Source organism: Platichthys flesus, chromosome 5 (assembly GCF_949316205.1).
Source record: "Platichthys flesus chromosome 5, fPlaFle2.1, whole genome shotgun sequence".
Taxonomy (NCBI): Eukaryota; Metazoa; Chordata; class Actinopteri; order Pleuronectiformes; family Pleuronectidae; genus Platichthys; species Platichthys flesus.
Window position 1 is genome coordinate 9,918,335 of NC_084949.1, and position 138,449 is coordinate 10,056,783.

At 40.9% G+C, this 138,449-nt stretch overlaps 6 protein-coding genes and 1 pseudogene across 8 annotated transcripts in view; 6 read left to right on the top strand and 1 right to left on the bottom strand.

Moving 5' to 3' along the window:
- The first annotated feature begins 3,686 nt into the window (after positions 1–3,686).
- On the top strand, positions 3,687–7,350 carry LOC133953190 (GTPase IMAP family member 7-like). Its single transcript, XM_062386986.1, has 3 exons — positions 3,687–3,978; positions 4,172–4,243; positions 5,557–7,350. The coding sequence occupies exons 1-3, from the start codon at positions 3,969–3,971 to the stop codon at positions 6,486–6,488; spliced, it is 1,014 nt and encodes a 337-aa protein (XP_062242970.1). The 5' UTR covers positions 3,687–3,968; the 3' UTR covers positions 6,489–7,350.
- A 5,012-nt stretch (positions 7,351–12,362) lies between these two features.
- LOC133953339 (GTPase IMAP family member 9-like) lies at positions 12,363–16,687 on the bottom strand (annotated as a pseudogene).
- A 1,488-nt stretch (positions 16,688–18,175) lies between these two features.
- Positions 18,176–20,512, top strand: LOC133953214 (claudin-9-like). Its single transcript, XM_062387029.1, has 2 exons — positions 18,176–18,269; positions 18,549–20,512. Exon 2 carries the CDS (start codon positions 18,618–18,620, stop codon positions 19,284–19,286), a length of 669 nt encoding a protein of 222 aa, XP_062243013.1. The 5' UTR covers positions 18,176–18,269; positions 18,549–18,617; the 3' UTR covers positions 19,287–20,512.
- Positions 20,513–23,573: 3,061 nt separating this feature from the next.
- slc25a10b (solute carrier family 25 member 10b) lies at positions 23,574–35,018 on the top strand. Its single transcript, XM_062387466.1, has 11 exons — positions 23,574–24,055; positions 29,044–29,163; positions 30,033–30,147; positions 30,901–30,949; positions 31,094–31,135; positions 31,223–31,266; positions 31,347–31,417; positions 32,240–32,332; positions 32,451–32,528; positions 32,648–32,704; positions 33,066–35,018. The coding sequence occupies exons 1-11, from the start codon at positions 23,966–23,968 to the stop codon at positions 33,165–33,167; spliced, it is 861 nt and encodes a 286-aa protein (XP_062243450.1). The 5' UTR covers positions 23,574–23,965; the 3' UTR covers positions 33,168–35,018.
- Positions 35,019–49,651: 14,633 nt separating this feature from the next.
- Positions 49,652–96,018, top strand: gcgrb (glucagon receptor b). Its single transcript, XM_062388939.1, has 14 exons — positions 49,652–50,045; positions 84,509–84,639; positions 84,779–84,875; positions 84,995–85,102; positions 87,162–87,250; positions 87,521–87,627; positions 88,536–88,680; positions 89,949–90,108; positions 90,846–90,906; positions 91,072–91,141; positions 91,980–92,068; positions 92,528–92,672; positions 93,618–93,659; positions 94,002–96,018. The coding sequence occupies exons 2-14, from the start codon at positions 84,586–84,588 to the stop codon at positions 94,401–94,403; spliced, it is 1,569 nt and encodes a 522-aa protein (XP_062244923.1). The 5' UTR covers positions 49,652–50,045; positions 84,509–84,585; the 3' UTR covers positions 94,404–96,018.
- Positions 96,019–129,069: 33,051 nt separating this feature from the next.
- LOC133954233 (tubulin beta-4B chain-like) lies at positions 129,070–133,439 on the top strand. The gene is made up of 5 exons (XM_062388577.1): positions 129,070–129,269; positions 131,129–131,237; positions 131,317–131,427; positions 131,936–132,180; positions 132,264–133,439. The coding sequence occupies exons 1-5, from the start codon at positions 129,213–129,215 to the stop codon at positions 133,074–133,076; spliced, it is 1,335 nt and encodes a 444-aa protein (XP_062244561.1). The 5' UTR covers positions 129,070–129,212; the 3' UTR covers positions 133,077–133,439.
- A 1,103-nt stretch (positions 133,440–134,542) lies between these two features.
- dennd1c (DENN domain containing 1C) overlaps positions 134,543–138,449 on the top strand; it is an 11,567-nt gene continuing 7,660 nt past the window's right edge. For 2 of the 3 annotated variants that reach the window (XM_062388574.1, XM_062388575.1), the window contains exons 1-8: positions 134,543–134,670; positions 135,204–135,268; positions 135,810–135,853; positions 136,938–136,987; positions 137,076–137,195; positions 137,281–137,350; positions 137,443–137,523; positions 137,612–137,677. In XM_062388574.1, coding sequence (XP_062244558.1) covers positions 134,654–134,670; positions 135,204–135,268; positions 135,810–135,853; positions 136,938–136,987; positions 137,076–137,195; positions 137,281–137,350; positions 137,443–137,523; positions 137,612–137,677 — 513 coding nt within the window. In that variant the 5' untranslated portion in view covers positions 134,543–134,653. The remainder of the gene's footprint in view (positions 134,671–135,203; positions 135,269–135,809; positions 135,854–136,937; positions 136,988–137,075; positions 137,196–137,280; positions 137,351–137,442; positions 137,524–137,611; positions 137,678–138,449) is intronic. The other variant, XM_062388576.1, reaches the window with a different exon arrangement.

The following is a 138,449-nucleotide window of genomic DNA, read 5'->3' on the forward strand; positions in this document are numbered from 1 at the left end:
CATGCATCCAACTTGAGAATCACGCCGTGTCACGACAGAGCTCTCGTGTGCATTTTCATCAACAACACAATTAACTGTGGTAATTTCTCTATTCACAGGATTCTAATTGGGTACCATTCTAATGGTGTGTGGTTAGGTCCTGTGTGTTATGATGCCTGGAAGCCTCAGAACAACGTCTGTGGCAAGGTCTCACAGAGGCTCAGAGGGATTTTAGTGAATGCATAAAAAAAACTTTCTTTGATTTAAATGAACCGCTCCAATGTTGAGAAAGGGAGAACTTTTATTTCATGAAGGCCCCATATGTAAATGTGTGTGTGAATGTAAAACTGTACTGTAGAGCGCCATGAGTAGTCATCAGAACTTTACCATTTACCATTATCTGTTTCAAGACAAACATATGTTTAGTGCTGGGGTTTCATTAGAGGCTACATTTATCTACAAATGAAATAAAAAGAGCGATAGTAAGCATGTCCACTAGTGGATGATCGGAGTTAAAACAGTTAATAGAATCAGTCCTTGCTCTGCGCTGTAGTGCTGAAAGGAAAAAGGTGAGCTCACGTGTGAAAATGTATTATCATTCAACAACTGACGGTGAAAGAAACCTATTCTGAAGGTAAAAAATATGCTTTTATGTTCACTGCCTCTGCAATGCGGCAGCCTGAATCTTCCCTTCCTGTGTGCTGTCGCAAGCAGGAAGGTGCACATTGCAGGAAACTGCAGCCACGTTCACCCATATGGTCGTGGGACACATGCAGTGAAGTGACAGTTTTTATTTGTTAGAGCAAGCACTGCACACACACACACTGCACACACACACCCACACACACACACACACACACACACAAACACACGCACACAGATGTGCAGCCAAACACTTGAATGAAAAGATCCTTCCTCCCTGCTTGACACACATCATAGCAGGGCCGCTCCAAACAATGGACTCAAATGTGATGCTGTGCTTACCCTTAGCCTTCACCTCATGTTCATCAGCTAAGGCACACAAAGCACACAAGTGCAGTTTCCTGTCAGCCCACAGTTCAACTAACTGGATGGATTGTGTTGCGTTTTCACACATTTCCGATGCTTTCTGGACCATTAACCCTACGACTGTATTTTTGTTACATCGTTCTGTAAAATTTTTGAAATGAAACATAACTAACATGATCTTATTCTGATATATCTTTCCAGTCATGTTGAGTATGAACTTTTTAGGTGTTTTAAGGAGATTGTGTTCATGAACTGCTTGGAGCCATGCAGCGCCCACTGAAACATTGATAATGGCCCACGCAGATACTCTTGGCTTGGCAGACCGTTTCCAAAGGCCTCATTAGGGAGGAGGTTAACCTATCGGTGTGCAACCATTGTGTCACGTCCTCTCGTATGACTCCAGATGTTCTGATGTTGAACGCACACAGGAAGGATCAGAACACCCACTGTTGTTGCCATCACATCGTCTCCTGAAGCTCTATGACCTCCGACGCAGGGCATCAATGTTAGCGTGTCTGCACTTACTGTGTGCGGTGAGCTGTGTTTGTCAACAGTCCAATCAGTCACTATAGATCACTGCAGCTGGGCCCAGATCATGGGATGGAAATAAGGACGTAGGCGGACAGCCAGCTTGTCACGCAACTAGATGACAGGGAAAAGTAACAACAACATTGGAACATGTGTAAACACACAAACACACACACACACCTGCCACTGGTCAATACCTTGTTAATGTTATTAATTATGTTTTCCATGTAAATGAAACTTACTTTAGAAATGTTAAGATGAAGATGAAAATTTGACCCTAGATTAAACAGTTACCACAATTGTTTTAGACGGATGTTGCTTTATATGAGGTCTTCTTAACGTGCCAGAATATATGAGGATACACCATCACAGGTAGGCTATTTAGACACACGCCCATACTGTAATATAACAAACATGAATTATTTTAATACACAGCCAAACCATTTAAACAGGTATTTCACAATTTGTTAAAACTGTAAATGTTCATATGAAATCTGAAGGGTTGATGCACTGAAAATATTTATTGTAAATATATATTATTTATTAATATATATTTATTTATTCATTGTGAAGCCAAAACCCAAATAAACACAAGGTTCAGTAAACGATCCATGTCTATGATGTGATCCATAACTGAAGAACCTGTTTTCAGTATTTTTTTACAACCAAACAAGCAAATTAAAGGAAAAAAGCAAATAAAGACACATTAGATATGAAGAGGTGAGTGAATGCATGAGTCGTGGTTCAGTGTCATGAGTCCATGCTGCCTTGTTTCTTAATGTCAACTAGAGGACAGACAGGGTCAACACAGTTGTTGAATTCTCATCAGAGGTAATATCTCACATAGGCTATGTTACTTTATAGGCTCCAGTGGGATGCACCACAGACACCAGGAGAGATTTGGAGAGAAGAGGACTAAAAGGGAGGAGAAGGTGCAAGAAAGAAGAAACGGAGAAGAGGAGGACTCGGCCACTTGGATGGGAAAGAAAGAAAATTATATTTGTACACGGTGAATTGGGTTTCCAGCAATTCCTCCTCAATGAATATATATATACACTTTGTTGTACTGCATTCAGTTGTACTTGTACTATGTGCAATGACAATATAGTTGAATCCAATTTAATCTGATATAAAGTGACAATATACTGGATAAAGAGAGAGTTCTTCCAGAAACACAATCCTGGGCAGCATTATGCCTTTAAAAGCCTCAAACCATCAAAGAGTCGCAGTAGATCGAGCTTGACTTTTGAATAAGATAGAACAAATGGTGAGGTTCAATGTAGGAAGTCACTTGTGGGACGTAACCGTGAGCCCGGAAGAAACTTGTCAAGAACAGGAAAAAGAGGCAGAGCAAAGGAAACAGGAAGAGGATGAGAGGATAAGAGAGAAGGCGGAAATGAATGGCATTGTTTTCTGCGGCACAGGAGTCTATAACTCCTCATGTCTTTGAATGTCAATAAGTGGAGCACTTGGATGCTGGTTTTAATTGTGCCATGGATATGTTTACTTAATTGTGGGACATGTGATGAGGAAGATTTGGAAGAGGCAAAATGTGATGGCTAAACCTGAAACAAGTATTTTCTGACTCACGGTAACATGAAACCTGTTATTGGAATTTAGGGGAACATCACTTTCTCTATATGGACCAATGAAACTAAGTCTTAACTTCATTTGACCTCTCTTTCCATTCATTTCAAATCTAGATGGTTTGCATTATCTTACTCTAAAGTGATGCACAGAGTCGGAAGAATAAACGCGTGTCTGACAAATACAGACTATAGCCTCTTGTTACACATAGAAAGTCTGACTGGGATTTCTCTGAACACCTAACATCAACCATATTTGAAAAATCTGTGTTGAAAAAATAAATATCCATTTTACTATCCAGGGCAGAAAATCCACCTATTACAAGCTTATCCATTATATTTCCAGTATTAGTTGGAACCTTACAGATTTATTCAATGTGGATTTTTAAAGACATTTAATTGGTGGAAGTGAAAAGGTTATATTCAGGTCGGGCAAATGGAGTCAAAACGCTTTGGTTTTCATGGGAGGATACATCAACAATGGGAGGATGTGATGCACTCTAGAGGTTTTATTGTTTCTGTCCCTTATCAACAGCCTGGCTTCATTATGTGGTTATAGTAAGACCACCTAATATTTATCAGTTACAGAGCTTGAATACTGTTCACAAGTTGTACTTTTTAAAATATAACAGCCATTCATGCACCATCACATGCAGCATATTTAGAGAGCTGCCGCCAGTTCCTCTTGGGATGCACATTCTAGATGTAAACTAAAGACAATACAAGGAAATAGGAAGCCCCCTGAGTACCGGCCAGGTTCCAGAGGTTCCCCAGAAAGTGGAGCAGAGGAGCAGGTCTGAGTCCACAACACCGGCCTGGAGCAGCACAGTTGGCCACCTGGGAACTGGAAGGGATTAATCTAAAGTAATGGCTGAAGGTAAGACAACCTATCTGATCTAATGTTGGAGAATAACACTGCGACCTTCCTCTGATTATTATGAGATTTAAAGTTGTTTTGTGTTACTGGAAAGAGACACAAGAGAGCAGCAGAAAAAAATTAAGTCATCGATAATAATGTCAGGGAATAATATTTGTCGTCTGTGTCTCATTGGTGTAATTTCATTTGGCAGAAATACCACTGCGAGAAAAGAGGCAGAAATCTCCACCTCGGTCTGACGGGTGTGGTCTCAATAATGTCGACGGTAAGTTCATTCATTGTCTCTCCTCATGAAATCTCAGTAAATGCTCATACTTTCATACATATGTTGACCACTTTCTAGTATTGTTTTATGAAGGCTTCAGTGATGAATTTAATGGCTTTATTAAAGTTTCTGGTATATTGTTGCTTTTAGATCAGTATAATCTCCATGGGGTTTATTCTTCTCTATAGTATCACAAGATGACTCTTTGAGGTGTTTAGATGGCTTGTTAGTTAGTTATTACAGTTATCAGCACAGTCGTGTGTTTTTTTATTGATTTGTGTATTTTATAATGAGAGAAGTGCAGTAAGTGTACCCAGGTTGTTAATAAATACAGTGCTTAGTTTCAAAAACTGGTTTGGAAACAGGTTCTGTTCCAGTTGCCCATCTTCCCTCATTTATGCTTTACCTTTAGTGTTTCTCGTTAATGTTGGATACTGGACTGCACGATGTGGCCTTACAATTTGAATGACAGTTCAGTGGTTTGCTTCCAGTGTGGTCCACTGCATGTGTTTCCTCCCACCGATCCTATTCACATGGCATCACTCTTAACACTGACTTCACATTGTGACGTCATCACAAACATTAAAATACCTTTTCAAGGATTTAGAAAAATATCATATCATATATTTTAAAAGTTCAACATACAAAGTGTATTAATTTATTGTTTAACATTTGAGGGGATCTGCAAATATTAATTTTTTCACTTTTATAATGATTCCTAGTCTGCAGATGGTTATTTTTATGCTGCAGTCCCACAGTTGGCCACCGGGATTATATTGGCAGTAATTGTGCATTCAAACCACTCAGTCTGTAGAGTGGGAGGAGTGGTTGTTTGGACTAAGGAGTGTCCATGCATCATTCAAAAGTGGTTAGCCTTACAGTCAAATCTGTTCAAAAGCCTGAACAACATTCTTTTGTGGTGTGTGTGTATTTATAGCTGTTTGTTATCAAGTGAAAGCAGATAGAAACATGGCATAGTGCTTATAAAATGAATTGAATCCATTCTACTTATTTAATAACTACTGGGCTTTACTTTGAGTGCATTCACAGCCAATTGGTCAACAGTAAGTTGACGTGTCTGTAGTTCTTGTTCCACCAAATGGCAGCCTCTGCGGGCTTTGTAGACCAAGTAGGCCGAACCGAATCGAGTCTGGTCTATGGAGGATTTCCGTGTTCTGTGTCACCATAAGCATACCTTTAGAGAGAAAAAATAAACAAAAAAAAGCCAGAGGGTTTTTAAAATTCTATTGGCACAAGGGGTATATTCATGCCACAGAAATAATTTCCCATTATCTTTGCTCCTGCTGTTACAGCTCCGGATTTGTCTGGAGGCCTGAGAATCGTCCTGGTGGGCAAGACAGGATCAGGGAAGAGCGCAACAGGAAACACCATCCTCGGGAGAGCTGCCTTCAAAGAGGACCCGAGCCCTGTGTCTGTGACCAAACACTGCGAGACACAGAGCGTGGAAATGGATGGCACTGTGGTCCAGGTGATTGACACTCCTGGTCTGTTTGATACCGGCATCACAGAGGAAGAGTTGAAAACCAGAATAGAGGAATGCGTAACGATGTCGGTGCCCGGCCCTCACGCCTTCCTGCTGGTGATCAGGCTTGGCGTGAGGTTCACCGAGGAGGAAAGAAATGCTGTGAAGTGGATCCAGAATAACTTTGGTGACGACGCCTCTATGTACACTATCATGCTGTTTACATGTAAAGACCAGGCTAAGGCCGACAATGCTCTGAAGGAGTGCAAGGAGCTACGGAGACTCTCAATAACATTTGGACGCAGATACCACGCCTTCAACAACAACGACGCAGACGACCGCCTACAGGTCACAGAGTTGATCACCATGATCAAGGAAATGATTCAGGATAACGGCGGTAAACACTACACTAATGAGATGTATGAAAAGGCCCAGAGGAAGCTGAGAGAGGAGGAGTTGCGGAAGATACAGGAGGAGGAAGAGAAGATACAGGAGGAGAGGAAAATGTGGGATGAAGAGAGGGAGAAGAAAGAGAAAGAGAGACAAAAGGAGAAAAGGGTCAAAAGGAAGAACATACGTGTGGCTTCGGCCGCCGCGGTCATGTTGGTGTTAGCCGGCGTGGTGATAGCAGTGGGTGCTAACACCACCGTGGCCCTGGCTCTGGGAGCTCCTGTGCTTGTGCTGGGGATGTTGTGTGGTTTAGCTGCCCTTAGCATATGGAAGGGCATAAGATGCAAATCCAAAACATCTTTTCCAGCATAACATAGCGGAGGCAATGCAACAAGGACTCATTCATCTGTCTGCAGTATGTGACACGGAATAATAGTTTGGGGCTACATCCACACTACTATGTATTCTGTTGAAAAAACTCCACACTACCGCGCAGTTTTAGAGCTGCTAGATCTGAGAAGTTTGGAAACGATGACTTAGACACTCACAAGCGCTTTGATTGGGTTTTTTCATGCAAAGCATAGCATAGCCTTTGCTGATTTGTCAGTTTCTTATCATGTGACCCTCTTCTGGATAAAAGTAGCTGCAGTAAGCCTCGGCTACCAGTGTATAAAGCAAGATGGATAGTAGATTAAAAGTGTTAATGACCCTGTTGTCTTTGCTAACAGCCGTTATGCTTGAAATTCAGTTATGATGCTACAACTGCTTACATGTGTAGAAGATGAGCTGTTACTCAAGCAATCTGTGCACAGCAGCATGTGCATACCAGTGTATTTGAGTGGTCACGTGATTTGCATTTTCAGACTTGTAACTATGGACAGGGATTAAAACTGATAGGGAAATTAAACATTTTTTAGTATGTTTGTAGCCTTAGTGAATAAACAGGACTATATACTTTTGAGAATGTCACTGAATGATGTTGATTTGGCCTTTTCTGAATTCTGCTGACAGGATATTTAAGTTTTGACGAATAAGATTAACAGAGCCATGTGAGTTTAGTGCTGACAGTAAACAAACGGTATGAAACCCAGCACCTGTTTTAGTTTTATTTGTTTTCTTTCACTCTTTTACTGTTTGGAGTTTATAAAAGAAACCTGCATCCTAAGTTGTACTGAGACATATTTTTGGGGAGCCTGTGAGTAGCAGATTGAGTCATTAATAAAAAATGTAAGAAAACACTGATATATCCTCAAGGATTTTGTAAACACATTTTGTACAGTTTATACTTTTAAAACTTCTGTAAGAATTTCCCAAATAAGCCATGCACACATATTTAACTCATGATGTGCTGTTGTTTGCCACACGTTTATTATTGGTAACAGTATGAGCTCACTTCCCTGAAGGAAATGAGACAATGGTGAACGTCCGCTGACCGATCACATTTAGGTGAGGTAGCATTCCCAACAGAGTGGCAGAATAAGCCTTACAACAAACATTGTTTGTTGATAGTAAAAAAAAAAAAAAAAATCTAATAGATTGAATTTTGGCCCAACCCAATATTAAGGAAGGCCTGTCATGATAATAATATTTTGGGGGAGAGATGTTGTCCCAGAAACAATTGTGATACATTGTATTATGGTCATAATTTTTAAACCATTTCATACCACTGATAAAATGATAATATTATCGCATATAATATTGACCTTTGCGAAGAACAATGAAGTTTCAATTCGGAGGAATATACAGTCTGACATGAATTAGAGTTAAAAATATCCTCAAGAAATAAAACATGAATAAATTAAAAAACACACATCCGAAAACAATAAATAAATGGACTCAAAAACTGTTCTTGAATAAATATGTAACATTTGGCCCAACTATGGTTGGACTGACTCACACAGACTGGGGCCACCAAACTTTTTTTACGCCTTCGCGGAAGCATACATGAAGGTGATGAGTTCCATTCACACTCTATGTTTCCAGTAAGTAAGCTGTGAACGAATGATCCTGCTCGCTCCAGGAGGAGATGACCACACCTCGTTAACATTTTTTTGGCGTTATTCTAACAATGGGCTTACGCACAGGGAATGATTTATATTAAAAGATCTATTCGATATCGGATCATTAAAATAAGATAGATTTAAATCAGAGAATATCTTTTAAACCAAGCCCTGTGTCCAACCAGCAATTCAGAAAGATTCTGAATCACAGGCAAATTAGATAAATTTGATTGGCAGATTTAAATGGGACAGAAGAAAGTGGACCAATTGGGTAGCCTCCTACGTGATGGACACATAAGATCGGTGTCTATGTACAGCTTGCATTGAAACAAGTGCAGCACCGAAAAGAGATATTACAAAAATATTCAATAACATCACTGTAATACTGTATATTCTCACCAAAATCACGTCACAGGTCCAGGGAGTCCTAATGGCTATGCTACAGTACTAAGTTTGGTGAAAAGTTATTGAACATAATTTGGGGAAATATTTATTATGAATACTATTCAATAACTTCACTATAATAGTGTACATTCTCACAAAAATCATGTCACAGGTCCAGGGAGTCCGGTTGACTATGCTACAGTACTAAGTTTGTGAAAAAGTGATTTTGCATAATATTGGGAAATATTTACTATTAAACATATTCAATAACATCGGTCTAATACTGTATGATCTCAACAAAATCTCGTCACAGATCCAGGGTCTCCTGAAGGCTATGCTTCAGTGCTAAGTTTGAATTTGTATTATACTGGGGATTAGAATATATTTGAATTCTTATACTAACAGATCATGTCATTGCTGCCTCATTCCTGCCTCATGTCCTTAGCCACTGAATCTTGTAATTGAACTACTACCATGATGGTATTAGTGCACTTGTAAAATACATATCGGGTAAAATCTAGACCAGATTGAAGTGTGTTGTGCAATAGTAGTAGACTTGGCGTTGGTTAATTATTAATAATCATGAAATCTGATTATTAAAATAATAATAAATATTTATAAAAAATTATTAAAAATTATAAAACTATCAATTAAGAATAATAAAATAATCAATAAGAAATGATACGGTTATCAATTAAGAATAATTAAATAATTAATGAAAACAATAAATAAAATCTTAGTGCAATCTGTAATTATTATTTATCGTTACAGGGACCAACAAATCAATCTATAAAGAACAGTCTCAGTTTGGCAAAGTCAAATTAGTAACCCTAATATTTAATATTAAGGACTATATAATGAACAATGAAGGGTTTTAAGTTCAAGCACAGGCTATAGTAATCCAGCTGTATTCACATACAAATGCACAAATAATCACAAGATACAGATACTTTAATTCCAAAAGGAATTATTAAAGGGATAATAAAGTTAATGTTATTCAATGATTCTTCGTTTAACAAAACTCCAATATTTCAAAGACAACAACAGCAGCAGCACCTATCACATTTAGAACACATATGTAATACCGATGTATATCTATGTGTGTGTGTCTGCCTGTCAGTCTATGTCTCTATGTGTTATGTGTGTGTGGGTGTATATTTGTGTGTGTGTGTGTGTGTATGTTTGTTTGTGTGTGTGTGTGAGTGAGAGAGAGAAAGAGGAGTGGCAATGGTGTAATGACGCAGTCACGTGGTGAAGTAGTCTGGCCGAATTCACTTTGGTGGTACACTCACGTGATTCAAAATGGAGGGTTATGTTAATGACCCCATGAGGCCGAAGTCAAGATGGCGGTAGGTCACATGAGTTTAACAAAGGAATTTTGAGACAAAGAGATTTTGATCTATCTCTGGGTTTTGGCAAGATGCGTTCAGGCTCTCTAGGTCTAGATTTATATATGTAACATGAAATGTGTGAATGCAGGTCGAAACGTGTGTGAAAGCAGGTTTGAGAGGAGAGAGAGAGAGAGAGTGAGAGAAATAGAAACATGCAAGGAATGATCATAGAAGCTATCAAAACGCGCCAGAGACAATTTTACAGTGAATTTACCACTAGGCATGTAGACCTCGAGTTTTATCGGGCTTTGTGTGGCCTCTGCACCAATGTCTGCACTCGGCCCCAACAAGTGATATCAAACAGGCACAAGTGAAGTTCAAGTTTGTTAAACCAAGGATGAAAGGAAGCAGTTATAAAATTACAAAGCTTGTGCAGAAATAAAAATGTGTTCATTATTTTTCCTTTTTTAGTCTTGTAACAATGTATTTATTTCCCGCACATAAAAGTAGTTTGCTTGTGATCTTTTTTTATGTTTTTATGTCAATTACTTTTGCTGAATAAATAACTCAAGTTAGTCTTTGAAATGGTGTGTTTCATTGCCTGAAGAGCCAGGCAGTCACAACAAAACTATTGATGGCTTTTCTTTTTATGAATGTGAGTATATTTTTATTGAAACAAATACACCATCAAAAAATGTCATAGGTCCCCAGTTTCACCAGTTCGACCGACCCCCATCTACTTTATACCAATACCATTTGAAAAAAGAGAATTGTAACACCTGTCAAAAGTGATTCTATATGATCTCACTTGTTGGTCATAGAAACAAAGGGAGGTTACCAACTAATTTTTTTGATAAAATGTTTTTATTGTGGGACTGTAATGAAACATAAACTGTTCAGCATGAAACCCACTTTTCAACTACTGAACCCCGGAAAGGCCTCCTACACCAAACATTCAGCATTCCCAGAAGAAGTAGTTTAGATGGATAAGATGGATTATGAGTCTTTTCTTTACGTCAATTCATGAAAATATGAATTAAAATTAGGTTCTGGTTTGTGGAAATCAAATATAACACCTTCTGACATGGCTTCAATGATAAAGAGATTCTGATTAAAATTCAACAAAGTTGGAAAATACATTTTCTGTTGTTTCGCATAACCATCAAGGGTCTCCTTGTGTTGGACGCGTTGTTGGGCCAATACACTTTCTTAAACAACTTTGAGAGTAAAATATAAATATTTTTTTTCAAACTTAGTACTGTAGCATAGCCTCCAGATGAACTTGGACCTGTGCCGTAATTTGGTAAGAATATACAGTATTAGAACGAAGTTACTGAATACTTTCCCTAATCAATATTTTCAAAAATTATTGAAAATCACTTTTCCCCAAATTTAGTACTGGAGCACTGCCAGCAAGACTCGCTGGATATGTGACATGATTTTGGTGAAAATGTACAATATAACAGTGAAGTTATTGAATAATCTTTATAAAAAATATTTACAGAAGTTATACAAAACCACATTTTCCCAAACCTAGTACTGTAGCATAGCCAGCAGGATAACCTTAGATTAGATTAGATTAGAAAACTTTATTTATCTCAACATGGGCAATTTCGTTCACAGTTTCCAGTCTCACATAATAGATTACTTAATAAATACAATAAATAGCAATAGGAGGTAGACAAAAACATATATCAAAGGCAGTCCAACACACACATTTAACTCACAATTCATTTCAGCCCGTCAGTAACAACCACCCTGCCCCCGGAAACACCCAGCAACACTGGTGTGCTCTCCACCTACTCCTTACTTTTGTCATAATTTAGTAACCTGATGGTTGCAGGGATAAAAGAGTGGGAGTACCTCATTGTTCTTGTCCTGATTGAACAGTAGCGCCGCCCTGAAGGCATTAGTTTAAATTCTTTACTGAGGACATGGTCAGGCTGACTGATAATGCATTTGGCTTTCTGGACTGCTTGTTTGTTCCACAATGAACTTATGCTCTTGAGCTGGATGCCAGTGATCTTAGAGCAGATCTTCACAATTTTATTTAAACTATTCATGTCTTTAACTGACAGACTGTTAGTCCAGCATATAAAGGAAAAAGTTAAAAGACTCTCAATGAAAGATTGGTAAAAAATTCTCAAAATAACTTTAGAGACACTGAAAGAGTTCAGCATTCTCAACAGGTGAACTCTTTGATGTCATTTTTTAACAATTACCTCTGTATTTGTATGGAATTTAAGCTGGTTATCAAATACTGTGCCTAGATATTTGTAGGTGTCCACAAGTTGGACTTCCTCCCCATGGATGATACTTGGTTTGAGCGCTCCCTTCACTTTCCCAAAATCTATGACTAGCTCCTTTGTTTTTTCTATATTTAGATCTAAGAAGTTGTTATCACACCAATTAACAAACGATGTCAAAGCAAGGCCATGGCTGCAATGTGGACCTTGGAAAAGGGACAGCAACGCAGTTTCGTCTGAGAATTTAGCTAGATAACTTCCCTGTTGAGAGGACCTACAGCTATCTGTGTACAAAATGAACAACAGGGGTGAGAGTACGCACCCTTGAGGTGAACCAGTATTCAAGGTAATGGCCTGGGACAAGTGTCCATTCACAGAGACCCTCTGAGTTCTGTCTGTTAAGAAGTTTAAAAGCAACAACAGTGTCTGATGGGGTAACTCAAACTCAGCAGCTAGTCTCTCAATTAAAATATGTGGCTGCATCTTATTGAAAGCAGAAGAAAAGTCTGCAAATAACAATCTAGCATGAGATCCAGGCTTTTCTAAATGTTTATACATTGTGTCTAAAAGGAAGAGTTTTGCATCATCTACACCTTTCCCAGTTTGATAAGCAAACTGCAATGGGTCAAGTTTACCACTGACCAGGGACATGATTTCATCCTTAATAATTTTCTCAAAAATCTTCCTTACTAAGGATGTAAGTGCTACTGGTCTGAAGTCTTTTAGCTCTTGGGGATTTTTTGATTTCGCTAGTGGTATTATAGTGGACCTCTTCCATATCTGAGGTATCTGGCCTTTCTTAGCACACATATTAAAGAGTGGAGTGAATACCACACTGAGCTGGTCAGCACAGTAACGCAGTGTGCATCAGCAAACAGCATCAAGGCCTGCAGCGTTCATAATATTAACTCTCTTACACAGAGTTGTTACTACTTCCTGGGCTATCACAATGTCATTGTGAGGGACAAGAGAGTCCCTCCACATAGAAATGTTCTCAGAGAAATCAGATGATTCGAAACGTGAGTAAAACATATTAAAAGCATTTGACAAATCAGGGACATCAATACCTTTGACAATTATTAGCTGCCTGGATTCACTAGAACACTGATTTATGGATGCCATTGACTTAATTCCCCTCCATGCAGCTCTAAGATCCCCCCCACTATACCGTTCTTCAACCTTCTCTCTATATTTCATTTTGGCCTTCCTAATCTCTTTTTTCACTTCCTTGGAGACAGCTTTTTTCTCCAAAGGGTCCCCAGTGTAAAATGTCCTCTTTTTCTTATTTATCACTGATTTAAGTTCTTTAGTAACCCATGGTTTATTATTTGGGTAATGGACAGAGATCCTGGTTGGGATGACTGAGTTGACACAGAATGTAATATATGATGAAACAGTATCTGCTAGTTCGTCAATATTATCTGTGCTATCCTGAAAACAGTCCCAGTCAGTAACCTTGAACTGTGACATGATTTTGGGGACAATATACAGTATTAGACCAAAGTTATTGAATCATATTCATAATACATATTTCCCCAAATTATGATAAATTACATTTTTTTAAACGTTGTACTGTCAGCAGGACTCACTGGACCTGTGACATGATTTTGGTGAGTATATACAGTATTACAGTGAGGTTATTGAATATGTTTTTAATATCTCTTTTCGGGGTTTCACTTTCCCTGCACACTCGTTTTACAGCAAGCTGTATATAGACACCAATGTTCTGTGTCCATAACGGAGGACGACTCATATTGACGGTAACTGGCCTCTAGCCTGTTGTCCACATTAATACGATGTGAATTATGCAGCATTTGTGCTTTAACAGTGTTTCATTAATTGATCCGGGATGTCCTTATCTGTGAATATCTTTCCAACTTCACTCAACTGTTGTCCATTTGCTGCTAAAGACCCACTAACTGCTGCCGTCAGCAGGTGAGTGCTGACAGTGTTCACTGTTTCTCTGCACTTCTTCCACCACTCCTCGTTTCTCCTCTTCCTCTGCACCTCTTCGTAGATGCTGCTGGTGTAATAGCTTCCATTCAATTGCACTGTCTTGTCTATTTTTGCAAAGAGATCAGCCACCTGAATGCGATTTTGCGTGCATGTGTTGTCGAACACCATGTAGCCAGCTTTGCAGTTCCTTGAGTTCTGGACATTCGACTAAAACGCTCTCAACGGACCTTCCTCTGAGTTCGTCAACCCTAGTGAAAAGCACCATCGTATACTTGTTGGCTTCCTCACCATAGTGCTCCTTGATCCAATTCACAGCACTCTTCTCTTCCTTTGTGAACCGTGCATCCAATCTCATCACCAGCAGGAAGATATGGGTTCCTGGGAGAGACAGTGCGATACCGTTCTCTATTTCACCTTTCAGCTCGAGCTCTGTCATCGATGTATCAAAGACCCCAGGGGTGTCAATAACACTCACAGTTCTTTCATCAAACTGCACTGTTTCTTTTTTGCACAGAGCTGTCACAGATGACAGAGAGAGGGACTTTGTCTCAAACTTGTGTTGTCCCAGGATGGTGTTGCCTGTGGAGCTCTTTCCTGATCCAGTCTTCCCCAGCAGAACAATCCTCAGGTTGCTGACATCTGGAGAGCTGACGTCTGTCGAAGAAAAGACAGAGATACAGTTCAGAAACCAGTGGTGGGAAGTAGCGAAGTAGAAATACTTTGTTACTGTACTTAAGTAGATTTTTCACATATCTGTACTTTACTTGAGTATTTATTTTCGACTTTTTACTAGCTACATTCGAACACAAATTTCTGTACTTTCTACTTCGTATATTTTCTAAACTGGCTTGTTACTTGAGCAGTGGAGGGTGGCGCAATGCGCGCCTTTTTCGCATGGCGCACCTCCCTCTCCCTCACTCGCGTGCACGCTGCCTCGGGAGATAGGCAGGTCCGGCGGCGTGTTTGCCACCGGACTGGATCATCAGGCTGTACAAGTAATGATCCCTCCCTATGTTCACCTTCAGAAACCTTGTTTCGAGTTTTACTTCCTCATTAGAGTCAAGTTTGATCGTCTTCTCGGCGCTCCGCCAAGGCCTTGACCGACTCTGGCGGGGCCGATCCGATGACCCCACTAAACCATCCAATGGGTAGTAGCGATGTAAACGGCAGGGGCTTAATCGACGCGAGTACATTCCCCATCCATTTGTTCCCTTTAGAATTATCGAGGTGCTCATGCAGGACCTCGGTTCATCTCAGTCTTTGTTATTCGGTCTGAAATTTGGCAGCAAAACAAATCTGTGTCCAGTGATTTTTTCTTCTCTGTACTGGCACTGTGGAGGTTGTTAACAAAAGAGAAACTATCTTGTTTTGTGTGGCTAGATCTTGTTTCTTTAGTTATCATTAGGGGCATTGTGTATCATTCTTGCTACTGATGAAAGGTCCATGTTTAGTGATATTTACAGAAGTTTTTAGTGGTTATAATGTGTCTATTGAACACTAATGTGTCTATAAGTGTTCGTAGACGCAAGAGGCACTTGTTTATTCTGTTCTGTTGATTCTTTGTTGTTCCTAGAAGTTCATATGCACTAGTCCAGGGGTGACCAAATTACGGCCCGCCATCCATTTTAAATTGGCCCGCCGCAAAAAAAAAAAATGTAAAAAAAATAAATAATTTTCTTTGGGTGTCCCAGACCTTCGTATTTTTTTCTATATGTGGCCCTCAGGATAAAAAGTTTGGACACCCCTGCACTAGTCCAATACTTATTGAACCTCAGCATCTGAGGTTCCAAATTTGCAAAATTATACATTATATGTATATTGTTGTTTTAATTTGTCAGTTGTAATAAATCCGGAAGAGAAAAATGTTGGGTTGTTTTGTGTCTGTATAGGCTTACTATAAAAGCACTCTAACTTTTGATACTTAAGTATATTTCAACACCAGATACTCTTGATACTTAAATACATTTAATATGAGCTAATTTAAAGGGGACATACTATGAGAAATTCCACTTTTGTAGTGCTTCTACACGTTAAATTGGTTATCTGGCATGTCTACCGTCCCAAAAACTCAAGAAAAAAAAACCTCCCGCGGTTTGTTGTGGTTCCTCTAAGTCAGACTCATGCTTGAGTGACTGAGAATGCGCTTCCGTATCCTTCTCTCATCCCAAGCGAAATGGGAGTCTCTCTTACATGGCCGTGGCTTATTAGCTTTTAAAGGAACAGGCGCTCAAAACAGGAAAATCTGAGGAGGGCTGTTTTAGACAGGGTAAAAGGGTGCTGTTTTAAATGATCCATGTGGTATTTTGACCAAAATATCTTACAGACATTTCATTGATACAACAAGGAACCATATCAACTTGTGATAGAACAGGCATAATATGTCCCCTTTAAGACGTTTACTCAAGTCATTTTCTGACGGGTGACTTTTACTTTTACCGGAGTCACTTTCAAGTAAGATATCTGTTCTTTTACTCAAGTATGGCTTTCAAGTACTTTATACACCACTGTCAGAAACACTGGATTTGGTTTCACCTCACAGGACAAAAACTGCATATTGCACTCAACAAAAGTCGACTCACCTTTGGTTGTGCTTAAAGGCATCATGTGGTGGAGGAGAGACGGTCAAAGCTGACTTTGAAACATAGAAGCTGTAGGTGGTTTTCTCAGCCGTACAGATCACAGTACATCTGTACTTATGTCTGTGTTGAGTTATTCCTCCTCCCCTTTCTTTTCCTGCACCACAGCCTTTGATGGAGAAACGAAACCAGAACTTTAAAAAAAGCTTTTGATAAAATCATTGACCATTGGCTTAGCTGGAGACGTGGCAAGTGGTATGTTCTAACCTCAGTTTTAACACACAGCCTAAACCACAACACTGACACGATCTTATAAAGTTAATAATAAATACAGGGGATCAGATATCAAGCTTGTCAACTCAAAAAAGTGGTATATATTTTGGGTTATTTTCACAAAGGCAAAAGTGCAGGTTCATTGAATGTTCATGAGAAAATGTGGTGGAAGAAGAATGATTGGCCTCAAACATGTAACTTAATTAATTTGTTTGTTTGTTGGTTTGTGTGTTTGTAAGTGAGATTACACAAATGACATAAACAGAGAAATTCCTCAGCGAAATCCCTCAAGAACAATTACTGGAGGGGACACCAAAGGGAACATCGTCTAAAAAAATTAAACTCCCTCTGTTTTAACTGTTGTAGAGCTGAGACTTTCAGGAAGTCTGTAAAGAAGCTCTACCTGTTTGACTGCTCAGCCTGCATTGCATCAATCAGAGACACTTTCTTTTTCACTTTCAAACTCTCTGCTTAGAGACGGACTTGTCAGGGAGCGAGTTCCCAGCATGCCTTCTTCTGCAATGTGCCATCTCCAAGTGCCTCAAACAATGTGGAAATGGTGGCAGTTACTCTATTACCATCTAGTGGTTGGTTACTGTCAAAACCATAGACTGTAAATAAAGATGGATGGCAGGACGGCCCCTTAAAGGTGAAGCCGACGTATCTTGATTGTCCCCTGGTAGCTGGCTGCAGCACAGGTCTTAAATCCCGCCCCCATGTTATTAGAGGAATGGGACATGGATGGAAATAATTATTTCTCAAAGATGGTTATTGTATGTAGTTCTTATCACAGTGATGTTTATTCAAGTAGATTTGGTTTTAATTGATGTTATAAAAATGAGGTGAAACACCCCTGATTGACAGCTGAGTCCTGAGACTGAGATTGGTCACTACATCCTCTAATCACTACTGCACAAGATGGCAGCGTTCCGCTTTCGGATATTTTTGCTTCATTTCTTCATGGTGGGATGAAGTGGATACCCATCGTCCATCTTTATTTAAACTCTATGGTCGAAATAGTCAGTATAGTTAATATCTATATGCCTGTCAACTTTGTCCTTGTGCTTTTAATTCTTTGCCTCAATCTGGCAAATTCAACACCAACAAATGACAACATGGAATCAACATTGTTTGAAACAAAGTGTCCTTGTTCTGTCATTTTTTGCATAACTATCTATGTGCGTGCGTGTGTGTGTATATACGTATTTAGAATGGAGTATTACTGAGTGCTGCCCTCCCACACCCCTGCGTATGACATCCAGAGAGACAAGCTGCCCAGTCATAACAGAAGAAAGCCAGCAACTAAATCGCATCACAGGACTGCACCACCAACAAACGCACAAAGGACCAGCGACACTCCGACGATCAGTGGCCATCTGGTTGAAAAGTAAGTTTCCTCGATATTTATTCATATATCTTAATGTTGAATTTCACCATTATATGTTTAACACATTTTTTAATGATTTGAATTATTAGCTATGCTGTCTTCTTATAACATTTCTAAGTTTTTAAAAGAATAAGCTGAAAAGAATGTCATAATTACATATTTATGTGTATAACAGGGATACTCAGAAAAGAAGAGAATCAATCTCAAAACCCATATTATCTGATCATCTCACTGAATAATTGACCTGATGTTTATTAACTTTATTCACTAAACTCTCAGGCAATTCCCCAGACGAGACAAAAGACAAGACAAGCATCTGGATTTTCTTCTGAAGTGTCTTCACTGATCATGGCATCAACAGGTCTCCAGCTGCTGGGCCTGATTCTGACCGTGCTGGGTTGGGTGTTCGGGGCGTTGGTGTGCGCCGCTCCGCTGTGGCGTGTGTCTGCCTTCGTGGGCGGAGAGCTGGTGATCGCCCAGGTGCTGTGGGAGGGACTGTGGATGAACTGCCTGTCGCAGACCACAGGCCAGATCCAGTGTAAGACCTATGACTCCACCCTGGCCCTGCCCTCATCCGGCCAGGCTGCCCGGGGCCTCACCGTCCTCTCCCTGCTCCTCTGCCTTCTGGCCCTCATGCTTGGGGTCGCTGGGGCCAAGTGCACTCACTGCATGGGCGATGCTAACCAGGCCTCCAAGGCTCGGCTGGCCAGGTTATCAGGGGTGCTTTTCCTCGTGGCTGGCCTTGCCTACTTGATACCCATCTGTTGGACGGCCTACGCCATCATCAGGGACTTCTATGACCCAAACGTTGCAGCTCCCCTAAAGAGAGAGCTGGGACCGGCGTTGTACCTCGGCTGGGGGGCCAGTCTGCTGCTCCTGGTGGGGGGCTCGCTGCTGCACGTTGGGTCTTCTCCACCAGGAGGAAGGGTGCTGCCTGTTTTTGGAGGAGTTACTAAGGACAACCCACATACTGGGGCAGCAGGAGAGGGGAAGCAACCGGAAAAATCGTTTGTATGAGATCATTTATTGGACATGCGAGTTATGATCAAACTCAGAGGTCATGTCCTCATCAGGCAAACTTCTGGAAACTGCAACAACACAACATACAAGGGGATTATGAGCCTGTAATATGTTTTGTATTTGTTATATGATCCAGCTGAGTTTGTTTAAGTTATAATGTGTATTTCATTACACTTCATATGATTAATTCATACCAACAGGTTAGTAATAGAATAATCATTCATTAAAGGCTTTGTGTCAGTGTGGGAGTAGAAGTGGATTGTGGGAGGATGGTAGATATTTAGATAATTACTAATGTGTGTGACTTACATTTTTTAAATTCCACTCTGCCTCTTCTTGTGGTTGTGTGTGTGTGTGTGTGTGTGTGTGTGTGTATGTGTGTATATGTGTCTGTTTGTGTGTGTTTGTGTGTTGGCGGTCTGTGTACAGAAGGCCAGTGTACATAGTACATCTGTGTGTGCTGGTGTTTTCTCTGAATATGAGTGGGTAAGCTGAGCGGTGCTTGTTTATTTACTTGTTCTGCACTTTTTAATATTTCCAGGCAAATTTGCTTTTATATTTCAACCCTTCCTATTGGTTTATTCTATTGTTCTTGTTTACATTTTTTGTTATTTTGTGGTTTTATGTTCCCTGTTTGATATGAGTTTAAACACTCCTACAGCCTAACTTCTACCATTTTTATTTGACGGACATATGAAAAATATATGATTCATATATATGATATATACTGTTTATAGATATGCCGCGTATTTTTTAGTTCTCATTTCGTTAATTTGAGAGAAAGAGAGAGTTTTACTTTACTTTTTACTATTATTATAATATGATGTTTATTCCTTTAATATTTTTACTACGTGTGATCTTGCATTTTTCCATTTTGTTTTTTGTGTCAGTGATGTTTCTACTCATAAATATATGTTTGTTTTCTCGTACAACTGAAAATGAATCTCTTATGCTAAAATGTACAGTATATACATTACGAAATTATCATCCCTGCAGATGAACCATACATCCCGGTGATGTTTTGAAGGACTGTGAAAAACTGGAGAATTCCTCTCTTTCTGATCCTCTTAATTTTCAGTATTTACAATAGATGTCTAACTAGTTCTGTAGCTGTTTATTTATTTGAAAGTAGAAATGGATTGCTTGGTATGAGTCTGTGTTTCTCGGACTAAATCACACATGAGTAATGATGGTAGTCTACTGGACTTACTCATCCATCATGGTCCAACTTGCCCCTGACACTTGTATTGACTCTTTTCCTTTCATTTCATCACACAGACTCAATTGATTGAGTCAAGGTCACTAGAGATATTCTAACCAATTTAATGTTTCAGTGGTGGTTCAAAGGTTTTTCTAAAGCAGGTGGCATAATAATAAAGCTTAGAAAATAACAATTATTAGGAAATTTATGTAGTTATTGTTTGTGAGTAAATAGTTTATTTAGGGACAAATCCGATTTAAGTTGGTGACACTAGCCCCCTGGATCTGCCCCTGGATCTGCCCCTGGCTCTGCAACTGTGTTGTGTCTTTTCTCTACCACTGTGGTTTGTTACCAGGAAGATGTTTCACTTTGCTCCAATCTTATTTTTGTCGAACAGAAAATGGGAACAACACGCACACTCAGTCAAGTGTGTGTGCTGTTTTAACACATAGCATAAGGCTCCTCCTCAGACTTCTGATAGATACAGAGTCGCCATCTTGAAATACTCACAATACAACCTATCACGTGATATTATAGGTTACAAGTGGCTACAAGTGTGGTTGCCACAAAATAACATGTTACTGTCTCAGAGGAATGAGAGAAAACGATCACATCATAAAAAGCCACTTGACAGCTAGAAATGTATTTCAGTGGATATATCCTATGGTCTGATTCCAAACCACTTTGTGTTGTGAAAGCAGGCAAATTACACTGGGGGGCAGTAGACACAGGACTAATGTGTAGCAGTATTGTGCTCTCTCTAACGCAAAGATGTGTCACATGCAGAGAAATTCCTCCTTCGCCATGGCTAAACAGTCCCCTTAAATTCAGTGAAGCAGCACCAAATTGCACAAACTCATAGAAATCAATAATTAAAACTATTCCCTCCTAAATTAATGAAAACGGCAAAAAACACCAGGCTGCAATGTTAACGAAAGCGAAAGTGAAATAAAAACAGGATCTTCCATTTTGTTCAATTCCACTTCAAAATTTAACGAGTTATTTTTTGGACCCATCCTTCTGCCAAGTTTTGTGTAATTCCGTGCAGTCGTTTTTGTGTTATCCTGCTGACAAACGTAACCCCTGTGGTTTGAGGTTTTATTCATGTATGTAAATAAAAGGGTGGACAAGATCATGTAAATAACAGCTTTTGTCAACTCCTTTGCATGTGATGTTACGGCTGTAGTTAAAATGTTTTGCTTGAAGGTGTTAGTGAGATTTTTGAATTCAACATGTGAAATCATTTGGCCTTTTTTCCTCTGCACTTTGGACATGTCTGATCTGTCCCCCTCAGATCCCCTTGAGTTTCTGAATAAGACACATGTAAAACTGCCTCTACATACCACCACAAGTCCACGAGTCGAGGTGAATAGATAATATTTTACCTCACGTGTTGGAAATGAAAAAACTGCGTAACTGGTCTGACATTAAAAACTCTGTAAGAGACAGACATTATTACAGAAACTGACAAAACATGGAGCCCTGATATTGGTGTCTCCATGCAGTCTTGTCAGGCAGATTCAGTCGTCCAGACGGGTGATGACAAGAAGACCTGAGGCTCTCTGGACTCTGCCAAACATTCCTCTGTGTTGGACAGGAACTCGCAATACTGCTGCAGGAGGCCTTAGACAGTTTGATGAGTTAAAAATGAAATCAAGATACAGCAGGATAAAAGTGACTTCACTTGGCAGAATATGTGATTTCACTTTAAACATACTCAATATTTAAAGTGAATCAAAAGAATCAAGTGAAAATCAACACTCTACACACTATTCTGTCCGGTTTACATGAAACTGATATGTGTTCTATCAGCAAACAGATTTTGCAGATCTCATTTATTTGCTGGGGTTTCAACTTCACTCTTCCCGTCTGATGACAACTCACAAATCAAATTTCCTTCAAATGATTTTAAGGTAGTTGTCAGCAAATAGTGGCCCATGGTCCAAATGGGGTCCCCCCAACAAAGATTTTTGTTCCTGAAGTAAAGCTAAATTCATCCGTTTTCCTATGGTTTGCCTAATTCTTTCGCAAATACAAGCAATGTCTTGTACCTCAAACACAAATAGTTATCAAAGCATGATAGATATAAGATATACATGAAACATGTTTACTAAGTGTGGATATTCCTGGAATCTAAAGCCTCTTAGAGCAACACTACTCATTTGGTGATTGTGATAATATTCTGCAGTGACACAAGCTGCTTTCAGACATTCTCCGAACTCCCGAGAACCAGTCCACTGGTAAAATATCAGCAGAAAGTCCGAAGGAGCCAATGTGAGAATAAAGCAGAAGATCCTCTGCAGGATTCGCTGTGAGTAAGTGATTTTGATATTTTTCTTCTTTTCATGTTTTATTTTAAAAGAAAACAAATATCTCAGGATGAAAAAGTGGTGCCATACATAAATAAAATAAAAGAAACAGATGAAGATGCCAATAGTTTTTGCTGATTAGAGCCAATGTCTGTGTCAATGTGCTGTAAGCGGCTTACACATTATTGTAAGTCGCTTTGGATAAAAGCGTCAGCTAAATGAAATGTAAAACCACAACGTTTGATCTCCGCAGCAGAATTATTGTTTCTCCCTGCCTCTTCCTGTTGAAATGTCTGTGCTGTTGTGGGCACGTCTGATCGGACATTGATTGTTGTTCATGTGTGAAAGGCAGACTCAATCCCCATTTCTGCAGACATCCTCCAGAGCTCAGTGCATGTACGAAAGCAGCACTGGTCTCCTTGAAACATCTCTACAGCTGCTTGTTGGTCATTTTAATGCTTCATATATGATGTCACCTCACTGTCACATCACAACGGAACAAGTTTGTTACAGAACGTTCTCCCTCAACATGTGTCTGTGTGTTTTTCATGGTGACGTTTCTGCGCGCTTGGGAATGTGGAGCAATCTCCTCTTAAAGAGGCAGGGGCCATGTCCGTCAGTCTGCAGCCGAGGGGAGGGCACGTGTGCCTTTAAGACTCCGCCTGACAGTGGCGCGAGTGGGGCGGCGAGTTCGTGGAGCGTCCCCCCCACACACACACACACACTCACACACACACACACACACACAACCTTTGAATCGTCTGGCCCGGGGTCGAGTAGGCAGCTCCGACGTCCACGGTGGCAATTGGCTGCGCTCCTCTCTTGTGTCTTCAGCTGCTTCCTATTGCGCGTCGTGGCTCTACCACGGCAAACAGCGTTCACACACACATTTCAGTGCAGACACGCGCATCTGGTGGCGTGTGCGCGCGCGATGCCACTGCAGCTCAAAGTCCTCCGGAGCGCTGTGCACTCTCCCGTCGGTCGTGTGTGAGGATTGAACCCCCGGCGAGCCACTGACAGCTGCGGCACCATCACGGTCCTGCACAGGCCGGGCAGCGCACACACGCAGCCGGGAAGAGAGGCGAGTCGAGCCGGGTGCTGCGCGGAAGGAAGTCGCCGCTTTACAGAGCTCGCAGTGCATCGGAAGACAGCAGAGGACGAGCACGATGACGGAGAAGCGCATGTCGAGGTGGTACTTCGGGGGGCTGGCGTCGTGCGGGGCCGCCTGCTGCACGCACCCCCTGGATCTGATCAAGGTGAGGGGGGCAGAGGGGGGGCACTCCGGGTCCTCTGGGGTGTGGAGGAGCGCAGGCCTGGACACCAGCCTGCATCTGTTTGCAGCTGTGGTCACATAAGGACAGACTCGTGTAGCTTCTAATGTTACTGCATGGTTTTTAAATATCATTATGTGTCGCCTTTAGATTCCCTGAGCCTTCTTTGGTGGTCATTGAAGGCTGCAGTTAACATTCAGGGCACTGGTGAACCAGTGACAAGCTGGTTAGTCCAGCTGACTCATTCTGTTAATAACTGTGGGAGATGAAATAAAGTTACTGTTGAATGTAATGTTTGATCCCAGGCACATGTCCCAGTGTAGATTACATTCAGTAGTAATGGTTTGATTGTTAGACCACAACAACTGGGGAATACTTAGCCCCCCCAATTTGCAGCCTGTCATCGCCGGGCAGCAGGTGTGTGTGTTTGTGTGTTTGTGTGTTTGTGTGTGTGTGTGTGTGTGTGTGTGTGTGTGTGCGTGTTTGTTACCTCTTAAGGTCCTTGTCCAGTACAAACACTGACCTTGCCAGGACCAGTTGACCTCACAGGGGTCAAACTCTGGTCTTAAGGAGGCAACACTTCCCTTCTGAAGTTCTGGTTAAAGTTAGATGTGAAATGTGGTTAGGTTAAAGTTAGAGCTGGGTTATGAATTGGTCATGGTTAAGCTAATGAGAATTTAGTTTGCTGTCCACAATGAATAGGAGTATAATTAATGTCCAAATAAGGATAGTTAATAGCTGTGTGTGTTTTTCTTGAAGTATCTTGTTTATATTGTAATGTTACAATGTCAGTTGTAATAGAGTATTGTCAAATGCAAAGCCTATGTGGACCTCAGGAAGAATAGGTGCATCAATGCTGTAGATAATTCTAATAAATGACACTTTTGTTTGATCAAATATAAATTTACGGCTGTCCCTTAGTAGCTTGTTTAGAAGTTTGAAGGTTAAGCCTTGGTTTATGTTTTTTTTTTATAAGGTTGAGATGAGGCCAAGGTTTGGGGTTAGGCATTGATTTATGATGGAGAATGCATTATGACAAGTGTCCTCACAAAGATATAAATACAAATGTGTGTGAGGTCTAAACTAGTACCTTTCTACTTAATGCCAAAAGCCTCACTCACTTTTGCTTGTACCTCTCGTATGGCTGCTCTGAAGGCAGCAGCAGCAGCAGCACACGGCCCTGATAACACCGAACTGGTCCTCAGGAAGTCATGTGCTTTGTAATTACGCAGGCACAGTCAGTAATCAGCACTTTTCTGTAAGAATGTCTGCTGGACTGCTTCTCGTCTGCTGTAGCTTGCTTGTTAGTTGCTAATGCCATTTAAAATCGTAGCAAAAAAAAGGCTGAAGCATCACAATTTGAGTGTGGTTGTGTAGTTGCTTCACGGTTATTGAAGTCCTTAATTACTGAAGAATGAGCAGGTTTCTCTAAGAGAGGCCCACCACAGGCTGTTCAGACCTGGGTGTCATCTTGGGGCCCAGTTGGGGTCTTGCCTCCTGATCCAGAGCCACTGGCTGCAGCGTTCTGCAGTCCCTGATGTTTCTTTTAGGGTCTGGTGCAGGGCTTATATGTTGAGTCCTAGGTCAACTTGATGTTGGATGTTTCAATAAAACCCCTGCAGCTAACCTCCTCAGGTGTTGACTGTCTTTTGACTGCGTTTCTTTATTTTTATGCATTTAAATAAAACAATTGTAGTAACATGTCCTTCAGGACGGTCAGGATGAATGAAACGTAGCTGTTCATGTGTCATTGCTGAAAAAACTTAGGTAATGTAAAAATGTAATGTTGGTGCAGAATTTCAATAGGGCCTCCCACCGTAGGTGCTCAGGACCTCAAAAGGCCAATCTCAAACATCAATACAGCTGGAAGCATGCCTCTTCACATTCAGGCAAGCTGTGTGCCAAGCCAGCTAAGAACCTGAAACCTATTTCAGAATCAGGCCATTGCCTCAGAGAGGTCACATTGTTGTATACTATGTATGATAAGCCTGTGGCCCTCGAACAATGTTATAAAATTGAAATGGCCTTGATAAGAAAGAGTTCCCCACCCCTGGTGCAGATGTCAAACAGTTGGACTGTAACACATTCTCTGTTTTGTTGACTCTACTCCAGTTGATTAGATTTTCATTTAACTAAAAAAACAACGACACGGCTACAGATTCTAACTCTACGTCACCACAGCTCAGAGTCATCGTTTCTCTTTACATTTACCATATTTAAGCTATTTCATCATTTTTGCGAGGTACAATCATGAAGCCTGCCTGCCGAAGACAGTAAAATCTTTATGGATGTTTTAATGGCCACCGATATGGTTCGGATTTATCATGGTGTGGCTCATGGTCACAGAGAGAGGGAGTGTGAGAGGTAGAGTGAGACAAAGAGCCGTGTCTTTAATGGCTTTTCTGCCTCCATTTATTTTGACAGCTGCATGAGGTGAGAGAAGGGATAACATGCCGCAAACAGGACGTGGGCTGATATGAATCCAGGTCGCAGCCGTATAGCTTCAGCTTTGATAAATGATAAGCTCCGTTGTGCTGTACAGAGCCTGCTGAACAAATCTTGTGTTTGCTCATGTTGTTCAACACCATTCAAACTTAAGTAGATAAAGTAACAGTCAAGTGAGAAGTGTTGCTGTTGTTTGATGTAGGCCACATCATATTTGGTCAAAATCAATATTACTACATAGGGGTACCTTTAGCGGGAGAGGTAGTTAATTAAAAGAAATATATAAAACACAAAAGAATTGTCTTTAAAACTCCCTGGGAATGTGAGAGTTGAGTTTTTCAGTCAGGGGTATAGGCTCCCTTTTAACAGTCGGAGCAATTTCAATTGTTTGACATCCCTCATGGGCCATACTGAATTATTAGACGTATCAGTCTATTCCCTCAAATGCTATGGCTGGAAATGTGGCCGGGTGATCTAGCAAGGAACATGGTTGAAACCAGACAGTTTGTGAATGGAGGCACTGGGGAAAGTATTAATTGAATTAACTGACATGTGATTAGTTATCACAGTAAACTATAGCACAGGCCTGTGTTAACTGTTGACATTTGAGTGTTCTGGTAACTCTGGTGGTAGATAATTACTTGAATTTTGAGGTTGGCTAGGGTTACTTCATTGAAATAAGTCATTTATATGTTTGTCTGCAGGTTTTGTGAGCAAACTAATAACTAAAAAGCTGAACTATAATTCAGACGGAAACAAAAGGAAACTGAACATCTTTGTTAAGCCGTTGAATGTGGAATTAGCTGATGTGCCTAAAACCCTAAAACAATTATCTTGGAGTGACAAATCAAAGATGAGCTCATATCTAAGTAAACCTGTGAAGTACTGTTTATCATTGTCATCTTCATTGGATGAGCGAACTTGATTTCATATATTAAAACCAAATTCAGCTTTGCAACTTCTTCCCATAATGCTTGAATCCGGAAATGTCCTGAATGAACCAGTGTGGATGTATGTGCACTTGTGCCCCGGTAATTTGGCTAAGGTCAATATCAGAATATTAATAATTAACAAATATAAAAGATATCGCAAATGCATGCAACAAAATGGTCAAAGTGATGTACAAGGCAGCAAGCATAGGATGTCTCTTTTGGGTCATTTGAAATAGCCGAGCTACTCCTTATTATGATCAAACGTCCATGAAGCTTTGTTGAAAACATTCAACCCACATGATGGATTTACACTCCGACTGGAACGTTTGCTTTTCCCTGTTGCCGGACGATGAGAAGGATGGTGACTCAGCTCAAACAGCATACAAAGCTTAATGGCTTCATAGTGCTCTAGACATACGGCATTACCGTACCTGCTAAATTTAGAAAGCCAGACTGAAGCGTAATTTATAGAAGAATATACTTATGTGAAAGTGATTTTCAGCAGAGACGAAGGGCTAGACTAAACACACATCACTCAGAGAAAAGTGCCCAGTCACATTTTACTGAGTTTCTCCTTGAGAAATAAATCTATTCCCCAATCAGAGATGCCAATCTCTTGTTGTCCTACACTGATGCAGCAGAGTTGCTAAACAAGGTTTTGTAGACCTCATGCAAAAGCCCAGTTTTTAGGCCAGATGCTTATCAACACATCTAGGTGTAATATTTCAACCCTGTGTGAGTGTGCTTAACTTGCTTGTCGCTCAATAGGACTTTGTCTTAGAACATTCTTTTGGCTCCCTCTATTTCTTAAAGAAATTGTATTTATTTTTTCAGTGTGAAACAAGTGTTAGCAAGTCTTTTTAATATTGAAGGTTTGAGGTGTTATTATCAATTCATGCAGGCATTTGTTTTTGTACCGCCCAGTAGTTCTCATAGATCTCTAAATGGTGATGGATGCTTTAGTTTAATTTATCAAAACCAATGACTACATGGTGAAACCAGGGTGTAGGTGTGGGTCAATCCTGGTGATAAAAGCAATTGTGTTGTGAAATAGAGGATTAAAGGAATGATGAATTGAATCAGGCAGCCATTAACAGAAGAGGGAGAGGAGGGACAGTGTGTTAACAAGTGCTGAGTGGCCTTCAGATCCAGATGAGAAGAGAGGACAAAGACCATGTTGTGGAGCAGCTGACCTCTCCTGACAAGGAAAATGCACACACACACACACACACACACACACACTAATTGTGCTTGTATTGTAACTTACCTACTCGTGATGACTCAGCTTACTCACCACAGATCCCTCTGAGGCTGAGCTCTCTCACGTCTGAAAAATGTTGATTTAGTGATTAAGTAATGCAGTTCTGCAGCAGTGTTGCAGATATTTAGTGTTGTGATGCACTTAGGAGCTTGTTGATATTTTAACAAGGGCCTCTCATTGTCCCCACAAGCAGGAACAAGTTGTAAAAAAAGTTGCTGTGTCAGCCCCAGCAGGGTCACGTTTCTGTCTTTGTCTGCAGACTGGTGTCAGTGCTCTGTCAACTTCAGTGCCTCACTGGCAGGACATTAATTCCTTGCATGTGACTTTCTTTCCAGGTACACCTGCAGACACAGCAGGAGGTGAAGAAGAGGATGTTGGGGATGGCCATCCACGTGGTGAAGAATGACGGGGTGCTGGCTCTTTACAATGGCCTCTCTGCCTCCCTCTGCAGACAGGTGTGTATGTGTGTGGATTATCACTCTGTCATTATGTGTGCCCCAGACATAAACAGCTTCTCTTCTTCTTCTGACTCCTGCAACACCAATACCAACCACAATACAACTTCTACTTCCACTATCACTACAACTACTTACTACTAATACTACTGTTAATACTATTATTACTACTACTTATATAATAATAATTACTATTATTATAACAATAATAAATGGTTATTACAAAGCTACAAGAACTGTACATAGTTGAAACAGGAATCTGATTAAATTCTATAAGACAACATTAAAGGGTTATAGGCAACAATTAACAACATATAAGACATCTGGACATGAACCAGTGTCCTAGTCAGGGTTATTCAAATGTTATACCATTTTTCATACAGGGAGGCAGTTCAAAGTCAGTCCCCTTCTGAGAGCACATTTAAATACTGCTGTTGCATTCTCATGAGATTCAACAAGATTCACGTGTTTCGCCCAATAAGAAAAAAGTACACACACAGAGATTACAGATAATATAGGATACTGAATATATAGATTAGACAGGTACTTGTACTGACTGCAGTGTGTTACGCTGTTCTGTAAATGTTGCAGGTTATTTACATGTAAGGAGTCAGACAAGTTGAGTCATAGCAAGTGGACGATGAAGAGAGGGAGAAGTTTCAACCTTTAAATGCTGCATCCTGATCATGTTTCAGTATGTTGCCAGAGGCGCTTACAAGTGGCTGAAAAAAAGAAACTGTTGAATCATAATTTCCTCTCCTCTCCTCTCCTCTCCTCTCCTCTCCTCTCCTCTCCTCTCCTCTCCTCTCCTCTCCTCTCCTCTCCTCTCCTCTCCTCTCCTCTCCTCTCCTCTCCTCTCCTCTCCTCAGATGTCCTATTCCCTCACCAGGTTTGCCATCTATGAGACTGTGAGGGACATGTTGGGCAGTACAAGCCAGGGCCCAATGCCCTTCTACCAGAAGGTCCTGCTGGGAGCCTTTGGAGGTGCGAGCACTCTTGTACTTCTATCTTGAGCCGTTTTTGGACATGAACTCCTGACATTGTCCACAGAATTGGGATTATATTACCTTTCACCAATGAACCACGCAGCATGTGATTCTCCGCTCTGACACGTTCACAACAACACAGAATGTTGGAGTTTTCAGGTGAGGAGTGGTGCAGCAGACAGAGGCAGGATGTACTGTATTCCTTCTGCTGCCAAGATCACGTGTTTTTTAATCCGTTACCTTGGCCTTTATCACCAAAATTTATTGAATCTTGTTTTTTTAAGTTTACATCTCTGGCGGTGTCTTCTTCATTTATTGTTTTCCTTTTTTTTCCCCGTCCTTCACGTGTTAGAAACGTCATCAACATTCACTCGCTTGTGGGGAATCCTCCAGAGAATCTCTTGCTTTGTTCTCACATGGGCTCATTTGGACATTATCCAGAGTTTCCACTAGAGGGCTCCAGAAGAGTCTTGAGCCTCTGACTTGCCCAGGTTGGATCTTACATGCAGCCCCTGTGGACAATGTCAGACTGTCGGTGCAGTTCAGTGCATGTCAAAGCTGAAAGTCGCTTTTGTGAGGAGGCTCATTGACATAATGCTTTTCCTAGCCCCGTACCAACTTGCACAACTGACCAAAATGTCAGTCTGTAATGACTATGCTCCAAATGTTCTTCGTAAATATATATGTGCAAGCACACACATGCATGCACCTACACGTGCAGTATCACCCATGCAGGATTGTGTTTCAACAGGTTTCACTGGTGGGTTTGTCGGAACGCCAGCAGACTTGGTGAATGTCAGGTAAGATTCCATGACAGTATTCAAACTGGAATTAATGTAAATGCACAATTCCTGCAATTAAGTGCTTTATAATTTATTATTATTGGTCTATGATCAAAAACAACAATATTAGTATAAAATATCTGAACTCTTCTTGGCTTCTAGGATGCAGAATGATATGAAACTACCACCTGAGCTGAGGAGGAAGTGAGTGTCGTAACTTTATTCTGTCACGTCAGATATCCTCCGTCTTTCCCTGTGATATAACGCTGGTGTTTTTCTTATTTCCTGTAGCTACAAACATGCTGTGGATGGGCTCTACAGAGTCGTCACAGAAGGTAAATCCTATTGGGTGTAACTTCACACATGCCACACTGATCACTCCTGTCTGATCTGTGACCTGTGTCCTGTCCAACAGAGGGTGTGAGGAATCTGTTCTCAGGAGCCACCATGGCCGCCAGCAGAGGAGCCCTGGTCACCGTTGGACAGGTCAGTCACATCAATCACAGACTGCTGGGGGGTGGACTGTTATAAGCTGGGACCTTTTGTTGGTTTAATGTGAAACTGTGTGAGTTAAAAAGTTAATAAACAGCTTGTGAGCCTGAGAGAAACCAGGAGGATTCTTCAACCAGTGAAGTGCAATGTCTGTTTCTTCGTTTGAATAATCTGCTGTGTGTGTTCTACCTGATGTAACCACAGCTTCAATAAAACATTTTTTTAGACAATCATACTTTTATTAGCCATGTTAAGGTGTGTATCAAATTTAGAATCCATGTATAAGTTAATAAAGGAAATAATTGAATTCAACAGAATTCAATTAAAGTAACATTTATCAATACTGAGTCAGTTTCCTATATGAATAGGCTACTTTTTTTTGGACTGTAACTTTACAGCTCAGTTTTGGATGAAGTTTGCAGACGTCACGGGTTAGGGTTAGGGTCGTCCTAAGACCGGTGTCGAAATTTGGTACAAATGTTCACTTAGGCTCAAAGATGAACTGATTACATTTTGGTGCTTTTCTGTGCTACCACTACCTCAGTGAGCCATGTACTGATAATTTTGAACTGGACACTGACATTTGTGCAGTGCTTTTGACAGAATTTTTACATACAGAATGTAAAGGCATAAAACATGTAGGCCAACTCTTGAAGAGCGTAATTCCAGGATCATATGACCACAGTGTCCCTAGACACCAAACCAGAACACAGATAGACACCTGAGCCATGTTGACATCTGGATACTTATTTGAATGAAAGACCATTGAAATGACACCAATTTTCTCTGCCTCGTGTTTCTTTATCCCACCATCAGTTGGCGTGTTATGACCAGGCCAAGCAGCTTGTGTTGGGAACTGGGATGATGGGAGATAACATGCTCACACACTTTCTGTCCAGCTTCATTGCTGTAAGTATCAGGTTTTATAGATTTGTGTGCAGTGGAATCCTGACTCAGAGGGTTACAAAGTGTTGTCAAGGCCCCTTCGGTCGGCTGACTTCTGCTTGTGTGAACCCTTCCTCTGCAGGGAGGCTGTGCTACGTTCCTATGTCAACCTCTGGATGTGATGAAGACGAGACTGATGAATTCAAAGGGAGAGTACACGGTGAGAAGATCCGTCTTCATTTTCTCCTCTAATCGTTTCATTCCTCTCTATTTCTGCGTATCCCTCCTCTTCATGTGTTATATTGTCATCATTCTCACCAAGCCTGTCTTTCTCTTCAGGGGGTGGCACATTGCATACGTGAAACTGCCAAGCTAGGACCGCTTGCGTTTTACAAGGTAAAAAAAAGTTAACACATAGGGGCCAATTAAATGTCCTACGTCCCATGCAAGTCATGCTTCAGTACAGTTACTAAACACTCCTTACCTTGTTGACTCTCAGCTCTAAAGCTTTGAGTAAACACATCACTGAATATATTTAGAAAATCGCTTCTTGTTCAAGCACAGTGCTCTTACAAAAAGAATAGAAAATAAAAAATGTCATATTATTATCCCGAAGTATCTGTGTGATCTGAACAAACCCATTACTACGTTGGTGGAGGCAGTGATTTAAAGTCAGTTTCTAGGGATGCATACATTTGTCTTAGAGGCTTTAGGTTGAGAATTCCATGTAACAATGCAATGTTGTATATTCCTACAGGGTCTCGCCCCAGCAGGGATCCGCTTGATTCCCCACACAGTGCTCACCTTCCTCTTCCTGGAGCAGCTCAAGAAGAACTTTGGCATTTGCATCATTTCCTGAGCACTCTCCTCAGGGTGGGGGGGGGGGGGGGGGGCACACTCTGCGTGTGCTAAAGCTCCCCCTTTTGCTCTACCTCTGTCTCACAGCAAGACACTAAGGGATTTTGATGACGGTGAGCACCAGCGGCTGGAAGGGATGAATACTGGAAAAACCGATGAGTCCTTCTGCTCGGAAGGTGCCGTCCTGTTGAATTTTATGTTGACCTTCAAAATTTAGAAAGGAGATTAAATTGAGCTCTAGATGTTAACGTCCATTATAATTTCTAGTAGAGTTAAATGCGTGTCTGGATGAGATTGAGTTGGGGGACCACCGTTATTCCTCGACCTCGATGATGACAGACTAACTGCTGATCGATAATGTGATTTATGTTCTAATCTCTGCACTCGGTACATTAATCCAAAGTGGTGTGCAGCGCCTTCATAGCCCACACCAGGTGCTTGGCACTTGTAGACTGCGGCTTAAATTGTCTTTGCAGTTCCTTATTTGTCGAGTGTCATCAACAGGCTGAATTTTTTTCCAGTTGTATTTTCACATCGGCTCACCAAGACATTTTCCGTTTTGTAAAATGTCTGGAGCAACTGACTCGGGCATTTGCGTTCTCACATGCAGCCTTCAGTGCATCTTTGGAAACGGCTTTATCGCCCTGTGCAACACTTTATTGTTTTCAAATGAGGCAAAGTCATTGTGTGTGATTTACTTGTGTAGTTGTCAACAAAGTGTAGCCTTTGACATCAGTGCCGTTCTTACCAAACTGTAATAATTCCCGAGAGCCATTGGTGAAACATGACTGATCCAGCTGTAATGGAACTACATAGTAATCATTCCCAGCAGTGGTGACCAAATGTGATGCACCCTGGATTTTACAGATTTTTTTCGCCTAACTATTATTTTAAAAATTTCGGATTCTCCTTTCCTTCATTCCTTTATTCCACCGCTGCTATGATTTCACTCTTAAGTTTCAGGGGAGAGGACCAAGCTTTTTTGTGTCGAGTTTTTAAGTGAGGAGGGACTTAGCGGTGAAACTGTGAAGCAGAGTGTTGAGGGTTCATTTGTCAGTGGCTCTTTTAAGTTTTCTAATTCTGCAAATGACCACTTGAAATCTTTTAAAGTTCTTATACTGTTTGAATGGACATGCCTGTAGAGAACTGCAGTACACTACACGTGTACATGTAGCATTTTCATCTTTCATGTTACTGTTTCATCTAGATGAGCGCATGTCAGACTTTATGACTCAGGATGCTACTCTCTTTTTAAAGGCACTTTAATGAAAATCTCTGTAATCCTACTGACTAACCTGCTGCGTAGAAACACCTGCTATAGACTTAAAAGTTCTGAGTAGAAATAGAAATACATTTTTAATTTGTTTTTGGATTGAACATGTTAGTGGTTCCAGTTCAGGACGTTATGTGGCCCTTGACTTTATTTTCCATGATGACTTTGGTTCAGTGATAGGAGGCATTCCCTTAGCTGTGCCTGCTCTGTATACAGAGACCATGTCAAGTAACATTGCCTTACAGTATATGTCCTGCAGGGGGCAGTGTAACAATGTGTAAAGTATCCTGACTTGTGCATTCTAACAAGTCCTGCACCTTCATCCTAGGATACATTAAAAAAAGGGCCACAACGCCACTAGATGACTGTGTTTGCCTGCATGACGTTGTGTTGAATGATGAGTTCCTTTATAGTGCGAGGTACTCGACTGTAGATCCGCTATACTACTGCTAAGTTAACCCCAGCTTTATTCATATGCATAGAAATGGAACTGGAGGGAGCCACAGTTCCGGGTGTTGGAATTAATATTTTCGAGATCAGATACCAAGAATTTTGGAATTAAATACTAATGGGAAATAATTTGTGTTTTATTGTTTTTCTTTTGTGCTGTGTGTCCTGTCTTACATTACATAATCAGGCTATACATTTTTTTATGGTAGTGAGAGAGACTTTTGTAAATCACACCACAACAAACTTTTTTTTTTAATAGAGGTCTTGTTTACCACCCATGCTGGTTTAGTATCTGCAGGACTATGACAAAAAGTCATTTCATGAATCATTTGCAGACCTTCTGGGTTTTGTCAAATCCATGATACTAAACAAACCCGGTGATCTTTGCCTTTCTGGTTTCTGCTGCCACAGGCTTATCATCACTGATGCTTGCATTCCCCTCATCAGAACAAGGACATGCTGTAGTTTTAGTCTTTTGCTCGATGGGTCCTTCACATCAGCCCACGGACTTAAGACCAGGACTTATGTTGCAAAATTACTGCCTCCATAGCCTGCAGCACGTACCAGGACTGTCCACAGTTAAAGGGGGTGATAATCAGCTGTCGCTATAAATAGCAGCAATGCGACTAGGATCCTCTGCTTAGATGAAGATGGCTGCACATTACTTCATTGATAGCATCAATCACATGCACAGCAGTGATGACTCTGACTGTTTTCACCTCTACCTTCATCCTGTATGTGTGGGAATTCATGGGCCTAATGCCTCTGCTCATTTTTCTCATCGGTGTCAGGAGGGCTTTCTTTGCACAGTCGTGGAACGCTGCCTGTACGTCCTGGGCTTTGGACAATCCGTCTTTTGGCCTATTTACCGCAAAGTTCTTTCAGATACATTCGAACATAAACCATATCTGCCAAACTCATTAAATATCAAACCACTCAGTCTACTGTCTATAAATGAAATATCACAATCATAATCATAGCAAACACACTGATGCAACATCATTCAAAGATTTCATTCCCTTACAATTTTTCTTTTAAAGTAGTTAAGTTACGTTTCATATTGTTTTATGGTAAAGCACTTTGATACTTGTTTTGAAAAGTGCTATAAATATTATTTTACTAACTGAAGTTAAATACAAATTGAGAAAAATTATAGAAATTTGAAGCAAATCAAAGCTGTTTTCAAAAGGTCAACTATGGAAAATGTGTTCACATTAGACATGTTCACAACAGGAACAAGTTCTGGAAGATTCATGCAAGAGGTGGCGCCTGAGTAGAATATTCAGGAGGTAGGACATGACGAATCAAATTCTTCAGGGGACAGTAGGCTGCAGTGTTTTTGTTAACAGCACATCAATGCCAGTGTTGGCCTTCATCGCCAAAGGCTCTCGAATCTCTTTGTCTGTCCAAGGTTACATCATCTTCAGGGTCTTTTTGGAGATATTTATTTTCTTCCAGTTTCCTTTCCATCGCGGTTAAAACACTCACTCCATCACTTTGAACTATCCAGACATTTTCCTGCTGTATTCTCAATTGAGCTCACTTTTTTCCTGACATTTCCTGGCAAGATAAATTCCAGAAAATATCCAGAGCAAATGACTGGGGTATTCGTGTTCTCCCATAAAACCGCTCTGGAAGATTTCAGAAAAATGTCCAAACTGAAGTAAGTGAGTCTGAAAGCAGCTGAACGCTCTTCTATACTGGTAATTTAACTTTGGATTAGATACAGCACCTTTACAGTTTAGTCGGAACCACTTCCAACTATTTATTATTTACTTCATTTACTTATTTACTTCATTGTTATTTGCTAAAATGTCGATGTAGGCAAACCAAATGCACCTTTAAATGTCACCGTTTAAGAAATGAATACAGGATTTCATGGTGAACTTGTTTTCACTAAGCAATGCATCTACTTGAGTTTGGAAGACTGTGAAATGGAATAATAACATAGCTCCCATCTCCAGTGTGCTTCTAAAGGCCAGCTGCAGTTCAGTTTAATCTGAACATAGTCAAGGGCTCAGGGAGAAGTGATTGTGATCTTTGAGCTGAGACACAGCAGGAACTCATAGTACCTCAAAGGTCACCATGAAACCCTGGAAACAGGATGAAGGTGGGTGGTGAGAATAAAAGCTAACTTTCTGCCTGCTGCTCAGCACATGGTAACTAGTCTCCTCAAATACACACTGAGAATTTGAATTGTTACTTACGCATAGGTTTCAGTAATAACAAAACACGCGAACAGCTACATGTGACAGGACTCACTCCTCATGACAAAAAGAGAATTATCACCAAGCGCTGCACATCCCCTCAGCTTCACGGCCATTTATAGCAAATCAGTCTCATCATGGCAACACGGCTTGGGGGTGTAATGGTCACCTCAGTATTAGTCCGCTTGTTCAGGAGTAGATTAAATTTATCTTAAAAAAAAAAGACGAGTCGTCCATAATTGTGTTCACACAACAAGCACACACACATCAGCACTGTTGGCAATTTGTCACACAGGCATGTCACTGACACACACACTGAACCCACACAGTCTGGATCTTTTCTACTTTAGTTTTTACTTTTTATTTTCCTTTAAAAAAAAAAGGTGATATTTGTGTTTTTCTCTTGCCTTCATAATTGCATGTGTTAATGTGTAATGTAAAGCACCTTTAAATGCCTTTAGGAATAAAAGGTGCAACCTTCCATACACTCCCACATTTTAACATTTCAATGGTGGCCTTGCTATGGCAGGAGTTGTCGTTGAATACAAATGCAACCTGGTGTATTGTGTTCACAATCTTGCATTATGTTGATAATGTGTAGTGCGTCACAGCCAAAGTGTTAATGGGTATAGAAGTTTTCGCTTTATCAGATGTGTTGTAAAAGTGTTGCATTTTCTCTCCTTGAATGTCTTTCAATCAGCCAACACCCATGAACACATTCATGTATCTCAGAAACACAGAGTTCAGTTTGTTCGGTTTGTTCAGCATTGTTTAACGTCGCCAACACAAAGACATGTCAGAGAGTTCAAGATCAATAGACGAGGACCAATCAACGGAGGAGTTGCAGCTCTTCTTGTCTTCAGATTCCCTTTCACTCCAGTGACGTGGTTGATGAATATGCTTTGCACATGTGAGACAGAACACAAAGCGCCTTTCAGAACAGAGCTGCAGTTTCTTGAACGTAAAACTGATGGCAACATGTAACAGGGCTTTAACACCATTCAAAATATCATGGAAATTAACATCATCTGCAAATTATCATCTAGAGTTTTATCTCAATTCAGAGGTGGGAGATGGGAGTTGTGCTTTTCCATGATATTGCACAAGAATTAAAGTGATCATTGTGTCTGTTGCAGGTTTATTGATTTGAGATTCACAACAGCTCCCAAGTTAACTGTTAACTTCCAAGTGGGACTGTTTTGTCAAATGTAAGCAGAGTTACTTTAACAACACAAGTATTCCTAGGATAGTTTGTAGGTCATATATTTATGTATTTGTAGAATTTTTTATTCACATCTACTCGTTCAACAGATGGATAACAATAAAGCATCAGTACAGCAGGAGACCTTGATGAATCTGAAAAAATATGTTCAAGATTCTTTATTATCATATGCACAGTAGAAGAAGGCGCTAGTCCTCCATTGGCACAGAAATATTTAACACGACAGTCGGAAAAGAACGCAACAGACAAAAGTCAAGCGAAAGGATTTCACAGAATATATCTTACTGTGAAGAGAGACTAGAGATCTTCAAGAAGTTCTTGATGGATAGAAGGAAGCACTTGCTCTGATAGCGTTCAGATTCATGTTCCACCCCTGTTCTTGTTTACCTGCCTGTTTAAAATTCATTAGCTCTTTATTTGATTGCAAACAGTAATTTTGGAAGATAATCTTCAGAGGTAGAGTTACTAGAATATTATATTAGGGGTAAATATGTCCTGTACACATGGGATTAGTCAAGACGCATGCTCTGAAAACATGAGTTGAATGTAATCAAAGCTAATCTCAATACCATGTTGGCTTTCATGTAAAACTCTGCCAAGAGATGATATTAATGCGCAAAATGGAAATATCAAAGAATGAGAAAGTCCTTTGGAACAATACATGTAAAAAACAAATAATAATAAGAGAATAATGTGCCACTGTTGCCAAATTAATATAGCAAATGCATACATATTTGAAGATAGAAAGAGCTCTGACTTACCAGTCAATCCTTGGGAATGATGAATGATTCATGTTTTCACCCCCTTTCCACTTGTTTATTTGTTTATTTGTTTGTAAGCGCAAACATTTTCACTAATTCATATCTATGAGTGTTTATAGTTGGGTGACGATTGATTGATTTAGGGGACTGTTGGGGGACTGAGTGACGTTTTATAGTTATAATTTGTGATACAGATGTATAGAGGAACAAAACAAACTAACAGACACGAACACAACTGGAACCGGGGTGTATCAGAGGTATTAAGTGTTAGGACCTGGTGTAGGAGGGGTACATGTTAGACAGCAGAGTTCTTTCTCTCACATCCTTCATGTTTTCATTTAAAAAAGCCAGGTTATCAATGTGGTAAAAAAGCTCTCAGACATTGCAGTTTTCGCTTTGAGGAAAGTTTGAATGATCACAACTTGTGTTCTCACTGACTGCGAAACAAACAGAGGGGGGGGGGGCACAGTTGCAGACTGTCTGTGTGTGTGTGTGTGTGTGTGTGAAGGTAGGGTATGTGCGGATCAGAACGAGTTCTTCTCTGATCAGCAACGGAAACATAAAATATCAGGTTATGTGGTTTATTATCCTGGAGCATATGCACAAATCTTCAAAAGGCCTTTGTCCGACCAAACATGGTGGATTTCAAAAACATATATTCATCTTTTGCCTGGAGGCTTTTAAATATATGATAGGCAGAGAGAAATGTACTTTGCCTCTAAAGTAATATGTGATGAATGTAGTATGTTATTGCTTTTTCTATAATTTAAAAGTCTCACTTACTTCCCATCGTCTATATGCAGTATAGACCCCCCTCTCCTGGTAAATTACACCCCTGCCCTGGAGATATTCCCTCTTGAGATGGCCTTGCACTCTGATTGCCTGGCTGTCACCAAATTAAAAACAGTCGTCAAGGCAGAAGAGACACATTTTCCCCGTGTGTTGTAATTACCTGTCTTCTTAGGCGTGACACATTTAAGTCAGAGCATGTGTGCAGGCGTGTGTGGTGTATTAATGTGTTGTAGGTGTGGGTGAGTGAAAGCTTCAGGTAGGATAGGAGGGATTGGGAGAGAAGCAGGAAAGATTTCTTTACGGCTCTTATGTGTGCAGACGCTCTGTACAGTTTAATGAAAGGACACAGAGTCCTGATCTATAAACACAGGCTGACTTCAATCAGGTTTAAGTGTAACTGTTTGTGTGTGTGTGTGTGTGTGTGTGTGTGTGTGTGTGAGAGTGTGTATGTGTGTGCATGTGCAAAGGATCACACAAAAAATAGTGCTGACATAATTTGCACCAAAACTGGTGGGGGGTGGCACGGAGACCAGGAAAGAACACATGATCTGGGTTAAAAGTGGTTGATCCAGGATTATGTTTATTATTTTACTTTTAATGCAATAGAAGGCCTTTTTCTGCAGTTTCAACAATTTCTTAGGAAATAATGCATGAATCTTGATGTAAAAATCAAACACTTTTATAGTGTTAGGAACCCTAACCCTAACCCTATTAATAAAAGAGCTGTGATAAGAGGATTACTGGGCCTTGGCGGAAGCATCCGCTAAAGTGCCATTCTTAATGATGTATATTTTGTATCAAGCTCAGTTGGTTTACATTCACCTGAATTAAATACATGGGAGATGAGCAAACAGATACAGAACCAATAGTGTTTGATTTCCCTAGAGGAGACAGCTTCAGTGTGCGATGGTATAGACCCTGGAGTCTCTGGAACACCACTCCTCCAAAAGATACAGTTCAGTCGGACAACTCACGTTCAAACATTTATTAATCACTCCCCCATATGATTATACAGGAATGATGGGAGTGATGGGCAAATGCTTGTAACCCCCATGGTGGAGCCTACAGGTGGATGCTGGGGTGGTTGAGGGGCTGAAGCAGCTGGTGGCAATACTGCAGCAGCAGTGCGAGCACCTGGGGTTGATGGGAAATTTCTCTCTGGTTAAATAGACCACCTGATGGGACAGGTGGGTGTGTATATAGATGGTTGTGGAGAGTGAGGTATGTCACATGATGTATGTCACATGATACTTGTCACATGATTGGCGCAGCGCAGATCCATTTGCCTGCCAGAACTAGCTTGCCTGCCTCACCGCATTAATGGAGAATTATTTGTATTAAGTAGCACTCGGGTTCAGGCCACCTATGAGTGAACGTTTTTCAATTCTCTGATTTTGGTCTCCATCTCCTGCTCTGACAGCTGTGACAGTGAACAGAAACAGTTAAGTTGCAGCCAAACATTGCAACTTAAAGTAGATATGAATCTAAAGCAGATGGGAGATGTACCTTAAACCCATTCTTCCATGGTTAAATGTGATATACAGTTAAATGGATTGTACTGCTGTCACAAGAATGACAGTAGGAGCTGTAAAAATAATTTACCTTCCAGGTCAGTCCATCCATCCATCCCTCCATCCATCCATCCATCCATCCATACATGGGGGAACTTTTTCTACTTCTTTCTTTGGTTTATTGGCTAAGATTGTCTGATATTGGGGAAGAAGGGGGTTGGGGTTATCAGTCAGATCCTCATTCCATCACAGGGCTAATGTACAGGGACTAACAACCATTCAGTCTCACATTCACACCTTTGTAATTAACTTGACCTACAAGTGTTTTATTTGTGGGAGGAGGCCTGAGTACCTGGAGAAAACCTACAAGGAGAACTTGTTAACTCCAGAAAGAACAAAGACCCTGGACAACCGTCAGGTTTGAACCCAGAAGCAAGTTGAACTGCTAGAGATCAGTCCAAAGGAGGTGAGATCCATTTGACTCTGGGGGAAGCAGGAGTGTAAACCAACCATCTTTGTCTGAGAACTTTATATCCAACTGTGGATTTACACACAGGGAGTGTTTATACAGGGTTAACAGAATCTAGGAAGTTGTAGGAAGCAAAGAAATGGTCTCATATTAATTGATATTGTGTATTTGTGTGTGTATTACACATTATCAGTCCCCTTGGGTAAATGTGTCGGTACTTGCAACCCTTTTTTGATAAAATATCATATAATGACAAAATCATAATGTTAAAGTTGCTTTTATAGAAAACTAGAATTAATTATAGCATTTTGTAGTTTTGCTCTCGTTTTGAAGAAATTGTACTTTCTGGATTCTTGTTGTTCTGGGTTTGTACCCTTGAATGCACTTATTGGATAAAAGCATCAGCTATATGAAATTTAATGTGAGGGACTATGGCCCACTGTATTGCATCTGTCCCTCAGAACGCCGCCAAAAAGGCGGCGTCCAAAGTTTGGACACCCCTGCTCTAAACCAACAACTTGTCAATCAGACCAACTCGACCTGTTAAGGAGGTTTTCCCTTTAGTAGACAGATCCATATTAAATCTGATTAATATGTCTTTGTCAACCGGTTATGTACCATATTTGCTAATCAGCTGTGTGATTACTTAGATACTAATGGTTTGTTGGAAGACTTCCAGTCAGGATTTAGAATCCATCACAGTACAGAAACAGCACTATTTTCATAGACGACATCCAGTTGTACATATCTATGAAGCCTGATGACTCTAATCACTTAGTTCAACTTCAGGAATGGCTCAAGAACATGAAGGCCTGGATGACCCAAAACTTCTTACTTTAAATTCAGACAAAAATGAAGTCATTATAATTGTCCCTAAACATCTCAGAGAAAACGCTATCTGACCAGATAGTCACCTTGGATGGTTTTAGTTAGGCCCCTGGCTCCACTGCGAGGAACCTTGGAGTTATATTTGACCCACATATAAAACAAATCTCTACGATATTTTGTATCCACCTGCGCAATATTGTGAAAATTAGGAACTTCCTGTCTCAGAAGGATGCTGAGAAACTCTTAATTATCAGGATGTCACAGTGAGTCTGTGAAAAGCCTCCAGCTGGTACAAAGTGCTGCAGCACAAGTCCTGACAGGAACTACAAGGATAGATATTACTCCTGTCTTAGTTTCTCTGCATTGGCTCCCTGTAAAAGTCATAATAGAATTCAAGATCATGCTCCACACATAAAAAGCCCTTATTAATCAAGCCCCTTCACATATCAAAGAGCTCATAACACCATATTTATCCAAATAGATCACTTCGCTGCCTTAACAAAGGCTCTCTTGCGGTTCCAAGAATCTGTAAGAGTAGAATGGGAGGTAGAGCCTTCATCTACCTGGCTCCTCTCCTGGGAAATCAGCTCCCACTCTGGGTTCAGGAGGCAGACACCATCTCTACATTCAAGATTAGAGTTAAAACGTTCCTTTTTGATAAAGCATATATGGTTAGTGCTGGATCAGGTGAGTCCTGAACCCTCCCTTGGTTATGCAGCTATAGCTCTAGACTGCTGGGGGAACTCCCATCATGCACTGATCAATTATTGATCAATTACCATTATTAACAATAATACCTATTGTTGCTTCATTATTATATGAATTGCCGCTGCTATCATAAATAAAATGTTTACACTATAACTAGTCAGAGCTGAAACCTGATGGTGCTCAAGTGTTCCTGGTCTCTCTCTCCTCTCTCTCAAAAGATCATTCACTTCACTAAATGGCTCTTTAGAAAATGCATGCATTGAAACATAACTAATTCAGCCTGACAATCTCTAAAACAAACCTTCAAACCCTTTCATTTGGTTTGTCCCAGTGATGTCTTCTGTGACATCACCACAGGTATAAGGTGAGAGTCAATGCTGGGCAGCTCCTAGTTTAACACTGTGGGTAAGAACAAATGAACACAAAAGTATGAATAGAATAATAATTAAACAACATTTGAACCTGCAACCTAATTAAAGGTAAGTAAAATAACCAACGGCTGTGTGTTTACTTTAAAGGGATAGTAAACCCAAAAATGAACATTTACACAATATCTACTCACCACTATGGCGATGGAAGGGTGGCTGAAGAGTTTGAGTCCACGTTAAAAAAAAAAGTTTGAAGAATTGGTCACAAATAACTACAATTGGATTTGGATTTCTCTGCAAAGCTGTTTGAAAAAATGCCTCCTAATGCATTAAAAGTAAAATCCCCTGAAACTCCAAACATGTTTTGTAAATAATTAGTGAATTTTCATTTTTGGGTGACCTATCCCTTTAATATACTCATGTAATTTGAGGTGAACTGTAACATATTACCAACTAGTACAAACCCGGCATAGTAAGAGATGTTACAAAAGTATTGGTAAAGTATAGTGAAATTAACGTGTGTCCAAACTAATGAGTGCAATGTGAAATGTGGTCAAAGGGACCGAGGAAATGGTGAATAAGGAGGAGTCCTCTCCCACTGTTGATATACTGGTGTAATCCTTTTTAAACTGCAGAACTATGTAGTGTTTACAGGAAAAAACAAAAGTCCTATGACAACCGCATTATAAACTGTACCATTCAGAAGACCCTCACCAACCCTTACTGCAACATACTGAGCGTGATATATATAATTTTTTTACTAAGTACTTTTGGGAATTTCCTCTTTATTGACATTGACCATCCAGGCTGCTGCAGCACAACCCGACCCCGAAAAATATGGTGCCACCAGGGCACCATATTTTTTAATAAAATTCACCCCTTGACTTCACCACAACGTTCAGCTGTCCTGGCAGTTTTGTGTTTACTGTCAAGTTATTGTGTTGTGATGGTGGTTCAGTTATTTTGTCCACGGTTTCATATCAACTTGTCATAAGATGCAACAATTGAATGAAAAATTCAGAAGACAATTTATTTGGAGGAATTTGAGTGTATAGTACTCAGTCTATATATAAAAATGGACGACATTAATGCAACCCAGAAGTCCAGCTTCTAGATTGCCACCCGGTGGATGGCTGCAGTAGTGGTTATACCTCCTCCATGTTCATGAATAGGACATTGAGCAAGTAATTTTGGTTTTAGTTAGCCTACTTATTTGATTCAACAAAAACAGGGTGAAATATCATGATGGACAACTGAAACTAACTCACGATTGGTTGAGCATTCTACAATGGCTCCATGCCCCGTCTGCTACTACGCAGCACCAGTGCGCAAGATGTCGTTTCCGTGATATTTTAGCCTCATTTCACAATAGTGGGAGGAAATGTGGTCATGCACTGTACATTGAATGGGATGGCTGTTGACATTTAAGTGTTAGATAGTTGAATTGTGGTTTTGATAAATTTGGTTCTCTGTGACTCTAGAAATGTGATATTATCACTAACATTTGTTTCTCTCTCTCTCTCTCTCTCTCTCTCTCTCTCGCTCTCTCTCTTTCTCTCTCTCTCACACACACACACACAAACACATGCACACACACACACACACACACACACACACACACACACCTGCCATTTCAAGCGGATCAATACCTAAAAATCTTATCTGATTAGGTTGTTCACAAGAGGATAAAGATTTTCTGTCAATAGGCATTTTCTTCTCAATGATGCTGAGAATGAAATATTTATTACATGATGATGTTACACAACAGTTTTTTCTTTTAATAAAATATTTAAACTTAATATAAATTTTGCCACAGCAAATTTAATCTTTGTCTATTCAGTACAATTCTCTCTGCAGAAAGAGGAAACATTTTCACATGTTGTTCATCCAACTTTCAATTCTCTCAAAACGTTATCATTCATTTGATTCCACAGAATCAATCATGGCCTGGAGAGTTATTGCAGATAATTAAATTTAAAGCCTCCACAGAGGATCATTTTCATGTTTCTTTGTACATTTGTACACATTACAATGACGGGGCACATCCAAATGTTCCCATCAAACACTGTATATGCATAAGGATTATTCTACAAAGGATCTGTTAAACACAGATTAGGCTTCAGAGAAGATTCAGAGGTGTTTAACAGAATACAGAGGTGCTGAGGCTGATTGTCATTCATGGGCTGTGGCAGAGATGGTGTCCCCATCCGAATCCGATCCTGGTACTCACTCAAGACCTTGTCATTGATTTTTGTCTCGGGATTGAGTACAACAACCCTCTTCACCTCCTGATAAGGCTGCCACACACTAATCCATAGTCGAGCAGATTTTAGACTCCAAAATGTGTAAGCCAGTTCTGCCTTCTCTGCCATGACTACATCAATATGCTTTTTTTACTTTTAGTTTTTTGCTGCAAAACAGAACAAACAGAGCACTGCTAGCATTTTTACTTTCGGTAATGGACTTTTAGGCTTAGAACAGAATGTTATTGACGCCACTCCAAGTCAAGTACGAATGTCGGGGCTTCGGTAACCACACAAGCAGTATGGAGGCATGTTGTGTTTTTTCTGTTTTATTACGTCTGAAGAAGAGATCACTTTGGCTGCGACACTGTTTACCCCTGACACTCCTGAAGTGTTATGTGGAGTCAAACAGTGGTGAGTAGATAATGAGTGAATTGTCATTTTTCGGTGAACTTCATGTTCATCCATTCTCCATCATCAAGACTCCACATTGACTCACATTACCGTCTTATCAGTTAGGTTATGCTGCTGATTATAGGTCATTGCCCCTGCATTATCAGTCTGGCCCCTGAGTGCGTGTCTTATTATTGATGCACAGCAGTTGTATGTAAATAGAAATGCACTGGGGACAGGGGTGTGTATAAATATTAAAGGAGCATGATTCCACCACTAGAATGAAAACAAAACAGTGCAAGTGATACAAGGTTATATGGTTTGTTTTCAGTAAATATACAAAATAAAGTATTACAATATACACACATTTTATTAATAACCTAGCACAATACAGCCTATTCTTGATTTACACGAGAGGCACACTACACAACAGCTTTTTAAGAATTTGATCTCAAATCAAACTTTTTCACAAATAATAGGTTTTTGTTTATGCTATTATAAAATAAACTCCCTTTTTTATTGGTTTTAATATTGGGTAATGTGTTATTGTTGTAATGTCTCTGTTCATATTGTCATACTGAACTAAAGCTGTTTATGAGAAGTAAAATGGAAAATAAATAAACAGTGCTCTTCTGTTAGCTTTTTTGGACTGTCCCTGTATTTTTAAAAGAAATTACTCACAATAGATTGAACCTGTATTCGGATTATTGTGCTCATGTCTGAAAAAAAGGCACAACAATAAAAACGGTGTCGTATTTAAAATTACTAATGGTTTAAATTTACCTGTAACATATCCAAATGTGCTAATAATGTAGAACGGCAATGGTATTCCCACACAAAAATGTGAGTCAGTGTTAACATGGACATTCCCGAACGCCAGTAACCTTCTTTTCTATTGGCTGCGCCTCCTAGGACTGAGGCTGACAGTCAGCTTAGACAGCTGAAAGTCATGGGATTGTACTTAAAGAGCAGATAACAAACCAGATCTCCAGTATCGGTCCCCTCATCAGTCTCTGGGCTTTATCAGCATGTGGGCTTATTGTGACACAGCCCTCATCTCTTCCTTCATGCTTCAGATGCCTCTTCAGCCGCCCATGCAGGATTCAACCTAAGAACCCACCATCCATGAATAAGTGCAGTGCAGAAACCAGAATAGAGATACATTAACATATATTAAAATATAATTATAAATGGCTTCGTTAAGAGGGCTAATTAGCGTAAGGTCCTATTTACTATAGAACCCTGATGTAAAGCAGCCATAGCTACTGATATTAATCCCACTTAATTAAAGATTGCAGATGTTCTCTGATTGGTGCACCTCCGTCTTTATTCAAATGAGGAATCACACTGCCACACAACTGAGCACAATTCGTTATAAAAATTATAATGTGATTTGTTTGGTCTCTATGTGTTGCTTCCTGTGAGTCGCTGCATCTCCCTACATCTCACCTGGGATTGGCTCAAGCTCCCCCTGTGACCCTGAAAGGATACAAGTGCCATACATAATGAATGGATAATCCTATAGCATAGTTCAATTCCACTATTGTTCACTTTGCTTTTATTTATGCTTTTCCGTTATCTGCTTATTTGAAAATTAATGTAAAGTCATTTTGACTCTTTCTTTATAAGCAAGATATATTGTTTTATATTTGTATGTTTGCATTTGTGTGTTTTTCTTTATTTTGAGTTGGCCTTCATCCTGCTCTCAGAAGGATCGATTTCAGTTAAAGATTTATTTTTAAACGTGACAGTCGCAGGAGCGTTCACTGCAGAAAGCTGTTCAGCTAATTAACAGGACAAATCACTGCAGCACTGCTGACAACACAAATCACCATATAACATTGACATTCATTATTAATATTATTTTGGTCATAAACCCTTGTGTGATTCTGCCTCTCTGTGCTCGTCACTGTATTCCTGTGTGTGTGTGTGTTTGTGTGTTGCAGCCTACACCTGTCAGAGAGTATAACCTTTCAACGACCCTTGCTCTCCCTCCTCTCATACCTTTCCCACAGAGCCTCAAAGGGAAAATATTCAATGACTGATGCACGTTCAGTCAGGGCCACCGACCTGCAGACCTGCGTAAAGCTAAACATAGGAAGAAATAGTCAAACAGGAAGTAGGAAGAATTGCTTTTCAGAATAAAGACATGGACTATCGACAGACTGCATAGAGATGAGATATAAAATAATATCTTTGTTTATTTCCCTGTTTTTAAAACAGTTACAAAGTGATTCACAAAGTAAAAAAAATACTCAGGTACAAATACATAAAAACAGCAGAATAAATTAAAGATTAAAAACACTAAACATGTGACAGAAGTTTAAGCATGACTTCAAACTACATTAAGAAAAACTAGAATTGCGTAAAAGCGATAAATTAGATCAGTAATTGTGCGTTTAAGCATTTTTAAAACTGCTGACTCAGCTAATCTCATTGATGAGCAGTCGAGCCTCTGCCTTCAGATGCTCTGACTTTATTTGACTTGTAACACAATCTTCTGTGACATTTGCAGAGAAGGATGAAAACCTGACATTGCTGGAGAGAATTTAATGAGCCCTGAATCAGCCAACTTTGTGTTTGCTCATTGCCTATGGTCAGGATTACCGTCAGGATTGTTTGGATAGGGTTTCAGTTGACAGATATACAGTTAACATGTTATCAGGCCCTTAAATGTTGTGACATAAATACAGTAAACACATTTACAAGCACTTTACAGATTTATTTATTACAGCACTTGACAATTATGACAGATTCTCATTGTATAGATGGGAACATATCTTCAGTGGTTTTCTATGATTCATTTCCATTTTTCCCATTTACACCTCTGGGATTTGTTTACATCTAGAATGGTTATGATCGTCCTTGTCTTAGGTGCCGTTTTTGCAGCGATTGTGAATCAGCAGTTAAGCTTAAAACCAGTGGCAAGACGCATTTCACACACACTGCATTTCTCATTTGCAGAGAGACAGTGGGACCCTTTTATAAAAGAATATTGAAATTCAGGACAATTTATACTAAAAACTATACATACATTCAATACTGTTTTTCATCTCATAGCAAAATGGGCTGATCAAAATTAAATTGAGCCTGTTGGAGTTGGTAAGGGGTTGAACTTTGGTTGCAATGACAGGCACTGCTACAAAACATGAAATTTAGGTTTCGGTTTTGAGCTTTATTTTGAAAGTTTACACAGGAATGGGCGTGTAGAGTCATGAGCTTGACCAGAGTGAGCGGAGCATCGGCAGCGGAGCGCTGAGCCTCTGTCAGTCCGACACCAATAGTCTGCAGCCGTAGAGAGAGAAAACAGAAAAGTGATTTATATTATATTATACACAGGGAATAGGAGGAGAAAGAAAAGTTAGCATGGACTGTGGTCTGAAAGGACAAATTTAAGAAGTCACAAGTTCTTTCTTTCTTTTTTTCTTTCATTCTTTCTTTCTTTCCTTCTCTCTCTCTCTCTCTCTCTCTCTCTCTCTCTCTCTCTCTTTCTTTCGTTCTCTGTCTTCATCACTGTGGACACGGTGGCGATGTGATGCTCGCCTCTCTCGGGACTGGGCCTGCGGTGGTGATGATGGGTCGGCTGAGGAGATGAGCATCGGGCGGTGTGGGGTACCAGGGGCGTGAGAGGTGGTCTGGACCCTGAGGTAAGAGGTGTGTTTGTCTTCTTGATATTTGCTCTGTTCATCTGTTCTCGGACTCTCGGACTCTTGAGTCATGTTCTTCCTGAGGAGTTTTCCTCTATGTGGTCTTTAAACACTTCCATAGGGGAGAGAGAAACTCACGTTTTAAAGGTTGACGTAAAAAAACATTTCAAAATTTGTTTCATCATTCCTGAATATGAACGTGTCCCGCCATTCACAAAACACAGCTGTAACTTCCCAAGCTTTCTAGCTGTGTGTGAGTGTGTGTGTGTGTGTGTGTGTGTGTGTGTGTGTGTATAGCAGACTCGTTTTTGAAGCCTCTTCAGGACCTTTTCCAGTATAAAAACACCTTGTCAGGACCAGCAAACCTCATGGGGAAAAAGCCTGGTCCTAATGAGTTGATGCTAATATAGTGGTCAGGTTCAGATTAGGGAGGAATTTTTCATGGCTCAGGTTAGGGACAAGGTTTTATGATTTCATGATGAATGAACTGGAGAACTGAGTTACGACGGAGACTACCTCTTCTTCGCTCAACTCCGAAAGTGCGGCAATCTGCTACAAACTACAGTCAACAAGTGATGTTATCTGAAGTCATGATTATTTAGTTGTTGCTGATGCAAAATCATGCCACACTAGAGCAAATAATAAATTCAGCTATAAATCCAGCTGTTACACTGTTGGTGAATGAGAGGAAGTAGTCTTGATGACCTGCACACACTCTATCTTTCTTATAAGTTTGAGTTCTGCAAAGTCCCGAAAGAACAAATGCAGGCTCTTTATTGCACCACTTTGGAAGATTTTCTGGCCTCAAATGAAGCGAGGTGTGGGTGCAGTGATATGAAGTGCCACAGACGGGCTGGATATTGAATAGTGATATGCGACTGCTGAATGATTATTTCCTGCATCATGTCACAAAACGCTCCGTTTGTGGAACAGATATCTCGTCCGCTCATCAAACAGGACCATGTTGCGCTGCTGTCATTTTGCTCTCTGCCGGTGACATATGCAGAGAAAACGTATTATTGTGTAATGCAGCTGCAAACCCTGCGCCTGTAGTCTGCCTGCAGGCGCTGAGACTGCAGCTGTGTTCATTCACAATGAGTTTGCAGGAGCCTGTAGTGGCCACATCAGACATAAATTACTGTTGTGTCCATATAAGGGATTATACTCTGTAGGATTACAGTGTGCATGTGTTGATCATCTCATAGATAATGACCACGACTGCTAATAAGGGGTTATTAACAAATAATACATAACACACAGGATTCCAGTTTGGATCCTTTGTGAGAAGCCACACATCATTGAATGTATTTGGATAATTGTTACTTGTTCAAACCCATTGTGGTCTCCAAAAAAGCTTAGAAAATAACAACTCTTAACAAATGTTCATATATTATGTTAGTTCAGGGTCCAATCCGATTTCCGTTGGGGCCAGTGCCCCCTGGCACCTCCTCGGAATCCGCCCCTGGTCAGACGCAGAAATCTGTTCTCTGGACAACTGTTGACCTGTCAGCAAATTGTCTTCTCCTTCAAAAGTGGATGAGAGGATCTGATGTGACCCAGCTCATCTGCTTTTACAGTCATGTCTCAGGTCACTAAAATGTTTGCTTGAATTCAATTTGTGAAAACCATTTCTCTGTTTCTCTCCTCCATGTCCTATTGCCCCCTCTGCATTTTCTTTCCCTTTCTAAGAAGTAATATCCTAAGTTGTCCCGCCCGAGACGTCAGACCACTCTTTTTGCAATGGTATGATTGCTGAGATTTGATTTTCCTGCTCTGGCTGTTCCGGCCTCACATATAGGAAACATTTAAAAAAGGACAGATATTGATTCACAACATGAAAGCAGACAAAGTAAGCTAATGTATTTTTTCCATTATCTTCCTCATGACACGATCGCTGTTGTCAAAAGCTCAAGGTTATTTTCTTTCTAATCAATACACAGGCAAAGACGGAGGGTTGCCTCATTCAGCAGGATGCAGGTAGCCTGTCACAGCCATTGTGGGAAGTGACGGCTTCCCCCATGACTTTGGTTCCATTAAAGTATTGGAATCTCTGGAAGATTCATCCTGCTCAGATGGAATCAGATGCATCATTGGGCTGAGGTATTAACGTGGGGCGGAACATTATTCACATTGGAGCAGATCTACACTCAAATTCCTAGTTACCTAAGTGTGCTAATGCTGGAGTATAATTTCCTGCTCTGTCCCGTCTCTATGTTAACATGAAGTGTTGAGTAACACAGTCACTTGTCAGGATTTGCTGCTCTTCTATTAATCAGTGTCAAAGCATGAAAACTGTTGAGAGAAGCAGCTGTTCTTCTCTGTGCCTAGTCGTGAGAGTGTGTCGGCATCAGTGATGACGCTTGGAGGATTGGATGCTTGGCGGTGCACCGTGTGTGTGTGTGTTGCACTGATTGCGAGTATTGCTAGAGGGAGGGTGAGAGAGGCTCTACTTTCAGAGAGCATCTCGACTACAAGTTGCATCAACATAGATCTCGGAGCCCATCGTCGGTCGGCTCACACAGAATTAGCCTCTGGGGGAAACGGACAATAGTTTAGGTCTTTTGGTGTCGACAGTGGAAATCAGGGCAATGACTCTGTCGCTCGTTCACCATCACAGTCTGACGAGTCCATAAAGTTTCTCTAATTATCCAATTAACTCGTAGCATTCCATTGTGGGACTGTTAGCGGCAAAGCATTCAAACTCTGGACACTTCTTTTATTAATTAGGATTGTTTTAAGTGAATATACAGTAAACACATTGACACAGCTAGAATCTTGTACTTAAATAAAATAATGTTGTTCACCTATGACGTTGTAGGGGAGTACCTATGGGAAAAGCCATTGTGTTGTGGTTAGAAATTGAATGTAAGAGTTTGTTTGCCTACACAAAAACACCACTGGGTCCATGTAACATTTTAATGCCCTCTTCTAGAATACGCTTACATCAGCAAATGGTGGGAGGCGAACCTGCAACCCTGCTCTGTCCTAGAAACACAGTTCTGATAAGACATGTTAGTAATATTTAGATTGGCTGCTGGAGTACTGACCACAGACAGTCAAGTTTATTACGAGCACGGAGCACCATTTAGTCCCACGGATGAGGAGACAACGCTTTAACTAATGAATGCATTAACTCCAGTGTCAGCCAGGAAATTGTTGATAACAAAGATGTTGTTGTCGTTGAGCTGGAAAGTTCAATTAAAACTTAAATTGCTTTACCTCGAATCACAACTTTTTGTTTAAATGAATCAATAAATAATTGACATATAACGCAGTGCCATCAGAAGCAGGGAGTTGTTTTCTGCCCTTTGTGCCCTGCTCCTTAAAGCCTGGTATAAAACTATACAGTCCAGAAGATGTTGCACACACGCGCAAACAGACACACACACACACACACACACACACACACACACACACACACACACACACACACACACACATACACATACACATACACACACACACACACACACACACACGCAAACAGACACACACACACACACACACACACACACACACACACACACACAAAGACGCACACCTAATTGAGCACAGTCATTGGCAAAATGTATTTCCTCTTCCCAGATGATAGACACTCACAACCGCTTGCTGATTGGATCTTGTCAGGCTCCTATCACATGACCCCCTCGCAGAAGAAAATTAATTACAAGCGTCGCTGACCCTGTTGTCTTTGCTAACAGCTGTTGTGTGGTCAATATCTACATTTTACAATGATGCACCTGCTTACATGTGAAGGAGACAAGCTATTATTTCAGCAGTATGTGACCATAAGTGGTCACGTGATGCATGTTTTGTGATGTGTTAGTATTGGCAGGGATTAGAGCTCATATGAAGCCAAAAACTTGCATGAACAGAGATCGTTTTCATTTTAAAATAAACTGGTTCTATAATTAGAACTATAATACACCCAATCCAACCTATGATACCGGAGCAAGCACACACTCCTCTCACAACAGCCCCAGAAAACACGAAAAAGCCCCAAACGGCACCTGAGAATTAATCTGCAGGGATTAATTCAGATTAGTGGATTAAATGTTTAACACAGCCATTTAGTCAGAGGGAAACGTCTGGACAATGTGTTGCACTTTCTAGTCAATCCACTGTGCACTCCATCTGTTCCAGTGTGGAACCACCCACAGGTCCATCAAGCCCAAGAGATGACATTACATGGACAAATAAAGGTCACATATAATGCTGACAGGACGCTTTGTTTCTCTTTCGATGGGGACTTCAAAGTTTCCGACCCTTGTACATGCGGGTGCCCAGGGAGGTTTATGTAAAACCTGTCTTGCATATTATATTTTCTTTTGTAGACCCCTCTATTTCATCTGTGTGTTATTTATTCATCAGGGGGAGTCGAGGGGGATTCATTACACAAGGAGCCCCTCATCAGCCACTCTGTCCTGCAGAGGCCGTCACACATCGCACACAACCTCATTCATACTGTATTGAAAGTTACACTCCCTGATTTTGTATTTGCATGAAACGTGCTGCTCCATGTCAGGTACAAATCTTTACATTTTCCACCTGTTCTCTGTTTGATAAACAATCACTATGTTCAGACACAGATATTTAGACCTTATTTGGCCTATTGAGCATGAGTTGCTTCAAGAATGTTCCATATTCTCTTGACATGTTACAGAGCATAGTCTGATTATAAATTACATCATTATTTACACTACACCATTGTGTCCCATCTTGTTCAGCCAGTTTTAAAACCCCAACCTGAAATAGTTTGCTGCCGTGTTCCATTTTGTTTTTTTTCTTTCTCACTTTGCAAAAGCTTCAACTCCTCTTATATATTTCCGTCTTGTTTAAGACCAGGAAATGTGACGTCAAGCAGCTGGTATCTACCGAACCTCGATTAAGATTATCAAATGAGAATAAAACGTAAACATTTCTACACAATGCAACTAAGGTCAGAATATTTAACATGTCTTGATTTGATTATTGTTTGAGCTTATTCGGGTTGAGGTCATCAGAAAATGCTGTTTACGTGTCAGTGTCACAGTCTTGCCTTCATTGGTTTAATTTAGAATATTGGCGTCCATGTTGACTTAGTGAATGTAAACTTCATCAGTGAGCTGGGTAAGAATTTGTTGTTTTGACTGATGTTGCTTTACACGACAGTTGCATCCTCACGTATATAGTATTGTAGTCTCTCTTGAGCTCTTTACTTGTTTAAATTTACTTTATTTAAAATCTATTCTCTTAATTTGTATACGAATATTGCTCTGACTGCATTACCGAGCAGACCTGTCCTTCTCGTCCCACACTTTCCATTTAGATCCTGTGTTAAACAAAATTGGTTCAATCAAACTTAAAACTTAAACTTGAACTTAAAAATATTTTCTCCCCTTTCTTTAAAACAGTATTGTGTTTTGTGTGGGATTGTTTTGTGAAACTCAAATGAACGTCAACAACAAGCCACGCAGTTCAGTTGTGTGTCAGGAGCGCCAAGAACAAAATGGCGTGTCAGTGAAGCATGTTATAGGGTGCACTACGTCTGCATGCGGGTGTGTGTATGTGTGTTCTTTATGCATGTGTTAAGAGAGGATCTGCTTTATAAACACAATTGTTTATTTAATCAACATAGGCCCAGACTGGTTTCTGACGTAAGTTGACGTTCACACACACTCTCAAACATACATGGTCACACACGCACACAGACACACACACACAGACACACACACACACACACACACACACACACACACACACACACACACACACACACCAACATGTTTGGAGAACATTAGGAGCAAAGTGGCGCAGGATGATTAAACGCAGACTTTTGATCCTTCAGCGATAAATAAATCACATAAATTAATCTCCCCATCTCTGATGCTGATGTCCTGAACGTAAGACCCCCCTGTGGCTAATTAAAACAGGAACTGAACACAGGGCTGCAGGACGTGACGCTGTACGCTGTACCATACATGCTTGAAATTCAATTTAAAGCAATTTTGATTTAAAGTGGTTACATTGCTTTCGCTATGGAAACACTGATTACAGGTTAGATGAGTGCTGTCCTTGTGCTGTCCTATGGGTAACATGGAAAGTCTTGTCACTGGTATGTAACAGATCATTAGGGATCATGACTACAGGGATTATGACGGTGTTTGCTTGTTACTAAGAGAAGAAGCAACAAGTAACACAAGGCTAGCCTGATGCTAAACAACCACAGAAACAAAATAAACTTGCAGCATAACCTTCAGCTATATTAAAAAATAATACATTGGATAAGATGACAGTATTTTTCCAAAGATTCAGTATATTCCAAAAAGTCTTATTGAATGAAATCTCGCGAAAAGCACTTTGTTGTTTTCCATTTTTCACACTGCACTATGAGAAACTAGCATTCAGACACACCACATTCAAAAAATCGAGGGAATTGAAAAGGTAAATGGACTGGATTCATATGGTGCTTTTCTAATCCTCACGGCCACTCAAGGTGTTTGACGCTATGAGTCACATTCACCCGTTTGCTCACCCTTTCATACAATGCTTCTATGTACAGCGCTTCTCTATCACTCATGCCCTCTTTTAATGATAGTATATTTACTTGCAGTGGCACAGGATGATTGCACAAGAATGTATACTGCATTTGTGCATTATATAAGGAGTTACTGAAATTGACGTGTATATTCATATATAGAATGTTATAAGTACATGGACAGGCATGGGATACAAAAATGGAACTTTGTCTATCCACTACATCTTGGCAGCTACATATGTAAAGTGTATGGTTATGGAAAATAAACGATGGTTATAGTAGGGTTAGCGCTAGGGGTTGTAAGACGCTACTCGTGTTCGAGAAATGAATTGTTCAGGGAATCAATGACCATGTAGCCTCATGGCTGCACTAGCTGCTAATGGGCCGGTGAAGAAGGAAGGATGTAGCATGACATGGATTTATTGGGCCAATACCAGTATAAGGGAGTAAAAATGACCTCCCCCAAGTAGGTTGTGTTTTCATCAGTACTGTAACTGTATTTGTTCGTAGCTTTTAACAAAAACTGCTTTGGGGATTATGATGAAACTTGGTGGAAGGTTGCAGTATCATTGACGGAAGAATTTTCTTTAACGTTGTGAAATAGGCAAATTTTCAACAATTTGATCAAATTCTGAAAGATTTTGTGAGAATCTTGCTGAATTTTTTATAATTTTCTTGGGATGTTGACGTATTTCAGCTGCTGTATATTAACAAACAGGGCTAGAAACTCTGATGTGTAGCTGTGAAACATAATGTGGCGTTAACTAGAGGGCCTGTTTTAATTTAAACGGTTGAGACTAACAGGCGACACCTGAGTCTCAGGAGAGTCAACTGACCTTCCCCATTGACTCTGCATTTCGGTCAATCCTGTCCAGCCCTTTAGGCGTGTTGCCTTTCATTCACTGACCTCCTGTCCCGTCTGTAATGAGACAAGATGACTGGCAGCAAATCTATAAAGTAACGACCACCTGTGACATTGGCATCTATAACAGTGGGAAAGATCTCGGTTAGGCTTATTAAGTAGGACTGCAGTAAGTGGAGGTCTGCCCTACACTATCTCCACTGCCCCTGTCTGTTTCACCACATAGATGGCACATCGCTTCACACTGGCCCATACAGCTGCCGATGTTGGATTTGGTATTACTGTGTGTGTTGTCAAATTGTCTGACAGACTTGCTACTTCGGAACTGAAAGATCTAAATGTCTGATCCAAAGAAAGTGGGTATGAAAGCTCCCTGTTTCCTGCCTGGTACCTGAACTCCACAGCTCAAACTGTTAACTAACTCGCAGCCATTCAGAGCTTTTAAACAGACGGCGATTTGAAATGTGATCTCAGCTATTAGCTCAACACATCCATACTGTCCTTCTTACATAGTGTTTGCCTGCAGTGCCCGTATGGCTGAGTTCACTATAATCTCCATGCTGCTCTGCGACTCTTACTGTATGACAGGGAAATTGAAAACCATGAATTGGTCCATCACATTTAATTGTGTCCCTGCGTCATCCCTCACTCCAGCACTCCCCCCTTTCGCCACTCTGACTTTTAGTGTCCCATGGCCTGCATTTCAATCCCTTATCTCACCCCTCTCACCCATCACCGGCAATAGCATAACCCATTGTCTTTTACACCTCGTCTGATAAGAGAGTAATTTAAAGACACTCTTTATTGTCCCGCTCTTTCTGCCTCCCCTTCTCTTTATTTCATTGTCTCTTCTTCATACTCTACATTAACCATCTCTATATCCTCCCCTACATCTCTTTCCCCATACACTCACCCATTCCTCCTGCAGTGCTCGCTCTCAAATTACCATGGTCCTTATCTCCCTGCATATTCTCACTCTCTACCTTCAAGCATAAAATTGATCCTCTCATGCCTCTGCCCATCCCACTCACTGCATCGAGTGTGTGTGTGTGTGTAGGATCTGCTCATCCATTCTTCCTAAGTTCCCATCCATATACCTTTTACTTTCATTTCTCACTTGGGAGTGTCACAGTGGCAGAATGTACAACTCATACATGTTTGGTAAATGTGTATGCTCACAGCAATTAAAGACAACTGATATCTGGTGGACTTATGGAGAGAGAGCAGAATGATAAAACTGAAGAGGAGAAGAGGAGATATGGATGGAGAGTGCTTAACCTCAGGATTAAACAGATGTGGCAAACGCAGATGACAACTTTGAAAGACAACGAGATTCAAGAGCTCTTAGTGATACAGTCCGACGCCAGTGTCAATGTGCTGTGAACACAAACATGTGATCTCCACAGCAGAATTCATGTCCTGCTCCTGCTCTTGCTCCTGCTCTTGCTCCTGCTCTTGCTCCTGCTCTTGCTCCTGCTCTTGCTCCTGCTCTTGCTCCTGCTCTTGCTCCTGCACATTGCGCCTGAACGCTCCAGAGATTTCTCTGTTGTTGAAAACGCGTCTAACCCGAGACTGTCCTGCTGCGTGAAAGACAAACTGTGAACACATTTAGTTTAAATGGGAATGTTATCCTTCTGTTGTTAGTGTTTATTTATGCACAGCCCCACAGAGCTCTGGCTGTGGCTGGAGACAAAGCTGTAAAGTTCTTATCTTTTTCTTCTCTGAAAAAAAACATTTCCATCTGTTAAAAATGGCTGAAAAGATGTGGATTCAACAGAGTTTCCTGCACCGAATATTTGAACAAGGGAAAATATTACCATGTAGGTTTTTACTAAGTGCGGCAAGTGGGCCTTAAACATGCTGGGAGCAGAGCTGTGCTGATGCATTATACATGAAGTGCTAACATATATTGCACCGTACTCAGTAGAATCAACTGAGAAAGAGGAGGAGGGAGGGGAGAAAAGGCAGAGAGAGATTGAGTCCGATGAGTCAAACAAGACATTTTAACACCATCCCCACAGATCAGCTGTGCCTGCTGTCTTCAGACAACTCACAGACTCACTTCATTTGTACATAAATGGACAGAAAACACTGAGTGACCTCACCTCAGGATGCTTCCTCAAACCCATCTTGGCATATTTCTGATCTCTGAGATACAAAGAAATGTCTGAAATTTGAGGAATGAACCAGATCACTGAGGATATGTGCAGGCTTGACAGCGCTGAGATCATAGTACCAGACAGGTGATGTCCCCCGGAGCTTTATGAAATGGCGATTGGACGTCTATCTATGGACACACTGAATTCTTGCCACTGCGCACGTGTTTGCTTGCGTTGCGATATCACTTACCCCTCAACTTCTTTCACCCACGTCCAACTAATGATTTAGTCATGCCGCTCGTCTGTCGTCATGACGCCTGTTGTTGGGGCAACCAATATCCCAGCTCTCTGGGTCCACACACTTCCCATCCATCTTGTTTGCATAGAACCGAACAGCGACAGTGACAAATGAATACTGAGGTAATTATACATTTAAAAAGTTCTGAAGTTTAGAATTAGCAGCTTTCATCACATCAGCACCTTTAAGAACAGTAATGAGGACTTCAGAAGAACAAACAGGGCTGTCAGAATTCAAAGCTTTCATTAGTTTTAATTTGAGGGATTCTGCTGAGGAGCCGACGGTGACCGGAAGGGAAAACTTTCTTTATTGTTATAAATCAAACTTGCGACACCACTAAACATCACACAATCTACAACAATTAGTGCAGCAGTAACACACTGTGTAGTGCAAACAGCTCGACTCTAGTGATGATAGTGTCGGTGTGTCAGTTCATCACTTTAGTTGAGACTGAAATCACTTTGGATTGTGATGTAATGGGTCTCCACAGGATGATCCCTGGCTCTTCCTCACCATGAGGTTTTCATCTGAAGGGAACTCCACCAAGGAGATTATATTTTACTCTGTGTTTGTTTGTCTGTATTTTACAATAACTCCCAGACAGATTACTAGGAACTTGGTGGAAGGATGTGGTTGATTCAGTTGATTTATTTGTGAATCATTCACGGAACTTGATGAAAAAATACATTTAGGGAACTGATATTTATAAGTCAGTGCAATTTGCTGCAGATCACAATAAAAGTCTGGTCTTTAAATGTGGTTTCAAAAGGGGCCTGTTGTAGAGGTATGTGCTCTGAATGCCCTTCTAGTATTTACAACTGTTAGTTAGTTGGTTTATGGAATAACTGGACGGATTTTCCCAAAGTTGGGAAAGCAGAAGAATGTGGATATTGTTTATGTTTAGGAATTTCTGTGAATCTCTAAAGTAATAACACAGATCTTGATGGAGTAAAAAATACATATTTAAATATGTAATTTGGTGTGTCTGGATTTAATTTAAGTTGGCTCTGGGACGTTGGTTGAAGTAGGTGTTTGTTGCCATCCTTGTTTCTATAGTAATGTTTTGACAAATATTGGCTGGATTATTATTCGATTTTGTCTTGACATTCTTGTCCTGCTGCTCAGAAAACACAGATCACAAGCAAACAGCACAAGGGCCTGGTTTACTGGCCCTCCAAATGACACAACAAAACATGTGATGTGATGATTCAGATCACATGTGAATCGTTTCTGATCTGATGATTACACCAGCAGGATGACGTCAGTAGTCCATGTCTCCCAAAGTGTTTACAATTCACAAACACAGACTTTGTCTGCCCGGACACTGACAGAATTTTCAGGTTATGTTTCCTAATCATCACATTCATGGTTATGCTACAATATACATGTAACGAAGAGGACTTCGTTCCCTGGCGCTTGAGATGGGGTTGGGGGAATATTGCACCATGCACTTTGACCGGATACATGCACTTTAAGAATTGCACAGGCGTTTGTAAGCAGTTGCACTTTATTGGATTTGCAGAGTTTGCACATGGCATATGTACACACTTAAAAACAGTTCATCTTTATTGATGGGTGAGACATTTATTGTCCTTTTTAAATCTGTGCTGGTAGGTTCTGTGATGGCCACATGGTTCCACCTGCAAAAGAGGGACATGAGAGTTAATGTGCATTTGTGGTAACGGAACGCCAAGATGAGATGTGACTAATATGATATGTTGTGCAATAGTGTGTTAGTATATTGGGAAGGGTAAAGTGTGTGTTTGTGTGTGTAATGGTACTCACTAGTCTATTTTGTCTCCAGGGTGTTCGGGCAAAAGGCCTCCCCAGGAAACAAGCACCATATTTATAGTTCCGGGGGCATCCAAGTGGTGATTAGTGTGGGTGTGGGAAGATTAGTGTATTTGATTATTTTAATGTGCTGGAATTGGGGATGAGGGGGTGTTTGTAAATAAATGTGTGTGGGGGTGTGTACATAGGAGAATGGTGGGTATAATGATTAAAGAAAAGTGTTGTCAAAAGGAGAGCATGTCAGCATGGGGAATGGTTTCTCCCTCCTTAACTAGGCACCCTATATAAGGGGCCATTGTGTTATCAGTGGGGAGAGTTTTCCCCCGTGTGGTTCTGGCATGAGTTGGAGGACGTGTGCCATGTTGCCTGACAGACCACAATAAACCACAATAAACCCGTCTGTGACGCGCAAATATCCTGCCTTGGTCTTCTGTTGCTGTACGGTCAAGCCGTAAGTGTGGTTGTCCTAACAATACACTATGATGTACTGTAGAGCCACAAAACATAATTGCTGTTGGCTGCTGCAGCATCTGTGAGAATTAACAGGATGTGAGCATCACATGAACCTGATCAGGCACAATCACACTGCAAAGGCCCAAAACAGTTTCAGCACACTTCTGTGGTTATACTGTGATTGAAGAGCGGCGGGGGTTATTTCACACATCCTTTCGTCAGAGTGGAGACACTGGGATTGAGTGTGACAGAGAGAGAGAGAGAGAGGACGGTCAGCGCAGTCAGGTCTATGGCGCTGCAGAGAAATTTATGAATGATTCCTCAGTAACGGACTGACTGAACATGAACAGCCCTGCAGGACTCATCCGGAAATATCTCATCCACTTGTGTTCCAGCTCGAACTCCAGCTGTATTTAGACTTTTGTCCCCATCTTTCAACTTGAAGAGTAAACAAATCTCAAATCAGCTGAAGATCTTCTGGTACTGTGAGACACGTTTTGTTTTACATTGAGAACAAGTGAGCAGGAGGAGAAGTTTGTGGTGCACAACGTTTACAGAATGGCTTGAAAAGATTTGTATCAGCAAGGTTCGGCTGTATATATCAGCTAGGCCTAGGCAATAAAACAATACCATTATTTATCGACGTATAATTTTCATCAATAGCCATATATCACAAAATGTCAATGTATATCTGTGTTTTTTTGCTGCACTGTGTAGGCACAGTGAGGAGGTTTACAACTTAATTGATCTTTGTCAGATGTGTAAAAAGTTTTGTCATTCTCTGTTCATAGAGAAGAGTTTAAAACCACAACCTTTACTCAGGAGCAAAATCTGTCTTTTAACTTAAAAGAAATATTACTGTGATAATTAAAATGATAATAATCAGTATTGTCTGATTAGAACATTTTTATCATGGAATCATTTGGGAGTACTTATTCTTCAACTAGAATGGCACTCAGCAGATTGCATACCTTCGCCAAAGCCCAAAGACAAATTACACACAATCATAGATATCAGTTCTCTGAGTATGCCGGGGGTTTTTTTTCAATCAAGATCTTTTCATTGTTTCTTGAGAAATTCACAAAAAATGTCAAATGAACTTGAAAGAAAGTGAAAAGAATTTCCTTCTGCCTCGGCTCCACAATGGATTCTTCCTTGGCTCACACACAACTCTTTCACCAAGTGCCCTACAAATCAGTTTAATCCTTTCCCATAATCCTTCTAACAAACAGCCAAGAAAACATAGCTTGCGGAGGTAAAATGGACCAAAAACATGCCCCTCTGAACTAGAGGAAAATTGTATTTTGCATGATCATTGTTGTCTATTTGTTATGTATGTATTTGTAAAATAGATTGGTGTAACAGTCCTAACAATTAGCCAATTATCAATTGTAACTTAAGTTATTTGAACATGATCTGAGCTCTTTTATGAATCCTGAAAGTTTCCAGGATTAATAAACTGTAGCCAAACTACAGCAGGGAAGTGGAAAAAGGAAGAGGAAGTTGATTATATCTGACATCTAGTGTATTTAAGGATCAGGCAGGAGAGAATGAGGGCATGACTGATACCATGTGATATGAGTTGAAAACTTGAATATTTTGGCATTCATAGCGATCCATAGCGATCCAGAGGCTCTCACATATTTAATGCACCACTACAGGCGTCTGGTGAAAACCTTAACTGCAATTATTTATGTCCTTGCTGCGAGAGGGGCGACAGAAGGGAGCAGATTAAACTCTTATCTCCGCTGGAGCTGCTCCTCTGCTCTCAGGTGTAGTTTCAGTAACAGCGAACAAAAGAGTTAAGAGATCCTCGTCAGCAGCTCAATGGAAGCGACACGCAGAGCAGTGAGGATATTGATTTTTGACTGACAACACTTGAGGTCAGTTGTGAATTGCTCTTGTTGATTTTAGCCTCTTGATCACGTCCTAATAAAAAAAACAATCTGCCTCCGCAGCACTGGCGACCATCGTCATGATCGTCAGTGTGTGGAGCAACTGCTCAGGCCGGATCAAGATGCTGTGGATGGTAAGCAGAGCAGATCGAGAGGCTGATTAAAATGTCCAAGGTCCTCCTGCAGGTTCCCTCCCTCCTCTACGCTCCCTACAACTCAAACAACAATAACATGAAGACACACAGAGCTTAACATCCTACTTAAAATCCACCTCTTTGAAACAGATATCGACAGCATTAGACATGGTTTAAAGACTTAAGAATGTTTAAATCTGAATTGTAGGCCTAAAAACCAGTACAACATTAAAATGTTACAGACTGCATCTTAAAAATATTTAGATCCTAATAATGGTAATGTTGATTTAACTATCCTATCGCACATTTTAAAATGAATTTCATTTTTTTGAGAGATACGTTTTGGAGGCATGCATAGTTTGTAATGTTTCCCTGTGTTGTAGTTCTCTCTCAGAAATACAGATGTCAGCACGTTGTAATAAAACTGCGAACAAGACCGACGTGGAGCAGTCAGGTCCAGTCAGGATAATGTCTGTTTTGGCCATGTGAAAGACTGTGGTCTACCAAGGTTATTCTCTATAAGATATATCTCCAATTAGAGGTAAGAAGAAAGTCATTTTGGGACTCTGATCTTCCTGCATAGTTCTTGTACTTGAGTTAGGTCTTAAATTGTAGTCATTATGGTTGCTGCTCAGGTGGAAGAGCAGATCGTCTAAAATTCAGAGGAGCAGTGGTTCAAGCCCCATTGCTGAAATGTCCTTGGGAAAGACACTCAAGTTACCCCTGACGGCTAGAAAATAGAAAAATGGATGGATAGAGAAAAGCGCTGAGTATAAAACAGCCCGGTGAATGTGTGTATGAGTGGGTCAATGAGTCTAAATAGCTATGAGTGGTTATATGACAAAAAACATGCTTTATAATTACAGACTATTTACCATTTACACACAAGCAAAAGTCAGAACAGCGGCTGGTGTCATGGGTGAAAAAGGCTTGAAAGGTTACTGAGATTATGTTTGTTGTGACTTGTCAAATACCCTGTGTTCAGGTGTGTGTGTGTGTGTGGGGGGGGGGGGGTGCTTCAGGCGAGACCAGTTTGACTACATCCAGCAAAAACACTGCACTGTGTCTTATGTTGCAATTAATGTTATCAATATCACTGATTAATAATAAACACACAATTGATCAATATCTCATAGTCCTCTTCCCTACAACATCATTAACCATTAACTATGCCTATTGTTGATATCACTATATCTACATTGTATATTTTGTTTAATACAAGAACAACAGAGCCAGTTATATTAAAGAACTTACACTTACCTTCATATGAATGAATTGTCTCGGCCGTGCCCACTCAGACTGGATCAGTGGATCAATTTTCATCTGGTAATTGATTAACATACATTTTTTGATAAAAATAACTATGTGATCATGTGACACAATGCTATGTAAAAATGTAGTTCAGTGGAAAGTACAGATGTGGGCTCATGTATAGTGCCTTGAGGAGTACACGTGAAAAGTACCCAAGGATAAAGTGTCCTAAGTAAAGTTTATCTACATGAAGTAAGTGTACTTTGTCTATTCCTCCTACTGCCTCTTAAAAATAATGGACAGTCCTAGTTCTGCTTGTATACAGTAAAAGTTGTACAAGGTTTAACGTCAAAGTTAGTTTTTTATTCTCATGCAGCTCAGTTGTCTATCCGACCATGACTTATTGTTGACATTTAAAAAAAGAGTAAAGTCACAGCTAGAATCTACTTCACTGACAATAAGCTTTCTTCTCCCAAGGTCTGTAGGAGAGAGTCACAAAGCCATGAGGTTTCCTTTGACACACAACCACACACTTTCTTTCTCTCTTAGAAGGATACTTTGTAAAAGGAGATTTGTATTTCTTTTCATTTTTATAATCTCGGCATCACAGAGTGTGGCAGTGTCATAGTAAAAGAATCACATAGTTACTTTATTTTTGTGTTTGTACCTCAGCTTCATCAAAGGATATGTATAATATTGCGATAACCAGACAAATCGTAAATACCTTCTTTGTCCATTGGCATTTAAATCCACTAACACATCAATCTTATAATATGTTTACACAGTGGTCTAGGTGTATAGGTGCAGACAATCTCTGTTTATTTGGGATGAAAGCATTGTGGCTTTAATCTTTCGTTGGGCCCATAACTCCTTGCTACTCTCCAAGATGTCCAAGATCATAGATTGTTTATACAGACGAACAGCATGACTGCTCCCTAAAAGTGAAGTCAAAGCATCTCAAACGTCCCCTGGTGGATGGCTGCGGTATAGTTCATAAACCCCACATCTTCCATGACAGCCGATCGGACATGGAACAATCAATTTATAGTACATGTAAAATAAATTGTGCTCAAAAATGGCATCCGTCATTCTTATCACACGTAGAGTTTCTTCTGGTAAGTTAAGTCGTTATTTGATGCAATAAAAACAGGGTGAAGCATCATGGTTGACAGCTGAGATTGGCTCAGGAGTGGTTCAGCTCACACTGGCGGCACTTTGCACAGACTTTCGCACCGAATAGGCAGAATTTGTATATGGGATATTTTGTCTGGGCTTCTCGCTAGTGGGAGGAAGTGGAGATTTTATATGCAGCCTACGATCCACATTATATAATTATACCACAGCATGAGTGGTATAAGGTTTCTTTAGAGGCTGACGAACAAAGACAATTTCAAATCTCACTCTGTATGGAAAGCCTCATCAGCTGACATCTGGCTTAATTTCACTTGTGCATGCATGTGTATTCACCTGTAGGATGGCGCTCACACACCCAACCGAGCCCAGTGTTACCTTTGTATACCCTCTACCCTCCTCACTATAATTGATTTCCCTTCATATTTCTTTGACAGAACAAGTGCGAGGCTGGTTCGACAGGCGGCTTAATGACACAGCTCTTCTCAGCTCTGACTCTCTGACGTTGCCAGTTCTGACTGTCATCCACCTCAGTTCCCTCCAGGTTCCTGCAAGAACTTTCCGTGCAGTTTAGTTTTTTCAATCAGTCACACAGACACACAGACAGAAAGACAGACACACACATCACAAACTCACCACACATATTGGAGGGAGTGTGTGTGTGTGTGTGTGATCCATCAATCGGTTTTGTTGACGATGCATTACTGCTGATTCCACGGATCAATGCTCTGTTCTGTATGCACACACACACACACACACACACACGCACACACGCACACATACACACACACACGTGTGACCCCCAATTATGAATTAAGTCCCCACAACATGAGATATGTCTGGACCAAACACACTCACACTCACACACACAGCTGTTTTCTCTTCAGGTGTGGACAGCACAGTTCTGTATTGCCAGTTTACTCAACTATTACTCTGATCGGCAGCACTCACACTCATGCAGACACGCTCGCTAATCCTGTTGAGTGTAAATATTTGTGTGTAGCTGCAGGTTCGTCATGGCTACTGACTCTGTGCAGAGCAGGCCTGGCTTCATTAATAATGGACAGTGGGAAATAGCATGGACAGGACAGAGCCAGCGGTGGAGGGGCATTATAGAGGGACTGACACTCCGGTTACATGATGTTACTCTATAGGCAACTGGGAATGGTGATTACATGGGTGAACACGCAGACAGTCGAGAATAAATTCATTTGGAGCGAAAACTAATGTGATCGCTGTGGGGTGAATGGTCAAATTGTTTTTCCAGTATTTTAGATGAGCTCAGAGGTCGTCCCTGTGAGGTCACGTTGAATGGCGAGCTGTGTGGCGCGCCTCTCCTTCAGATGAGAAATATGGTCCTCTCCTCCTGTTTCCTCTGGGGGCTTCTCTACACCGTTTTACTAGTATCTCCCCAACCACAGCCCTGTCTCAGCATGTACTGCCCGCTGATATATGTCAGTGCGCTGATACTATATGCATGACAAGTGTTTTTAATTTTTGTGTGTATGCAGGGTTGTTATTTATAGGCGATGTATGGTATGGTTACATCTACAGATCATGTCCAAAGGATCTTGCAGGAAATTGAGTGACACAGCGGCACAATTGTCTGTGTGTGTTTGTGCTTGTGATTGTGTGCATGTGTGGCTGCATGGCCTTATGCATAACTAGTGTTGATTAAGACTAAAATTAGATGCTCCATGAAGAAACGTGAACAGTTGGCTTAACCAGATGAACACTCTGACACCAAATCATCAAACACCTCGTGTTAGCTGCCTCCAGAGATTGCACATACGTCGCCTCATCTGCCCAGTGGGTGGAAAAAAGGCTGCTTTAAATTTCTGTTAGAAGTTTCTAGAATATCTAAACAGACACGGAGAAGCAGTTTGGAGAAGGAGGTGCATGCAGCATGTGAAACAGATATATGTCTGCAATGGAGTTATGCTAGAAACTGGATTACATGAACTTAAAAGACAACATTTTTCACTCACTTTTTTTTAACCCTTGTGTGATGTTCATTTTGTGTTCCTCAGCCAATGTTCACGGGTCCGCTGGAGCCACCGCATTATATATATATATTTTTTTTTAAATGAATATTGCTATAACAATATTAAAATACTCAACAGATGTTTACTTTATCCCAGTTACAAACATTATAGACAGCATACATTCATATTTTGATTCATATTAGCTAACATTTCCCTGTTACATCAATTTTATGAATATAAGGGCTCTCAGTGTTTTGTGATGAAATGCAATAAAATTGAAATATCAATTGCAATCAAGATATGGTTAGAAAAAAACAATATGAAACGATGTATTTCATAACTGCTGATGTTTATTCATTTGAACTTAATTAGAAATTGAACACACTCATGTCAGTCTACACAACACAAGCCCCAAGGAAAAGATACGTTATCATGTCAGTCCATGCAGCAGTCCCATTGAACACAAGCTATACATGCTGACCTATGCAACACATGAGGGGCAGAGTTGTACTATGTGTGTTGCATATTTATTTCTTGCATTTGATGCATGTATGCTGTGTCGTCCATCTTGGGTCCACACACATTGCAGCGTTTCTTTTGCTGCTACTGGCTGCAACCTAGAATGATGAAGGTTCTGCTAGCTCGTCTTACTGCTAACACAGATACTGTTGCAAAGAAAAGTTCTCTGCAAGTTTTTGTATCCCACAGGACGTCGCAGGATTCCCCTTAGGATATGAAAACTCCAGCAAGGATAATAACATGCTGCCCCTCCAAATTAGCATCCGGGGTGAAAAGTTCAAAATGAGAATTAAGATTAAGATGCATTTATTTGTCCCAAACACATGCACAGACATGCACAGGCACACTCATGCAGGTAGGGAAATGTAACCTCTGCTTTTAACCCATCTGGTGCAGGACACACAGAGCAGTGAGCGACCATGTACGGCGCCCGGGGAACAGATGTTGGGGGAGCAAGGTGCCTTGCTGAGGGGCACTAGACAGTGTAAGGAGAATCCTCTTGGATTTTTGGACAGATCAATCCAGGTCCGTCTTTTCTTTGTTTCTCCATGGAGTCGAACCAGAGACGAACCAGAGACCTTCTCTGCCCATAGTCCAAGTTTCTGCCACTAGTACACCGCCTCTCCCTTAGTCCACCGCCTCTTCCTTGGTATCCTGCAAATGAGTAACCGCCATCCGTGTGTGTCCTGGTTGCATCCGTGTCACATTGGCAGCCATGCGGGAGTGGCTCATTCTTTTGGCAAAAGGACCATTCAATTTCACCATTATTTATCATCCATATTTTTCCACTTGCTGGCTGCTGATTGCCTGGTCCAGTGACTGGCTGCTGAAGGGCTCTTTGTGGAGCTGACTGATGGTCGTTCTCCTCCTCTTCTCTGTCAGACTCTGAATTGACAGAAATGTGATCCTCATATTCTGAAAAAGCTTCCTCTTCATCATCATCCAAAGCTTCTCTCTCTTCACAAATCATTTCTAACACCCTTTAAGCAGAGAATCTGTTTTCCGTCTTGATCGATTGTGATAAGGTGCCACACAGTCAAAGCTGTACATTTGTTGTTTGTTGAATCCCAATTCGCAGCTGAGAATATCGAGTATGAGAAAACATAAAATGGTTTCCAATTGTATCCCAATTCGCAGCTGAGAATATAGACTATGAGAAAACATAAAATTGTTCCCGCAAGACAGAGGGTAAAATGTGCGGGTATGTGGGAGCAGAGAGGTGTAGGTGTTGAAATGTAACAATGTCACAGCACTCACAGCAGGCCCAGGTAAGAGGAGGTAAGAGACGGTACATAGTACAATTTACACACTTTTATTACTTTTGGGTCCAGAGAACCCGATAGCACATATGTAAAATAAATGTTAAAGGAGGTGAACAGTGTGCAGTCGTTAACAATATGTTATTTTTCATGTTATTCACAGGAAAAGAAAAATACCAATGAGACTGAGGTTGAAAAAAATAATTGCATCATTTGTCTTTTAGCAAACATTGAAAACGGTCCCAAAGACCCAAACACCAAGGGTATACATACTCCCTCATATGGAAAGCATCTAAAACTGCTGAACATGGGCAGTATGTCTGACATTATGCTTGCACTGTCTGTGTCTGTGTGTGTGCGTGTGTGTGTGTGTGTGTGTGTGTGTGTGTGCGTGTGTGTGTGTGTGATTATGTGTGTGTGTGTGTGTTTGTGTGTGGGTGGGTTTGTAATCATACACCCGTAGAGTGTGGCACATGCTGCATCCTCTGGACCCCATTCTCTCCCAAGGCACACTATCAGTTTCCATTGAGCCTCTGCAGCTATGTAATCTACAGCAGCAGTTTTATATCTGTTTCTTTGCACTAGAACCATTGTAAGACGTCTCCTTAACCTTTAACCCACTGACAAAACTTCACAGTGAAATATGAAAGCAGTGAGTGAACACAGAACTACATGTGATATAAGTCAACCAAAGGTTTTACTTAAAGGAGTATATATGTTCCTAAATTCGAAAGAGGCCTGCAAATTCGTTTGTATGATTAGAGTCTGTTTGTACAAGCATAGTCGTCTTTTACTGTGATAAAGTGATGACAAAGTGCTTCACTGTTTCATCTGTAAATTTGCAGGTCAAAGTTCAACGGAAGTGGTAAAGTTGAATTGCTGTGAGAGCAAACAGAGAGACAGGGTGCATGCAGCTTGGTTAGTGACAGACAGGTACAGCGACCAATCATATAATTTGGCCCAAATTATATAAATGATGATATAGCACAATATAACTGTTACAAAGAGCGTCACAATAAGTAAGTCAATTAAAGTAACTGTATTGTAACTGCACAGCTCACAGACATTTATTTCCAATTATAAATGTTGACATGTTGAAGGTGTAACTGATCACATTAAAAATGAGTGCATTACATGACATTGGTCCCTGCACAGCTCAATCTGAGCGTTGTTTTCAGCCACAGTAACTGAAAACACCTGCAGCAAATAAAAAGGAAAATAAATAAGATTCCCTGTCACCCTAGAAGACCAATTTCTACACTGTAGAAATCCATACACACTCTCAGTGTGTACCAAGCCTCCTGGCTGTATGAGCGTACGTCCGCTCTATGTTTCAGTTCAATTTATATAGCAATAAATCACAACATACAAAATCTCGAGGCACTTTACACAATAAAGAAGCAACCTTACAATGTTATAGAGAGACGTTTAGAGAAAATAAAGTCTTTTAGCAGGAAGAAAGAGGGGAAGAAGTGGATAAAGACAGCTGTGTATACTGTTATATTCACTGTCAAACTGTGTTATAATAGTGTAACACAGAGGTTCTCAAAAGTTTCAGCGCCCCCGGTCCCAAAATAACTGTGCCAGAGACACACGACCCTCATTAAGAGACATTTATGTCTTCACAAGAAAATCCCCTACTTTCACATGTTGCAGTGTTTCCTGTGATGCTGTAAATGTACCTGTTGCAAGTGATGCTGCCGATCATCTGTCGTGATCACATCAAGAGACACATGGCGACTCAGAGATTTTATTTTAAATCCTCCTTTTGGAAGAATTGTGGCTAAAATTTGAAAATAGGAATTGTATTTCAGTCTGACAACCCACATTTTAAATGTTTATTGCAGCAGGAGATATTGTGTCTATAGTTTCCCCCTTCATCACTCCCCCAGATACAATTTCATAGACAAAATTGCAGTGATTATTTATAATGTCCCTGTTGGAGCCTACAGATGGATGCAGGGGCTGTAGAGGGGCTCAATCAATTAGCAGCAATACTGACACAGCAGTGGCGGAGGGCTACAAGGGGAGTGATAGGAAGTTCTTGCAGCTTAAATAGATCACCTAATTGGGAGGGGGAGTATTAAAGAGGCATGTGGAGAGAGAGGCATGTCACCTGATTGGAGCAGCAACAACATGAAGCTTTTGGGAGCTGTAATGTTGTCAATCTTACAGTCTATGAAAAATACACAGAGAAAAAGATAAAGGAGTGAAAACAGCCCTCATTTGTTTAAAAACTAACTCTCCTCTCATCCAGCTTCTAAAACCACTCATTTAATCCCAGTTCTGGAAAAATCATTTTTAAAAATGTCTTCTTAGTCTGCTCCACATCCCCATGTCTAAATGTAACCCTCCAACCTGAGAACAACTTATGTTAACTTATCAGTACCCACTCACACAGCCCCGACACGCTGTGGCTTTCCAGACACTCATCGCCATGGTCTAACAAATGGTAAATTAGTTTGGGTTATAGGACAATTCTAGTTTTAGTCAAGTTTTGACGTATGCGTTTATTTTGAGGTTTGTGACTAGAATTTAAGAGGATGTTGTATTCAAGTTCTAGATGAAAGCTTCTCTGAAGACAACGTAATAAATTGGATTATGTGTAATATGATTTAAAGGGGAAAACAAACTCCGCTGAGTTATGAGCTAGGCTATTCATGATGTAAATTCATGCACACACACACACACACACACACACGCACATGTACATTAATCTTGTGCGTCTCTGGGTGCCTCAGGGCCATATGGGTCTATTTAGCTTTAACACAATCATCTAGTTATGTTTCCTCACTATTTTATCTAAATTGACTGCCTTGTGTTTACTTGGCTCATTTTTCATACCGCTGAGATTCCTTGTACAAATCGAGCCCATCAGAGAGAAATCCCCAAAATAGAGAAATAATAGTCTTTTGAATGGGTTTAGAATGAATTACAGTGATACCCCCAACATGCTCTGTGAATTTATACAAGATAAAGTAGTTTTGATTACAGCAGGGTTTTTTTTAAACAATGACAGAAAAATGATGTACTGTTAATAGAAATCATGCATCACCTCTGCTGGATGAAATCTATCAAGTGTGCAACATTTGTAAACGGCGAGTAAATCAGTTATGTCTGTTCACAACAGGTGATGAAAACGCATTCAACTGTGTATAAATCATTGAAGCAGCCTTAAAGCAATATACGATGCCATGAAATGACTAAACCTATTGACGTTTATCACTAATTAGACTCATGACAACGATTTATCAAACTCATTCAAGAAGTGTAAGAAAAACTTTTTAACATTTTTGGCAGGAAAGACATTTTTAAATCTTCTCTCTGGGACTGAGACCCAGGATCAGTCAGTACCAAAGTTTAGCAGAGATTTATATTCAAATAGAAATGAGTATATCGAGAAGTGAGGCTTTAAAGCTAAAACGACCTTGTGTCAGTTCTGAAAGACATGCAGTGTGAACACTCCTGACAACTGCAGTGTGAAGTACTTCTTCTATCGTTCAATGTTTTTTGACTTAAGAATCTAAAGTCTTAGTTTTAAAGCATGGAAAAAAAAATGATTTATTCATGAATAAGTTATCCATCATCAGGACTTTGTGGGGGTGGTTCTTTTTTTTTAATCAAATGTGATTGACAGCGCCAAATAACCCGCCACCTGCTGTTGTCGATTCACATATTTTGAAATCCTGTTTGGTGGCAAGATGTGAAATCACCTTTCTCTCGCTAAATCCCAGTGTGACAACAATCCCCTGTTGTTCATATTAAGAACCACATTTATATAAATAAGTTAAACTGATATTTCATGTCTATGTGGTTTGTTTTGTTCATCAGTTGCGTTGCAGCAATCATCATATTATTAAGTTGTCTGTCAAATAGGGAGATGTTATTTTAGAGGTACAAACAAAATATTATTTAAAATTAATTTTTTGGTTTCCTGTTTCATACCGACAGTCAGTGTTGGTTTGTTTTAAACATAACCACAAATCGTGCTGCGATGTTATCCATGTGAATATTATGGAAACCTTGACAACAAGGGTTCCATAACTTCAATGAAGAGGTAATTTTAACACAAAAGCCTTAAGGAGTGTTATATTAATATGATCCATATTAATAAATGTTGTAGAAGTCTTCAGTGTTTGAATCTGAAAAGCATATTTTTGTTATTACAAAAGTCATGATTTTGAGATACACAAGCCTCATTTCAACACCGATCTAAATTCTCAAATTTATTGAACTATTACAAAATTGTTTTTTAAATGAAAATGTATTAAAAGTAAATAAGTTTAACAAGAATTAATTCCAACACAGGAAAATAATGATGGTATGAGAGGTGAAACAAGATATGACATCGACAATTAAAAAATACTGAATTTGAATATGTCCGACGATTTCAAACTATTCAAATACGCTCACAAAATCATCCCTTCAATGTTTTCAATCCCAGTAAGAGTCGCCCGGTTTTGTGAAGGGATCTCATTCTCTGTTGTCATGGTAGCGAAGGCGAAGGTACTCTCATCAACCTGACACAAAACGATTACATTTCAAGGCTAAGTTTGTGTTGTGAGTGCATGTTATTTCCCAGTTTCCATGTTTTCCATATTGCTGCCACAATTATTGAAGATTTGATGCAGAATCTGCCCGGTAACAACAGCCATGGTAACCAGTGCTGGGAGGGATGTGGAGCTTTGACTTGGCCCAATGTGCTTTCCCCTTGAAGCCATAGCGGTGTCATGTAATGTTCAAAATGATGCTTATTTATCCAACCTCTGGGCTTTGTAATCAAATTACGTGTGTTGTTGTGTGCCAGTTCATTTTCAGGAGGTTGCCTTGAAGTAGCAGTTTACATTTTGAGCCGATTTTCCACCAATTTTCAAACAAATTGGTTAAAATCTCATCTTCTCTCCTCAAAGTTCACCGCTCCCAGAGACTGCACGGAACTGAGATGACAACGTCAATCACAGTAACTTCCAAATCATGGATCTCCCCCGATGCAAATCGGACATTTACATGACACAGAATAAGCAGAATCTTGTGGTATGGAATGTTTTAATGTAAAATTGATTTCCCAACGCCACTATAACAATGTGTGTCATCCTGCAAAGCCAAAGCCTCTATCAGTCAGAGGTAATTGCACCATTCAATGAATGAACACTGCATTTGCACTGTCAGCACTCTCTGGAAAATAGAGCTTATCTATATCAAAGTATGCAGAAGCTTAGAAAAACACTCAAAATGGCTCAAGACAAATTAATCATGTGATCATTGACCTTTGGAACCATCCACCTTTTAACATGGAGCCTAAAGCTGTGTCTCAATTTAGCAGGAGTCTTCCTGGGCTGTGTAGACTGTGAAGGGTGTGACTGCTCTAACCTGATAATACGGGCGCCTAAATGAAAGGCAAGACGCTCACGCAGGCAGTGTCGTTTTTTACACTGCTACACATGTTAGTTTTTTAACATGTGTAGCTGAATCCTGGGATAGGTTGGTCTAATCGCACATGCTGTGACACAATCAGGCCTCAACAGCAGCCCCTTGAATCGGGACACGTGAGGCAGCTATACAGCTACATCTGTCCCAGCAGTTGTGTTGTGCATAGCCCCTGCTGATAAACAAATAAATAGACTTATCAAATATAATGAAGTTACAATTTTCCAAATGTTGTGTCAGTATTCTCTCTCTGTTGGTCAGAAAAAACATGTGTATCAGTTCAAACATGAATATATGTATGCAGGCAAACGCAGGATTTTGTATTTAAATTGAACAGCTCAAAAACGATTTCTGAATGTACGAGAATTCTCACGTCTTTTAATGTAACAGCTGGCTCTTTTGTATCAGCTTCCATGCATCTCCCAGCTCACAGAAAGAGCCGCTGATCTTTAGGCTTTGTGCACCGTTCATGTGTGTTTTCTCCCCCCGCTGGTCGCTCCCGTGTATCAGGCAGCCAGAGACCTGTGAGTCCCTCATGTGTGTGGCTGTCACAGGTGTGACAGCGTGTCATGGAGTGTTTAGCAGATGCACCAGCAGCAAACCCATGACAGGCAGGTTGGAAGGTGAGTGTGGATATGATACACACTTATGCACTCAGCTGTGACGTTAAGGACCTGGTCCATTTGTCCTTTTGTCCTTTACAACCGTCCCTTCATTCTGTGTCAATTTCCAGTGAAGAAGAGGTAATACAGTACCTTGTAAAGTGTTACAATAATGGAGTGATTTATTGAAGAAAGTGCTATGAGGGATTACAATTTCAAATTGAGTAATTACATTACATGACAGCTGCTAAGCCTGGAAACAGTTACTTTGACCTTGAGTTGTTTAAATGTTTTACTTGTTTTCTTTGGCTTATATGTCACTTATATTGTTTTCTGGCATGAACGTGAAAAATGTCCGCACATTGGGACTATCTCAAATGTTTGCCTTTGACAGAAAAACAAAGCAGCAGGAGATTCTCCTCTCAGACGAGTTCACAACAACAGAAAAATCTCTATAGCATTCAAGCGAGGGGGGGGGGTGCTGCCTGCAGGAGACAGGACGTAACGTATAAATTGCGCAGCAAAGATCACATGCTTTTATTTGACAGCACATTGACAGCAGCTTCCCATATCATCGAAAGCCTTTCCAAGTTGACATCTTCGACTGCGTCTTCCACGTGTATTGACCCTTTTTTCTTGGTTTCTGCATCTGTTAGGAACATGATCATTGGCCCTCACACTCGCTGGGATTTTCTAAATTATCTCCAGCTGTGTTCTCACATGGGTTCATTCGGACAAGAAGAATGTCTACAGCAACTGACACAGACGGGAGTTTATCAAGAGTTCAGCGCATGTGTGAAAGCACCTTGCTTGCTTTAGTCAGCCACTGTTAACATTGAGCAAAACGCCTCCTGTGTTAACTGAAGTTCACAAAGTTACATTTTGCGTGTGGAAGTTAAATCAACCAGGCAACAAACAATTCAACACAAAACCATCAGTAAAACCTAAATTTAGCATTTTTATACCTTGGCTTTTTGAGCTTTAGAAGGGACTGGTTGTTGGGGGTAAAAGCCAGGCTAGTTGCATTCACCTGTTTCCACTTTATATATTAAGCTAAGCTAACCGACTGCTGGCTGCAGGTACTTATTTACAGTCCGAACAATGGAGTGCTATAGACTTGCTCACATAACCCCCCAGACAGTGATTAAGCATTCTTTCCAACCATCAAACTGTAGCTCAGATCTTGGGTTGGTAAGACGGTACGACTATTCCGTGACTCACTGGTTAACTACGTCCCTGCTTCAGCATTGTCTCTCCTGTTGAAAAGTCCTGCACAGGGACCGAATGGGCAGGCAGGTAATAGACAGACAGTTAGCTAGCAAATCATTTCATTCAGTCCGGCTGAAATGATTGGTTGTGTTTTTTACAGTTCTATGAGGGCCACAGACAACTTCATTTTATTGTTGCTTATTGGGACATGATAAAAAGTAGGTAAAACATCATAAACAAATTACCAACCCTACCTTAAACCTCTCGATATTCTCCTTGTGGTTTTATTTTATCTTTTTAATACTGGGCAACAGGTTTGCCATTAGTTGCTGCTTTCCTTAGACCAGTGATTCTCAAATGGGGGTTTCGCCTTCTCTACCAAAGAAGGCGAAACCAGAGCAGAGAGCCTTCCCTAAACAACACCGTGAGAGCTTGTGCCTCTTCGGAGGGGCGCTAAAACGTAAAAGTTTTCCGTTGTGAAGTTAATGGTTCATAACAAGAAGTCCGCGTCTCTACCGGTACCCTTTCAAAATAAAAGCAATAATACAAAAGCGGAAATGAAATTGTATGACCGTAAAGCGAGCAAATATTTCACAATAAAATAACAGAAAGACACAATGATATTAACAATAACTTAGATTGGGTTATCTACTTTTTGTGTTTTCTGTGGGGAGAGATTAGCCAGCAGTGGCATTAAGCCACCACATCTTCAGCGGTATCTCCAGACAAAACATGAAAGTCATGTTGGTAAGCCAACATGAGTTTTTTAAGAGGAAACTTTCTGAATTCAGGTCATCTCAAGACACGATGCGAAAAGCCTCCCCGAAGCAAACGGAAACATGCTACCTGTCAGTATTCTTTTCGATCTTTAAAGAAGATATTTTAAGATGATAAATATTAAAAAAATATGTTTTGAGCTAATCTTTTATTTAAAACTAAGTTAATGATTTATGTTTTGGGAAGAAGTGTTTAGCTATAATTAAGTTCATGAGTTCAGTTTGAGAACATGTCTTTATTATGATCCCAAAAGAGGTCACTTTAAGTTGATAATTATTTTGAGGTGCACAAATCTTTATTTATATTGAGATAAAAATAAAAGTCTTTAGTTATTTGTATATCTTTTTATTTCGAAATAGTTCGAGAGAGACAACTACAAATGAGCAATGTTATGGATATTGATGGAGTTTTAAATTTGAATGTGTCTAGTTACAAGGCTTAATAAATCACATTACATCTTTCTTTCAACCAGAAATGCTTTGCGCTGGTTAGGGGGTACTTGGCAGAATTTTTTCTTCAAAGGGGGTACGTCACTGAAAAAAGGTTGAGAACCACTGCCTTAGACACATAAACCTGCAGAAAGTTGCATGAGGTGATACATTTTGTACTTTTTCATTTAGTTGTGTAGGTCGTGTTTGTGTGCATCCTTGTTGGCAAAGGAGTGAGTTGTTGTGTGTTTCCATAGGAGAGAGAGGGTGAGTATGGGAGCTATACAAGGCTGAAGGACAACACACTGTATAGTGAGCAGGATATCTGTGGTACAAGAAAAGCATTTTTATGGAGGAGTCCGGGGAGCACACGGCTGAAGATTTAGGGTCTGGCTCTTGGCATTCTCCACGGGACACTGGGAATGGTATGTTCTGCACTGGCCAGGCCGTCTTCCCATGTGTTCCCCTCTGTATCTGTCTCTTCCTCTCTATCCAGTGTTCACACGCGCATCTTTTTTTCCAGGCGCTCATCTGGACACCACTGGGTTCCTCTGCACCTTCCCGCTGGACACTGGCCTTCACACGCAGCGTTGCCATGATTGTATCTTATTACACAAAAAAAGCGACTTCTGGTGAATGTTGTCATCAGCTTAAAGCCGCCGCTCGGACAATCCTCCAGTTCCTCAGCGACACTCAGACTCTCTTCTAAGCCAGATGTCATCTAAGAGGAAGTGGTATTTTCATCAGTGCTTGAAGCCAAACTCGCTGCATATTTGAAATCCATGGAGCAAGGAGCTTTTTTTTTTTTGTTGTGAAGGGTGCAAACACTCCGTCTTCCTAATGCACAGATGCTGTGGTACTTTACATACAAAACACCGCAGGTCACTGAGTTCTTTAGCGCGGTGATGAAGTAGGGCTGTGTAATGCACATTAGACATGTGCCACCTCACCTCTGACAGACCCGAGTTACTTCAGACTGATCGGGGAGTTGCAAAGTAGGAGAGCGGGGAGAGGACAAGGAGAACGTCTGATGAGAGGAAGAAAGACAAAGAGAGAGAGCGAGCTGCAAAGGAAGGAGAAAGAAAAGTGACTCTCGCTCAGTTTGTGAAGCGTAACGTCTGCTGAAGGTGCTGCTTCTGGGGTCACCTCCATCACCCACCTCAGTTAATCACAACACACGGCCTTGCACGCTTGCATGCACACACACACAAACACACCCGCACACACCCACCCTTGTGGTCGTCGCCACCTGATTTGCCTTGACTACTGTCACCGAAGAGGACAGCAAGCGGAAAATGTACACGTGCTTCCGAGGTGAAGGTCATTTGACTGAAACAACAAAACATGTCCTACTTCTTGTTGTAACTGCAAATGCAGATGTGCATATTTTACATTCCGCTGAAGCTCCCGTTAAAGTCGAGATGAGTTCAAGTTTCCTTGTGGCGTGGGAAATATTGAAAAGCAACAATATGTCTTTCCAGCGTAACATTTTTGTTTGGTAGAAAAATCTAGAATAAATGAAGATTTGTATGCCCTGCAATGTTTCACTACTTTGAATGGCACATCCCTCCCCTGATCAAGTGTGATTAAAAACATGACCATCTATTGTAGGGCCACAATCTCTGAAATCTAATTATACGATGGAAATATATGAAATAATAATAAACAGTCGAGATCCTTTGTCCATCTTTATTAACAGAATATGGCTTATATATGAACCTTTTAAGATAAATAAAAGTATGGTTAAATGTTGTAGTGTAACTCCATATCACACATAAAATGAAATGGTCCTACATCATCATCTTGTCATCTGCACGTAAACTAAGAGCCGTGGAAAAAACGAAAGGTAATTTGCATCTATACCGCGAGACGATAGTGGGGGGAAAAGGGTCCTTTTTTTTTATTTGGGTGAACTGACCTTTTAAAATTGGAATAATTTCCTGACAGTAGTTTTAAATGGGCCAAAAGAAGGAAAGAAAAAGAAATAATGTGGATGAAAAGTCATGCAGCGAGAGGATATTGGAGCTTATGAGCAGTAATCTGTCAGGCAGAAGCAACATAATTACAGCTGTGTTCAGCTCCATTACAGTCAGTGCACTTCTGCCTCTGTTACCACCTACATTCTCCCCATACTCTGCCTAATTGCCTGCGCCTCATCACATAGAGACGGCTTATCGCGTTAAACAACATAATTGGCGGGGGGGTAGCTCCCGGTGGGTAATGCAATTATTCAATAACACTACGCCACAAATGCAAACGCACATCGATGCCGACAGTATGGCCTTAATGAAGATGGGCAACACTCTGTCTTCCTGATGGACTTCATTATTGGTCATTTGAGCCTTAAGGATCGATAAAGTGTGTATGTGATTAGTAGTTTTTCTTAGATTTTTCAAATGATTTACTGTCACAGCGTTCCCCCCCCCCTGTCCCGCCCTTTGCCATACTCCATGTTTTTCCCCAGGACAAACATACATGCGCACTTCCGGTGATAGAGAGAGAAGGCACGTTCTCACCTCCGTTACAGGGTAAGGACAGTGAAAGAAAAGAGCTGTCGTCTCAAAGATGAAATCAAAGAGACAGACTTTCATTTCTCCTGTGTTGTAGAGTTGAAACAAAAAGTAATAATAGATTACTCTTATCAGGGATGTTGTTGAATTCAGTAAAAGAAGAGCAGGAGGCCACTGGGGCTTCATCTGCCGATGATTTGTGTTAATGGCTAAAAGTGCAAAGTCCAGTCGGTAATTATCTTGTTCACTTCCACCTAATTTTTCACTGGCTAAAGAAGGGATGTATGTGTGAATGCATGTGTGTATATATTTATATGTGTGTGTGTGTGTGTGTGTGTGTGTGTGTGTGTGCGTGTGTGTGTGTTTGGGAGCGCTGTTCATGAGTTTTGATTTGCATGCGGCTTAAGCACATTATTCAGAAGCAGTGACTCACACTATACAATTCTGTGAGCATCGTTGTGGAGATATTTTCTCTCTTTCTGTCTCTCGCTCCATCTCAATTCGCAATAACTCTCTTACACACACACACACATTTGTGTATTCACCGGACGAAAACTTTTTCTCCTGAACTCTCATGGAAGAAAGATCCAACTCAGTTATACAGAAGACTGATCCACGCTGCGGTTCAGCGACCGCAGCAGCTCACAAAAAGGTGTCTCTCAGTTAATGTTCAGGTAAAATTAAGTAACGTTAAGTATAATCAAATGGTGGGCGGCAAGATGGAACAGTGGTTAGAGATGTCGACTCGCAGCAGGCTTTTGTTTCAATTGACCATGAGTCTTTCTTTGTGTAGTTGTGTTGTGTAGGTTTTCTCCAGGTACCCCAGCTTACTCTCACAGTTCAAAGACCTCAGGATTGGGGTTAGGTTCTCTGAAGACTCTCAATTGACCCTCAGTGTAAATTTGAGTGTGACTAGTTGTTTGTCTCTGTATGTTGGCCCTGTGATACACTGGCCTCTCGCCTGATGTCTGCTAGGATTGGCTCCCGCTGCCCCATGACTCTTTAAGAATAAATGGTGTAGAAAATGTCGGGATTTGCAATAGTCTGAGGGTCAAAGGATCATATGACTAGAGATTTTTTAACGGTGTGACAGAAAGAGGATTTCTGTTCTGTAGAATTTTTGCTTCTTTATTTAATCAAAAAAGGGAAAAAAAAAATATCTGCCACAAGAGGCTTTCTAAACACAACATCAAACCACAGCGGTAAATTAACCCTGAGGCGGCGAGAAAAGCCGAACTGCAGAACGTCTGGAGGATTTAATCACTGGCCTTCAACCTGAGGTGCTACGGTACTGGAAGCACCAGAGATTTACACAGACTGCAGAACCCATTTCGAGGCAGTCGAGTGATTATGTGCTGTTCTCTGCTCAGTGCTGTGGGTAAATTAAAAAAAATAGAAATATGCTGCTGAAAAAAAATATATATATATATAGCCCTGAAACACATGTTGGGTCAAAATACATTTTATTCACTCACCACATACTGTACATCACTGATGACGGGATATCAGAGTAAAAAGAATATGAGTTTTTATGTGGATAAGTACACATTTGGTGATTAATTACAGCAGCGGGAGAGTGTGCGTGTGGCGGTGATTCATGTCCATGGTACAAGAACATCTCTTCCTTGCCACAGTGCGTCTCTCCTTGTTTATTATGGTGCTGCACAGCACATATAGAGAAATAAGATATACCAGGATATAGGTGGACAGACAATACTTAATCTGAGGAGTTCATTGTTGCTTATATCTTTTCATGTGATTTGCTGGCAGTAAGAGAAAGATAGAGGAAATAATATAAAATATAGAGCTCATTAAACTGTGAATTAACGGAATGAGAAAAGCAAAAACCCTCAGGGGACAGGGAAGCGGAGTTAAACCATTTTATTAATTATATGAGTCCATAGTTGCCTTGATAAGGAGCCATTCGGTATTACGTACGCTGGTGAAATCCTCTATGTATTTCATCATAAACAGTGGTACAGTTATCTCTCAGATTAAAAACTGTTCTCTTTCTGTGTGAACGCTCAGCTGATGAGAGCTACATGCAGCATAAAGAGGAAAGTTATTACTGTGACACGTCCAGATAGAAATAAGGTCTGTTACAGGAAGAAAACTCTACACCAGGTCATTTTATTGTTGTCATGTCAGGGACTGGTTGTTGAGCTTAGATCTATGATGGTGACAGCAATTCACTATAATGGACACAAATACAGGAACACATGTGAAAGCTCTTCAGCAGAAGCACAGAGACTGGAACAGAATGGAATTTGAAACGTTTCAGCCAAAAATGTTTCCACGGTCAAGGTGTTTTTTGCAGAAACGTTTCAGATTTCGTTTTGTTCTCCATCTGCGTGGGTGAAGATGACACCGCAGGAAAAGCCCCGGCTGCAAAAATCACGCACATACACACATGCAAATATCCCAGAAGGAGTCGGTTCCTATGGGGAAACCTCAATTGTTTCCTTGAAGGCATCACGCCATTCTCCCTCCCACCTCCCTCCACTTTCCGATCTCATCATTTATTCATAATGCTGAGTTACAGTGACCGTTTGTGTTGCAACAATACATTAATGTATACACTGTGAAAACAACAGTAAAAGGCTTGGCAGCAAAAGTTGCCAAACACTGTCAGATAACAAAAATTCTAATATGTTCTAATAATGTTTTTATTCTACACAGATACAAATGCGTAAAATCAGCAATAGGATGTGTATTTAATTGAACGTAATTTAACACCCAAGACCAGTTAGCAATTGAATAATCCTATAATTCAACTGTTAATTTAAAGGATTACAACTTTTATTTTATGGGTAATATTTTTTATATAAGTAATAATTATGGCATTTACTCTTAATTTAAAACAGTAGAAACTGTGTAGATAAATGTGAGAGAAAGAAACATTATTGTACACATTATTTATCTCAGTGTTGTGTGTGAAACTGTTAAAACTGGTAATTTTCAATTATATTCGTTTTCTATATGATGAGTAATAAATGTGATTTTAAGTTAATGAGACAGACAACTGACAAATGAACAGCTGTTAAGCTTAAAACAGTGTTATTTCCTGTATGATTGAGTTTGTGTACAACTGACAATGTGGAGGTTCATTGTTTTTATCCGACAGCAGTGATGTGTGCGTTTGATCACACATGGGTTGTTTGTGAGATAGTGCAACAACAAAAAAATGTTCACATCATTGACATCTTCATTATTTGACTCCATCTCTCTTTCAGTTGAAGGTGAAACAGACATCCAACACACACACACAGACACATGCTGTCTCCTGCTAACAAGCTTCTCCATATTGTATGTGTGCGAGATAGGGCCGAGGCTGCCTCATGTGTTGGGCCTCCTCTGAATTCTGGTCCCCCCCGACCGCCATCCTCCCAGCATCAGTGGGATGTCCCAGGTGTGTCTCCCCTTGGCCTTGCTCATGCTCTGCAGCTGCACTAAGGTACGGCCTCTCTCTCTCACACACATCCACACACAGCCTGGGATGTGCCCTTGATTCATTGCACGCACCGACAGTCTATGAATCCAAACCCAGAGCTGAAATCAGACACGAAGCTTCAGACAGTTTTGACTTCCTGCAGGTTTCCTCTACTAACTCCTTGGAGCTTGTGAAAGAGAAGTGGAGCAGCTACAGGAACCAGTGCCTGGACTACCTCAACACCACGCCCCCAGCCACAGGTGAGCCCCCCCGCAGCGTGAGCTCATGTCTGCCTGACATCTGCACGCAGGAGAGGGAAGTGAGTGTGACCTACAGCGAGCCTTCAGCACGTATTTCACAGATGTGCTCTCCACCGCAGGGCTGGTGTGTAACAGGACATTCGACCTGTACGCCTGCTGGCCTGATGGACCCCCAGGAACCACCGTCAATGTCTCCTGCCCATGGTTCCTGCCATGGCACCGTAAAGGTCTGTTTGTGAGTGTGTGCAGTCATAGTGGCTAGTTGTTTATACATCTGCCTGCATGCAAGACAGAAGAGATAAATACTGTGGTTACACAATCATGCAACAGACACACAACATATTTTGCTGTATGAATAATATATTAATAAAATGGTTCAAATGGTTGTATGTAATGTACATGGTGTTACTTGTAGTGATACAGGGAATAATCACCTGACTCTGCTGTTAAGATTTTTGTAGCATTTAGCTTCTAAATATAATATTGTTATAACCCTCTCAAAGCGACATCTTCTAACAGCTAATACTAGGTCAAAATCTCCCAATTCAGGGGCCACCATCTTGGAGGACACAAAGGCTGAACCCAAATGAGACAGTCTAGTAAACCGAGGATTTGCTTGTTTCTATCATTAGCTTGTCTTACTTACATACTACTTGCTCGTCCCGATTCACCCATTTTGCAAAGTTCCTGCTCATGCTGGAACGTTTTCCGTGTGGAGCAGAAGGTTTTGTCTTGGCACTTGTCACCGCCATTATCGGTTTGAAAAACAGTTCACAAAAGTGCAATGACTACAGGAAGACCTTAAAAGACCTTTCAGGATGGTCTGAAATTAATCCGCACATTGGATCATTCATTGCTCAGGGACAAAAAGGAAACAGTTGATTTTGTGAATTGAGACACAGCTGAGACCAGAGGCAGTTGACTGACAACGTTAGCTTTAAAGTTTTTTCAATCATTTTCAATAATCAGATGTCATATTATCTCTCAGATAATATGACATCTGAGAGAATCAGCACAATCAACTGTGTCCTGACCTTTCAGCTGAGGGACGGCTCTGGTTAAACTTTCAGTCCACTGTGTGACCATAGAAAGACTGCATTTATCCGCTTTGTCTTTGTGACGTTGTCATCTTCTAACAAACACACAATGATGTCTGTATTTTTTTATGCATGACTTGATAAAGTTATTTTTATTGAGGGTATGATGTTGGTCGATTCTTTCCACTTGTTGCACTGAAACATATCAAACATTTCCCTCTCCATGCTAGAGTTTGTACAGCTGAGCGAGAAGTTTTTCGGACTTGTTAGACCTTGTCCTACTCATTCATAAAAACTGCAAGGATACAGTGATGTGATGACGTGCCGTCATTTAAAGTCCTCCTTCAGAGTGAATGGAGAATGCTTTACAAAGGCAACGCTGATCATCACATGTCCTTGTCCTTCAGAGGGATTAAAGAAGCCAGGAATTTGTTGGGTGAACTGTGGAATCAGAAAGTCTGCAGTGGGTTTAGTCATCGAGTGGATGGAGTATTAATTGGATAGGAAGGCCACATGTTAGTTTTGCTGTCACTGTGCTGCAGTATCTGAATGGCTTCACGCTGGCCCTCAGGCGGCAGCGTGAACACGTGTCCTGTGGAGCTGCCTCTGTCATTTGCCCCTGACGTGAAGTGTTGTGTTGTTCCACAGCATGGAGAGTCCAGATCTGATCGCATGTTGCTCTTTTTTTGTTGATTGATCATTTTCATGTTCAGGTTTGATCCGGGAGGCTGTGAATAGCTGGTAAGTGGAGCTTGTCTCTGTTACATCCTGTGTGAGCTGGCAGGAGTATCTCCATCTCCATCGAGTGGAAAGAGATGACGTCCAACACAGTTTCTCAGTGTTTGCCTCTGTTCGATCACATTTCATTTGTTTTAGCTTTAGTATTTTTGGACAGAGGTTCGAGCTTCGTCCGTTTGTGAAAATTTCATGTCTGATTTCAGCATTTAGGATTTTATCTTTGTGTCATCCTCGTGCCCTGAACGGTTTCGACCCCGAACAATTTATATCGGGAAATAGATTTCAACAGGTACCTTTTATCTGCAACACCTACTTTCAGATGCAGCAACACTAGTCAAATATGTTTTTAAAGGGGAAAAAAAATCTGACAATTCAAGGATAAATTGATAATATTATAATAATTCATAATAAGGATTAATTCATAACACAAACAAATACAATGCCCCAAATTTGAAGTCAATAATGGCAGTGTACTTTCTAACAATGTTTGTGTGTCTCTGTGTGTGAACAGTTCAGCAGGGTCTGGTGTACAGAGTCTGCAGAGAAGACGGTCAGTGGGCAAAGAAGAATACCAGCGAATGTGAGGACGACCCCGGTGAGGTGTGTGTGTACACAGTACAGTGTGTGTGAGTGTGTGCATGTGTGTGTATGAAGATGTAAGACACTGTTACCATTAATGAAGCTGGTAGCAGTGGCAGATGGCTCAACAATATTGTAACTTTCACTGACTTGACAGTTTAACATGACAAGATGTGAAATGACTCAGCGTGTGAACTCCCCCCATCTGTTCAAATAGGCCCTCGTTTTTCCCCTTTTTTTTTATCCAAATATAATCGACTGTGTGTGTGTGTGTGTGTGTTGGTTTTGCAGCAGCAGTATGGACGCATCCTCAGTCAGTTACGGATCATGTACACAGTCGGCTATTCTCTCTCCCTGGGAGCTCTGCTACTGGCACTGGGAATCCTCATCACCTTCAGGTAGAACATGTACGAAGAGGAAAGAAGGGAAGGATTGAATAGAGAGGGCAAGTATGAGAGAAAGAAAGGAGGGAACCGAGAAAAAACGGGTTAGGGTCAGGAGATGACAGTCGGAAGTAGGTCACAGAAAGAAAAGTAAGTAAGGAAGGATGAAAGGAACAAGAGAGGGAAAGAGAGAATTGGGACAAGGATGAGGGAAAGAACAAAAGAGGGACAAGGTTAAGAATGAATGACATGGGCTGTGTCCCAATTCAGGGGCCACGTGAGCCACAAAGGCCGAACTGAACTAGTCTGGTCTACGAAGGATTTCTGTGATCTGCGTCTCCAGCTTGTCCAGACTTAACCGCTGTCGCCTAGCAACAGAGTCTTAGTTGAACAGGACCAGAAAGTTTTAATGCCCCTTGGTTTTATAACTTGTGAACCGTTTGCTGCTCAGTTGAGTTGAAGCCTGATAAATACATTCACGCATAAGAATCAGATGTTATGGTCCCATCCCTTGCCACTGCCTTTATCTCTTTGAAACACAGTTGGCCACCTGAGGAAAATTTATCCTGGGATAGTCTGGCCTGAGAAGGATTCCACCAGTTGGATCCTTTGCAGCATTTGAAGGACATTTTAAATGGGACAGCCTAGTCACACCAGTGTGGTCATTCAGTATTGACATGCAATCTCTTTCCCCTGAATTGGGACACAGCTATTGAATGAAGGAAGGAAGGAAGGAAGGAAGGAAGGAAGGAAGGAAGGAAGGAAGGAAGGAAGGAAGGAAGGAAGGAAGGAAGGAAGGAAGGAAGGAAGGAAGGAAGGAAGGAAGGACACATGTGGTAAGAGGGAGGGAAAGAGCAAAGCAGGGAACACAACATGTAACATTCCAATTAAAGCCATCACACACTGTGACTCCTCTGCTGCAGGAAGCTCCACTGTATGAGGAACAACATCCACATGAACCTGTTTGCCTCCTTCATCCTGAGAGCCATGTCCATCCTGGTGAAAGACGCCCTGCTCACCCTCACTCTGGACCCCAGGAGCAGCAGCGACACGCGGACACATGCTTGGGTCAGCACACCATTCAGAGCAAACACCAATATGAGTCGTGCTCATCCTGTTTGCAAGACATTGTATAGGCCCTGATTCCTTTCATTGCACGTCCTTGCTCTGGAATAAACTGAATGTTCCTTGAACAAAAATCCAAATGTAGCATATAGCGACAGAGAGAGGGGGGCAACACATAAAGCCTACATACAGAAACCAATTCACATACTCTGATATTAATGAAAATGTTACCTTCCCATTGGGGATAGATTGTGCCTAACTTTTCTACCAGAAAATTGTATTTCCTTCCCGATAAAGTGTGATGTGCTGGAATGAATCCTTTGAAAGGCTTGAAATGACACAAACTGTATCATTAACAAGAGCTTAAGATACTGAAATCACGTGAGATTGGAAGTTTTGATGCCACAGAACTATCTCAAACACACAATTAATGTCTAATAATTAAATAGACATACATGTCATATAAATTGAAACAAAACAACATTATGTCTGCACCAGTCCACATGTAGGCGAATAAGGAACTACTATTGGACTCAGTAGAGCACTTCACCTCCACCAAGGCCCAACAGTCCCATTGAATTACAATAAGCCTTACAGCTAAGGCCACATTACATTTTGCAGCTACATACTGGTAGAAGTTACAGGTTTTTCAGCCCTAATGTTTCCATACAACAGCTGAAAAAGCTTATGAAACCATATTTAAATCCATTGGTTCCAGATTGTTATTTGGAAAGAAATAGCAAACACTCATATATCCCAAGCCCCTTAATATTTCTGTAAATTTTTCATCACCATTAAAAAATATTTCTATGACAAATAATCAAAACCACAATGTTAGTGATGCAATCTTGAGTCGCACCAAAATGCTTCGGCTTCTTCCCCGACCTCCTCCCAACAAGTTCAGAATTATATATAGTTTAATCCTGTAAACAAACAGACAAATGCAGATGTAAAAAATAACCTTCTTTGAGCAGACAATAAATAATGTATTGATTACTGATATTTTCTTGTGCTGAGGTGTTAAAAATATTGATGCTGTGTTTACATTTATTTTGGAACTCATGTTGTGAAGGACAGCAGTCAGGCGGATTTGAGCAGTTTGTGTTTAGAACAGTAGACGTTGACCTCAGAGCTGTTCCAGTGACTCAGTTAATTCAACTGAGCTGAAGCAGAGTGTTGTTGTGTCAGTCCCGTGTGAAGCCCTGACTGCAACTGACCTCTCCTGCTTTTGCACCTTATTTCACACCGTCCCTGTCCTGTGTGCACGTCAGGCCGTGATGTGGTGCCGTGGTGCCATGGTGATGATGCAGTACAGCGTGATGGCCAACAACTATTGGCTGCTGGTGGAGGGCATATACCTGCACAGCCTGCTGGTCATCACAGTGTTCAGCGAGAGGAAGTATTTCTTCATTTATCTGGCCATCGGCTGGGGTAAGAGCCAACACTGGTCCACTCACAGTGACAGGAAATCATCATGTAGCTCTCCTGAAATACATAACGCAGATTGTGAGAGACAGACACTGCACAGAGATCAACAAACGGTGCCCCGACAGATCAGGTGTTAACAATGACAGTCATCAACAACAGGAAGTATCAAGTAAGATGTGTAAGATTATTTATTGTTGTTGTACTGCTGCGGACAACAACCGAACAAAGATTTAGTTGCAGTCTCTAAAATTTGAAAGGTTTCTTTTCAATCCTACAGTTGTTTGCCTCTTTCAACTAATACAGCTTCAGACTAGATTAAATAAGTGAACCTTTGAGCTGAATTTGAAAAGATTCACTCGAGCTGTTCTTAAGATAATGCACCTAAGAGGCAGAAGAGCTTTTGAAGTCACAGTGACCTTTGGCCCTCAACTACCAAAATCAAATCAGTTCATCAATGACTCCAAGTTAACGTTTGTACCCAAAACCTGTTTTGTGGTCACATTTCATTTGACCTTCCACCACCGTGATTTCATAATTTTCTCCATCAGTCCAACTGAATATTTGACCAAAGTTCCTCAAGAAATGTTTTGAAATATTTTGATCACAAGAATGGGACTGATGGAGAGATGAAAGGACAGACAACACAAGAACATGATGCCCTCTGCCACTGGCCTTTGACATCACATCCAATCTACACATCCATGCTCTCTGTTAACTCGGGTTTCCTCCCTCGTTCTCAGGTGCGCCGCTCATCTTCGTGTTGCCGTGGATCACAGTGAAATATCTGTATGAGAACGAGGAGTAAGTTTAGTCCACTTCCTAATAACGTCTAACAGTCTTTCCTTTTGAGCTCCTTGAATCTTCTAATACTCCTGTGTCTGAATATGTCAAGTCTCATTGGATACAGAAAGAATATCTTAATTGTAATGATAACTCAAAATTGTGTGTGTGTGTGTGTGTGTGTAGGTGCTGGGAGAGGAATATTAACATGGGATATTGGTGGATCATCCGCTCTCCTATTCTGTTTGCTTATCTGGTAAGTCTCATGTCCCCTTATTCTCCGTCTGACATTTTATGTAATTGAACAAAATTATGTAAGAGTTCAGGCAAAGAAGTCCAGGGACACACACAAACACACACACACACACACACACGTACACACAGGGTATCAAGTTGAAGACTTCCTCTTGTGTTTCCTGCCTCTTGTTCCCATAGAGACACACTTGTAAGCATCCAAGTGCATATTAAGAGTAACAGTCACGACCATTGTGACCTCACAAAAACAGTTCCTGCACTAAGTCGTACAGTGGTGTACAAACTGTGTGGAAAATCTCTCTTTATTGTAACAGTTGAAACAGTTGTCGCATGGTTGTGTAACAGATGTGATGTCCCATGTCCTCCTACAACAATCCCTAACACAACCCTGCAGTTCAACTAGTCTTCACACACACACCTCAATAAGCTGTGTTTGCGTGCAGTCTCACACACATTGTGATCAAGTGCAGACCCCCCTCTGATGACAGAGAACATTAATTATTACAGCACTCATGTTTATAACGCTCCAAGTTTGGTAAAATGTGCATTTTGTCCCGATGGATGTGTTTGTGTATATGTGTGTGTGTGTGTGTGTGTGTGTGTGTAGGGCCAGGTCAAATCCCACAGACCACAAAAAGACTCAGGATTTACTAAATGACAGTCCAGTTATGGGCATTTTAGGCAGTCTCTCTCTCTCTCTCTCTCTCTCTCTCTCTCTCTCTCTCTCTCTCTCTCTCTCTCTCTCTCTCTCTCTCTCTCTCTCTCTCTCTCCACATTGCTTAAACATATTTTGCCTACATGACTGCCTCCACTTAAATTCTATTCTCTTTTTATTACAGATCAACTTCTTTATTTTCATCAGCATCATAAAGATCCTGATGTCTAAACTCAGAGCTCATCAGATGAGATACACTGACTACAAGTTCAGGTGAGAGAACTCTGTCCCATTTCTAAAAACAGGGGGGGGGGTTTGCCATGCAGGTGGTGTCCAGTGCAAATGGAGCTCGATGAGAAAGGTGAGTCTGAACCACAACTGCCGGCCAGAACATGAACAGAAATAATACTGCAATATTAAGCAGGCCTGAAGAGAAGGTGGTTATTAATCACTATTTATGAAATTCTAATACACTGTTAACAGCTGCTTTAAAATCTTTTCACTTTGCATTTCAATTCAGAATTACTTTGCTGAAGAGCATAATCTTCATATATATGTTAATACCACTTAAAGTTTTGTAATCATTAAATACTGTCAATTCTCAAAACACCTCGATGACAATGAGTCAATGGGATGGAGGTTGTACGTTGGTAAAATGAGTAGTAGCTGACTGTTCTAGTTTCTTGTAATATAATCTTTGCAACTGTTCCTGATTATCTATCTGGGTTCCAGACTTGCAAAGTCCACTCTGACTCTCATCCCCCTGCTGGGGATTCACGCCATCCTCTTCACCTTCGTCATCGACGAGTCGGTTCCCAAGGGCTCCATGCTGCGTCTCATCCGTCTGTTCTGTGACCTCCTGTTCAACTCCTTCCAGGTGAGAGTCGACATTACAGGAGACCTAACACACTTTTTTTTCAGAAAATATTTAACATAAATATGTTTCCATTTGTCTTTTTTAAATCTTTTTTTGGATGTAGAAGATGAATCCAAGGGACTTGTTTCTTCAATGTATATGTTCTTTCGGAAAACTTTGATTATAATAAACTAGGTGCTTGGCTATTTTTTTATTTATGTGTTCAGTCAAAGTGCAAGTTGGTATCCATTTTACTCGAGTTCTACTCCAAAATGTTTCACCACTTTCAAATTGGGAAAATGTAATAACCTGGACTTGGAGTAAACCACAGTACAAATTTATAAATAATGAACACAGTCGGACCTCTTTGTACTAACAGTTGCTTTGTGTCATTTTCTCATGAACACGCAATGGTTCTGTTTACATAAAGAATGTATTGTGTACCATAGAAGACCGGCAATCATTTTAATTAATTTCCATCTTTAAACTCCATCTTTGCAAAGCTGATTTCTTGAAAAGTGTGACACTGGCCAGACATCGTCTTCCATCCCTGGCCTAGTTATGCATTGTTTTCCTCAGTATATTACCCACAAACACACACACACACACACACACATACAGACACAATCCTGGCAATTCACACTAATCCAAAGATCTGGCTCAGGGTTACTTTGCCATCAAATGGAGACGCCAGATCAATGTCATCTCGAGTTCTTGTGAACATGATATATCAGGAATGGAAAATGTCATTACATCTGGCACAAACATTCACATGGAATCAAGGATGACCTGATTGGAAGTTGGGGGGGGGTCAAAGGTCAAGGCTATAGGATCTCAAGACCGCCTTTAGGTAATTTCTTCAAATTTTATATAGACATATATAATGTCAAAAAGATCGAAAAACTGCTGGTATTTTGTTTAGCATCTAATATAGATAAAATACTTAAAGTCCACTTTCCATTGCAGGGCCTGCTGGTCGCTATTCTCTACTGCTTCGTCAACAAGGAGGTGAGACAGATGTGCTTGTATGTCAAGCACCATCCTAATTCAAATTCTGCTATAGCTGCACTTCCTTCCTTTCTTTTTGTAATGAAGGAAAATTATAAATTTTCTTCGGTGTTCCTGTTGCTGGCTTTTATCCGTCTTGTTTAACTTAAAAGCTCCATCTTTGCTTTATACTTTTGTGTACAAAGTGGGATGGACAGAACATCATCCATTTGCTAATCTCAATGTATTCTTTGGCAGGAGACGTCCATCTAATATAGTGCTCTGTGCTCTTATTAATCCTCATCATACACCTTCATGTGTCTGTCCACCCTCTACTCTCTCTGCCGTCCCATAATCCCTCAGGTGCAGTCTGAGATACTAAAAAAGTGGAAGAGGTGGAAGCTGGGTAAGGACATTGATGAGGAGTACCGCCACACCCACAGCCACACGCCCCAGGTCAAGAGTGGCAGCATCGCTGCTGGCAATCTGCCTGATGACCCCAGCGGCGACTCACCCCGCCTTAACAATACCATCAGACACCCATCATGCGCCATCGCACAGGAGGAAAACCGCCGCCTGGTCGTCTCCTACAGTAACGGGACGGGGAAGGGCCGGTCCACCAAGGGCAAACACTCCCTGCAGTTCTCTTTCCGGCCACGCCGCGGCCTCTGCAGCCATGGTAGCACCACCATAGAGGACGTTTGCCTGGAAGAGAGGGCGCACTGCCACCTGTACTCTCTGAAAGGAGAGGAGACCAATGTCTGAGAACAAGCTGACGTCAGAGAAATAAGGAAGTGACCTGTGGGGATCAGGAGGTTAATATTTGCATAATGCTACAGGAAATATGTTTTCACCTGCCTGGCTGCCAATTCATAGTTAATGGTTTTAAGGACCTTGGGCAAAAAAATAATTGATGACTTCAAGCATCAGGAATAATTTAGCTCTGTGATGTAACAGTGTGTGTGTACGTGTTTGTATGGTTTAATTTCGGCCCTTTCACTCCGACCTTGTCCAAATCTTTCCATCTGTGCTGTTGTTGCCATTGTGAATCATGCTTGTGTTGTGTAAGTGTTTGCAGCAACGCACGCTTGTGGTACTTTCCGACAAAAAAAATATGAATTTGTTTTGTTTTATCTTATTTCTTTTTTTCTGGTTTTATTTTGTGCCAAATGTGGACGACATTTTAAATCCTGATGCCTTGACACTATAATAAAGAAAGGAGTGAGCTAATCACTAGGGACCACTGATTACTTTTACACAGTGTTAGCCATCAGCCTCATAGCGGACGGACGCTGTCATCTGGATATCTGATATTTAGCTTAAAGCCTACAAGAAAATAATTATAGTACAATATTGTGCATTTCACCTCGATTGAGCGAAGCGTTAAATCTAATTCTTTCTTGTTTTGTTTCAGAGCTATTCCTCTTTTTTAAACAGGTTCTCCTGTATGAATGTATTCGACCAATGGAGAAATATGTAACACTTAAACAATGTGTTTAACTGTATGTATACTGGAGTCGCCCAGTGATGAGACTTGATTTTAAAATAGTATTCGCCTTCGCACCCACTCAGAAAGTTGGATCATCATCATCATCATCATCATCATCATCATCATCATCATCATCATCATCATCATCTGGCTCCATTCACCATCCCTGCAGCTGCCCATTTAGCTAGGTATTCAGTATTGTTTAGAAATGGAGGCAGAGGGAGAAACATTTGTTTTCTTTTGCACAGAACACGAGATGCACTGATGAGAGGAATCCTTTTTAAAGTGAACATGTTACATTTCACAACATAATGTGAATATTCTGTGTTGAAAAGAGCACCACATTGCCAATGGAGGAACAGTTTCCTTTTTTGTAATTCATGACTAAAGATGTGCCTCACGGCGCCACTTTCATTACTTTCATTTCAGGAAAAAAGATAAATCAGGTTTAGGAAATTGATATTCAGTGAAGAAATGGACTTGATTGAATTGTCAATCGATTTGAAATCACAATGGAGCCGAACAAGGATTTTCACGAATTCCTGATAAAGTTCTAGATCAAGCACGGAAAACAAATGTTGTTTGAAGCGTAGCAGAGTGCACTGTATAATGTAAATATGAATAAGAAGTGAATACTATAAAGACAGAGAGGGGGATGGGTGGAGGGATTCATTGTTCTGTGTTTTTGCTCGCAGTCCAGGTGACTCAACGTTGAAATTAAACATGGCTAATTACCTTGAGAAAAGACGAGAGTTTTTTTTGCAGAACCTGATTGTGCCTCTCTCCTTTTATTTGAACTGTTTTTAGAATGAACGCGAAAGGTTTTACACAAAAAGCCAAATTGTTGTGTCTCGTGTGTCTCTGTGGATCCAATTAAAGTGAATTCTGTCAGCAAACAAAAAAGTGTCAGTATGTACTGTGTCAGTATGAGAACCAGACACGAGTGGTGCAGATACAATCGCTCTGTTGCTTGCAGTCTTCTGATCAGGAGCTAACATGCATCTACCTACTAATTGCACAAATAGTCTCTCTGTCTGCGGAACGAATATCCAGCATATTGTTAATGGCCCAGGGAAGTGCAGTGTCCCATTTGGTGCAATTTGGAGACACAATTAAATAAATATACGGCATGCAATGTATGAAAAATACAACAATTTGAACCAAAGTGAATCATTAAAATGTACATGTAAGCCACACAGTGCTCAATGACTATAAATCTTCATTGCAGAAAAAACAAACCGGACGAACACACAGTTTTCTAACTTCACTTTCCGTGATTGACTGTTTCTAAAAAGCTCAGCACACAATTTCCAGCAGGGAATAATTCTGAAGTATAGACCCACGTCAAACCAACAATCAATTTTTGTACTCCGCACGTCAAATTTGTGATATAAAAGTGAAAAAAGTAACTGATATAATGTGGAGAGTTTCACTGCAGAAAATCGTACTGCATGTTCCTGCATGATCTGAACAATAAGTCAATAAATCAAACAAATTCCTCCTGTGAGTGCACATATGTGTGCATATCATTGCACAGTCATTCCACACCATGCCCGACTGCAAAGCCGATCAGTGGACGTGTTATCAATCAACACGCGTGTTTCCATTGGAGATTACTGTAGCATTAAATTATAAACTCATGTCAGTCTTGATGTGCAGAAGGTAATAAGTTGTCAGTGGATGAATTATAGATTGGCCAAGCACACGTGCACAATAATGTGTGTGTGTGTGTATGTGTGTGTGTGCGTGTGTGTGTGTGTGTGTGTGTGTGTGTGTGTGTATGTGATTGATTGATCTGGGAACCTCTGTGAAAACAAATCTCTCATCATGCTTGTATATAAACCACTGGAGCTGGCGGCGGCTCTGTCTGAGAGGCAGGATGAAGCCACCAGAGAATATTCACTACATTATAATGTCTCACAGAGGGAATAACCTGAATGACACGACAGAAAATATGGTTATGACTACACGATAACACAACAATAGATGGAAGATATTAGAGGTTTTGAGACTATAAAAAAGCCCCTGCAAATCAAATTATCTGAATCCCATTAGTGCGTGATGTGGGTGCTTTGCACATTTTCAAAATAATCAGGGTTATTTGTAATATTTGATATAAATAACTGCATTCAGTAGTTTCATAATGGAGTGTACCTAGGCTTAAAAAATTCACTAGAATAGCATTTTAGCTGAATTTTTTATGTGTTAGATATAACAGATCATTACCGGATGGTAAAGTAGCAGCAAATATGGTCTCAACAACCTTATAACCAACAATTTAAAAAAAATAATTTTATTTTAGACAAAGAAAAGAGAAATAGTTTGCTAGGTTTAATCATGGAGTTGCTAGTTAAATTAAATAAAAACGAAATTGATCACAAAATAAAAAAATATGTAAATAAATAAAAAAGGCCCCAACCCTTTACTCTGGTTTGACTCAAGTCAAACCATGTTCCACTATTTTCTTCTTTCCTAGTTCAAAGGATCACTGCTCTAATGTTATTGCCATAATTAAGTATTCTCCCCCAGGAGTTAGATCAAGGTGTTCAATACCTCCATCAAAAAAGAAGATTTATCTGGAATTCATAGTATTCCTTAAAACCAATGATGTTTATACAACATCATTTCAAGCCAAGTAGTTGTCTCTTGTTATGTCAAAGTTCTCTGTAGACAGGGCTCACAGAAGAGTTGGTCTGAATGGCACTAATCCGATTTTTCATTTTTTCCAGTTACAATGTGTAGGTTGGACTGGTTGTTGTCTTTCCTCTTGGGAGCAATCATCAGACATTTTAAGGACATTGAAGGTCTAAATAATTAAATTCATCATAAAAACAAAAAAACTTCTAGTTGTGAAGAAAGTATTTTGTTCCTCTGACGTCTGATCTTAGAGACACTGTTCAGCATTGAGTAGCTACACTTTTAATTCATTTTTTAAAGCTTGGCTTGCATCTAGTTCATTTAATTTAAATTAATTCATAAATTTCGCAAAACTTAGCATTCCCTTTTCTGCATAGCAGAAAAGGGAATTCTTGAGGGCTGACAGACTGTGCAGTGATGCTTGCAGGAGTGAGTGCCAGTAACATCCTCTGAATGTGAAAATACAGATTACTTATACTTATCTTCTAAATTCTGCTTTTGCAAACATTTACAAAACAAGTGTTTGGACCAAGGGGTGAAAGTGTTCCAACTTGCTGTTGACAAGCAAACGGTTCAGCGTATTTTCTTGCTCAGGCAAGAAATTGTAAAACCCAAGCTAAGACATCACTAAAGCGGATCAAACTTTAGATTTTGTACTTACCCACACAGGCATCATCCATTTAAGGACTGTCATATTCTTCTAACTACCAGGAGCAGCTAATGCTCCCGATGGGCATTGGTGAAGTCTGCAGGGAGGATTGTGGAAAATACATTATGACCATGAAGGGTCAATGAAAATCCACACATCCTCCACAAAACTCTCAGGATGAATCAGTTTGTGGTGGATTTGCTTCATTCAAGCAAAGTGTATTGGAAAAATGTACCAAGTGTGGTTGAAACCTATTTTGTAGTTGGAAAGTAAGTTTTTGCAGCCCTGTCTAAAGACGTTTATGACCTGAGCAGTTTTATGTTCCAAACTTTATGACCTGAAAACTGCCAGACCCTTTAGCCACTCATTACTCTCCAAAGAACTGAATGTATGTCTGTTTATCTCCAAGGGAAGACATATGTAAATCAGTTGTCTGTGTTTTGATTCCTCTCTCAACCTGCGCCTACAGAACCAGTCTGAACTGGTTCTGAGGGATAGCCTAAGTCCTCCTATATGATATCCTTGCATTTGACTGTTCTCCATCTTCACTCTGAGTTCCCTGTGACCCTCTGTGTTGATCCTTACTGCAAAAAGACCCTATTAAATACACAAAGACAAATTTGGTGTTTCCAGCCTCTTGTATTTCATCACAATTGTTAATCTGAACTTCAGCCAAATGGCTGAAGTTCAGATTAAGATCATGTCTATTCCAGGTATTTATGACATGCATTCTGTTCTATTTTAGTTATATGTTAGGGTCTTCATGTGTCCAGCAAATACTCAGTTTCATAAATATTTCCAGCCTGGTTTAAAGTGTGAATGCAGAGAGTGGGTCTGTGATTGAAAGGAGATTGAGCAGAGCATCATTACTGAGCATCATCTTCAAGTCCACTATGATTTCAGAATAAACAATCAAACATATTAAATTTGGTATAGAATGAATAAATAGGCTATTTGAAGGCTAAATCCAATTTTCTTCAACATTTCCCTGACCTTTAGAGGCAAGAATTGGTTTGAAATCATCTGCTTCATCATGGGCGGGTGTGCGTGTGTGTTTGTGTGTGTGGGTGTGTGTGTGTGTGTCTATGACTTCCTGTGAGTTAAAACTGGAGAGGAAGTTGTATCCACGCGCCACACGAAATCAGGAGGTGTTATTTTCAGAACAGGACAAAAACAGCTCCCAACAAAGACACGGCCATTTCAAAGGAGCAGAAATCAATCAGCCGTGACGTCTCTATTGTGGAAAGTACTTGATTCCAAGAACAAGTGAAGACTGGGTGAGGTTTAACAGAAGAGGAAAAAACACTGCCCACAGCTGTGTTACTCTGAGTTTGTGTATTCAATAAAAATCTGAGCACGCCTCGTGAACACAATGCAATTAGAGTTTGTGATATGAATCAAATGTTGTTCCCACAGTAAAGCTTCAATTAGAGTGGTCTTTCCCCTTGATGGACACAAAGAGAAGAAAATCTGACTTTCTGAAATGTTTTTAGGAAACGACTTCACAGTGGTCGATTCCAGAGACCTGGGTTCTCACAGAAACTCTGAGTAATAAAACGTGATTTCAGACGACAGACAGACATGGAGGAGGATCTATGTCATATATCTGCATGTGTAGGGAAACACTAAAACTGAGAGAAGAATAAGAACATCGGCTCTGCAACGCTTCCCAGTCGTCCTGTTCTTATTGTCTATTGTGAGTTTCATGCTCAGTATTCCGTCAGAGCCGACTACCAAGATCGGGGAGGCTCCAACTTAATTGATAGCACCAAGATTATTTTGTAAATCCCTCGCACTTCGGGATTATTTGGGCAGATGATCAGCTCCGACTGGCCTCCAATCGGAATTGAACACCTCCACTAAAGTCAAAAGGGGCCAATCTGGTCAAATAGCTGCTCAGTGGTCATCCTATAGTATAGAACAACCTAAACTCAAACAGATAATACTTTGATGGTGTCAGATGAAGTAAGAAGAATTCAAATTTCATGAATCTTTAAAAATAATATTTATTGTCTGTGCATAACTCAATAGCAATCAATTCACTTCTCATAATGGTCTATTGGCACAAGTTCACTATGTACATGCTAAATCGTTTTATTTTCAAAGTCTGTAATCCTCTATAATAGTAGTATATGCAAAGATTGTGACATTTTTACGATGTGTCTCAATAGGTGTGGAACAACACGAAGCTTTCATTTGCTTTCATCAGCCTCCGGTTTGAGCTGTGGACATTAAATTACTTTGTGTGGTGTGTGTAACATTGTGCAGGTGGTGTGACTGCTCTGAGTCTAGAGATCCAGACTGTCCCTCCTCAACATCAGCCCTGCCGGCCCTGTGACTGCTACAGAAAGCACTAACTGAAGGCTCATCAAGTTATAATAGTTGTAACAGCAATAAAGAAGCAGACAGAGGCAGATGCTGATTCCTTTTTGCACTTGGCCCTAACTTCAATAACCACTAATGACGTGTCGGCTCATCTGCCAGAAAAGTGCCACTGCTGCACCTCACGCCACTGAAAGGATTTCTCCTCGACCCTTGCAAACGTTGCCTCGCATCAGACCGACAGTCTCCATGTCTTCAACAACCTGATGTGATGAGATGAGCTGCATTTCTCTTTTTCACATATGACTTCAGTGAGTTTAATGAAGAAGTGAGGAAAGGGATGAGTGGAGCAGCCCAGAATAACACATTACGGTATAAGGCACATGATTGATGTGACCACTGATTACTCCAATGACAGCGTGTGGCGAGTGGACGAGCCCGCTTCAGAAAGCCCATGAATCACAGGGAATCAAGTCACGTCTGGCTTTGCATCAGCTTGAATTATATCCACTTGTTATTATAGCTCCTGTCTCGGGGACATTTGAGAGTCTCTACAACAAACACTCGCTGCCAATGCTTCACTGTCACTTTGTTAATAGGAGCCAGTCTCAAGTCAGAACAGCTGAATGATAATCCCCATGGCATCAAACCATTAATACCTCACTGAGAACATCAGAGTTTTTGGACAGGAGAATCTCTGTGGAAAATGGATTGATGAAAATGTGGTGGTAGTTCAGGTAAAGCTGTGGCAGGTCACCTGAGAGCGGGAAAACACTGTGAAAGTATAATCACACGGCAAAAGGCATTAAATTGTGATTACACCCGATGCTAATGACCTTTTATGTGACATCAATAAAGTGACGTATGTGAGGTGGTTCAGTCAGTCGACTTGAGTCTGCCGCCAGAAATGTTTTCAGTCTACTCTAAAACGAGGAGAGGATGTCGGCCTTCTGGACTAAGATGGAGAGCTGGTTCCTCAGGAGTGTGCTAAGGCTCTGCCCACCACTCTACTTATGGAAACTCTAAGATCAACAAGTAAAACTGTATTCTGGGAGAGCAGTGTTTGAGATTTGTGTCTAGGTACCTGTGAGCTTTTTAAGGTATGATGGTGTGTAACCATCCTGGGCTTTGTTGGTGAGGAGGAGGAATTAAAATGTTCAATTTCATAGGGATCTAATGCAGTGAAGTTTGCATCAATTCAAATTCAAACTAAGGCCTAGATGTAACAAAGGCTAGGACTCTTCTTGAGGTGGGATGTGCCTGATTTTCGCAAAGTTACAGAGGTGAACCATCATGACAGTGAAATTTGTTTTATGTGGCAGTAAAAGTCAAGAATAACTCTGAATAACTGTTTACTTGTCTGTTCCTTGTCTTGCAAAGAAGATGGTGAAAAAATGATGGCAGCCACAGGGTTGTGTGTAATTTTCCTACCTTCCACACAGTTCCTGCTCCTTGCACAGATTGGAATTTCATTCCAGTGGATCAATCACAGTTTCCACATATATTTGATCAGGTCAGTGTTGTATTTTTTTCCTGCTAATGATGTTTTACCATCAAAATTAGTTATTTCGACATGAGGGGCACTATGGAGCTGGAGAAATGTATTTACCAAGCAGGGAAGCTCTATAAAAATGAAACAAAAATTGTGAGTTAATTTAAATGTTTTATGGAAGGATAATACTTAATTGCTTACAAGTGCTTCAAGTGATTGTGTGGTGGGTATAGGAACAATTAATTGATTTAGGAAAAGGTTTAGTTTGTTAAAAGCTAGTTAGTTGGCTTCTGATTCATGAGGCTGTATCTGAGTTCAACAGCATGAGCCTCTGGGAACCAACCGTGTATGATAATGTATACATTTACAGTTTTTTTCAGTCGCTAACGAGAGTTTTTCTAAACAGTAGTCACATTTTCAGAACTCTAAACACGATTAGCACAACATCGGTCCTTTGTGGCCATACCATTCACACATTTCATGTTGTTTTCACACAATATGCAGTCAGTTAACACATTTATATAATGCTTACATTTTCTTAACAGACAAGCTATACCTCCAAACAAAATTATGGATTGTTTTTGTATTATTTACAAATGTTAACACAACATCCCACAATTGCAAACACAATATTCCAAACCTTAGATACAGTATAAAAACCTCTGCTTCTGTAATACAGTAATATCAGTTCTAAAACAATATATCTCAGCTGATAATAAACAAACAATTGAATATTTGACACACAGCTGATGTATGTTGTGTGAATTGGGTCAACCACAGCTGATTCCACTCTGGCTTAGAATCAATGGCATTACTAAAAGGAGGACTTTGAGGAGTGATGTTTTTGGAAACAGAAACCGAAAAAGATGTCTGGATGAGGAAGAGTTAGAGCAAGGGGCCCAGGGAGAAGAGCAGGCCCAGTGAGAGGAGCAGTGAGAGGTGTAGTAGTGAGAGGAGCAGGAGTAGTGAGAGGAGCAGGAGAAGTGAGAGGAGCAGGAGTAGTGAGAGGAGCAGGAGTAGTGAGAGGGGCAAGAGAAGTGAGAGGAGCAGGAGTAGTGAGAGGAGCAGGAGTAGTGAGAGGTGCAGGAGAAGTGAGAGGAGTAGGAGAAGTGAGAGGAGAAGGAGTAGTGAGAGGAGCAGGAGTAGTGAGAGGAGCAGGAGTAGTGAGAGGAGCAGGTCCAGGGAGAAGAGCAGGAGTAGTGAGAGGAGCAGGAGTAGTGAGAGGAGCAGGAGAAGTGAGAGGAGCAGGTCCAGGGAGAAGAGCAGGAGTAGTGAGAGGAGCAGGAGTAGTGAGAGGAGCAGGAATAGTGAGAGGAGCAGGAGAAGTGAGAGGAGCAGGTCCAGGGAGAAGAGCAGGCCTAAGGAGAGGGCAAGGTAGAGGTATAAGAATGCATGGTGGTGGCATTCTAAGGGCTACAAGGGCAGTGGTGAGTGATGGAATTCGTGCCACTATCATTGAGCATGTGATAAACCACGGTCTTTCACTAAGGGAGGCTGGTGAAAGAGTACAGCCCAATTTGGGGCGGTCAACGGTTGCGTCAATTATACGCATCTTTCAACAAACCAAAAGGTAAGTTTGCATTTTACATGGATTGTTTCTATTTTCACTTGACATGTCAATGAGGCCATACAGTAATGCATATGTTGATTTTTTTTGTCCCTCAAAAGAATGCAACGTCTTCCACCCTCTGGGGGAAGAGGTAAGCTCCTTTATCATCAACAAGAGCTTGCCATAGTAGATATGGTTGTTGCAAATAACGCAATTAAACTGCACGAGATTCAAAGCAGAATTTTGGAGGACCAAGAGATATTTCACAATATCAATAGCATCAGCCTCGCAACCATTACGCGGACATTGTCCAAACACAGAGTGCGGATGAAACAGCTCTACACTGTTCCCTTTGAGAGGAACAGAGGAACAGTTGTTGTGCTACGACAACAATATGTCCAGGTATAGTGTGTATATTCAATTCAATGTACAGTTCTATAAGCTTTGCACTTTTCAAGTAGGTAACCTACTCAGTAATAGGTTACAGTACTGTATGGTAAATAGTACTATAATGGCATGATTTACATAAATTTTGTTTCAGAGAGTTATGGAATTGGAGGCCAACCAGGCCCCTCATGAACACGTATACGTGGATGAGGCAGGATTTAATCTGGCCAAAAGGCGTCGACGTGGAAGAAATGTCATTGGAAAAAGGGCCACAGTTGATGTTCCTGGACAGAGAGGGGCAAATATCACTATGTGTGCGGCAATTTCAAATGCAGGATCACTCCTCCACAAATGTCAGGTTGGATCTTACAACACTGAGCGCCTCCTTGCTTTTCTCGATGATCTCCACCAGCGCCTGGTTCCAGAGCAGGATCAGGAGGGTGAAAACAGGAGGACCTTCGTTATCACCTGGGACAACGTGGCCTTCCATCACTCACAAGCAGTTACAGCATGGTTTGAGGTCCACCCAAGACTGATTCGTCTATTTCTTCCACCCTATTCACCTTTCCTCAACCCCATAGAGGAGTTCTTTTCTACATGGAGGTGGAAAGTCTATGACCATCAGCCACATGACCAGTTGTCCCTCCTTGAAGCCATGGATGCTGGCTGCAGGGACATCACAGTTGATGATTGTCAAGGGTGGATCAGGCATTCCAAGCGGTTTTATCCAAGGTGTATCGCCTTGGATAACATCAGATGCGATGTGGATGAAAACCTTTTTTACTGGGCTTTTTGGTGTTGCTTTTTTGTTCATGGATATTTTGTTAACTTTAAACAATACTGTAAAACGTTTTCTGTTGTATCATACTGTAAACAGTATTTCTACTATACCTCCTGTAGTAAACAGTAAAGAAAAAAAAACTGATTCGCTTTTTACTGGAATGCTTTTGAATGTGAATATTACATGTGGATATACAGTACAGTTCCCAACCCAAGAATTTGGCGTAAAAAACAGTGGATTGCATGTTTTGCATGCAAATACCTGTAAAACTGAAACATAAAAGTCTATGCAGTTTTTGTAATGTCCACAATAGCCAGTATTTTGAAACCGGGTGTACTTTGATTGGCTGCATGTTCCTTGTGAAGTGAAAACAAGAGTTATTCTTTGAAAGAATAGTTTCATTTTGAGTCAGATGTCCAGTGTTTTGGTAAAGTTAGTGTGTGCAGAGAAAGATGTCTTCTATTTTGAAATGAAGAGTTAGTATATAGTTAACAAAATGTGCTTTTGAGAAGAAAATGATCTATTTGGCCAATTGTGTTTTGTAGGTGTAAGTCTGTGTTAAGAGTTTAGAAAAAGTATTTTAAGTATAGGTAAGCGCTCGTTAGCGATGGAAAAAAACTGTAAATAGATGTAGTGTATTGGCAGTCACTGGGTCCTCTGCTCTTATCTCCTCTCTCATGCTGTGGTCTGTGTAAACAGTAGAACATTTTGGGAGAAATGTGTCCCCAGGGACTCTGCTGCTGTGTTTGTAAAACATTTTTAATGAAAAATAATTTAATCATCCCATAAGTGTGTGTATGTGTGTGTTGTCAGGGTCAGAGCTAAGAACATATATATAGTGGTTAGAGTTCAATTCAGGGGGGTGAATGTAAACAGTGGAAACTCCTCTTAAGTCTAGTGAACTTCATACGTGTGTATGAGCGTGTGTGTGTGTGTGTGTGTGTGTGTGTGTGTGTGTGTGTGTCTGTGTGAGCGTGTGTGTGTGTGTGTGTGTGTGTGTGTGTGTTGGGGGTGTGCTTGTGTGCTTATGCATGTGTGTGCTTTAAACTCTCAGAGCTTATCACCACAACATGTTCCTCTATATGTGGATACAAGCCAGTTCACACTTTGAAATGCAAAGCCACATTTGGTGCAGGCGGCTTCTGAATTTCAAAGAGCGCGAGGCGGTGTTCAGTTTCCCACAGGGACCGTTCCAGGGCATCAAAGCTGCCAGGCCCTGTGACCTCACCCAGTTTTATAACAGAGAGTGAAGAAACCAGAGCAGAGACTAATAATGTGATCAGGTTTGTCTCAGAGGAGAAACATGTGAATCAGCAATGGTACGATGGGAGAGCTATTGGATCTGAAGGCAAATGTTTTCTTTCCTCTTTCTGTCACTTTGCAGCTCTCTAGGAGTTTTACTGGCAAAACAATTCACACCTGTAACAACAACATTATGCAACAAGTGCAGTCGATCTGGAGTCTCTGCTCGTTGCCTGGTTTGACTATAAGAGATATGTTAAAAATGCTTAGTCTTAGAGGTGTTAAAGATTTTGATATCTGTTGATACATCCAGGCTAGCTATTCCTTATGTCTCCAGTCTTGATGCTGAACTAAACAAACGTAGGCTTTACGTCATATTGAGAACGCACACACACACACAAGTGGTACAATCCATTTTGTCTCAGGAAGAAACTGCATTTCTGACACCAAGATCCTCAAATGACTCTCTGAGAAATCGACAAAGATGTCTAAAATGGCCTATCTTACAATGTTTTACAAAGTAAAAACAAAAATTCTTCCTACCACTAAGTTTCATGGAAATTAGTTCTTGTGGATTTCATTAAAATGATCACAGTTATGATGCAATTGAGATTGGACGAGTTACCTCAAGGCAGAACATTGTTGCTGTATGTGGACACTGTGTTTCATGATGATAATTAGCTCATCATCATGTGCAGACATTAATCAGGGGTCGCTGTTATAAACTCTTGCCGTGCATTTGAGTGTGGCGTGCATGTCAGTGCGGTGTGCATGTGCCGCACATTTGGCGTAGACATAAGTGCACGCATGTGAGTGTGACGTACATGTCAGTGCGGTGTGCATGTGAGTGCAGCATACATTTGGCGTGCATGTAAGTGCATGCATGTGAGTGCAGCGTACATATAAGTGTGATGTGCTTGCCTCTAGAATAATCTGCCGGCCTCTCCTCTCTGTCCCCAAGGCTTTTCACCACTTTGCTGCCAGCACAGCTGCATTGTGTCTGTTTGTTATCACGTCTGATTAATTCATACAACGTGTCATGCATTCTTGTCACGTGTGTTGCTGTAGGATTATACAGAGGCTCGGTTTGGAGAGGAACAAGGGCTTTTGAATATTATTCAATTTTCAGTAAGTAGTGTGTGAGCCTTCGAGGTCAGTGACCCCGCTCAAAGATTCATATAAAGAGAACAGAAAGTCAGTGGAGAATTGAAAGCGCACAACGAGCCGAATCAACATGAATTAATTGAGCCGATAAACAAGAGTGCATCTATTAGTTTTATAACCCCCAGCTGCTGCAGCACTGACACCATCCCTCCTCCTCCTCCTCCTCCTCCTCCTCCTCCTCCTCCTCCTCCTCCTCCTCCTCCTCCTCCTCCTCCTCCTCCTCGTCCAAATCCCTTCTTTGTTTCATGCTTTCATCTGTTGCTTTTGTTGTTATCTTTAATTCTTGGTTTATCACACACCAGGTTCCAAAACAAAAATCATTTAGTATGCATTTGCTGATTGTGAACACCTAAAGTTATCGATGTGCACCAAAGGTTGATAAGCATCGATTTTATATATATTTTAAATGGCTTTTATCTGCAAAGTGCAAAGACACACAACTTCATCTCCTTCCGTGGTGATACCAAAGGCTTGACTTACTGATACTTCTTGTGTGGTTAATACCCATGTTTTGCTTTACATTTGGAGACTAGACTATAATTAACATGATTTACAGATTGTTTATGAAGGGTTATAAAACTGGACAAGACAATGAAAACTAGGCGTTCCCTGATGGACAGATTATGCTGGAACACGTCTCTAAGAAGTTGTAAACAGTAGGAAGTGGGTAGGAGGTGAGTTTATTGACCAGCATACACAGGCGCCTCTTTGCCAAGGTCATCTGGCACATGCAACTTGAATACATCATCTGGTGGTAGCGGGAGTGAGCTGCTAGTAGACAGTGCCAAATTTGAGAAAATTTATGAATGACTTCATAATGGCTATGTTGTCCACGTGATCTGATGTCAGCAGCTGTGTTGCTGCAGTTTTCAACTTCAAGATATAATTTGTAAGAATCCTTCATTAAAATGTCTAAAAACAAGTCGACTTGTGTATCTACATTATCCAAATGTTTCCAACAGTGTTTAAACCCAAAGACGTCACCACCTATATTCAATCTAATGGGACATTTTATATCGGTCACCTTTGAATTCAATTTCATCATGCCGTCGTTAGCTGGTTGGCCACACGGCTGCTTTTTTCCTCCCACTGTTTGTATTGGTAATTGGAGGACGTTTGCGTAACGTGAATTAAACATTAATAAATTACCGTATCACCTGAGTCACGTCAGGGATATTTTCTTCAGCAGTGGTGGTGAAGAAAACAACTCTCATGATCCCATGTTGCTACTCATTGTTGTGAAACAATATTTTTTTTAATTGGGAGATCCCGAGCTATGATCATCATCCACCCCATAAAGGCCTGGTCTTTCCACCACTTCAGTGCCGGATTATTCACTACTCAACGGTATCGTGTGCGCTGCAGAGACTCTAACCTTCACTGCCTCTGGATATCCTCTAACCTGTGTTTCACTCCTACTCAGAATCTCCTGGTGACTCTCCACTCTACAAACACTTCTTGGTTTCATCCCGGATCATCCAGCCAGCCAGCACCCGGCCGCTCCAACCTGCTCCTGCGTTCACATGAGTAAACTTTGTTCTTCATTCAACTATTTACCCGTCTGTGTCTGCTTCGGGGTCCGAACCTGACTTCCACCTTAACAGTCAGTGTCCGAGGAGAAAGTGCTGACACATCAGGAGGTGCCCCGGAAGCTGTTTCTAATCACCCTCCTCATCGGGCGGCACAAAACTGGATATTTAATAATTATAATATATGTATTTATACATCAGGTTTTGAGCTGTTTCTTAAAACCATCAACAGAAAAAGCTTGTCTCATGTGTAGTCTGAGTTTGTTCCAAACCTTTGGTGCATGGCAAGAAAAAAACTTCTTCCACAAACCTTTTATAGTTTGTTTTGGGGATATTGAGTCAGTCCGCGGTAGACGACCTTAGGGAATGGTTTGGAACATATTCAGATAAACATTCAGAGACGTATGAGGGTGTTGTACCATTAAGAGACTTACAAACAAATTCAATAATTTAAAAATCAATCCTCAGTGAGACTGGAAGCCAGTGTAGAGATGCTAAAACCAGAGAAATGTGATCTCTTTTTCTCGTGTGAACCCTGGCTGCTGAATTTTAAGTTGTAGTCGGTAATCCTGAATATAGTGCATTACTGCGAGAAAGTATAAAGGCTTTTTGGCATATTCCAGAGGGAGGTATGGTCTTACTATTGCAAGGTTTCCTAAATGATAAAAGGCAATCTTTGTGACATTGTTTACGTGTGAATTAAGAGTTCAGTTGTTTTCTCTAGTCTTTCTTTCCTCTGCTCAATGTGTGTTTGTGTTTGTGTGTGTGTGAGAGAGAGAGAGAGAGAGAGAGAGAGAGAGAGAGAGAGAGAGAGAGAGTACAGTGGTGGAGACGGCAGAGGATTCCACTGGAAATGTCTCTTCGACTCAAACAACTGATCCTGAGTCTAGGTCTGGATGTTTTGGTCGTTATCACAGAAGCTCCTTTCACTTTCACCCACTGTGACACACACACACACACACACACACACACACACACACGTCATCTGTTTTGTCTATGAAAAACTCTTGCTGTGCCGGAGATGGAAAATCCAGGAGTGGGCTAAAACAATGAAGTCTCATACCTTCAGCACATTTATCTCCTATTTGTCAGAAAATGAAAACATGGTCACGGCTGTACATCTGTCAAATTAAATCTAAGATGTACGGCCTACAGTTTATCATTTTAATAAGTCGAGTGATAAATTAATGTTTTCCCGTAAAAGCCCATATCCTCAAATAACTTAAACCTCCGTTTTTTCCACGATCATTGAATTTGTTTTTTTTATTTAAAGGTGAAGTAAGAACAAGGACAAGCTAAATATATTGTGAGAAGAAAGAGAGAGGGTGAGGGAGACGAGCAAGAGCAGATACAAAACATGAGATATCTTAAATCAAGGCAAAAATTATAATTATGAATGTTTATATATGGGCTTGGGTTCTTCCATTCTTTAAGCTTATTTTATTTATTTTCTTGCAGGTGTTTGTGTGTACAGTGTGGGGACCCCTGCCCCACCTAGGCCTTTCCACTAGGCCCATAGACTAAACACTGATGATAACACGGAGTATAAACTCTTTTCTGTACTAGGTATTTATGGATTCAGATTTATTAACACTTCTTAGAATGGTACTCATTAGAGTGCATACCTCTGCCAAGTCCAACCATCCGTTTATTATTCCCTGGGAAAATGATGAGAACTTTTCCAATGTTAAAGAAACTTTAAAATATCCTGGCTCCACCCATTTGTCCAGATCTGTGCCAAAAGTGAACGGGTTATTTTTTGTAATATATCCCATCCTTCCACCAAGTTTCAAGACAATTCGTTCACAGACATTGGATAATCCTGCTGAGAGACAAACCGAAAAACAGCAATGAAAACACACCTCTCTTTGGAGAACGGACCTATACTCGGAAATTCGGAAATACCTTTTCGGCTGGCCGAAGGTGATTTTGTTGCTGCAGCACCGCAAATGGCAAGTCCAGTTCTTTATGCTGCCCCCACGTATTCCTGTTCATTCAAAAATGCATCACATCCCTGAGGCTTAAGATGCTGTAACTGCTGTTTAACTGTGATGTAAGGCACCAAAACCACAGCCATTAAAACTGAACTCAATGAGCCTGAGGATTTATTCTTGACCTTGGAATTTTGAACCCACGGACTACTTACTCAGTGTGTAAAGCTTCAAGCTTCGTCTTGTGGTCTTCCTCAGTGACTTTGAGGTTTTGGTTCGGTGTTCACAGACAGTTGGTAGTTTGTTTCCAATGTTCTTACAGTCACTGGTCCCCTCTTATTTCACTGAACTAGCATTTGATAATTCATGTCAATGATGTCATACACCACTAAGCCTTCTTTGGCTGGTCCTTCCAGTCTTTCGCGTGTCTAAGAGTGTTCTGAATGTAAAACGGAGGTAACTGTGGTCACTGCTGATTCTTTAGTATTTCAAATGTTGGCTGCTATCAGAACATCAATGTAAAATGAATATAGTCCATGCCCTGGATCAGATGGCTCTATCCACTCTATCCGCTTATCACTCCTCAATACATTTAATTTTTGTGTTTTTTGTAATAATACTTTTAAAATGTAGATTATTACATTACATTACATATCTTTCAGCTGATGCTTTCATCCAAAGGGACTTCCAATAAGTGAATTCATACATGATGGTACAAACCCTGAGCAGCAAGAATAATGTCAACACATTAGCTTCAAAAAGGCCAAACTACAAAGTGCTACATGTAAGTGCCATGTAAGTGTAATTTTAACTTTTTGATTATTAGGCCGTCATCTTCTTTACCAGGATGTAGTCGTAAGGGATGTGTTTTTACCCTGCGGCAGAAGATGTGTAGACTTTCAGCTGTCCAGGCTCCCAAATGGTCGTGATTTTTAACCATGTCCTGGATGAAGACTGGGCCCGATCTGTACATAAGTACTAGTGTCTTGAATTGGATTCGGGAAGGGAGTGGAGGAGCAGTAGCCTGACGTTGTCAGACTCACAATTCTAGACAGAACTGCCCGACCAAAAATGTTGTGGGCGGGGCTAAGTTCGTCTGGCATCCAGGCTAGAGGAGCGGTGTAGTGTGAGAGAACTTATTGAGGTGACCTGAGCCTGGACCAGAACCTGTACTGCCTTCTGAGTGAGAAGGGGACGTATTCTCCCGATGGTGTGCAGCATGCATCTACAGACACATCCAGGGGTGGACTGGCTATCTGGCATTCGTCCCGGTGGGCCGTTGACCCAATGTGGGCCGGTCTGGTCCGCTATGTTTTTTTTTTTTCTCTTCTTCCTCTCTAAATTCCCTCCAATTGGGCCGGCCAATTGGCTACAGAGAGCTAGCAGTGTGTTGCCAGCATCAACACATATTTTTGGTCTATTGTTTGTCATTGTCAATCAATCATGGGCTGACAGGCTCAGACTGCCCTGACAGTGCTGTCAATCACAACACAAACCAGGGTGGGGCGGGACCTCATGGCATTGGCGGGGGGAGTCTGCTGTCGTTTACTGTTGCCATAGCAACAGTAAACTTTCTGAGCTGTAAATAGAGATGCAGAATCAAGCTGTATTGAAAACAGAATAAAAGTAAACCTATAGGGAATAATTAGTTTAATTTGAAATATTTGCCATTGAATTTATTGTAATCTTTCAATTAATTTATTGTTTACTGAGGTGATAACTATTTAATAATAATTTGTGTGTAAATGTGCTACTTTTAATGTAGTTTTCAAATGGCTGTGTATAGTGCTGTCTTGTGCTGTCTTTTCAGGTATTGTCACAATGATCTGACTTTTTGCAACCAACACACATCCAAAAAGTTCTCAACTCTAGGTGCAGGACAGAGGAAAACATTTTCTTTATTTTTCAGACATTATAATGTATCCATGTCCTTCTCAGGTTGACCACTTGACATGTGAGAGCCTGAGGAGTTGTTCCCCCTCTGTCCATGTTCGAGGACTTGCTCTCTGTCTGCCTCCACTCTCTGCCTTCACTGTACCAAAGTTTGTCTGTTGAGTCTCCTCTAGTCCGGTGAGTTTATCATTTTTTATGTTTTATGAAATCATACTTAATTAGTGATGATTAGAGACATTATAATGTTTCCATGTCATTACATTACATTACATTACATTACATGTCATTTAGCAGACGCTTTTATCCAAAGCGACTTACATTTTTTTAGAACACTCATCATTTTATGAGGGGCCATCTAGGGGTTCAGTATCTTGCCAAGGACACTTAGGCATGCAGATGGGATAGAGTGGGATTCGAACCGGCAACCTTCTTGTTGCAGAGCACCGCTCTATCCCCTAGGCCACGCTCTCCCCATTTTATGTCCTTCTCAGGTTGACCACTTGACAAGTGAGAGCCTGAGGAGTTGTTTTCCAGACCCAGGTAGAGCTGGCAGGGGCGTCACCCTGGGCCTGCCCTTTTGGGCTCGGCTTCAGCTGCAGATCTAAAGGCTGCTTCCAGGGGCATGGGGCCCTCAGCCTTTGTTTTTCTTTGCTTCTGCACTTAACAACATACATCACACCTTATTTTCACACATCCAAAGACTGTTAACACCACTGACGCATAACATATTTTACACATCCCACTACGTAGTTACAGCTATCTTGATTTGGAGTTAAATAAATTTACTTTGGGCTTGAGAGGTTTGTGTGTGGCCTCCCTTCTTGTTGCCATCTTTGAGCTAGGTGGTAACAGTAGTATGCATGAGAGAAGACGTCGCAAGATTTGTGGACTTCTATGTGGTGTCCGCTGATAATGTAGTGGGCTGGTCTGGACAGGCAATGCCAGGGCTGAATTTTTGTCCCAGTCCACCCCTGGACACATCTGAATTAGAAGTCCATGAGATCATAAATAACTCAGACTTGTCGACATCCACTGACTTTCCCCAATTCTCTTTCTCATCACTCACCAAGTTCCCCACTCTTCCTCTGTCCTCAACTCCATAAATCTCCATCTCAATCAGACAGATTTTCTTTTTAACTCAAGTTGAATGGGCTCCATCCTTTGTTTGATATTGATTGATTGCTGTCAGTAGCAACAACTTAATCACCCAACCAACTGCATTTAGTTCCCATGCTGTTGGTCATTTGTTGGGGAACATTAACCAACGCCGCTTTTAGAATTCCAGAAAATGTCTGGACAACACAAACCTGCTGTATTCTCACACCGAGTTTTCATAGTGGCTGACAACTGAAAAACTCAGGAGAATGTCCAGAGCAACTGACATTTGCGTTCTCTAATACAGCGCTGCAAAACTGCCAATGAGGTAACGTACCACATTGTGCTATCTTGCATTTAATGATAAGGCTGGGAGGTATTGTAATGACAACGTTCATCCTGTTAGCTTGTTAGCATCAACATATGCTAACTATTGGTTAAGCAAATGGCATTAGCTTTGTAGCAAGCCTACTTGATATTGGCGCTAGATGTAAAATCAGGAGATGAAAGTTAGACAAATAATTCCTAATGGAAACGTGTTCTGTATGTCTGCACTAAGTATCATGGAATTCACCCGAACTTTGACGAAATGAAAGTCAACATTATTATTTCCCTCTGAAACACGAATGTCAACCTCATGCTGCTGCTGCTGCTGGAAAGGTCAGGAAATCTAGTATTTGTCGAAAAGTTTCAGCCTGGACCAGATTGATAGACCAACCAACAGCCATAAAATTATGATTTCTATCAATTCTCTGATTTATAAGAAGATGTTTTCCTCAGTGTCCCGCCAAACTTCTGATTGATTGAGCATCAAAATATATTGTATGAACTGATTCAGGAGTGTTGCATGGGACTTTGGGGGTCAAGCCAAAGGGAAGTAAAAAAAGAGGACACAAGAGACCAAACCACAACATACTGTATATATATATCATCTAATCTTCAATCAGTTTTACAACCATAGTGGGTGCAGACTGTGCATACACAACACAATGTACTAACGTTTAAAACCAAACCCCCAACCACCTTCCCAGTTGCATGTACACATGCTTAAACTTTTCTTTCTTCAACCAAACCTCTGACATTACAAAACTTTTTGCAGAGAGCTAGTGGCACAGGGCCTCATTGGGGGGAGTCGACCATGGTGTTGTTGCACTCTCCTGTACACAGCCGATCCCAAAATTAAAAGTGGTTCTCACAAAATTTCTGTTGCTGTGGAATAAGGCAATCAGGCATTCTCTGGGTCCACGCCCAGGTCAGGGCCCTATTGCCGGTTTTATCAAGTATGTTGCGACGCACCTGCACTGAATGTATGAGCGGAGCTGTTTAAATCATTCAAAACACTGGAGATGTAGGCAGCAAGTCATGGGTGAGGAAACAAAGAGAATTGTATGTGTAGTTCAGTGAAAGCATATGTACCTAAGCTATCAAAAATGAAATCACCCATCTATTATTCATATGGTTTATCCATTGAGAGTCAAGGGGGGACTGGCGCTGATTCCAGCTGAGAGCTGCATATTGCAGGGATAACATTCACCCTTATGGTCAATTTAGTGTCTCCAATTAACCAAATCCCAATCTTTGTGTCTTTAAATTGTGGGAGAAAGCCAGAGTCCAGAAAACCAGCCTAGAAACGGGGAAACCATGCAAACCTCACACAGAGAGATCGCGACCGAATCAGGATTTGAACCGAGCACCCTTTTGCACCACTGTGTATTAATCATAATCATCTCCACAAACCAGGTAGGGATGACAGACAAGGTCAACCTCACCTTAGGAACAAGATAAAGTGACAAAGCCTTATCAAAATGATTTGATGGTTATGAGCACAACGTGAAGTGAGCAACTCCAAGAGTCATTATTTTATTTCCTGACTGAAGTAGCTCAGTTAATTAGCTCTGCCCTCCAGTGTTTAATGATTCACTCTGTTTTGCTCTCATGTGGCTTCACTGACTTCGAGGCAACACCTTGACATGCAACATGACTTGTCGTCAGCCTCAGGGCTCAGTCACTAGTCCTCTTCCCATTTTGTCTGCTTGTTACTGTTGATTCAAGTTTTAAAAGTGTTCAACTGAATTTGTGTTCTTTTAGGTTTTTAAACAGAGGCAAAGACACTTTCACAGTCTGTCTGGATGATTGAGTTTGGATAACCTCCACTCCAGCCGACCACAGCGTCAAAGACAAAGAGATTTCTCAACGTTTTTCACAGTGTCTGTGATTGTCATGACACTGAACTGCTAACACCATTTGGAGCTGTAATTTATTTAAATTGACTTCCTCCTTTGCCTTCCCTCCTTTTTCTTTTGTTTTTCTTTTGAGGAGAAAGTACACCATTTTTCAAAAAGTTCTTTAATGATGTGAACATGGAAACATCCGAAATCAATCCACGAGATGATTAATGACACACCATTATTGCTTAAAGGCTCTCAAATAGGTATTTGATGAAAAAATACTTACAAAACACCCACTTCATTACTGAAGGTATTGGTTGCTGTCTGCTTTTGTTGCTCCCATGCATGGGTTTTCGTAACTCTTTAAGCTAGTTAGTCAAGTGTTTTCTTTAGCCAATTTATAAAGCTATTCATCTCACGTTCAAGATTTTTGAAATAAATTGGCTATTTTTGTGTATATATTAGAATATATTGGAAAGTTTGATGAGCTGATGATGCCAAAAAACAGTTAGCTTAGCATAAGCTAAATACTGAAAATAATGGGAAGCAGCCCGGCTGGTTCTGTCAGAACAAATCAAGTTCACGAGCTAAAACAATTTTATAATTGACTTGGTTAAGAAAAAAACTTGTACCTTCCAAGTGGCTACACACCGAGAAGTTGCATTTTTATTGCTCTGTGTAACAGAATAAATAAACAATTACTTGGTAAGACGACTGGATTTCTCAAAAGCAAGAATCCATTTTGCAAGGCTCCAAGCTAACTACAGAGCTTTAAGATAAACAACAGTGGTTTGGGTTTAGACCCATCACTACCAGTTAGATTAATGTGTAACAAACCATCAGGTTAAACAAACATGTTATTAAGCTTTAGAAGTGCATAGAGTTGTAGTTTGTTCCCTCCAGATATAGCTTTAATTTAACACACAGGCATAAAAGTGATCTTCTCATCTAAATCTTTGTGAGAAAGTAATTCAGACTATTCCACAACATTTCAAACTATTTTTATTTGACTGTAGATCATGGTGACCGGTTACATATCTACATCTTAAAAGCCTGTTTAAGAGGTGATGTTTGAGACACACAGGTCAGTCAATTAAGCCATTTTCAAACCCTTGACCGAACTTTTAATTGGCTCCAGACTTTTTATGAAAGTTTCCTTTCACACATGAGCTACGCAGTGAAATCTCTGGATGATTCAAGTGACGGGTGGTGTAGCAGGCAGAGGCAGAATGTAATGTATTTTTGTCTGTGCAGAGATAATTTGTGTTTGTTTACAGCGTATCCACACATTACGTTATTACATTTGATTAAGCTTACGCTTTTATCCAAAGCTACTTATAATAAGTGCATTCAACCATGAGGGTACAAACCAAGAACAACAAGAATCAAGCAAGTAAAATTTTCTTCAAGAAAGCCAAACTAAATAGTGCTATATGTAAGTGCCATATAAGTGCTACCATATATGTATATATAATTATATATATATAATGACTTTTTCATCCAACCTCTAGTCGGAAGAGATGTGAGCGATATTTAGAATTTCTGTTGTCCTGAAGTCACTGGGGAGCTCGTTCCAACATTTAGGAGCCAGGACAGCAAAGAGTCATGGTTTTGTTGAGTGGTTAGCATGCAGTGAGGGAGCAGCATGCCGATTGGCATCGGCATGACCAGCGGTCATACTCTAACCAGGTCATCGATTTGATAACCAGTCTTCCCCATCTGCAGGCAGAGGTGTCTTTGGGCAAGATACTGAAACCACATTAAAAAGGTGCTGCCCATAGATGCACTGTTTGAATGTGTGTTTGAATGGAAAAATATGAACTGTAAAGTGCTTTGAGTGATCAACAAGACTAGAGAACTGCTATAAAATCAAATAAAGTTTACCATTCAGTGCATGTCTGAAAGCAGCGTATGTGACTTACATTATCCTGCTCTACTTTTTAGTTTTATGCTTAAGCTAAGAACAGTAAAGCTTCCAGCGTTAAAAGAACATTCACAATTTATTCCATGACCAACATTGTAAAGGGATTCACTCGTTTAATCTACTCACCATCATCCTTCCTTTAGAATGTTCTGTGTTCCTATGTTCTCTCTGTCCATGCATCCATCCCTATATCTGTCTGTTTGTCTGTACACTGCAGGGACTGAAGATTTTGGATCGATCAAAACAAGGCCAAGACAAACAAGAACTGAAAGGAGGAGGAGGTTGAAAGATCCCCCTTTAATAAAAAAAGGTGACTTTTCCATTTCTCTATTATAATAAACAGAATGAAAGAGAAACTGCAAATCCAATGATTTAGAATTCAAATGTAAAATATTTGATAGTTTATGTTTTTAAACCAACCAGCTTATTTAAAACGACCTCATTGTTCTGAAGGCTGTATGGTTTTGGTTTAGTATTTCCATGAGTCACCAATGCTGCAGGCTATTGATCACCCCCTGAATAATTAATATGCATGTGCAGGAATCCAAGAGAAAAGCCATCTTGAACATTCAGCTGTGGAAATAGGAAACCTCTGTTCATTTCTGATCTGTGCATGTGTGAATGTAACAGACTGCCATTGCAATGATTGTTCACATACATGCATTTTCTCAGCCCTTCACAACGGGTGTCATGTTATTTCTACATATAAAGCTGTGAGATGATTTGAAAGCCTGAGTTTCCAGTCCTGGATACAGAAAACAATTGAATGCAAGAGGGAGGCTGAGGAGGCGACGCGAGAGGCAGAGTCAACGTTTCTATTCCATACAAACGGAATTGCTTCTTTAAGACATACTTCACAAATTAGTACCATCGAGCTGCATTTGGCTTGTTTATTTGGATGTTAATTTAGTTGTTTTGCCTGCCTAATGTCTGTAATTATGATAATGGACTAATATGAGTGCTTTTGGCGGCGCGCTGTGAATGTGCATGACAACATGCCTGTGAGCCATAACTTAATATTCATACAAGTGCGAATTTCACTCATCTCTCGATATTATGCCTTTTTGTTCATTCTTTAAAGCTCTGCTTCATCGACACACATTAGAAATCGCTGTATCTCAAAGCACATGCTGAGAGACGCTGCAGATCGCTTTATGCACGCTCCATTTTTGCACTCAAATCTCTTGTAATGCCAGAAAAAGAGAGGGCCTCTTGCTCAAGAGATGTGGGCATTGTGAGAGGACTCAGAGAAGCACTTAGCAATGCAGAATCATACTGCAATTAACTCAATGACAATATTTAACAATATTCAGTTGTATTAAAGCAAGCCAATGACAAAAAGATTTAAGCACCACTTCTCGTTATTCATCCTTCATCTGGTAACGAGGGATGAGTCACAAATTTCAAGTGGTTTCACATAGCTCAAATCATTTCCAGAAGATAAAACAGGCCGTCTGCAGATAAGGAAACTCATCTGAGGTAATGAAGGCAGCACAGCGGCTGAGTAGTTTGATCTAATGCCCTGTAACCAGAATATGAACTGATCTTTCTTCTTCTTATATCCCGTTTTTGTCACAGAGCAGATGTTTGGTCTCCTCAGTGTTTTTAACATTTTGTCCTGACAACGCATGGATTGATTCTTTGAAGATTTCGATTTTTGGGGGGTTTCTCTCAGGTGCTCCACTTTCCACCAAAACTCCAGTGACATGAAGGCTTGATGTTTCTTAGAAGGTAACAGGGAAGATGAATATTTGCAGAGAGAAGTGACAGAAAACCCTGTGATGTTTGAGACTGATGCTGTTCCTAGTTTCATGTTTAGTGACATCCAGTGGTGATGTTGCATATTGTAACCAAATGAATACCACTTGCATTATGAGATCTTCACACAGGGAAAAGGAAACATTAGTAGGGCCTCCTTGTGATCGGTAAAACACAAAACGGATACAATTGGTTCAAAAGTCCACAACAATACAGTTTGCAAAGAGAGTAAGTTCCACAACTTGAGTGTCTGTTGATTTACATTCAACTACTGTGACTGTTCAGTTCACTTATTATTTAAGAGGACGTCACTGAGGATTGTAGTTTGGTGAAACAGTCCAGCACATCACGTATCTTTGAAACTACTGTACTAATCGGTGTCAAGAAAATGTTCTAGGTGTGGACAGGACATTTTTTCTCAGCATAAATACCATGCATAACAGATTGACAGTTTACTTTGTCAAAACCAACAGATTTAATTTTAGCCCAAACATCTTGTGACCTCTGACAGTTAAAAAGCAGGTGTTCAAATGATTCATCTTCATCGCCTCACCTTCCCTGTTTATTGTGTGTAGCAGAGTGGGGAGACCTGAGCCTGTCGCGCTGTGACGGATCCAGGGAGGAATCGGGTCAGGCTGGGTTTCAACCAAAATTCTGAAATCAAATTCCAGTTGCATTTGATTCAATCACCTTAGGTTGTTTTTTCTACTTAATTTGTTATCAAGCTGAAGGCGCCTCCGAGGAGGATATCAGAGGACATTTAGGCTTTAAACTTAGTGTAAATGACGCAGTTTCGAGTCAAATGTGAATGTCGGGGCTTGCGGACACTCGGATGACACCACGCAAGGAGTATGGAGGCATGTTACCTTTTTTCTGTTGTTTCATTACGTCTGAAGAACAGGTCACAAATGATTTAATTTGTATTGGATTCAGCTGCAAAGCTGTTTATCAATGAGACTCCACAAGTGTTTTTGTGGACTCAAACACTTCACCCACCACTCCATCAACATAGTGACGAGATAATGAGTGAATTTAAAATGTTCTGTGAACTATCCCTTTAAGGTCCCTCTTTAAACTGTATGAGTGCCAGTGTTTGGTTTGTGTGTTCCAGGCCGCTGTAGAAACACAACGGTGCAACATGGCGGACTACGTGGACAACATGATCATTGTTTCATTCCACTTGTGCCGGCAGATCCTGCCAAAGCTTTCACACTGGTTGTTTAATCTTTTACTCAAATACAGTGCACAGCTGAGATATCTCATACAGTATTCACTCAGCATCGATGGATGTTTGAGAGCAATCCATCTTAACTATCTATTTAATTGCAGCAAAAGGAGAATCATCTTTTACAATAAAGCTCATCTTTGTTTCCTAAAGAGGAAAGAGAAAGTAGAACAAGCTGCACAACTATTTCCATGTGTGTCAATTACATTGTTAAATGATTCCCTCCGCTACATCCTGCTTGTAAGATTTCATCTTGTTAAATGTAATTTGTGCCACATTTACATGTTTATCACATTTAACGCAGCTTGTATGTCCTATTCATCAAACACAAAAGGACATTGTTACACATTGTCAGAGCTATACTGACAACCTTCACTCGAGATGTGACTGAAGTCATTAACAAGATCTGAGACTTGATTTCCATTTTTGCATTTCTCAAAAAGTGGACAAAACTTCATTTAGAAATAATTTTGGAAAAACGTGTCCAGTGTTTTGCCGGCATTTGAAATGACTCATTCATAGAACGCATGCTGTCAACTTGTGTGATGCTGTGAATAAAGCACTGGAGTCCTTTTGAGCCTAAAAAAAGTATTCCTTCAACAAGAACTTATCTTTTTATTTATTTATGTAGTTTGTATTTTATGCAGTGTCATTTCTCTGAAATAATTCGATTTTGGTTGGAGTCTTTTTATTTATGGACTTTTTGCTTACTGCTTGTGTTTGGTTGTTTTTTTATTTTTGAAATGTTGCTCCTTTTGTGTCTGTAGCTTTATTTCCTGCCTTTTTTCCTGTTTCCCAGTCCTGCTGATAGTCTGCACCTGATCCTCCTTTGTTTCACACGTGTTCAATCATTCCACTCTCTCTTGTGTGTATAAGTCTCTGTGCTTCACCTTTGTCTTTGTTATGTTTCCAGTGTCATCATGTTCCAAGTGATTTTGTTTGGTTTTATTTAGTTTCTTTCGACCTAAGTTTTTGGACTATGCATGCTTTTGTATCTTGTCCTTTTGTATAATTATTTTTGCTTATTAAAGGACCTCTTTCGATAATTTAGTAGCCCCTGTGTTTGAGTCCTGCTTTTCCCCAATTCTGGACACATATGAGAGTTCAGATCAAATATCAAGTAATTTATGTTCATGTCTTACTTGATCTTTAGGATCTGTCCCTGCACAAAACCGAATGTTTGCTGATGTCATCACCTACAAACCAAGTGATGTAATTTCTTAATTACCTCTTAATAGTGGTTGTCTGACTAATCCAGTGACTGAAATGCCTAAAACATCCATGTGTTTTATTACCACTAAGATCATGAGAGTTCGCCTCCGATGACCTGTGACATACCCATGTCAAAATGGCTGCCCTTGACCCGCAGCCTTACCCACAATGCCCTACATTAAAGAGATAGGGACACTTCTAAATAAACCAGCAAAATTCCTGAAAGTGAACACATTTCTACATCTCATATCATCATATTAAAGTAACTTAATGGAGCCTTTAACTCAGCGTTGCTGAATTAAGGGAAATTGCCTTATAATGTTTTTTAATACTAGCCCCTTTTACTGTTTAATTCGCATTATAGTTATCTCTGTTTCCCTTTTATTTGCTCTTCTCTGTTGAACGTCCTATGAAAGACAACGCTTAAATTGGGATGCATTTAAAGGGACTGTTTTATTGACTGAAATGAAATTTCAAAGGTTGAACCTGAGAGGAATAAAACGAAAAAACATCAACATGCCTGTGCATTAAAATGCATTTTTTTTTAAACTCATTGCACACCCACATATTATATTTCTACCTTCTCTTCAGTCAATACTTTATTGTATTTGCCTGCCCTGCTACTTTGATTCGCAGCAAGGTTTATGCAGAGTTCAACTATAACTCATGTATTGCGTAACCTTTATTCACCTTTAACATTAAAATGTGTGTGAATAAGAATGTTTTGATCGTTATGACACAAACTTACAGTACGATATAATAATACAGTATATTATAACAAATATAAATAATACAAACTATAGGTATAGTTAGAAAGTGAATTAACTTGTTACTAACTTCGATTCACCAGTTTTTATTTTGTTCTTCACCAATTCCATTTTTAATCGCTGACCAAACCTCAGATGTTTCCAACAGACTGGGTGGATTCAAAATTCCCCTTAATGACGAGGGACATATCTGCAGCTCCTGCGTGAAATGACAAACTGATGGTCAGGCATTCCATTCAGGGTAACATATTTAAATCACCTTGAAATGTATTTGCAGTAACGGTGCTAAAGGCAGACATGTGGCCTGTGTGCGGGTGTTGTCCATGTGTGACCTTCCAACGAAGCATGCTGTGGGAGGAAAGGGTGGATTAAACTGGACCAATGTAAAGCAGGCGACACATTGATGTTGGTCACAGTGGTGGTGAGGGAGGTGAGACCTGAGGCGTTCAGGGTTTGATGGAACGTTTTGAACATATAACATCATGACAATATGCACTGCACACTTCATATCCACCCAGGGAAAGGAAGGGGCAATTTCAGCAGTGTGTGTGTGAGTGTGTGTGTGTGTGTGTGTGTGTGTGTGTCTGTGTGTCTGTGTGTGTGTGTGTGTGTGTGTGTGTCTGTGTGCTCTTTAATTGCGCCACTGTCCTCCTCAGGCATCCAGAGGTCTGTTAAAACTTAGTGCGCTCCTGAAAAAAATCTCGATAGATCAATATTTAAAAAAAGGAAAATGAGAGAATGGTTAAGACTCACCCAACTACAGGCGGTGAGTGACCAAACTCTTTCATGAGTAAATCAGCCTTAGATATACATCTATATATATATAGCTATATAGATATATATGCATCCTAATTATTTCTCAAGATGAAATAATTCACAAGGCAAACGAATGAAATTCCCAGGCGGTATATTCAAATGCAAATAGGTCTGAGATACTGTACATAAACACAAAAAATATATTTTGTAAAAACTCATTGAAGGTTCGATTTTATTGGCACAAACATATTTATAAGCAACGTAGTGTATTAGTAAATGTAAATAAATGCATAGAGAGGAGTAAAGGCCAGTAAAGACACAGGGACAGAAGGTGAGTGTGATAGGAAGTGAGTGTGATCAGCTAAAGAATAACAGATCACTACAGCCCCACTGTGGATATCAGGTGTAACTACAGGCACTTATTGTTTCCACTGAAGTCCCATAAACGGTCACTTTGTTTTACTTGCATTCACATGATTATCCAATCATTTCCAATTCAAAGATCTGAAATCATTTTTGTGTATTTGTGCAAATTCCTAAACAAGATTGTCATGTACTAAGCTATCAGGGGCCCTGTGTCTGGAGCCTTTGGTCATTTGCCTATTAATCCAGGTTGGTGTAATACATCCCTCTCATTGTTTCAAAGTCAACCGACTGTTGCTGTAAACCTGAAAATAAAGACAACAACAATTTCAAACTCGCTGAATTTTGGAGCAATACTGAATACACAGGAATACTCCATTAAGCAAAACAAGACGACAACACTACTTTCTGGTAATGTGATTATGAAATCAGGTAATTGAACCCATATAACGTAGTAATAAACAAATTTGGTTTGAAAACAAAAAATACTGACAATAAAATAATCGTGCAGATAAACCAGGTTTGATGAACAAATTGTTTTTTTTAACTTCACTCTGCACCATAGACTGTTAATAAAAACCTCTAAACACAACATCCAACTCTCAAACAATAAAAAAAGTGGCGTATTGTAGAACTGTTTGAGGTGGACTCGCTAACGAAAAGGGATAATTCTGAAGTAGAGTCTAGAGCAGGGGTGTCCAAACTATGGCCCGCGGGTCAACTGCGGCCCGCCATCCATTTTGAATTAGCCCGTATCAAAGTCTAAAAATATAATTGACCATAGCCCACTGTGTTGCACTTCTTAGTTTAAACACTAGACAGCACCAAACTCATAGCTGACCTGCCATCTGTCTCTCAGACACCTCCACCACGCCCCTCCTGCACTTAGCAACGCTTTTGGCGTACTGACAACAGTCCGCCCCGGTCATCAGTCAAGACCCCGTCCAGGGAGGGCGGGGTGTGGCGGCGGCTACCGACATGAGCGTAATTTACCTGCATTTGAGTGATTTTGCCAATAGTAGTGCATTAGAAGTGAGGTGGTATACCTCACGTTTAGTGAGTGGCCCAGTCCTTCCTATGTTTTTCTGCATGTGGCTCTAGGGAAAAAAACTTTGGATACCCCTGCTCCAGAGCAACACCACAGGACAACAGCCCATTCCAAACAGGCAGGTTTAGAACGGGCACAACACAATACAAATGTATCTGCCATATTACTGAAAAAGTGTTTCAGGTCCTTCAGGAGTTTTTTTGTGTGTGAGAGCAGCTCCTTTGACTGCAGAGTGCAGACCCTTTAAATTTAAAGTATTTTACATTAAAACTATATGACACACTGGAGGAAAGAAACTGAAAAAGCACAATATGTCTCCTTTAATGTTTGACTGGTCTTGTTAGGTAGTCAGAGACGGTCAAACTAACTCACTTGCAGTGTTTTCTTTGTGAAAGTCTGACAGCTGAAAGAAAGGGTTTGGGGAACGCCGGCACTTTGCCTCATTCCTCGCAGTATGAACAAATATCCAGTAGCTCCCAGTGATGGATACGATTTAACTGGGTGATATGTTTAACATATTCACTAGGGGCACTGAGGTCATCTCCTCTATGATTAGTAGAGAATAGTAGTACTAGTTGGTTCCACTAGCCTGTGAGGTGCAGGCCTAAACACTTGATTCTTTAGATAAAGACACATGTTGAGTCAAAGCAGGAATACTAAAAGTGGGGCATGCCAGGGCCCAACCAGTACGATGTTGATATGAAATATTGTGTCTTTACGTTACCTGCAAACATGCTGCAACTAGGATGTGACTCATAATCAGGATGCAAAGAGTGAGATGAGATGAGGTGAGGTGAGATGAGATGAGATGAGATGAGATGAGATGAGATTAGATGAGATGAGATGAGGTTAAATGAGATGAGATGAGATGAGTAAAATGAGATGAGGTAAAATGAGACGACATGTGATTGGATGAGGTGAGATCAGAATAGATGAGGTGAGGGGACATGCTATAAAATTAGATTCCATCAGATTAGATGAGGTGAGGTCGGATGCAATTAGATGAGGTGAGATAAGAAGAGGTGAGGTGAGACAATTGTCCTGACTTAATTTGCTGCTCATCTTTTACATGCCTGTCCTGGATCCCTCCTTTGCTTCCACATTGTTTCTGATTAAGAGTTTTCCCAAATCTTCTGTCCCCCATCCCCAAAATAAGGGTGCTAAAAACTTAGGACGGCCATCATTCCCAAGGATATTGATTTGATTAGGAAACCGAATTTTTTTTTATTTGTTACAAATTAACCTGCTGCAACTGCTATGACTGGATCATCTCAGGGATAATGTGAAGACAAAGACGAGCCACATTTTTTAATTTGCATGGTTAAATCTGAAAATGTCACTATTATTTTGTCATCTTTGTAACAATTATAGCCAGAATGTGTCATTTCTTCTTGGTTAATATTGTATTTGATTTATGGAAATCATTTCACAACCTCTGGCAGCAAAGTGGTGCTGTGGTAAGCACATTTGCCTCACAGCAAAGAGATCAGGGTCTTTCCATGTGGAGTTTGCATGATCTCCCCATATCTGTGTGGGTTTTCTCGAGGTACTCTAGCTTCCTTTTACACTCGAAAGACCTGCAGATTGGGGTTAGGTTATTTGGAGACTCCGAATTGACCAGGAAGGTATGACTGGAGTATGTCTTTGTGTGTTGACCCTGTGAAACTCTGGTGTCATGTCCAGGGTGTACCACGCCTCTTTCAAAATGGCAGCTGGGATTGGCTCCTGATCCCCCCACAACCATAAAAGAACAAACAGTATGAATAATGGATGGATGGATGGGTGGATCCAGGCGGCCACATCCTGGATTGTGTCATGGTGGGAGTTGATCGTTGATTATGATATAAATAAATTGCTTAGATATAGAGTATGCTTACTAACATAATGTCACGTTTTATGCAAGCAGGAGGATCCACAAATGCAGAACATACAGTATATCAAAAAAAGTGTCCTTTAATTCAGGCAAATTCAACAAGCCAAATAAGCACAGGAAAGAGTTAGGGTTAAAACATAGGAGAGATATGAGCTGACTAAACAAGTCATCCCTGCAGTCTGTCTCTGGGCTGTGGCACACTCCTCCCTCTTTCTCTCCTTGCTGTGTCTCCATCTCCTCCTCTGACGCATCACTTTCCACTTGCTGTGCATCTGGGAACAAGGCACAATTTACTATTGCAGCATTAATCTATACTTGTATTAACCATAATCATCTACTTTTGCACCTAATCAATAATAGGCCTACCTTGTATAGAATACATTAAATAACTAATATATGGTAATATTGTGTTGTTTATTGTTGTTGTTGTCTAAGAATAGACAACTGCATTGTGAACAACTGGAACATGTCTTATTCTTGCCTGTTGTGCCCTTTGTAATCCAGCTGGTCAGGGTTCAACTGCCTTTAGCAGCCTCACATAGCTCCCTTTTTTGCTTTTATCTCCTCTCTTTACAAGGCATGCATTGCACTGCAGAATGAAATATCAGGAGAAAATATGATACACCGAAAGCACACACAAACAGTGACATTTCGTTTTCCACAATTTTTTTTAATGATTAATTAAAAAAAATATTTTAATGATAATTAAATAAATAAAAAACAAGTGTTGATAATTGGTGGGATGAGAAAATCAGAGTCACATCCATTCACTAAAATATTTTTTTATTTTCTATGCCACAAACACAGTGTGTAAAATGATGGACAGAAGTATGCGTCCATGACATAAGAAATACATAAAGAAACAAAACAGCCATCATTGGTATTTCCGCCGATTCGCACAGCGTTATAAACCACATCATTGCATGTTCATTGCTCACTGCGGTCATGTAGAAATACAGGCAAATACATGCAAACGCCATTTACCGTTGTTAAAGTGTTTGCACCCGCTGCTTCAAACAGCGCTGGGCATCCGGATGGCAGCCGCAGCAGAGGGCACATCAGGGTGAGCTCAGGTCAGGTCAAAACCCCGAAACCCATCATGTGACTGACGGCAACCAGGTCCTTTTATTTATAGCTATTAATTGTCAAATGTTCTTCATGAAGGGCCATGGGCAGGACTTCACACACAAACAAAATAAGGAAAACATGCCTCTGACAAAAGGGCACTTTGGGGTATCAGGGGCAAAGGGGTAGGTTCAGCCCCCCCCCCCCCCCCCCCCCTGCACGTGCATGGTACACAGGCGAGGCAGGGGTAATTAGACAAATAAGGAACAGGTGGAGACAATCACAAGGGCGGGAAACAGGACAAAGACAGGAAGTCAAGCTGGAAATACGAAAGGAGAAAAAAAAAACTTCAAAATAAAACCGGAAACTCACGGAGAAACATAAATCCAAACACAAGAAAACACAGGTTCAGGCAAAAACAAGCAAAGGATCTGTAATCCAAAACCAAAGCACTCCTTATCCAGGAGGCCAGAGTAATAAGTGCAGAGTCATGACACATATTCTACTAACTGTAGACCGACTTACTGTCATTTACAATTTTCATTGTTGCTGCTCCCTTCATCTCTCTTTCACATTCTCTTTAGTCAAAATACTGTCAACATTGATACACCTCTCCATCGAAGTCTTTTCTCATGAATGTTTTATTATTTTATTGACGTGCTCTGTTACACAGCTGTTATTTCACTCCTGTGTCGCTCTCTGGTCTCTTTCATGTTTTTGCTAGGTTTTGCTCACTCCTGCTAGGTTTGCTCACTCCTGTTTATATTTGATAGATTGAAATGACTGGTACTACACCCATCCAGACGCACATTACTGGATTCATATGCCTTTATGGTACAGCATCAAAATTGATGTGTGCTGACTGTGGATCGGCAGTCATGGCACAGGTCTGTGAGTTAAGCCGTGAGTCGGTGTATTTGTCATCCCTCTGAGCAGGGCCGGGCCCATCGGTCCTGCAGGCTCACGCGCAGACACGGGCTGATCCACCGGCTGGGTCCGGATCCCGTTGCCATGGCGATGACGTCATGCTGCAGCACCGGGAAGGAGGGCGCGTGCGCAGTAGGAGGGGGAGGAGCGAGGTGACTAGAAAACTGCGTAGCCTTATAGCTCAGCCACAGCTCCTGCGCCATTCAACCCGGGACTGTCCACCGAAGCAGAAGCACCTAGCACCCAGCAGCCAGCATCCAGCAAGCAGCACCGGAGACGGTACCAGCTTCTTCTTCTTAGACAGAGCCACCACCACCGCACCGACAACATGCGTGAGATCCTGCATCTGCAGGCCGGCCAGTGCGGAAACCAGATTGGAGCAAAGGTAGGAAATAACGCTAGCACGCAGCAGCCGGGGCCCTAACCGTCCTGATAACCGCTTTATTATAACTGGACTCAATTGTATTCTGCCCGGCCACGACGCCATGTCTGCCCATCCGAGCCAGTAAGCCCCGTCACGACGCCATGTCTCACCACTGGAGACAATAAGCCCCTTCACGACGCTATTTCTCCCCACACGAGGCGCTCAGCCCCGTTACGACGCTAATTCTCCCCAGCCGAGACCGATGGCCCAGTCACGACGCCATTTCTACCCACCCGAGCCATTAAGCCCCGGCACGACGCCATTTCTCTCAACCGAGGCCAGTAAATAGGTCAGCGAGGAGGGGAGGGTAGTGGAGTTCAAAGCGGCTCTTACGAATATGGGCGGTGGCCGGCAGAGATGTCCCCGCCGAATTTCACACGAGGCGCGCAAACCTAGCGTCGTTGCTGAGAGACAGAGGCGCGAAGAAACAAGATCCGTGTTTCACCCTGAATCCAGACAATCGAACGAAAGAACACTGCGTCCGTGTGTGAGATGGAGGGTGGTGTGATCGAGGTGTGGCTCGCAATTCACAAGAACGCCGACAGGCGCATCCCCCCCCCAGCACGCACACACACACACGCCTTCCCCTACCCGCATTGGATCATGTAAAATGAAAACCGTAATTGGGTCAAACGCAGACGTTTATCCCCATCGCTGCATGACGCAGTGTGAATGGCCTCAGCCTTTGTGCAGGGATCCGTCGAGTAAAGAACCTTAAGGTAGATTAATTTATATTCAGATATCATTGTAGGGCGTCAACCAGCAAGAGTTAATTTAATCTAATCAGTCATTTACTCTTTTCAATCGTTAATGTCTGAGATACACCCATTAGTCCATAATCATTGGCTAAGATGTTGATCACAAATGCACCCAGGCTTTAACAATCCACACCGCAAAAACTCCGAATAACTACAAGTGATGATTGAATCATGAATGGGCTCTTATAATATAATTCTATCATTTGTTTTTTTGTCTATTTTAGCTGAAACATAATAGTATTTGGGCAATTAAGCAATATCATCTATAGCAATATATGGAAAAAATGCTTATATCAAATAATTGCTATGCAATTCCAAGGACAAAATTTGTCCATGAGGAGCACAGGGTGTCATCCATTGACTGGGAGTGGCCAGTGGAGGTTGGCTGCAGGGGTTTTCTTATAACATCCACCAGCAGGTTGCTGAAAGATCTGGGATCAGAGGAAAAGCCCTGCGTCAGAAAATAAAAACCATTGCACACTGCGGAACGTTGCAGCCAATAACTATTGATCAGGATGAAATATCCCAACTGGGCCCTGAGATGCTAGGGACAAACCAATTTCTGATTATCCTGTAGTGGGCCGACCTTAAAAGGTTTTCTTGTGATTAAAAAGCCAAAATACCGGCTGACACTAAGGTGCACAACTAGGGATGCGTCTCAATCCTCCTACATTAACTGGCGGTAGGCCTTGATTTGGTGCTGCAAAACATTTGCATGTATCCTCCATATTGCACTCTTTTCAAGTGTTAAGTTTAAAAAGGCATAATGTCTGATCTACTGAGCTGGCAAAATGGCTTTCATAGTACTGCCATACGAGTGTGTCAGATTAACCTTTAGCCTTATTTTACTTAGGTTTGGCCTGTATCTTTGCAAGCCCAAAACATTTGATGGTGCACACTTGTGCAGAAGACCCTCAAATGTACAAGCGATATTCAACTTCAAACATCTGTAAAGTTGTAAAGTTTATCAGCTCCTGTGCTCACGCAATATTTAACTTAACACTGTATTGTCAAAGATTTTACCAGCTGTCTCTCTAATCTCACACACCAATCTGTTTGCAGTTCTGGGAGGTGATCAGTGATGAGCACGGCATCGACCCAACAGGCAGTTACCATGGAGACAGCGACCTGCAGTTGGACAGAATAAATGTCTACTACAATGAGGCTTCAGGTAAAAACAGAAACGCACACATACTAATTTGTTATGTCTTTTTCTACGTTAGTTCTGATCTATGCTGTTTGTGTTCAAGGTGGGAAATACGTCCCGAGGGCCATCTTGGTGGATCTGGAGCCAGGCACCATGGACTCTGTCCGCTCCGGCCCCTTTGGCCAGCTCTTCAGACCAGACAACTTTGTCTTTGGTACAGTCACAGTCACACACATGCACTTTTAGTCATTAATTACACAAGAAAAATAAGGTCATAAGTTATCAGCATTTTAATGCGACTTGCTGCAGCCCATATTGCAAACTTTCAGAGTTGAAAGGATAAACTAAGGCAGAAGTGATAAATGAGGCTGAATATTCAATTAGTTTAATTTGTATTGCGCCTAATAACATACGTTTTCACAAGGTACCTTTTTATATAGCTATACCTTAAAAATTAAAGAAACTCAATGAGCAAACACTTTATACAGGAAGAAACCTTTTGATTCTCTTTGGGTGATCATCTGGTTTGACCGGTTTGGAATGAGCAGAGACAAAAGAGAGGTGGATGGAAAAGAAGACAAAGGAGAGACTGGAACAGTTGTGTAGATGTCGTATTTAAGCTCTATCAGACTGGTTGTCATATGAAAATGGTATTAGTAATACTTGTAGATTAAATGACTAATATTCAAATGCAAGATTGTAATGAGTCCTTTCCCCTCCAGGCCAGAGTGGAGCAGGTAACAACTGGGCCAAGGGCCACTACACAGAGGGGGCTGAGCTGGTGGACTCTGTCATGGACGTAGTGAGGAAGGAGGCTGAGAGCTGCGACTGTCTCCAGGGTTTCCAGCTCACACACTCCCTGGGTGGTGGTACCGGCTCCGGCATGGGAACACTGCTCATCAGCAAGATCCGCGAGGAGTACCCCGATCGTATCATGAACACCTTCAGCGTGGTGCCCTCTCCTAAGGTACAGAGAATATGTCCAATTTCTTATTGTTTGTATGTTGTCCTACTCTTCAGCTCCCTGACCTCTGCGTGTTCCATCTCTAGGTGTCAGACACAGTGGTGGAGCCCTACAACGCCACCCTGTCAGTCCACCAGCTGGTTGAGAACACAGATGAGACTTACTGCATCGACAACGAGGCCTTGTATGACATCTGCTTCCGCACCCTCAAACTTACCACACCCACTTACGGAGACCTCAACCATCTGGTCTCTGCCACCATGAGTGGTGTGACAACATGCCTGCGTTTCCCCGGCCAGCTCAACGCCGACCTCCGCAAACTGGCCGTCAACATGGTACCCTTCCCTCGTCTGCACTTCTTCATGCCCGGCTTTGCCCCCCTGACCAGCCGTGGCAGCCAGCAGTACAGAGCCCTCTCTGTGCCCGAACTCACTCAACAGATGTTCGACGCCAAGAACATGATGGCCGCCTGCGACCCACGCCACGGCCGATACCTGACAGTGGCCGCCATCTTCCGTGGGCGCATGTCAATGAAAGAAGTCGATGAGCAGATGCTGAACGTGCAGAACAAGAACAGCAGCTACTTTGTAGAATGGATCCCCAACAACGTCAAGACAGCCGTGTGCGACATCCCTCCACGTGGGCTCAAGATGGCCGCCACCTTCATCGGCAACAGCACAGCCATCCAGGAGCTGTTCAAGCGCATCTCCGAGCAGTTCACCGCCATGTTCCGCAGAAAGGCCTTCCTCCATTGGTACACCGGCGAGGGCATGGATGAGATGGAGTTCACTGAGGCAGAGAGCAACATGAACGACCTGGTGTCCGAGTACCAGCAGTACCAGGACGCCACGGCTGAGGAGGGAGAGTTCGAGGAGGAGGGAGAGGAAGAAGTGGCCTAAGGCTAATATCACTCATTTCTCAACTGCACTCGTCACAACTCCATCCATTCTTCCCCTGACTTCAGCCCTACTCTGCTCTCTACTCTTTATTTTTACAGTTCACTCATTCCCTTGCTCCTTTCCTTCTGTTTTCTTTCCTCTCTTCCTCTCTCCACCTTGAGTAGGAACACCAAGCTGACCCTCTCATCTTAGTTCTCATGTAGAGGAAGCTAACACAGTTGTGCTTGTGCTCTTTGTTCTGTAGCCTTCTGGTGATGTTCAATTATCACCCAGCAGTTCCATCAATAAAACCGTTCAACTCACCTATATCTGAGCAATTGTCTAATTTGCCATTGATTGAAATAAACTTGTCGTGAACAATTATTTGTGTTGATGCATAACATTTTTTTATTCTTTTTAAAATATGTTAATATAGGAGATGGTTTCAATTTGTTCGTCAGCTTACTCTTACTCTGATCAACAGCCCCAAAATATATTTCTATTGAATAATGTAGATTAAACAGTTAATGAACTAAACCGAATCGACCAAGGAGCGACTTATTCAGGTTTTCCTCGTGATGTCAGCATGGATCTAAAATGGAGACCAGTATTGTCCACAGATTGGGTAATGTTACACCACAAGGGGGCAGTGTGAGCTCTGGCAGTTGGGTTCCTCAGCAGGATCTGGACTCTGTTGCCTCTTCCGTTATGAAAGCACTATCGGCACATGTTCTGATATGATAGAATATTTACCCAGTCGGTTTCCTTGAAAGATAACTAGACCCCATCATTAAGGGAGAAATAGTCCTGTGGTCAATACTGGTTTATACACAGTGGCGGAGGGAATACTCAACCAATTAACTTAAGTAAAAGTATAACCAAGACATCCTCAAAAGCATCTACTTTTCAACCCGAGAAAAAAAGGTTTTAAATATACTTTGTATTATTAAAAGTGCCACAACAACTTTCCAACTTGAGTTTAAGTAAGAAATTGGGTTCTTGCTTTTAAATATAAAATTACTAAAAGTCAATGTACTTGCAGGGAGTAGTATATTCCCTTCATTAATATAGTCTTCTACTTAACTAAGGTACAGATTAATGGTAAATGTATTAAAGTACAGTAAGGAAAAAAACATACGTCGATACAACCCTCAAACAAAATACAAACCGCTTCAATGTTGAGATCACTTTTTTAATAATGGTCATTCCAATTTATATAATAGATGATTACATTTTAAAAGTTGTGCTATGGAAAGAAATTAAATCACAGGAAGACAGTGATATTTGTTAATGCAAAAATGTTATTCTACAAAAAGGACATTCCAACTGCTGCTCATGCAGATACATACGATCTAAACCTTCCAATACGTAAAGGCTGAACAATGGAGAGATGAGAAGAGGTGGTGTACAACAGACGTCACACATACATTGACAACACACATAATGAGATAAATCAGGAAGTGTTGGTTCACTCTGTCGCTGTCTGTGCAGACTGCTGCTTCTGCTGTCCTCTATCTTCATACACACCACATCAGGGTGGACCACTTATCTCTCTGCCCCCCTGGACTAACACATGGACACGAGCACATTCGGACAGCATGGGCTCCAGACTGAAGTAAGTTTTATCAAGTAATTTTTCATCTTCTACTTTCATCATCATCATCACTCTGTTCTTGTGGTTTTCATCACTTCCTCTCGCAGCTGCACAGGAAGTTTCCTGCAGCAGCCTCAAATCACTTTTAATACATTTCGTGTTGGACCAGTTTTTGATCAAAACTCACAAGAACCAGGTTGTTTAATAATACATAAAGTTGTATAATGAACATTGAGCTCTCTCTCTTTCTCTCTATTATTATACTCTGAATTTTTATAATCTTGATTGTTAAAAATTTGTAGTTTTGCTCTTAAATTGTCACAACTTGTTTAGTGTGCTATATGCCCGATACCTTCATTAAATTGCATTACCTTCATCTATCCATCTATCTATCTATCTATATATCTATCTATCCATATGAATATTTGAATGTAACCACACTTAACTCTCTCCGTATTTGTGAGTGCTGAAAATATTCATTAAATTCAACATAAATGTGTTTGATGGGTAATACACTTTATAAACGTCTCTAACATCTATCTCTTTGCTGTCAGACAAAACCCGGAGCAAACGTTCTACTGGTTCTTTGAAGCAACTTGTCCTGTTGCCAGAGACAAAGGTGAGGCCCCTGTCCCCATTCCCCGCAGGGCCAGGTTAGACGGGAGAGTGACCTACAAGAGCATAGTGATTTGTCAGTCAAAGAGAAGTTGATACAAACTTGTTCCTGTAACACTTTCCTCTGACTCTGCTCGTCATCTTCCTGCTTGGCACATGGCACAACTATTAAGCACCCTCTGAGATTGGCTCCAAAAAACAAAAAGCACCTCTAGATCATTTCTGTGTCACGAAACAGCACAACGTTAAGACTCAGTGTGGGGTGTTTCTGTAGAGCTGAGAGTTGCTCTTGTGCTTCCTGTCACGTGATCAGTCAAACCACACAGACTGCAGTCTAGCCATATTTGTAACAGATGAGAACATGTCGTGGTTATGTGAAGGACTTAGCAACTAACGAACGGAATGAAGGGGTTCAAACATCTTTTTATTGTGATGCGACAGTTATTGAATTTGGCCATATGTTATCATTTACCACATAAACTTTATTTTCTCTCTGCCTTGTAAAACTGGGCGAAGATGTTCATTAATTTCTTTGACTGTTACAGATCCTGGTGTGCTGTTTCAGTTTCCAGAGGACTTCAGTGATGAGGTAGTCATACATGTCTCCTGCTCCTACAACATTATATTTGTGGATATAATGTCACATCATAAACTAAAATGACACTCAGTAGGGTAGAGTCTACCAAAGATATCAGTTCCCTAAATATGCCAGTTTTTTTCGATCAATATTCATAAATTATTCCCTGTGAAATTAGTGAAAATGACAAAAACACCCCAAAGTTTCACAACATTAAGGAAAGTAAAGCAAAAATAGAATCCTGAATCCGCCCCTTTGTTTGGATGGTTTGGTCCTGGGCCTATTGCCCATCCTTCCACCAAGTTTCAATAAGATCTGTAGTTTTTGCATGAACTGACAAACTGACCCACAAACAGACAAACAGCAATGAAAACATTAACCTTTTTGGTGGAAGTTATGACCCTCGCAGCTTGTTTTTAGCCTCAATTGGTTTGTCCATTCACAACTTTGGTGCAGATTATAATATTTAATTAACCTTTTGCATGGACTGCCACAATTTTTATCATCACACAATCATGATACCCAGAGGAGGAATTTTGACCTCCACCAGGGAGCTTATGTTTACATGTGGGGTTTGATAAGGGGACTGTTGGGTCTTGGCTGAGCTATGTGCTCTACTGAGTGACATTCTAGTTATAATTTTGTTGTTGTTTCATATTTCCCTCATGGTGAGCTGTTAACAATGTTGATAATCCACCGATTGTTCATTTAGCTGCAGTATTTGCCCCGAACTTTTATTTAGTAAACATATCACATTACCATCAACCTGACATGTACTTGTCTTTTTATTTGGATCTGCATCAAATTGCACACAGTCATAATTATCGGTCCCCTAAACATCTCAGACCATTAATGATCCGGGAAAAAAATCAAAAATCCGGCCCTTTATTCAGATCCAGACTAATATTTAATAGTAGTTTTTGTTAATCCTGCCGAATAACTTACAAAATCACCCAGACAAAAACTACGTAAAATTGGAAATAGCAGCAGGACACTCCAACAAACATCTGCCTCTACAGCCTCACAGATCCACCGGCACGGCTACAGACTCCTGACCACTCAAGCTGATTGGTTTCTGCTTATTCCTCTCTGCTAGGAGTCCTTTAAGACGCTACCTAGATTCTGCTTCCCATATGACATACAGAGGTGAGTATAAACTGGCTGGTTTGCAACTCACTCAAGCTTCTGGACTGTTTCGGTTTTTCCATGTGTCCAACCCTGTTCATCTGCTCAGAGTGAGGGCTGGAGTGGCTGTGCAGCACTTCACCTTCGTCCTCACTGACCTTGAGGGATGCCAACGCTTCGGCTTCTGTCGTCTCGCCAACAGCATGCAGACCTGCCTTTGCATACTCAGGTACGTGCGTGTGTGCATGTGTCTGAATGTTCACCCATGACTCTAGCACTTCAATTAAACCCATTTTTCTTCCATTCAAATCCAGTTACCTTCCCTGGTTTGAAGTGTTTTACAAACTTCTCAACAGCTTGGCTGATTACCTGACAAAGGGACAGGTGAGTTTCCACGGCTTGTGTCTAATGTTTCTGCTTCTACATTAGTCTTTCATACGGTATCATTAACGTAACGGACATTGTCTTCTCACCAGACCAATGAGATGAAGGCGCTGCTGGCTTCTCTCTACCATCAGCCCCTACCACTGGCAGCTGGATCTGTCACTCTGCAGATGGTAAATCTCTAATTAGCCAATAACACCCAGGGGTGAATCCTCAGAACTGTTTTCTGTCGGTGGTTAGCGTGTTGTGTTTTTTTCTGAGGGAGAGCAGCTATTGGTCAGCAAAGGGGTGTCCCACCCTGTCGGGCACCCGGAGGGTCAAGAGGGGGTGAGTCCTGCTGGAGTTCACGTGGTCTGGAACATTTGCTATGCAGAGACAAACTAACTCCTGCTGGAAACTTCAGCTGTCTGTGCCTGTTGACTAAACCTGATGTGTGCCGACTAAAACCTTGTCTCTCAGCCCTCAAATCAATCAAACTTAACACCATTAACATCTTAAATTGTGTCAGTTGACTGTATGTATTCATAACCCGTGACTTTACTGACCTCATCCCCAAAATCCTTTGTCTTACGAGTTATGCCTCAAAGGCACTGCTGAGTGTATTTTTGCATTTCATTCCAAAATGGAAAATCCTCCTCTTGAAAGATTCAAAACCTAAAACAATTCCCTGGTGGAAAATATAGACAATATTATTCAGGTTTTAACCCATTTTTCATATTTTATTCCTAATTGATTTTGCAATACCCCATGATTGGCATGGTAGCAGCAAATAAAATGTATTACTATTGATTCAAGAACAGTAGTTTGCATTAGTGGGAACATAAAGCCACACTATGTAAAAATGTTTAACCTAAAACTAGTAGCTTCTGAATTAGATTGATTGTTCACTGACTTGGAATTGTGATAATGGAGCCACTTTCATTCCCACTCTTAAGTAAGTTCACGAGTGAAGCCAAACTGTAGATCGATTAAAAGGGCGTCAAAGGAGTAATTAAGACCAGCATTTATCTGCCATGTTCCTCGAGTAAACTTTTAAAATAATTCTTTGGTGTATTCTTTTAAGCAACAGCTCCTCTGATTCAGGAAGCCAGGGATCATG

What these genes read in the sequence shown, in the direction of transcription:
- LOC133953190 (XM_062386986.1), top strand. An exon ending in TGGTCTCAATAATGTCGACG is followed by an intron (nt 4,244 to 5,556) that starts GTAAGTTCATTC and finishes CTGCTGTTACAG; the next exon opens with CTCCGGATTTGTCTGGAGGC.
- LOC133953214 (XM_062387029.1), top strand. Translation starts at nt 18,618, where the DNA reads ATGGCATCAACAGGTCTCCAGCTGCTGGGCCTGATTCTGACCGTGCTG.
- slc25a10b (XM_062387466.1), top strand. Translation starts at nt 23,966, where the DNA reads ATGACGGAGAAGCGCATGTCGAGGTGGTACTTCGGGGGGCTGGCGTCG. An exon ending in CTGCCTCCCTCTGCAGACAG is followed by an intron (nt 29,164 to 30,032) that starts GTGTGTATGTGT and finishes TCCTCTCCTCAG; the next exon opens with ATGTCCTATTCCCTCACCAG. An exon ending in CCTGCTGGGAGCCTTTGGAG is followed by an intron (nt 30,148 to 30,900) that starts GTGCGAGCACTC and finishes GTGTTTCAACAG; the next exon opens with GTTTCACTGGTGGGTTTGTC.
- LOC133954233 (XM_062388577.1), top strand. Translation starts at nt 129,213, where the DNA reads ATGCGTGAGATCCTGCATCTGCAGGCCGGCCAGTGCGGAAACCAGATT. An exon ending in GAAACCAGATTGGAGCAAAG is followed by an intron (nt 129,270 to 131,128) that starts GTAGGAAATAAC and finishes ATCTGTTTGCAG; the next exon opens with TTCTGGGAGGTGATCAGTGA. An exon ending in ACCAGACAACTTTGTCTTTG is followed by an intron (nt 131,428 to 131,935) that starts GTACAGTCACAG and finishes TTTCCCCTCCAG; the next exon opens with GCCAGAGTGGAGCAGGTAAC.
- gcgrb (XM_062388939.1), top strand. Translation starts at nt 84,586, where the DNA reads ATGTCCCAGGTGTGTCTCCCCTTGGCCTTGCTCATGCTCTGCAGCTGC. An exon ending in CACCACGCCCCCAGCCACAG is followed by an intron (nt 84,876 to 84,994) that starts GTGAGCCCCCCC and finishes TCTCCACCGCAG; the next exon opens with GGCTGGTGTGTAACAGGACA. An exon ending in TTATCTGGCCATCGGCTGGG is followed by an intron (nt 90,109 to 90,845) that starts GTAAGAGCCAAC and finishes CCTCGTTCTCAG; the next exon opens with GTGCGCCGCTCATCTTCGTG.